The sequence below is a fragment of the Spermophilus citellus genome, assembly GCF_964194105.1.
Source record: "Spermophilus citellus genome assembly, chromosome: 10".
In the NCBI taxonomy this organism is placed as follows: domain Eukaryota; kingdom Metazoa; phylum Chordata; class Mammalia; order Rodentia; family Sciuridae; genus Spermophilus; species Spermophilus citellus.
The window spans coordinates 4,119,271-4,253,839 of record NC_138197.1 but is presented as its reverse complement, the minus strand read 5'-3'; the positions used below and the strand labels follow the sequence as shown (position 1 = coordinate 4,253,839).

The window sequence follows — 134,569 nt, the reverse complement described above, 5'->3', positions numbered from 1 at the left end:
TTTATTTATTTATTTTTTCCCAGTTCAACTTCTCTCTGATGTCTCCTGACCCTCCCTCCCCACCCTTCCCTCTCAATTTCCGCTTCTGGCTTTCCTAGTTCAACCTTTGTTGGCTGCTTCTCTTTCCGATACTGCTCTTAGTAGTCCTGCAAAATGACTTCACCCTTTCTTCAACACGAAGGGCTTTTACTGTGCAGTTCTGACTGGGGTTCATGCTCTCCAGTCCAACCTGTGCTGTGTAGACGGCGGCTGGAAGGGGGAGCCAGCGTGGGTGGGGGCGTGCAGTCAGATAACACAGAGTGACAGTCCCCACCGCGGGATCCCTACTGGTTTTCTCCCGGAGGGGCTGAGGGTGGGGCGGCCGCAGGCTCGCGAATTCCTCTACAGAGGCGGTTTCCCCAGCACTTGAATTGTCCCTAGAGATGGCCTCTTAGCCCCGGTTCCTGTTCCCCTTTTTCTTTTGCATTCAGCGCCGACCAACAGGGGGCAGCAAACGCCATCAAGAGGACACTTGCGCCAGCTGCGCAGCTCGTGGGAGTCTGAGGGGTTCCCTTTCTTCCCTTAACCTCTGACATTTTCGTTCTCTCCTTAAAAAGAAAGAAAAAAAAAGAAAGAAAGAAAGAAAAAAAGTTGGAATTTTAAAACGATCACCATTTTCTCTTGTTCATACTTCCTGTCAAGTCTGCGATGTTAAATAATCACGTCCCTGTTTCCTACTGAGCAGAGAATGAGAATTGGAAAAATTTGGATTTTTCATCAGGATAGAAAAACTGTAATTGCCTGCAAAACAATCTTTATTTTAGAAGAAGTCTTTAAAAATCATAGTTATAACTCTTGAAATCACAATGCTTAGATAAAATGATATATATTAATGATCTAGATTTCTAATTTTAAAATACACTGAAGATTGAAGAGATTTTGATTAAGAGGAAAACAATTTCATTTGCCCGTTAGTACAATTTTACTTTTGTCCTAGCTTTTATCATTTTATGAAACTGAAAAATGAGAGAGAGAGAGTGAGAGAGAGAGAGAGAGAGAGAGAGAGAGAGAGAGAGAGAGAGAGAGAGAGAAACAGGGGTGGGGGAGAGAAAGAGAGAGAAAGCGCACAAGAATGAGAAATGGATAAAAAGAGAAGAAAGGAAAGTAATAACATTTGGCAAGTACTTAAAAGAAGCAGATTTGGTAGTATTCTTTCACAACCTAGAATTGTATATTAAAATATGTAAAGGGATTTCAGAAACATATTTCATATTGATAGAATGTTAAATCCAATAAGGAAATATAAAAGTCATGAATGTTCATGCATATTGCAAATTTTAAACATCCAAAATAGAAAATGATGAAAATACATGACTATAGAAATAAATAATCAAAGTGGGAAACTAAAAATTCTTCGGCAAGAGACAGAACAAGTAGAGAAAAAATAAGTATGTATACTGTGGATTTTAACAGTACCATATGCTTAAGCATTCAGGAGTACACACATGCAAGGGCAACTTTGCATTATTTTTAAACACTGATAAGCAGTCTCAGAAATTGACCCTGAGTTAAGCTGCAAACTATATTGTTAACTCCCCAGAGAAACAATGTGCTCTGAGTACTAAGAAATCTACTTATCATCAACAACAGAGATAATAAAAAATAAAGCCTATGAGCTATATTTAAAGTACATTTCTAAAAATATTGCTTTATAGTTTATCAAATTTAAAATCCAAGATGATTTACAGATAAAGTGATAACTGTAATTTAAGAAAAGTGAAAAATAATAAAACTGATATGAGAAAAAATCATGTAGCAGTAAATAATTTCTTTTAGAAGAAATGAAGTGAAAGAAAATTGGACAAGTGTTCAAAATACAAATTAAATTCCCGTTTCCTGGGAATGAGAAGCCTTCTCTCCTCCCGTTTTTTTTTTCCTCCTTAGTTATACATGGACACAATATCTTTGTCTTGCTTATTTATCTTTATGTGGTGCTGAGGATTGAACCCAGTGCCTCACATGTGCAAGGCAAGTGCTCTGCCACTGAGCCACAACCCCGGCCCAAGCCCAGGTTTTGATGATGGTGGTGATGGTGGTGTGGTTATTAGTGATCTTAGTAAGGGAAAATACTCATAAAAATCAGACACTAAACTCTCCCTTTGAAGAGACTTCTCCACACCTTCACACCTGACCTTAATTTTCCCTTACTAAGATCAGTAATAACCACATAAAGATAAACAAACAAGACAAAGACATTGTCTTAGAACTTAGAAAATTCTTAATTTGTCTCTTTGAAATGTCTATAAACCTATTTTTCTTTTTGGTGCTGGAAATTGAACCCAAGGTGCTTAACCACTGAACCATATCTCCAGCCCTTTTTATTTATTTTGAGACAGTCTTGTTAAGTTGCTTATGGCCTCACACAAGCAACTTAACAAGAGTTTGGCTTTGAACTTGTGATCCTCTTGCCTCAGCCTCCTGAGTTGCTAGGACCACAGGTGTGCACCACCATGCCAAGCAAAAAACCCTTTCCTTTTAGGATTACAGGTTGTCTTCCTGGAGCGCTTGGGAGTGACCCTTTGATATGTAATCAGCAGGGAAGCCAGGCCCTCCCCCTGCTGGCTTCCACAGAGGTGCAGGGGCCCAGCTTCTGCGCTTCTCTGTAACACCATCTCTGATGACCAAGTTATGAGGAGCCAATTGGCAAACACAGATGGTCATCCCAATCAGTGAATTTACATGCACCTGTGAGACAAACGATAGCATCAAATCCTCTAAGTTGAGGATCAGTTCTTGTGGGCCATGAGAATCTGGCTGGACTGAGTGGCAACTGCTTGGTGTTATCAAGTGGTATGAGATTTATTTTAATCTTTGAAGTCTTTTAGGGGACACCTGTGGTAATACCCCATGTTCCGGTTTCATGTTTATCCAATATTAACATTATTTTCTCTTCTACCTTTGTGGATAGGTTTTCTTGGTTGGGATGAAAGTTTTTCACTTCTTTCCAACATTGGGGATACTTAGAATATATTTTGCCTGACTTTGGCATTCCCCAAATTTATGAGGTTGCTGTTATTACCCCAGTTTAGAGATAAGGAGATTATGACTTAAAGGTAACATACTTTGCTTAGGTTCGTATGGTGCAGGAGGGTCTTCATGTGCTTCTTTATTCATGTTGTTCTCTTTTAGATTATTGGGTTTTAGGGCTTGAAAAACTTTTTCAGGATTATACTGCTCATGTTCTACAAAATGATATATAGGTGTTGTAGTAAATTGTTGGCCTTTACATTGATATAGAACTTCAGAAGGAAACAAGAATGGGAATGAAAGATTAGAGAAATGTTCTCTCGGCCATTTTCTGAACTAATTCCTTCAGGTCTTATATCACCATTTAACTGACTGCCAATTGTCCAAGTCTTTCTGGAGAGTATCTGGTTACCTGGGTGTTATGATGTGGATATAAAGTGTCCCCTGCACTAAGTTTTCAGAGGTGAAGTGATTAAGAGCTGTGATTTAATTAGTGGATTAATCCACTTGGTAGAGTAACAATTTGAATGGATTAATAGGTGGTAATTCTAGGCAAGTAGGATGTGACTACTGGAAGTGGGACATTGGGGGCGTGATTACGGGGACTATCTTATCCCTGACTTGTACTCAAGCTCTCCGAGTACCTTCCCCCTCCCTGCCCTTCCACCTGATGTCTTGCCTCACTTCAGGCCCATAGGTATTGAGTTGGCCAACTATGCACTGAATCTCTGAAGCCATGAGCCAAAATAAATTTTTCTTCCTCTGAATCCTTGTCAGGTCTTTTGGTCACAGAGACGAAAACACTGAAAATGCTGGGATTCTATTAGACACACAGCTCTGAATGCATTTAAATTGTGCCCACCCACCACCCTCCCACTTCCTTGGTCAGCACTCTGGCAGCTGCCTTTTTACCTCCTGAGTTAGCTGACGGATGCTCCCTGAGAATGCTGCTCCTCTAGCAGTTCCCGGTGGAGAGGGGAAACCCTCCAGCCATCCCAACACTTCCCGACAGCAGCACAGATGGTTCGCCCTCCTCACTGCCGCACCTGCCCATTTCTGGTGGTTTCCCTTCATTCATGAACCACCCTGTCTCAGATTTTTTCTGTCTTCACTCCTGTGATCCTAACACGTGGGGCAGCATCACCCTTTCAGTCCCTAGAGGTCATCCTGGGTCCCTGCCTTTCTCTGCTCTTATGGAGCTGTGATCCTACCATTCCCTTGGTTTAAAATATTCTCTAGTTGGCAGTAACACCTATGGTTATGTTTCTCTCAGAATTTTCTAAGTTGCTGAGTCATACATGGAATGTCTATTTGCCAGCTCTGCCTAGATGCAGCATGAGAATGTGATTTATTTATTTTTATTTTTTTTAGTTATAGGTGGACACAATATCTTATTTTTTTTTTAATGCGGTGCTGAGGATTGAACCCAGTGCCTCACACATGCTAGGTGAATACTGTACCTCTGAGCCACAATCCCAGCCTGGAAATTTCAAATTTAAATTGTCAAAAAAAAATACAATGTTCATCATCCTAACAATCCCCAGACTTATGCATGTTATTAATGGCATGACAATCTGTGTAAGCTTTAAAACCAGAAACTCTGAAATCATCCCTGAGGATCCTTTTTCTTTAATACTTCATTTCTAACTAAGATGGTTGGCTAGACTTCCCAAATACTCCTTGCATTTATTCCTTCACCCCAGACTGGAGTTCTGCCCTCTGCCAGGCACTGCAATGGCCTCTGTCTAGGGCCCACACTCCACTCTTAAGGCATCTATTCTAAGCCCCTTTGGAAGGCAGATTGCTGGGAGATCTCTTTCATACTTGGGTTTCATGTTGAGTACAATGAACAGTCTTTAAATTATATCTCCTTGTGTTTAAATTATATCTCCTTGTGTTAACAGCAACAAAAGTCACTCAAGCTAAATCAAATTAAACAATGATCATTTTTAGAGTATAGGAACTCTCAAATGTCCTTTGGGAAATGTGGACAAGCTGGTCTCAGAGATCCAGAAATTGAGAGAGATCAAAGTCTGATAACTTTTTCAGTTTTTCTCTTTTAAAAACTTTGTGTTTCTGCCCTGCCCACTTCTTTGTCTGCTCATTTACTTTCCGACTTTGCCTAACTTAGGTGGTCTTGATCCCTGCTTCTAACCCCCACTTCTTAAGAACTTTCAGCTGCAGCACGTGGAACTCACTGAAAACTTCCTTCTGTGACTCTTAGGCCACTGGGATGCGGTGTCACTCTCTGTGAGGCTGTTGTGATGGGAGATGGTGTGAAGGGCTCTGACAAGAGCCTGAAACATCTGACCCGCTATGAAATTGCTTTTCCTTCTTGGTGGAACACAGCAGTGACATTGAGACCAAAGCTCTTAAGCAAGGTTGTCAAGGTCTTCATTTTCTTTCTTAAAAACACAACTGCATACAGGCATTGATGGCAAATAAAACCTGCAAATGGCTTTTTAAAATTTGTTTAGGAATCAGCTATATTGGTCTTTTTCTCACTTCTGTCTTTAATGAAAGATGCTTTCTGCTTTATTTTCAAATCCTAATGGGCTTTCACCATGTGTCTCCAGCTCCCCCACCACCCACCTCTTTTATCTTCAGTAAAGGAATAGAATATGAGTAAACTTAGTCTCTTGGCCACCTTTCCATGTAGCTAATGGAAATTGTAATCGGGTGCCTTTATCAATTACCAAAGTCATGTAGGACCGTGGAAGCCTCTTGCAAGGACACATCAGTATATTTGTTATTATTCTTAGTAGTAGTGATAAGCCATGCATTTTAACATCTCTAATGTCTTTCCACCCCTTGCCATTATTGCAGATGCTTCTTGTGTTCTTTGACCATAATTCCATTAGTGAAAGGTAACCTCCTGACTCTCTGGCACAAGAACATGTCCTGAGATTATTTTATGAATTTCCTGCTGAAGACCTAGCAATAGCTGTTTCTGTAAGGAATTGCTTACTCTTTAAAATTGAAAATAATATTTAGAGAGTGCAATTCCAGAACATAATGGTGTATATTGCTTCTAATCTGTCTTTGCTCCAAGGCTCTTATTATAAACTGAGCTAAGGAAGATTTCCCTTCTCCAAAGAACACTGTGGAGGTACCAAGTTCATTAAATATCTACTAGTGGATATTTGGATGATTTTTTTGATTCATTACTAATAATTCCAAGATAAACATCTTTATACAGGCATCACTCTGAATAATTGCATGTATACACTAAAGATATTTCTCCAGAAGCAGTATTGCCAGATCAAAGGATAAATGCATATGCAATTTTGATAAGTACTGCCAAGTTCACTCCCATTGAGCTCTGCACCATCTGTCTATGCACTACAAGTGAGTGGCAGTGCCTGTTTCTCTTCTAGTTTACCCATGAAATCTTTTATCAAACTTGGATCTTTTTTGCCACTTTGATATTTGAGAAATGGTACCTCAGTGTAATTTCAACTTACGTTTCTTTTATTTTGAGGAAGCTCGGCATCCTTTCATGTGGCCATAAGCTCACTTTTCTGTGAACTGTCTATATTGTTAGCCCATCTGTTTGAGTTTCTGGACTTGCTTTCCCTTTTTTTTTTTTTTTTTTGTAATTCAGCATAGTGTGAATGCTCTCAAAAATCCATTTCTCATGTTGCTAGGTACTGTACCTTGTTGTTTCTACCTGGCAGCTTTGAGATGTCACATTGGCGGCTGCTATTCAGTTACCAGCAGCAGCATGTTGCCAATATCCTGGGAGTACATCTGGGTGCCATGTCACAGGAAGGGCACATAGTAAGCATTGCAAAAATTAAGAAGCAACCATGGCAGTTATATTACAGATTGCCATAGTTGTACGTTGATGCATCATCTTGCTGTGTGCAAATCACAAATTACCATAGAAGTATGAAGTATGATAACTTACAATGTCATATCAAATGTCAATGTCAAGTGATATTATTGTTTTCCTGTCTTTGACTTTGCCTGTGACAAACACTTCTACCTGAAGATGTTTTGCTTTTGAATTTTGTATCCATTTAGTCTGTCTTTTTGTTACTAGTGTAACTGTTTTGCTATGTATGCTGATGTTGACCCGGATTTCTGAAAAATACATGATAATGTAATAGGTAAAATGTGAAGTCAAGTGAAAACAAAATAAACATAGTCGAGTTCATTAAAAACACAAAATAATACCCACAAATATAATTACTTAATTTCCAAGATTTTAGAGTGAAGGGGCAGAACCTGTGAGAAATGTCTTTGTAATGCTTAGGAGAAAAAAAATGGAGGTAAAAATATCAATCACTGTACTTAAAAGGGGCTGCGAAGTTAACTAACTGCCGAGTGTGTCAAAACGATAAATCACTCTGCAAATGCAGTGTTACAACCTTCAGTGCCAGAGGAAGGTGGTGTTTCAGAACGATGGCGTAAGTGATTATACCTGGTGCTGATTATGCATATCCTCCAAGGGGCAGAAAATAAAGATGGAGCCAAATTTCACTGTCATCTTTTGTACATCACTCAAATCAATCTCACAATTGAGGACAGTCAGTCCTCTGTGGGCTTCACATTTGAAGATTCAACCAACCATAGATCTAAACAGTTCTTAAACGTTAGGTAGAGAGATTCAGTGCAGACCCATTTATAAAACTATTACAACTATATAAAATTATATAATTATATATAGTATATAATTATATAATTTATATAATATACAATTTTTATATATTATTTATATAATATATCATACATTATATATAATATGTATAATTTATATATATTTGTAAATATTACAACTATATAGATATAAATTACTACTCTATATATTACAACTATATAATAACTATTATAGCACAAGTACTAGGCAAATAGATTTTATACTGCTCTGTTTAGGGGATAATGATTTAGGGAATAATGACTTTATATATGTAATCATTATTCCCTAAACAATGCAGTATAACAACTATTTTCCTAGTGCTTGTGCTTTAAATCATCTCTATATTCCATATTATAACTATTAAAGTATAAAGGAAGAGATGCATAGGGTATGTACAAATACCATGCCATTTTATATAAGGGATTCGGCATCTTCTGATATAGTATCTATGGGTTAGTCGAACCAATTCCCATGGATGCTATTGGGCTACTCTGCAGTGTGAGGTGATGTACATGGTAGAAGAGGAGTATTTACCTCATTCCCTTTATCTAAATACCATGAAGTGAAACTGTTGTATGGCTTCGCCAGAGTCACACTTGCTGTGCTCACACTTCTTATGTTTCAGTATTGGCTTTGAGTTTCTACTGTCTTCAGACATCAGACTGACTTTTAGAAGATGAGAAATCACCAACTTCACACACACAAACTGATACAAATTGTAAAGAAACTATCTTTTGAGGATTTCAAAAAGAGTACTTGAAATTCCTATAATAATTGAAAACTACTTTGAATTGACATTTATTTAGAGCCAAACTTGACTCATTTAGTGAATATTTACTGAGCCTCCCAATGAGTGCCAATTGGTTAGCCAAACATAGAAAATGTGAGGATTTCATAGAGTTGTGACTTTGGTGTACTTTGTTTTAACGTGTTTGTGAAAATTTTATGTATTTGTCAAAAAATCTTTGATTTTATGGTCAGTATTCTGGGCAGTAAGGTGTACATAAACAGTTTGGATATACTAGCTCTGTTACCTGCCTTTCTAAGCCTTAATTTTATATCTGTATATATGGCTCTTCACAGATTGTGTTTGAAATCCAAAAGAGGTAATACAATTAAATATTTAGCCTAACTCCCAGCACATAATAATCACTCATAAATAATAGTACTGGAACAATTTATTCATTTATTTTAGATTTTTTCATAAATGCAAAATTATAAGATAAAAAGTTTGTTTCTTTAGTTTTGGGGATTAAAAATTGTTGAATTTCTTTTGATCATGAAACCTTGTTTTCATTTATATATGCCACGTTAGTCACTTCACAGAAACCTAACGATTCATTCAGTACATGTTTAATGAGCACCTACTGAGTATAAGAAAAGTTTGCATATAGTAGCTAATCTTCTCAAAGCACCTAAAAAAGAAGTAGCAATGGCTTTATTTCACAAATGAGAAAAATGAGATACAGAGAAGGTAATTGGCTTAGCTTATTTTACAGGGTTAAGGCTTGAACTAGTTTGTCTAATTCCAAAGTCCATGCTTGACAGAGTATAGCACCTGTCTTCCAGAGCCCTCTGTTTAGCTGGGAGTCAAAAGCTGTGAATTAGGATGACAATTGTGCAATTGTTCTTTATATGTCCCACTAGGACTGTAATTCCAAGAGGACAAGAACTTCTGATTACACAGCACTACAAACTTCTCAGTATTTGTCGAGTAAATACATGGAATGTAATTGGAAGCTATGCATGATATTACTGCAAGTTGATATAAAATGTTGTACAATAAGGAACGAAGAGAAGGTGGGGAAGACTTCCCCAGACCGAGTGTTCAGAGATGACATTTGGAATAGTTGTGGGACTGGATTGTAGAGAAGTGAATGAGAAATAATGGAGTGGATTCTTCAGTTCCATGAAAAAAGACTTGGAGCTAGTCAAGTAAACCAGTTGGTTTGAATGATTCCTTTATGTGGGTAAAGGAATTTGTATCCCAACTTCTTAGGTCCTTGAACATCAAAGTGGGTTAACATTTTCCAGTAAAAGATGGGGATGGAACTAGAAATGGAATGGAAAAATTGAATAGTCATCCAGAGCCTTTGGAACAAGCCTCTGTCTTTAACCTCCTGTGCTTAGGTGTTGGGTGTCTGTATAATCTAGCAATGCTGGTTGTGTGTCCTGTTAATCCAAATACCCAGTATGAGAAAGAAGACAGACATGAAACAATACAAATATTTTCAAAGGAACTGGAGAAAATGATTTCCTTGCCCCTTGCCAAGTTTCTGAGCAAGGGGGAAGATTCCTTGTATTATTTACGGAGCTGTTTTTCTGAGGAAAATTTTGGAGATCAAACCGCTTGCCTTCTGTTGGTGGGTGCATTGCCAGCAGAGGCTCTGCCTGGCTTTAGGGTCACACTCGCATTCACAGAGGTCACTGCTGGTCCTTGATTGCAGCTGTGTCTGGCACTACTTCTACAGAGGCATGACAGCACTCCTTGGCTACTACCTGTCCCGAGTGGGATGTCTTCAAAGAAGTGTCATCTTTGAGAAAACACAGTAGGTGATACTGAGTGTGCAGAGTACCAGAAGCCAAATCCCAAGTAAGAATTCATTTTGATTAAATGTATATTTCTAAATGGTGTGTGTAGGCCTTCTCCCTGGAGTATGCCTGCCCATTTGGTGGCTGTGATGTAGCTACATTTGCTGAAGTTACTTGCATATTCTATCTCAATAGGAGTAAGGAAGTCCTCCCTTAACTGTATGGCTTTGTCCCATCATTCTTTCCTTCCACAGCTAAATTTATGGAAATAGAGTATTGGTTCTCTTGCTAGTGCACCCTTTTAACACAGGAAAGTCACCAGCCACTTGGGGCTTCAGTGGAAATATTCTCCCAAGAAAGGAAAAAGTGAATTATCTTTATATAGATGATTTGATCAGTCTTAAGTGCAAAAACTGCCAAAGATTCCACCCCTCCAAAAGAAAACCTATTAGAACTAAAAAACAAAATTGGCAAATTCATAAGATAAAGAGTGAACACTCATAAACAATCTGAAAAAGAATTTAAGTAAGCAATTTCATTGATAATAGCATTAACAAGGATAATGTACTTTGAAATACCCTTAACCAAGGAGGTGAAAGACTTGTATACTGAGAACTACACAACATTGCTTCAAAAAATTAAAGACAAAAATAAATTAAAAGGCATCTTGTTCATGGATTGGAAAACTTAATATTGTTTCCCAATACCCACATTACTGCTACCCACAGTGATCTATAAAGATTCAATGCAATTTCTACAAAAATTCCAATGGCATTCTTTGCAGAAAAAAATTATCCTAAAATTCACATGGAATCTCAAGAGATCTCAAATAGCCAAAATAGTTTGAAAAAAAATAATAAAGTTGAAGGGTTAACACTTCTTGATTTGAAAAATTAGAAAACTACAGCAATCAAAACATTGTGGTACCCATATAAAAACAGGAGAATTGGCAAATAGAAGGAACAGCCCAGAGTGAATATGGTCAAATGATATTTAACAAGAGGTCTAAGACCTTGCAATAGAGAATCCCTCAACGAGCTGTCAAAACTAAAAATCCACATGCAAAAGTGAAGTGGGACCCTGCCTTATGCCATATACATAAATTCACTCAAAATGAATCCAAGTCCCAAATGGAAGGACCTGAACAGAACTTCTGGAAGAAGACACAGGGTAAAACCCCATGACATTGCAATGGGTGATGATTTCTTGGCTATGTCACCAAATTCACAGGAAACAACTGCAGAAAGTCTGAAGGAATTCTACCCAACAACAAACCATCTGAGCAAAACATGAACAGAACTTGAACAGGCATTTATTCAAAGATATACAAAGTGACAATGATTGTAGAAGAGGCTCCACATCACTGATCATCAGAGAAATGTGGACCCACACCATAATGAGCCATCACCTCATACCTGTTAGGATGGCCGCTGTAAAAAAACAAGCAAAGAGCTGCATGAAATAGCAAATGTTAATGAGGTCCTGGAGACATTGAACCCCTAGTGCAGTGTTAGGGGATTGTGAAATGGTGCCACTATTTTGGAAAGCAGTATGAAGGTTCTTCAAAAATTTAAAAACATAATTATACCTCATCAAGCAATTTCAATTTTGAATTCAATTCAAAGGAGGTAAAATCAGTATGTTGAGCAGATGCCTCCTTCTCTGTGTGCATTGCAGCATTATTTGCAATAGCCAAAATAGGGAATCAACCTTAACAGCTAAGTGGATAAAGAAAGTGTGGCAATATATGCACAATGAAATACTACAAAGCCCCAAGGAAGAAGGAAATCCTGTCATCTGCAACAACATGGATGAACCTTTGGTGCATGATGCAAAGTAAAATAAACCAGACACAGAAAGGTGATTACTACAAAATGTCCCTTAAGGTATTTAGTCGATAGAAAGTAGAGGGATGGTGACCAGGGGCTGAGGGAAGGGCAGAAAGGGAGGTCATGCTGTATTATGTAAAGTTTCAGATTTGCCAGATGAAAAATTTATAGAAATATTTCACAGAAGTATGAAGATACTTAGCACTATTATTCTGTACACATAAAAATAATTAAGACGGTAAAAATACTATTTGGTACCCAAGGATGTTGCAATACCACAGGGGTTATTCCAATGCTGAAACTACAAGTGTAAGTGATATTGTCGGGCCCAGTTACTGCCTAGTTGCCCAGGGAAATCGCCCTGGCCCCAATATTCGCTGTAGTGAAAGGGGCTCAAGCAATGGCTGGGTTTTCTGGACTGATGGGAGTAGTTCTGATGGTGTAGCCCTGTACAGAGTGGCTGGAGCAGGCTCAGTCCCTTCCAGACCAGGGCATGTTCCTCCCTGCGGCATCCTCCTGGGTGCAGACTGGCCATGGGAGGCTTCCCATGGCTGCTTACCCTGGTTCCTCCTTATCTTAGCTATTTCTGGGCAGCTGGCCATGAGGTCAAGTCCAGCTCTGATTGAAAGCATCGCTATCTGTGTCCTGTAGCTTCATGAGTCACCATGGCATAATGGAGGTGCCTCCGTTGAGAAAAGTGAAAATAAAGGTGTAGACAAAGACTCTGAACAGATCTAGTTCACACAGAATAGGCAGCAAAGTGCCAGGTAAGGCATAATTTTAGAAATCAATGGAAATTTCTCAAATGTTGCAGACTTTCTATGGAAAGTATATTCTGAATCACAAGATTTATGGGCTATAAAGAAAGCACCCATGCTTCAGCAATGTATCTGGACCAGAGTCTATAAATAACTAAATTCTATAATAGGAGTTACACAGTTTACTTTGTGGTCCATGTTGTAGGAAAGTTACAAAATTATCTTCCATTTGTTGAGTGGTATGCTCAAACTTAATGCAGAGGCATCTTATTAAAATGTTTTTATGATATCAAGTGTCCTATATGATTATTATTGAAAACTTGAGAAATGTAGAAAAATTTAAAAATGGGAGTATCCTTCCTGAGAAATGGAGCTGGATTACAGTTTTGAATGAAAATAGAAGTTTTACTTAAAGGAACACGAATAGCTTTACTGCCAATCAGGTAGAAAAGACCTTAAGACCACGGGAAGGGAGACTCCATTCTTCCCTGAAGTGCAGTTTCTACAAAGTGAAGATCCAAGGCAGATGGTGTTAGAAGCACTCAGGACATAACTGCCTCCTATCCTCCACAGAGCTTCAGGGTTGGCGCCTTTCATGGTCCCAATGCAGCCTCTTACCCTAGTAGCTGTAAATCATTATCTTTGGGATTACATTGAGCTTAAGAAAAGGTATGTAAATAACTTCAACCCAGGTATTCTTGGGTTTTTGCTAGCCCCTTGTAGTGGTCAAAGCTTTTCAGAGCACTGGATGTGGTGACCCACACCTGTAATCCCAGTGGCTTCGGAGGCTGAGGCAGGAGGATCACCATTTCAAAGCCAGCCTCAGGAAAAGTGAGGCACTAAGCAACTGGGTGAGATGGTGTCTCTAAATAAAATACAAAGTAGGACTGGGGATGTGGCTCAGTGGTTGAGTGCCCCTGAATTCTATCCCCAGTACAATTTTTTTTTTCAAAGAAGCAAACAGAATTACAGGATTTGCGTGTCTTATATCTCTTTATCTCTTTCCGCACACACACACACATCTCGTTGATCATCTATGTATGTGTACATACATGTAACATTTGTATATATTTATATAAACATATTTCTATCTGGGGCGGGGGAAGAGAATTTTAAACAGACTTTAACCACTCACAGGATTATAGAAAATGCCAAATCCAAAATTTGCAGGGCGTGCCCATGGGCTGGTGACCCAGAGACAGAGTTGATATTGCAGTGCAAGTCTGAAGGTTGTCTGCTGCAGAGTTCCCGATTGCTCAGGGAGGGTTAGTCTTTGTTCTAAGGGCTTCAATTCATCAGAGGAGGCAAACCCACATTTTGGAGAGCAAAATGCTTTACTCATTGTCCACAGATTTACAGGTAAATCTCATTCAAAAACTCCCTCACAGAAGTATCCAGAGTAGTTTTTGATTAAAAGCTGGGCACTATGGTCCAGTGTGGCTGGGCTAACTTGGCTCCTAAAATTCTCCATCACAGCACTCAAGGAGAAATGGAAATGGTGCAGAGAAAGCGGCTCCATCCTGGAGAAGCACGAGGCAGTCTGTGGGCTCCAGCTGGTCAGAGGTGTGGAGAGAGACTTGCTGAGATGGTGATATGTGTCCCTGGGGGCAGATACGTAGAACAGATCAATCCTTGGATACTCACTGAAATTTCTAGGGGAGGAGCATATGACAGAAGAAGAAACTTCTGAACATAGAAGAAAATCTTAGACAAAATTTATTTTCCAGTTATCCAGGCGACCAGGTTGCTATGACTATCCATTTTGACTATTTGTTTTAGTAATCTTTAGTTTGCCAAAAAAAAAAAACTGCAAGAATATTAAAGAAAATTCCCATCCTTTCTCCCTTCCCTCCATTTCCCCCTGTCCCATCTGGAGAACCTCCATTCCTCCCTGTCACCCCTACCTATTGTGAGTCAGATCCACATTTTAGAGAGAATATTCAGTTTTGGGGGATTGGCTTATTTTGTTTAGCATGAGAGTCTCCAGTTCCATCCATTTATCAGCAAATGCCATAATTCCATTATTCTTTGTGGCTGAGTAATATTCTATTGTGTATATATACCACATTTTTTTATCCATTCATCTATTGAAGGGAACCGAGGTTGGTTCCATAGCTTAGCTATTATGAATTGGGGATATTATGAACATTGATGTGGCCATATCACTATAGTATGCTCATTTTCAGTTGTTTGGGTATATGCTGAGGAGTGGGATAGCTGGGCCAAATGATGGTTTCACTCCAACTTTCCTGAGGACTTCCCATACCACTTTCCATAATGGTTGTACCAAATTGCAGTCCCACCAGCAATATGAGTGTACCTTTCCCCCCACATCATTGCCAACATTTGTTGTTGCTTTTATTCTTGATGATTGCCATTCTGACTAGAGTGAGATGAAATCTTGGAGAAATACAAATCAAAACTACTCTAATTGCTAGAGATGTTGAACAGTTTTTAAAATATATTTGTTGGTCTATTGTATTTCTTCTGTAAAGGGCCTATTCAGTTCCTTTTTCAAGATTTTCTATTTTACTGTGTAAACTTTAAAAACGGGTTCTGATTATCATCTCTTTCAGTGGCTTCCATTGTGATATTTTCTTTTTCATTACAAATTTGAGTTTTCTTTCTCTTGGTTAGCTTGTCCAAAGAATTATCAATTTTATTGATTTCTTTTTTTAAAGAACCAACTTTTTGTTTTATCAATTTTTGGATTATTTCCTGTCTTCTGCTTTTGGTGTTGATTTGTTCTTTATCTGACTTTGAGATGTAATGTTAGATCATTTATGCATTGACTTTCTATTCTTTTAATGAATAATCTCAATGCAATAAACTTTCCTCTTATCACTGCCTTCATGGTGTCCTAGAAATTTTAATGTTTTTTTTTTAGAGAGAATGAATACTTTTTTTTAATATTTTTTAGTTTTCGGGGGACACAACATCTTTGTATGTGGTGCTGAGGATCGAACCCGGGCTGCACACGTGCCAGGCGAGCACGCTACCGCTTGACCCACATCCCCAGCCCAAATTTTAATGTTTTATTGTTCTTCTCATTTACCTCTTTTTTTATTCCACCAGAGTTTTATCTGCTATCCATTCATCATTAAATAGCATGTTATTTAGTCTCCAGGTGTTAGAGTAGCTTCTATTTTTAATTGTTGATTTCTAATTTCAATCCATCATAATCTGATAGAATGCAAGGTATTATCTATATATTTTTTGTATTTGCTAATAGTTGCTTTGGGTCCTAAGGTATGGTCTATTTTATAGAAGGATCTATGTGCTGCCAAGCAGAAAGTATATTTGCTTGTTGATGGATGAAATATTCTGTAGATGTCTGTTAAGTCTAAATTATTAATTGTATTTTTAGTCCTATAGTTTTTTATTCAGTTTTTGTTTGGAGGATCTGTCTAGTGGGGAGAGATGTGTGTTAAAGTCACCCAGTATTATTGTGTTGTGGTCTATTTGCCTCTTAAAATTGAGAAGGATATTTTTTTATGTATATAGATGTTCCATTGTTTGGGCCATAAATATTTATGATTGTTATGTCTTGTTGATGTATTCTTTCCTTAAGCAGTATGAAATGTCCTTCTTTGTCCCTTCTGATAAACTTTGGCTTAAAGTCCACTTTATCAGATATAAGGATAGAAAACCCTGCTTGTTTACGAGATCCATGGGAACGATATGTTTTTTTCCCCATCCTTTTACCTTTAGTCTGTGGAAATCTTTGACTATGATGTGAATCTCTTGGAGACAGCATATTTTTGGGTCTTGGTTTCTAATCCTATCTGCCAATATGTTTAAATTGATGAGTTTAGGCCATTTATATTCAATGTTATTATTGAGATATGACTTTTATTTTGTCATTTTGATTTATTCCTAGTTATTTATTTATTTTTTCATTTTTATGCCCAGGATTGAACTAAGAGGCACTCAATCACTAAGCCATGTCCCCAGCCCTATTTTGTATTTTATTTAGAGACAGAGTCTGTCTGAGTTGCTTAGTACCTCACTGTAGCTGGGTCTGGCTTTGAACTCATGATCTTCCTGCCTTAGCCTGGGATTATAGGCGTGAACCACAGAAATAGCACCTGGCTATTTCTGGTTTCACATTTGAATTGGTTTTTCCATTGACTTACTGTTCTTTTAGTACAGTGCCCTCCTTTGCTAGTTTTCACTTTTATTTTTCATTTCTTCTTCATGAAATATCTGAGTATTTTTTTTAACTTTTGTTTACCATGAAATGTTTTTATTTTGTCAATTCTGAGGCTTAATTTTGCTGGGTACACTATTGTTGGCTGGCACCTGTCTTCTTTCAGAGCTTGGTACATATCATTCCAAGACTACCTAGCTTTGAGGATCTGGGCTGAGATGAGCTGAAATACCATTGGTTTCCCCCTAAATGTTACCTGTGGATTTCCTGATAGCCTTTAAAATTCTAACCTTATTCTGTATGTAAGGCATTTTCATAAGAATGTGCCTTGGTGTGGGTCTGTTATAATTTTGTATATTTGGGGTCCTATAAGCCTTCTGTATTTGATTTTTCTATTTCATTCTTTAGGTTTGAGAAATTTTCTATTTCATTGAAAATATTTTGCATTTCTTTATTTTTTTAATCTTCATCTATCCCAATAAACCTTAAATTTGGTCTTTTCAATATCCCACATATCTTGGAAGTTCTATTCATGGTCTCTTTACATCTTTTCTCCATGGTCAATTTTGTTTTCAAGATTATATATATTGTCTTCATTGTCTAAAACTGACTTCCAAGTGATCTAGTTTGTTGGTGATGCTTTTTGTTGACTTTTTAATTTGGCTTATTGATTCCTTCATTTTGAGGATTTCTTTTTTTTTTTTTAAATCTCTTTATTGAAGGGTTCTTTCACTTCCTGTATGTTCTCTGATTTCACTCCTTATACCATCCTTTACTTCACAGATCAGTTTAACTATGTACATTCTAAACTCCTTCTCTGACATTGCTTCCATTATTGTGTTGATGGATTCTGTTATTGGAGTATCTTGGTTTGGCGTGATTCGTTCCCTTGGTTTTTTGTTGTGTGTCTGCCCATCTAATAGTATGTATCCGAGGCAGTGCAGTTTCTACCCTTTGGAGTTGTAGGGTCCCTGAATGTTTCCAGTACCTCACTTGCTGATGAGGTGCCTGTCTGCTTTCTTGGTTTCATCCCATGGAGCCACTAGGAAAGTGACCTCCTCTATTCCACCATTTTGAAAACCCCATTTTCACCTCTTAATGTCATAATTATTGCATCTGCTTTGAGCAGTGCTGGCTTTCACTATGTATTGTATTGGCAACACTTTTCGTGACCTTAAAATTCTCAAAGACTTTTAATGTTGTATAATATTCTGTTGTGTGAGTACATCATTGTGTTTATTGTTATATATATTTTAATTTAGTGTATCACTATTAACAATAAAGTGTTAACAATTTTTAACATTAATTTCTACCGGCCATTTTCATTTTAAACCAGAGATGTTTTAAATTGGCTTTTTTTCAGTGTAAGATGACACAAACACAAAGGAGATACTAACATGCAATTGGTAAGTGGTAAAGCTTGGCTCCTATGGACTATGGAAAAGCAGTTTTCAAAGTTATTTGTAATATGAAATGTTATAGATAATTAGATTACTTGATCAATTTTGTCTTTAAAACAAATGATGCAAATAATTGAGAAATTTACTCAGAGAAAATGGGAGATAAATCATTTATTCAAAGAAAAAAATAAAATTGAACAACTTTATAATTTTTAGGAGAGTAGATCACAGGCCCTTTAATTTCATCTTACAATTGTGCAAGTGCTGTGTATTGGAAAGTTCTGTAGGCTGAGGCTGCATGGTGAGGGAATGTCTTGTTCTGGAGGTCAATCACCCCAGGAAAAGGAAGCAATTCTCCACACCCATCTCTCCATGTACTTGCAGCATCTGACAGCCCAGCTGGGAGCTTTTCATCTTCTGAAAGAACTGCGAAGTTATTAGCTGTTGCTGTGGGCAACTTACTAAATGAAATGGTTCTATGTCAGGGGTTAAGTATTGAATGTTTTAGTAACAACGAAAGTTGCAGAATTTTCCTTATGTAAATCATTGTGCACTTGAAAGTTTTGTGCAAAGTAACAAAGAGACCCATGAAAATTAGACATTTCATTAAAGATACCATGATTTGTGTGAAAATAGCATCCAGTTTATATAAACAGAGAGATAGTATCAAGGAGAAGAGAAGGTGCATATTGTTAACCTCTAGAATGTTAATTAGGTCCTGAAATATTAACTGTTCCTCTGTGCATACTGCTTTTATGTTGTTTTCATAAATGTAATATACACATTTAAAAATTGGTATTTTTATCTGTGAAATCACCTAAAAGTTAATAACATAAAGAAGGACATGACTGAATATTTTTGGGGGAGTGGTTATCCTCAGTATTTTCTTGAAAATGAAAGATGTTAGAAGGCTACAGATTTTTTACAGTACTTCTCAGCCCACAGTTAGACTTCTAGTGAATTTTCATCCCATACATCTTTAGACATTGCTTGTTTCCACTGCACATAAGCATTGCCTCCTCTTGGCTTCTTGTCACTGGCCAGTGAAGAGCAATCTATCCTCAGAAATCTATCGGGCAACCACATGGCAAACATATTTCTCAAAGCATTTCACCATTTACACTTAAACCAAATATGTATCTTTCCTACCAAATAAAAATTTTAAATTAGAGGGATGTTCCTATGAAATTTCTGCAGTAGACACAGATCTTGCTCTGAGATTTAGAAGATGACTACAAGTAGTGTTGTTTGTCGAGAAAAGCACCATTATTAAAAGTGAAATTAATTTTGACTTAAATGGATCCTACATCAAACTACAATGCCTACTAGTTTAATACACTCCCAACACCTAGGTATCTTGCCTGTGGCCCACTCAGGCGATGGAAGCCGAGTTCCCCTGTGTGAGTAGGCTGGCTGAGAAATACGTGAAAAAATCACACAATACAGAAAATAGTTTTAAAGTTGTAGGGGGGAGGCAGGGTGGCTCTTTGACCTTAAGGGTCCAACTTCGACACTGGAAGGAGAGCCCCTGTTTGCTGTATTTATATGGGGGAACTTCAAAGGCTTTCTACAGAATGTTCTTAGCCAATTAAGGCAGGAGGTGGGCTGTCCCAAAGGGTCACGCCCAACTCCAGATCTACAGAAGATCAGTCTTCTAGCCCACTGCAGACTGAAGTCCCATGCTTTGTGTAATCCATTAAGTGGGAGGTGCCACAAAACACTGTGCAGTGCCAGACCAAACTCTCCTTGGCTCAAGGCCAAGTGAAAATACTAAATAGCTCAGGAGTGGCTTCCCACACAGGTTAAATACCCTGTATCCAAAATGCTTCAAACCAGAAGTCTGATTTTAGATATTTAAATAGTCCAAAATCTGAGAAGAATATGTACACATATATACATTTGGAGGGGAAAAAGCAGCTGAGGCAGGAGGGGGAGGCCAGCACAGCCCTTTGAAGACTGGAGGGCAGGAGGAAGGGAAGGGACTGCGAAGTGACCTGGGATTTTTCAGCAGAACAGATCCCGCTGGGAGAAGTCGTTGAGGAGGGCTGAGCAGCGTGGGCTGCAGTGGGATGGAGAGGAGGGTGGGGCACCGACATACTCACAGGGGATCGGAAGGCCCCGCGGGAACTTCGGTTCTGTCCGGGTTCAGTCCTAGAGAGAAGGCCGAGGGAAAAAGCTTGGTGGGACCGCAAGCCGCTTGGAAAGGAACGGGGAACCGTGGGTGCAGGAGGAGCAGCAGTTGGGAAGTAGGGGTGACCGGACCGGTGCTGCCGGGAGCTACACTCCCGGAATCAGGGCCGGGACCCTCGAGGAAGGAGGGGTTGTGGGAAAGAGTGCCAGGAGGGCTGGGTGGGGGGTGCTGAAGGGGATTTCTGAAAGTCCGGGGAGGAGCTGCAAGGAATCAGGAAAGGGACTAATGCCAGTTCCTCACCCACCTCCTGAGCCCCGGGGTCCGAGGCCCCCGGGCCGGGAGGTTCTGTGGTGCAGGAGGATCCAGGGCGAGGACTGGAGAGTGACGCCTCAGGTGCTCTGGATGAAAAGAATTCGGCGGCCGCAGCCAGAAACCGTCGCACGAAAAGCTGCGCGCGCACCCAGCGAGCGCAGCCCCCGCCCCTTCCCGGAGTGGGCGGGGACAGCGGCTGCGCGCGCAGCTTTCTTTGTGACTCCACCCGCCCACCGCGGCTCGCGGTGACCTGGCCACGCCCCTCTCCCCGTCATCTTTCTTGTTAACCAATCAGCTTGGGGAATTTAGGCCACGCCCACCACCCACCACGGACGCCTAGAACCGCCCTGGATTCGCTTCATTCCGCTTTAGCCGCCGGAAGAAATTTCGCGTTGGTTGCTGGGATCTTGGTGATGTGGCGCCCCCTACTTCCCCCTCCCCGCCCCGGTAGGTCGGAAGAGACCAGACAGAGCAAATTGGCCGTGGCCAAGAAAAAGGTAAAACGCGCCGGGTCGCGGCCCCTCGAGCCAGACAGACCGAGTCCTTCCGACGGCCGGACCGTGGCCAGAGTCTGTGCCATTCCTGAGGTACCCGGGGCGAGCCCCTGGGCGCCCCCCAGCTCTCCCCACTAAAGTCTTCTCAGCCAGCCCCGCCCCCTCAACAGCTCAGCCCCCGCCCTCGCCAGTCGCCCCGGGTGACTTTGGCCGGTGACTCCAGGGCTCCCCGCTCCAGGCGCGGCCCCGGCTTCCTGCCGCCCCAAATTGGATCTCCCTGGGCTCCCTGGTGGTCAAGGACCTCGGTCCCAGCCCTGCTTTCCCCTCCCCCACCGTGGAGTAGCGACTCGGGCGTCGGTAGGGAGGAGTGGAATGTAGTTACGTCACAGTCCCCCTCGGAACTGTCATTACCACCGCCATTACCACCGCGAGCTCGGCCTGTGATCTTCCTACCTGGTCCCATAAGTGTCTTCACTCCCTTTGGGCTTCTTTGGTCTGGGCACAGATTTCTACCTGGAAGGGAACTCTCAGGTCTGTGGGACCTAGTGCTGAGAGGTTTTAGGCTCCATTACTTCCAACTCACACAGTGATAACTCAGAAAGCCTACACACTTCACCAATGAGCTAATAAAAACGTTGACAGTATCTCCCGGTGACCATGGAAGAACAGGTTTGGGTTCTTCCTAAACCTGGGATTTTTCTCCCAAGTGTCTACCTTCCAGAGTGGCTTAAAATTTTTTTTTTCCCCTGACATCTTTACATTCGAATTCCCTGAGATCTGGGACCAGGGTGCCCTTCATTCAGTGTTTGCTGGAGTGAGGTCTGTTTGTCTAATGTGGAACAGGTCCTGGGAACTGAGCTTCACAGTTTGCATCTTCCCCAATTCATCTTCACAACTTGGGGTGCAGAGTGCTCTGGGATAATAAATGTGAGGCATCTCTCTGAAGCATCAGTTTATTTTCTTGAGAGCGATTAAACATTAATGTATATAAAGATGACATTTGTATATATTTTTAAGATTGTAATAGACCTCTCTGAAATGATATTTGGGTTGTGCTCTGTTGCCAGATTTGCTGGGGCTGTGTCTTTACTGCCTTCTGTTAGAATATGTTGATTTGTAAAACTTTGGGAAGTACAGAGGTATAAGCAGGACTCCAATATTTGGCTTCTGAACCGCCCAGTGTACAGTTCCTGCTTGCTTAATATTTACTTATCCACCCCTACCTCTGGCTTGCCCCTGGGAGCTGCTGCTTTATGGCGAACTCCAGAGCTGGGAGTCAGAAGATTGAACTTGAACTCCATTATTGTCTTTATAAAAAAACTTGATGTTTGTAGTCCATCTTTTCAGTCCTTAATCATTGAAACACCTTGTGACATTGTTGATGACATTATATCAGATGGTACACATAAGAATATTTTATAAAAATTATAGAGGAAGATGTGAATGTAGGGGCTAATTCTCATGAATGTCACTGCTTCTCCTTTTCACAGCTGAGACAGTATCAGCCGAAGAACGGTCTTGGTGTTCCTGCAGGAGTAAAGAAGAAAAAAAAGATAAAAAATGGCAGTAGCCCTGAGACAACCACTGCTGGTGGTTGTCATTCACCTGAGGATGTGAGTTTTAGCTGGTCAGGCTCCCAGGGATTGGGGGTTCAAAGGGCAGAAAAGGGTAATGGTTAAGATTGAAGAAGTGTAAGGTATTGGTTAAGAATTCTGGGTTTGAGGGCCGGGGCTCTAGTTCCAGTGGCAGAGCACTTGCCTAGCATGTGTGAAGCACTGGGTTCAATCCTCAGCACCACATAAAAATAAACAAATAAAATAAAGGTATGCTGTACATATACAACTACAAAAAAAAAAGAATTCTGGGTTTGAGGGGCTAGGGTGGTAGCTCAGTGGCAGAGTGCTTGTCTACATATGTGAGGCACTGGGTTCGATCCTTAACCCCACATAAAAATAAAGACATGTTGTCCATCTAAAACTCCAAAAACATTATAAAAAAAGAATTTTGGTTTTGAGAGCTGGGGGTGTCTCAGTTGTATGAGGTCCCTGGGTTCAATCCTCAGCACTGAAAAAAAATATATATATGTATATAGTTTTTATGTACACTTATGAAGCTTAAATGAGATTTATTGTTTTTATATTTATTTCCTAATAGAGAGTTAGGTTTGGAGTAAACATTCAATAAATGGTAGTTGCTATTTGGTTTCCTCAGCCTCGGGGGCCAGGGGGAAGCCAGGCAATTGAGAACAGCTGCTTGCCATCAGGCTCTTCTTTTAGGATGCATCACTGCAAGAGCCCCAAGCTCCAGGATTGGAAGAATGTCTGAATTTTGAGTCTGTTTTTGCTATTAGCTTGCTGGGTGACCTCAGAAAATTTATTTTCTTCCAGGGTCTCAGTTTCCTTATCTGTAAGATGATATGGTTGGATTAAATCATTGTCTGTCAAACTTAATTTTTAGCTCTAACTCCCTGTGTTCTAGTGAACCCTTACTTGGGAGTCTGGTTTTTGAAATGGAGATGGGCGTATGGAGCTCTTCCAGATTCCGCCCTTCATCCTAAGCCTGAGGAGAGGGTCTCATGTGCATATTAAGACTTGCACTGGTCAGGTAACTTGACTACATCACTCAGAATTTTACTATTTGCAAGGCAGCAAGTAGCTTTTTGGAAGGATGGCACAGTCCCTGGTATTGGTCTCCTTTGCTCTTCTAGCATTTCATTTTCCTAAACCAACTTCTCCCTTCCCTTGACTTTCTTGCCTCTCTCTAAGCCACTTCTTTCTTTTCCCCCACCCTTGTTTTTCCCTTTTCACCTCCTGTAGATTCAGGACATTCTGAAGGTGCTGGTGTCCGACCTTAACCATTCCAATGGGGTAGCACTCCCCCCATTGGACAAGTGGAAGGTGAGGCAGTGCCGAGACCACCCTTTGGCTTCCTCTCTCCCAGCTGTGCATGCCTCTGAGCTTCTCTGGTTTGGGGATCATTTGCCTCTGGCTTATTTTATGTTGCTGCCATTAACCCTCAGCCTGCTTACATCTGCTTCTTCACTTGCTTTGTTGATTGGGCTTTTTTCCTTCCCCACATCTTTTATCATCTTGGAGAAGGTGAAACATACCTTGAAGACTAAAATTAATTTGGGAATAACTTTGAGAGAGGGTGTGTGGAGCTTGAGCTTTTGAATGCCCAGTGTGGTGCTTTCAGACTGGGAGAGATTAAAAAACAAAACAACAGCAAAACTTTTTAGGTCTTGTCCTCTGTGTGTCCATCCCTAAAAGATCATTAGACCTTAAAAGTTTGTAATTTTCTTGATTGATTACTTCATTGGGTTTGACATTTGGGAATGTAAGGTTAAGAAAAAGTGAGTTTGCATTATAGTTGCAAGGATTGAGGCTATTTTGTTCAGATCAACTAACTGTAAAGGATGTGAGGTTAACCAACAGGTGAATGACCAGAACACTCTGCCCCTAATCTCTCTTAAAAATCAGAGGACACCTGGCCATATTCATTTGGCCCTTCAAAGCACAGGCACTTTGTTAAACAGAGGCGAAAACAGACACAAGATAGGATGCAGGCATAGGGAGGAGAGGCTTCTGAGAGAAGCTAGGGAGAATGTGGCACCATCCCAAATACTTAAGTGAGGGGAAATTGGTTCTGAATGGATTCAAGGATGGAGGAGGTGGCCACTTTGAGGCCACTTCGAAGATTAAAGGTGAGTAACATTCATGCACATGGAGAGTGGGGAGGCAGAGGGAACGGAAGGGTCATGGTCAGCATTATGAGGTCATTATGAAGTCATAGAGGACCTTTCAGGAATGCAGGTAGCTCAGTCCTGGGGCAGGGTCTGGGTACACAGGGCTGGGCATTGGCCTCCATCGGATATTGTATTGGAACTTTCTCTTTAGCTAACTTGTCCAAGGACATCTGCCAAGCCAGAGCAATAGAGCTAAGACAGAGCCAGATCCTTTTGGAACTGGGCATAGGGAGAGGGATGACGGGTTGAAGAGTTTTCCAGTCATCATAGCTGTTCCCACCCAGGTGGTCAGGTCTACCCAGGTGCTATGACTCACTTTGTCAACTTGGAGGATACAAAGTGGCATGTGAGGTGGGAGCCTCAATAAGTCCTGCAGCTGTGTGTCTGGCGTTTGCTCTAGTGAGGGGCCAGCCACATAGGGGGATGTTTTCTCATCAGAAAAATCCTAGTCTGTGCTAGTGTTCTGAGATTGTGCACCCAGCCTGTGCCCCTCTGTTGTGGAGGTGAAGACCTACTGTGTTTCAAAGCCTCGCTGCATCAATAACTGGTTCCCACAGAGGTTTTCTACTCTAGGAATGCAGAGATGGGATTGCAGTCCCCTAAGTAGAGATAGTGGTGTCTCCAGAAATGGGGAATAATGGAGACAATGTGATTTCTAGTAGAACTAGGTTATGGTGAGGGGAGTAGACTATGACACCAAGTCCATCACCCATAGTCTCTGGCCAGCAGAATCCCAGGGTTAGGGTCACAGTAATTCTCTAGAACAGTGCATTTCTTCTCCCTGACTTGGCCACACTTTCCTTCTACCTGCTGTGGCTGCCATTGGCCCAAGCCTGTACCACCTTTTGCTGAGCCCCAGGGAGAACAAGGTCCTCAGGTATTTAGGAAGGGGGTCATGCAGCCCCTGCTTTGATCTTTGGCTGGCGGAAATGCTGCCAAGCAGTCTGAAGCCTGGGCTAACGGTATCTATACCCCCAGGTGCTCCCAGCACATATGACTATCCCTCTGACTGCAGCAACAATGTCCTGCCTGCTCTGCACCCTTGTGTCCATAGCAATGAAGCAGGTTCTCTCCTATATGGCCCCTGACCCCCTCCCCCTGCTCTGTTCTGTGACAGGCACCCAAAGACCACACTGCTCCTGCACCACCAGCTGCTGATGACAGCGTGTCACTTGGCCGTGTCCCTTCTCCAGGCCCTACTCTCCCTAGCCTGGAGTCACCTCAGGTTTGTTCCTTTCCCTTTTGCCCACTATCTTCCTGTGTGCTTACTCATCCTTTTCCCAAAGGATAATGCTCATACGGACTCTCCTCTCTTCAGGTAGCTTGGTCTCTATAGCCAGGTGCTCTTCCTGGGGACTGGGGTGGGGAGGCCAAGACACGGCTTTTCTTTGAGGTTTGGGAGATGGAAAGTTATTGGAATGAGGTTGGCTCACCCTATCCCTGGGTGATTTTTACTAGAAGTTGAATGACCACGTCATGTGTTTCTTCCCAAACAGAACCATGATGCCGACATTGGTCCTAATATTATGGATGAAACAAAGTGAGTATCTCCTACTGGGGCAGCAGACCCTAGACCACAGGAGTCAGGGATGGCCACCACCCATGAACTTTTTCCCATGGAGCCATCTCTACCCCTGACCCTGTGTCTCCATCTCTAGGACTTTCTCATCAACCGAGAGCCTGCGACAACTTTCTCAACAGATCAATGGTCTTGTATCTGAGGTACCTAAGAAATTAGGGTCCATAAGGGAGCAGAGGTGGGGAGGAGAAGTTCAGATAACGGACTGGATATATATGTTTGATGCCATCATTTATTCAGGTGCAAAAAACACAGATGAGAGCTGCTTGGAAGGGGGAATCCTGATGGGAGCATAGGAACCCTGAGAAGTTGGCATAAAGGGGTTATGGGAATAGGGGTCCAACATGGCCAGGGAAGATTTTGCTAGTTGAAAGGAAAGAAAGGAAGTCAGAGGGCTTAGACATTGAGAGGAAATGAGCATCTCCATTGGACCTCTCATCTCTTCTAGTCTACATCGTACATCAATGGAGAAGGCCTCTCATCATCTGCTAACATGAAGGATATGGAGGTGAGTGACCCTGGCCCTTGGCCCAGTGACCCTGAAGGCCAGCTCCTATCTTCTCCCACAGTGGGGCCTGGGTGCCCTGCTGCCAGCTGAGACAGTCCACACACCCCCCAACCCTAATGATGCTCTCTCTACCTCTTCCCCCAACCCTCCTCCAACTCCTCCTCTCTGCATGTGCCTCAGAGCCGGTACCAAGAGCTAGCAGTAGCCCTGGACTCCAGCTATCTAACAAACAAACAACTCAGTAGCAAGATAGAGGAATTGGTAAGAGTCCAGTGGGATCCCCTGGTTTCATGCTGCCAATCCTGGGCTCCAGTTTCCCTTGGGGCTCTGCAGTAAGGGGCTGGGGGCCCCTGGTGCCAAGGGGAATGGGGTGCTGGGGGGCCTAGGTCTCAGCTGGAGAGACCTCAGAGCATAGAGCATTCCGCATGGCTCTTTCTTTTGCTTCCCTCTCTGTGTCCTCTCTCTCCTCAAGACCATTTCTTGAGTCCTTGCCCCACTTGCCCTGAGGTTGTCGCTCCAGGAAGAGCCTAAGCCTAAATGGCTGTCAGGAGCCCCACATACTGCCCTGGTTCAGTCCTTAATTTGCTCTCTTTGATTTTGGACTAACCACTTCTCCCTGGGGTTGAGTTTCCCACAGAGGTAGAATTAAAGGGAATCAAAGGTCCCTTTCAGCTCTGAGCATCATAGACTTAAAGGCTCATTGGAATATAAGCACCAGGGAGAAGAGGGGTCTTGTCCATCCTTCTTCTTCCTACAGCCCTACTGTTCAGAATTTTACCTGGCCCATAGGATGTGCTCAGTTGCCGAGGGAACGCACCCTCCTGAGTCACAAGCTGCAGGGGGTTGTCTTTGTTTCTCCAACTCCATTTCTGGAGATTTATGGTATTGTCCTTTAAAGAGAACTCAGATTCAGCCCCTCCCTTGCATAGCTGTGAGCGAACACCAGTCAACACCCAAATTCTCTTTCTTTGGGAGCTTGAATTAGTCAGTTCATGTCCCCATGGGATCTAACAACTTCTTTTAGACCCATCCCTGGCACTTGCCTGCCCCATCCTGATCTGGAGAGTGGCATAAAAGGGATCAACCTCAATTACCTTCCTTTGACTTTTCCCCCGCAGAAACAGCAGAACCAAGACACTCTGGATCAACTGGAAAAAGTAATGTGATTTCTGTGTTTGCTTCTTGCATGGCTCCTGGGATTGGGGTAGGACTCAGGTAGAGGCCGCAGTCTTGTCCTGCCCACTCCTAGCCTGGAGAAGGCTCACTGCCCATCCCCCCATGGCCCACCCTGTCCCACTCAGGGTACCTCATACTCAGGTCTCATTTGTGGGCCTGCTTGGGCCACTGAGGTTCTCTGGGGCATGGTCTTTGCTGTTACATCTCTGCCTCCCCCAGTAAGAGCTGCTTCTTCCTCTGCCTCTAGGAGAAAAAGGTGTGTCAAGAGAAGTTGGCAAAGGAGCAGGGAGCTCTAAGGGAACAGTTGCAGGTGAGTTGACAGTGCCATGTGTCCCCTATGTTCCCTGGAAAACACCTCTTTCCTCCTCCTCAGCACTTGTTTTGGTTTTTCTCTGAAAGGTTCACATCCAGACCATAGGAATTCTGGTGTCTGAGAAAGCAGAATTACAGACAGCCCTGTTTCACACTCAGAACGCAGTCAGGCAGAAAGCAGGTGGGAGTCTGGGGACCTCTTCAGCCTCTAGTCTGACACTTTGGCGGGCCTGTGGGTAATTTCTTGAGGCTTCATCTCGACTTCTCATTCCAGGAGAGTCTGAGGGTCTTGCTGGCCATCTGCAGTCTTCCCGACAGCGTGTGGGAGAGCTGGAACGGACTCTGTCTGCTGTCTCCACACAGCAAAAGAAGGCAGACAGGGTGAGCCCAGCCTCCTGCCCCGCCACCAGCAGCCTAACCTTTCCAGTGCAGGAGTGAGCATAAAGGGCCCTTCTGTGGATGGAGCATCTTGCTGCTCAGAATGCAGCATGGGCCGTTTCTTGCTGCTTTGTGTGGTGTGGTTGGTAGTGGAAGCCTGGGGATGAGTCAGGTGCTCTGCACAGTGAGCACTGGATATGGAGCCCTGAGTGTGGGAAGCCCACCATGCCCTTAGCCTGCTGTGGCCTCTACCAGGTGCTAGGAGAAGGGATATATGATGCATGGGCTGTGAAGGTTCCCAAGAACTTAGTATGTTTTCGTTTGTGGAGAGAGAAGGGGGCATGTGTGTAATATACATAAAACATGTCTGGAATACATAAACTCAGGGAGAGGAACAGGGTGGCTAAGACATATTTCACTTCTTTTTTTTGTGGGGGGGGCGAGTACTGGGGATTGAACCCAGGGGTTCACATCCCTAGCTCTTTTTATTTTTTGAGTCAGGGTCTCAGTAAGTTGCTTAGGTCCTTGCTAAGGCTGACTTGTACTTGCAATCCTCTTGCCTCAGCCTCCCAAGTCTGGGATTATAGGTGTGTGTCCCCACACCTAGTGACATTTCACTTCTGTACCTTCTGCGTTTTGGACTATGTGAATGTACCATCCAATCAAATTGTGAACAACAGATTTAACTTCCTTTCTTCTAACTATACCCCCATCCCTGTGTGGGGACCAGGGTGTTCAAATTTGAGCTCTGCATAAGTGATCCCAGACAGGCCACTTAGCTTCTTAAAGGCTGTGTTTCACCTACAAAATGGAGATAACCAGTAACTGCCTCATACAGTGTTTATAAAGATAAAGTGGGATCATTAGCATGATGCCTGGCAAAGCACTTAGTGTAGATAATTACAGCTAGTAGTAATAACAGTAGCACCAGTATTAGATACAATTGTAGATCTTTTATCTGTTAGATCTTTTTCCCCTATTGAGTTCTTTCTTTTTTTTTTTTGGTACCGGGGATTGAACTCGGGGGCACTCAACCCTCAACCACTGAGCCACATCCCCAGCCCTATTTAGTATTTTATTTAGGGGCAGGTTCTCACTGAATTGCTTAGTGCCTCCCTTTTGCTGAGGCAGGCTGACTTTGAACTCTCGATCTTCCTGCCTCAGCCTCCAAAACTGTTGGGCTTATAGGCGTGTGCCACCATGCCGAGCCTTACTGAGTTCTTATTCAAAACAAATGAGTAATCAAGCAGGGTGGTGATCTGGTGATCTCCTGTGATCTCAGCACCTTGGGGAGCTGAGGCAGGAGAATTACAAGTTCAATGCCAACCTCTTTGTGAGACTCTGTCTCAAAATTAAAAAAATAAAAAAGGCTATGATAAAGCAACCCTGGGCCAATCCCCAACACCAAAAAATAAACAGATAAATAAAAGTCAAAGCAAACAAGAGGGCTTGGGATGTATTTCAGTGATAGAGCACTTGCCTAGCATGCTTTGGGCGCTGGGTTTTGTTGTCAGCACAAGGAAAACAACAAATCAAGGCTGAGTTTGGTGGTACACTGTTAGTCCCAAGTACAGAGGAGCAGAATAATCATTTGAGCCCAGGAGTTAAATACCAGCAGGGTTAACGTCTTGAGACACTCCCTATCACACAAATCAAAGCAAACACACATGAAAACATAAATGAACCCTGGGCTTAGCAATGCCTTGGACAACTGTCAAGTGTGATTGAGGGTGAGGAAGTGTCACTCTGGAATAGTTACTGTGGTTAGAGTGCTGGCTGCCTCTTTGGCCTGCCAGGTCCAGATCCTGACTTTTTCTGTATTTGCAGCACAACAAGGAGCTAACCAAAGAGAGAGATGCCCTCAGGCTGGAGTTGTACAAGAACAAGTAGGAAGGGGAAGGAGAATGGGCAGTCCAGGACTTTAGTGAGGTTGTGGGGGTGGGGGTGAGGGTGGGAGGTGAACATGGGGAGGAGGTTTTATAGGCTTGGATGTGTCCAAAGCCAAACTGTAGTCCCAGCCTTTGCCTCATTCCTGGGGCAGCCTCAGGCTACTCGTATCTTCTCTGTGGTCTGTCACCTGTGACTCCTGATTCCTGGAGTCCCTTCTAATACCATGGTTCTGTGGCAAGGGCAATGGGTTGGTCACCGAAATTTCTCTTCCTGTTCTTGGTACATTCCTTACTGTGCTGCCTCTGACTACAGCATAAATAACGAGGACCTGAAGCAGCAGAACTCAGAATTGGAAGAGAAGCTCCGTGTGGTGCTGGCAGAGAAAGCAGCTATGCAGCTGGGGGCAGAGGAGCTCCAAAAGAAGCTGGAGATGTCTGAGCTGCTGCTGCAACAAGTAAGGCGGCAGCCCCAGCAGCCCCAGCCCTGGCCCCGTGCGGTCATCAGGGTGGCCTCCAACCAAGAGCTGGAAAATTTGGGTTCTTGTCTGGTCCTGCCATAGAATCTTCCAGAGATGGTTAAAAAATCCACAAATGGGAGCTCTGCCCAGACCTGTGGAATCAGAATCTCAATGATATGGCTTTTTAAATTTTTATTTTTAAATCATCTTGGTTGAACACCATCATGTTGTAGATTTCCTGTATATGGTTATCCAGGAGTCTGTTCCCTCTCCTGAGGGTTCAGCCAGCACTTTTATTATGTGGTAATGACCCTGAGTCGTACACTGATCTAGTTCACACCCTATGGAGGCATCATGTGGAACACCTGGGCTCCCCAGATCTAAACTTCTCACTTTCCCCACTTCAGTTCTCTAGCCGGTCTGAAGCCCCTGATAGTAACCAGCAGTTACAGCAGGCCGTAGAGGAGCGGGCACAGCTGGAGAAACATGTGGGGCAGGTAGGCTTTGCAGAGGGAGGGATATGGGAGGAAGATGGCTCCAGGTGGCCAGGAGCAGGTAACAACCAGTGATAGCCTTCCTAATTTCTGTACTCATTCTTGTTAGCTGATGGAGTCACTGAAACAACTGCAGGTGGAGAGAGACCACTATGCAGAGAACCTGAAAGGAGAGAGGACCATGTGGCAGCAGAGGATGCAGCAGATGTCAGAGCAGGTGAGGCCTGACCTCAGATGGCTTGCTGGGTTTCCCTGGTGCGTCCTGCTGTGGAGTGCAACCAGGAGAGGGGTCCATGTTCTGGATTTTTGGAGGTGGGGGCAGAGAGGGAGTCGGGGCCAGGGTCCTCCATGCCCTCCCTCTGCTCTTTCCCCCTGTGCCTGAGGCAGCTGCGCACATTGAAGGAGGAGAAGGAACAGAGTGAGTGTCGGGTTCAGGAGTTGGAGACCAACTTGGCAGAACTGAGGAGCCAGATGGGTGAGTGGGGACGAGGGTCACCTGGAGCCGGAGTATGTCTGAGGGCTTTGGGGGGGTGGCTTAGACTACCTCAGGGAGAGGAGTGATTTCAAGGACACTGTGGCAGAGGGAAAGGGGTCTGTGCCAGAAGATGTATGGCAAATCTTATCACCTCTCTGAGCCAGCAGTGTGTCCCCATCTTCGGAGAGGGATGGTGTGCCTACCGCCAGCCTCCCACAGTTGACTTGAGCATGGCAGTGTAAGGAACTATATTGGGAAATGACTTGAAGGATTGACCATCATGTAGGCATGAGGAACTATTAGGAAGGCAAGGTTTGGAGTGAGGAGCCTGAATTAAGAGCTGTGGACCCACGAAGAGGGTTCTGAAAAGCCAGAGGTCCAAGTCCCTTATTGTGTGCTTCCTTTCTCAGTGGAGCCCCCACCCGTGGAGCCCCCAGCAGGGCCCTCAGAGGCAGAGCAGCAGCTGCAGGCAGATGTGGAGCAGCTGCAGAAGGAACTGGAGAACCTGGCTGGACAGCTCCATGTCCAGGTGCAGGATAACAATAGCCTGAGTCGCCTGAATCGTGAGCAGGAGGAGCGGCTGCTGGAGCTCCAGCATGCTGCGGAGCTCTGGGGCGAGCAGGCAGAGGAGCGCAAGCAGATCCTGGAGAGCATGCAGAACGACCGCACCACCATCAGCCGCACGCTCTCCCAGAACCGTGAGCTCAAGGAGCAGCTGGCGGAGCTACAGAACGGCTTCGTAAGGCTGGTGCGTGGCCCATGGGCTCACAGGCCTTCCTCATCAGGTCCTTCTGGGCCTTTCTGTCTTGGCCTTCACCCCACCCCGCCCCCCACAAAATGGTGGCTGTGAAGCACCCTGCGAGCTAAAGCCTCGCTCAGGTGTCTGTGGGGGGAGGGATAACTCTCTGACTGTGGCAGGTGGACACCCAGGCCTGGGGTCTCTAGCTGCATTGTATGGCACTGATTCCTGCTTTCTGTTCAGACGAATGAGAATATGGAGATCACCAGTGCGCTACAGTCAGAGCAGCACGTCAAGAAGGAGCTGGCCAAGAAGTTGGGTCAGCTACAGGAGAAGCTGGGAGAGCTAAAGGAGACGGTAACCCTTGCCCCATGTGCCCTCACTGTAGGGGAAGAGACAGCCATGATGAGAGGCTTTAATGCTTCACACCACTAACCCTGGTTTCTTTAGCTTCAGTTACTTGGCACTAGTAGGGTGCACTTAACAGATGTGTGTGGCTCTCTTTGCTTTTCCACATCTGTGGCCTGAAGTTCCCGTGGTAGGGAAAGATGGTTACAAAATGTGAGGCTAAGTGTTGGAGGCATGGGGCTCTGTTACCCTCCACCACTAACCACCACCATCACTTATGGGCTGGGATCAAGAACTGGAAGCAAGTGACATTTGCCCTTACACCCAGGGCCTTCCCACAGGTGGAGCTGAAGAGCCAGGAGGCTCAGGATCTGCAACAGCAGCGAGACCAGTACCTGTCTCACCTGCAGCAGTACGTGGCAGCCTATCAACAGCACGTGGCTGCCTATCAGCAGCTGACCTCCGAGAAGGAGGCGCTACACAAGCAGGTTCTGCTGCAGACTCAGCTTATAGACCAGCTGCAGCATGAAGAGGTGCAGGGCAAGATGGCAGTGGAGATGGCCCGCCAGGAGTTGCAGGAGACCCAGGTGAGGGGGCTGCTGAGGCCGGGCCCCTAAGTGGAGGACCTGGCCATTCTATGCCTTCTCACTCACTTCCCAATCCGTAGGAGCACCTAGAAGCCACCAGTCAGCAAAACCAACAGCTACAGGCCCAGCTGAGCCTCCTGGCTCTTCCTGGGGAAGGTGAGTGAAACTGTCCCAAGGAGGGGAGCCTGAAGAGGGACTGTGGTGGAACAGTGTTAGAGGAAGCCTTCGGAACGTGCTGTTAATCTCTGGGGAGGCTGGCCCAGGGGTACACAGTGAGGGGTCAGAAGTGGACCCTTTTTTTCCTGGGCCTCCCCTTGGGTTGTCTGAGGGATCCCTCTGGCTCTCTGCAGTAGAAGATGAAATGGACGAGGAAGAAAAGGAGGAGGAGGCTTCTCGGCCCAGTTTGACCATCCCAGAGGACCTGGACAGCCGAGAGGCCATGGTGAGCTGTGCTCTTCTGTCCCTTCCCCAGCTCGCCTTTTCTGCCTCCCTCTGTGGTCCTTCTGGATGTCCTGATACCTTGGTTTTTCCCACTCCCATTTCCGCCAACACCCATGCCTCCCGTGGAGACAGGGATTGGATACGTGCCCCCCTAGGAAAAGTAGTGACCCACTGAGGCCCAGGGGAGGGCTGCTCTGCTCTCTGCTCCCTGGTTTGTCCCGAGCATTTCTTCAATAAAAAGGACATGTCTTGCCTCTAGGTGGTATTTTTTAATGCGGCTCTAGCCAGTGCCGAGGAAGAGAAGGCACGGCTGCGCAGGCAGCTGAGGGAGCAGCAGACACACTGCCGGCGCCTGGCTCATCTGGAAGCCACATCCCAGAGTGAGCCCACAGAGCAAGCCCTGGTCCCCAGGAGTGGGGACAATTGTGTGTCTGGGGAGAGCACCCAGGCTCTACAGATGGCCATGGAGAAGCTGCAGGTGAGAGCCTTTCCCAACAGAGGAAGTGTAGATACAGGACAGTTCCCTCCTGAGTCCTGACCCTGCTATTTTGGCCTCAGAGCCGCTTCCTGGAGGTCATGCAGGAGAAGGTGGAGCTCAAGGAGCGGGTGGAGGAACTGGAACATCGCTGCATCCAGCTCTCTGGAGAGACGGACACCATCGGTGAGCCCAGCTGGGGCCCAAGGCATTGGGGTTTGCATAGGGGCCTGTTGGGGGAGCCCCAGCATCTGAGTCCTGTGCCCTGCCCCCCCTGCAGGAGAATACATTGCCCTCTACCAAAATCAGAGGGCAGTGCTGAAGGAGCGCCACCGAGAGGAGGAGGAGTACATCAGCCGGCTGGCCCAGGACAAGGAGGAGATGAAGGTAGGAGCACCTGAACATCTCTTCTCTGCAGGCCTGCAGGCTGGGCTGGGGCCGGGGCACTGAGCACCTCTCCCTTCAGGTCAAGTTGCTGGAGCTGCAGGAGCTGGTGCTGCAGCTTGTGGGGGAGCGCAACGAGTGGCAGGGCAAGTTCCTGGCAGCGGCCCAGAGTCCTGCTGAGACCACCACTCCAGAGCCAGCAAGCCCCCAGGAATTTGGAGCAACTGACAAGCAGGGTGGTGAGTAGAGACCTCAGGACGGGCTGACAGGAGGAGCAGCAGAGGGCTGCCCCGTGCTCAGAGGCCTTTCCTCTCTCCAAAGACCTTCGAGAGGTGAGCCTTGCTGACAGCGTGGAGCCAGCACAAGGAGAGGCTGGGGCGGCTTCTCCCCCTGAGAACCACACTGCGCAGCAGATCATACAGCTGCTGCGTGAGATCCAGAAACCCCAGGAACGCCTCGGCCTGGGCACCAACCCCTGCGTCCCCTTCTTCTACTGTGCCGATGACAATGATGAGGTTAAGATCATGGTCATCTAAGTCGGAGGCCGGGGAGGAGGGGCCAGGGACTTTTCCCCCACCTGTCCCTTACCCCCCTGTCCCTGCCATTCCTTCCCAGTTACCCTTTTACCCTTAGGACTAGCAAGTTAAGACCCCTAATAGGGGACAAACAGGTGCAGACCCTTTGCCACCTTGGCTAGGGCTGAGTCTTGATTTCTGGACTCTTGCTCCAGAAAGAGGGCCAGAGGCTCATAATTTTCTAGAGGGGCAGGGCTCTATGGTGGCCCCCTTGCCCTCACCAAGCAGTCCTTCATTTAGAGGGCTCTATCCTCTTACAAGAGGTACTTTGAGGCAGGCAAGTTGGGCAACATTTTCACAGCCCTTAAGATGGGGCTCACTGTAGGTGGGGCTGGGGCAGAGTCTGGCGGGGGCAGTCCTCCATTCAGCAGGGCTCCCGTCTTAGAAGCACTTTGGCAGGTCAGCTGGGCAGCATTCTCATGGGTCTTCAAACATTTAGGGTTACTGAAGGCTAGGCGAGGGCAGCGTGGGCGCAGGCAGTCCTGAGGGCTCCCATCCTCAGAAATATCTTGGGCAGGGCCACTGGGCAGCATTCTCAGGCCTTATGACAGTTGAGGCTAACTGTAGGCCAGGCAGGGCAGAGGCTGCTGGGGGGGGGTGGGCCTCCCCTCCCCTCCCCCAGTGTACATATTGTACCTGTGTATCATTTTGTAAATTCTGGGGTAGGACTGCCCCCTGTATCATAGTTGGAGCTGGCAAATGGAGAGAAGAGTCTAATAATTATTTGGGATTGGGAAATTTATTTATTGATAGCATAGGACAAAGGAAGGAGGCAGGAATGGGGTTGTGGTGCCCTGGTGATGCAGCTCCTGTTTATTTTGCTTTTTATTTCTGAATAAATGGATTTAGCCATACCACTCAGCCTTGGGTTCCTGTTTGCTTCCCTGGGTCCTGACAGCTGGCAGCACTAAGCAGGGAGTGGTCCTGCCAGCAGAGGGCAGGCTTCTGGACTGCATGAAGTGTGCCTAGCAGGGCTGTCTGCCATCCTCCAAGCCTGTCCCCTCTACCCTGCTTGGTGAAGCCTGGAGGATTCCAGGGTGATCACCATGGGGGCTCTCAGGGCAGTCTTGTCCTAATGTGTGAAGAAGCAAGGTTTATCTAACAGTGGGGAAGGGTCACAGGATGCAACACCTAAGGGTGTCAACTTCCAGTCCAGACTTACCATCCCCTGGCCTCTCCACACCTGGGAGCCTCTTCCTCCTGGCTGTCCCTTCAGAGTGCCCACCCCAGCCACAGGTTCTCCCTCTAGGCTGAGTTTGTGGCCCTGCCCCCTAGTGGCCACAGCCGGGTTCACAGGATGAGAAGTTCACCTCCAGGTGCTTTAACCACCTTCACACTCCTTACAGCATACTAGCCATGGCCCTTCTTCACCCAGCCCGTGTGCAGACCTTCCCATCCCAAGCCCCACAGAGAACACAAGCCAGCAGAGGACACATGTTTCCCCACCATCCAGGAATGAGTTTTATTCTCAGCCGAGAGACAGCAAGACTGGAGGCCTTCAGAGAGCCAGCAGCTGCCAGCACAGCGCCCCCATGCTTCGAGCAGCAACAGAAGGATGGCTGAGGGGGCTGGCTGTCCACAGGCCAAGCAGGACAGAGAGGCTCACTGAAGGTGGCACACTGTGGAGCCGGGGACATCAGGGCGACAGCATTCCCTTGTATTGAGGCCACACGACTCCACAAGGAGATAGCATGGTGACTGATTCCCAACACTAGAGGCACGGCTGAGTCAGCCATATATATGTATATATATGTATAGAGTATTTATAGATATTTATAGAACAGGGCAGGAGCAATACCACAGAGGGACACAAGTTTTCACCAACGTCACACCTGGATGTGTCAGCTCACCACTACAGCAGACTAAGTCACAGATGAAAAGGGATGCTTTGGGGCCGGGGTGGGGGGGCCACTGTCAAGTCACAGAGCAGCTGTCCAGGCAGGTTTGGAGAGGGAGGTCTCCGAGGAATAGGAGGGATCTGGTTAGAGGTCGAAGGGGGGCCTGGGGCTCTCAGGACGGGACGGACTTGCCTGACCTGATCGGCTGGCAGTTGGAGAGAAAACCAAGAGAAAACGAGAGAGAAAAGGAAGGAGAGAGCTGGTAAGGCAGGAGCAGCCACGCCCTGACAGGTGACACAGCTGTGGGCGTGGACAAGGTTTCTGGAAAAGAGGAAATGGACAGATGGACAGATAGGAAAGGGAAGGCAAATGGAATGGAGGAGCTGGAGGTGGCTGGGCCAGCGCTCCCAGTTAGCCTGGTGCAGGCAGGGCAGCCCTATTAACCACACACACAACCTTCACTCGCCACCCAGGCAGTGCTCCCACAGTTCAGACATGAGCCTGGCCCTGGGGCCACCCCCACCTCTGATTACCCTGTGTTCTACCCCTAGCCTCCACAGCAGCCACCAGGCTGGAAAGAAGACTTGAACCAGGAGGGCAAAGCTAAAAGGGGTGCTGGAGGGGGCACTGGAGGCCCCTTGGTGATCGGAAAGCCCAGGAGTCCTCTGAGGGGACCTGGGGGGAAGGGGAGGCAGGCAGCCGGATGCCAGTGGCCAGACTTATAAGTCTAAGAGGGGAGCCTCAGCTGGTCCGGGGGCTGCAGGTCGCGTAGGTGAGGCTGGGCCCTTCCTGCTGGGGAAAAGCAAAAGAGTGAGAGTCAGTGGCCAGGGAATGGTGGCAGGTGGGGTCACCGGGCCCATACTGTGGCCTGGCCAGGTGGAACCCAGAGACTGACTCGCCCAAGTTAGCAGACACTGTTGTCTGTACTCTCCCCAGGCTGAAAAGTGTAGGTCACCCTTAGGAGCAACAGGCCAAAATGCGGGAACCCAGGGCTGGCTGAGCTGCTTCACCTGGGGCTGAGGACTCTGTCTTCTGTCACAAGGAGGCAGGGAAGGGGGCTCTGTGTCCCTGCCTCATCTGGACTGACTGTGTATAAGACACTCAGGCTTTCAGAAATCAAACAACCACAGCGTCCACTCAAGCCCCTGCCCTGGGGAGGACTTGGTTCCCAGAGCTCCCAGGCCAGGAGTAGGATGCCATGCCACAGCTACTGGCTCAGACTGGGGGCTGGATGTGGAATGCCCAGGATAAAGTTCAAAGGCCTCTAGCCTCCTCAGAGATCAACTGTGTGCACAACTCCTCCAAGGTCCCAGCCCGTTCACCATAAACCATGAGCTCTCTGGCCTCTTGGTAGCTCCAGAGAGCACCCACATCTGCCATCTGGGGCAGGGAGCCTGTCCATGGAGACATTGGGCAGCGGTGCTGAGTCCCAAGGCTCGCTAAGAAGGGAGGTAAGAGAGCCAGCTGGCAGAGGACAGAAAGGAAGAGGGAGTCTGGAGCTGCAGAAGGGAGAGGGAGGGGGGCCTGCTCTGAGATCCCAGGTTGCACCCCCCAGCATGGAGCTGGTGCAGTGGGGTCAGACACACCGTTCATGCAGCAGGCTGAGAGCATGTACCTACCGTGGCTGACATTCCTCAGGGGTCACTGATAGTGATTCTGAAAGACAGCACGAAATCGACAGGGCAGTTCACACGCACAAGTCGGGCAGGCCTGGGGGCAGGGGACACGCACACGCACACGCCCGGGCGTGCACACACATGCTGTGAGGCCCCACGGCCCTGCATGCACATGCTAACACACATGCCCACAAACAACACGCATACACCTCCCTCCAACCACCTCCCAGTGCCCAACACTCTTGCTGGTTGGCTCGTGCAGCATGGATCTGGGGCATGCAGCCACTTGGCACACTGAAGCACACGCGTGGGCTGTCACAATACAGAAGCTTGCCTGCACACAAGGCATTTGCACCAGCTCCCTGCGCTCTTGTGCCTAATGTGCTCACAGGGCCACTGCACGGCTCTACAAGGGAAAGGCTTGCTTTCTAGGGCCCAGCTGTCATTTCTCTGTCCAAGAGCCTTCCATGGCTCCCTACTGCTTATAGCAGAGTCCCAAGTCAGTCTCTTCTATGAAGGTTCTCCAACCTGCCCCACCTTATCCACACTTTCCTTATTGTCTGTACTCTGCCCAGCCAGCAGCTCTCCTTAGTGTAGTCCACACTAAATCTGCCCATATGTCTTCTCCCAACCCAATGTCCTCTGGATTCTTTACACCTGAGCTTTGTCTCCATCATGCCCCATTCCCCACTAAAGTCAAGCTGCTTTGAAGAAGCTCCTTCAGTCTGCTCCTTCCCCAGGCAGAGTCATCATTTTCCAGATGTTTCCCATATATCATTGAGAATGGAATTAGAGCAGGTACCTGATCTGACAGTTCTTATATGTTACACCTCAGCAGGGACCTGGGCAGGTGGAATACCCATAAGAGTCTGAGCTCACATTGGCAGTTGGCAAAGTGCTCCTATAGCCACATGTGTCGTTTGGCATCCCTACAGCCCTTGTCTCCCTTGATCCCCACACCAACCCTGAGAGAAAGGCAGAAAGTTAATTATCATTCAGTAGAAGGGAAACTGAGGCCCAGGGAGGGAAAATGACTTGTCTAAAACTAGGTCAGGGTGAACCAGCATTTCTAGACTCCCAGTCCAGTGCTCCTGCCCAGTGCCACGCAGCTTGCCTTCACCCCATCTGCTTTGGTCATCATATCCTCAAAGAGCAGGCCCCATGCCAACTTCATTTGGGTATGGGAGGCTAGAACTCCCGCCCCACCCTCCAGCTATCTGGAAACAGATGCTATTGGTCTGGGTTTTTCCTCAGAGAATGTGGCCAGTGGATATAGGGCAGACTAAGTGAGATATTGGAGTGAACTTCCTTAAAGAGGATCATGGATGAAGAAGGCAAAGTCAGGACTGGGGGTATGGCTCAGTGCTGCCTGGCATGAGTAAGGCCCTGGGTTCCATCCCCAGCACTGCAAAAGAAAAAAAAGGAGCAAAACCAAAAACCAAGGGAAGGAAAGAATACTTTTCTCTAGAAATCTCTGGTATTCTGGAATGGGACAGCCTATACCTACTCCTACTCATTCCCCACCCCTACCACATTGGTCCAGAGGAGGTAGGAAGGGCCACCAGATTGTCCCATGGCTTCCAAAATCCTTCCCCACCTGCTTCCTGTCCTACCCATGCCTGGGTTCCACTCACACTCACACCTGTGTGCACGCCCACACACACATTACATACCTTGCTGGTCACACAGTCGCAGCCTGGCCTCTCTTCCTGTGGGCCAGAAGCTAGACACCACCCTGAGACAGACAAGTCAAAAGAGGGCTAGAAAACGGGGGATCAAGTAGCCCTGAGTGTAACAACACAATCCTCATGGTCCACAGAGGAAGGTTCTGGGTTCAGGTCCCTGGGCCTGAGCGAGGCTCACCAGGAGAAAGGAGGACGTAATGGAGAACTGAGAAGAGAGGAGGAAAGAAGGCAATGTTTGGGGGGCCAGAAGTGAAAAAAGAGTGAAGCGCCATGCAAGTGCTGGAGAGAAGGGAGCAGGTGGGATGAGCCCCACAGCCGTTCCCAGAAAAGAGCACCTCCGGGACTCAGCTGGCTTCGCCAGCCCTTGGCCCCACGTCCGTGGCTCCGGCACTGGGGACCCAGTGCCTGGGATGCAGCCGGTGGGCTCTGGCGACCGGGCAGCTGCTCTAGAATCCGACTTCATCTCCCACCCGGCCACGCCCACCCGGCGGCCTCTCCCGCTGCAGTCAGACCCTACTCACCTGGGGACCCCAGGCGGGGCGCGGTTGGGGCGCGAGGGCACCTGGGGAGGGGGGCCGAAGGGGTCAGGGGAAGCCCCCGGCCTGGAGGGCACGGGGGGCGCCCCCCCCAGGGCGGACCCAGCAGGCGGAGGCCCAGGAGCAGGCCCCGCGACCCGGGCCGGGCTGGGGGCACGGCGGGGGCTCGGCGCTGCGGCGTGGGGCTGGACGTGGGCGATCTGCGGGCGACAGGGACAGAAGAACCCGAGGTGAGCCCTGCCCCAGCCTGAGGCCCCGCCCCAGCCCAGTGCCAGCCACGCCCATGCACGCAAGCCCCGCCCCAAGGTGGTGGAGGGAGCTTAAGCCCCGCCCCTAGCATCACCAATGATCCGGCTCCGCCCCGCAGCCAGCGCTCCACGGCAAGCCCCGCCCCGCGTTAAGCCCCGCCCTTTCTACGCTCCGCCCCTCGCTCGAGGTGGGAGCCGCCTCGGCGACTCGGGCGCGCCACTGCCCGGTCCCGGCCTTCCTCCCGCGGGCCCCGGGCTTGGGGGCTTTGGGGCCGTGGGGGCCGGCCCTGGTACCTGCGTCCGGCCGGTACGCTCTGCACCTGCAGCCAGGAGTCGTCCACGGGCGGGGGCATAGGCGTGCTGACGGTGTTCGTGTTGATGTCGCCGATGATGCTGAGCGCCTCCTTCAGCGCGTGATACATGCGCAGCATCTCGTCGCGCCGCTGTGCCTGCTCCGCCGACTCCTCCATCAGTGTGTTCTGGTCCCCGCAGGAGTACAGGTTGGCCAGCAGCTCTGAGAAGATGAACTCCTTGTTCTGCGGGCGAAGAAAGGAGGAGCGTGGGACCTGATGCCTGTGCTGCCTTGCCTTCCCCCCAGGCCCTGCTGGGGCAGTGCGCCCGACTGGGAGCGAGATTCAGTTTTCAGTTGCGACTTTGAGCCTAACCTCGGGGATTTCCTGCCCCACTGCACTGCACTTTTCTCAGAAGGGGACCGTGAACTCCAAGGCGGAAGAGTCACCTGTCCAAAGTCACAGATCTGGGAAGAGACTTAGAACCTAGTATGCCACGAGGACACACTTGCCTATTCAGTTTTTTTGAGCCTTTCCAAGAACTTTCATGCTCCACTAAGGAAGATAACAGTTTAAAATGTTCTGAGCCCTTGACGGCGCTCAGCAGTCTTCAGCGCTGTTCTGTAGCAGCTGTAAATGTGTGCCTGGACTGAGTGAAACGCGAGTCTGTGCATGGGGATACGTTGTTAATGTTCCCCTTAAAACCTCCAGGTGTTATTCTGCACAGGCTTTGCGTTATTCATGGCTGAGATTTTGACACCCAGTCTCATTTACTCTTTATTCAAATACACGTGGAGCACCTGTCCCGTGTCAGGCATTGAGTTGCTATACACTGTATACGCATTGAATCTATCATCAACATCTATACTTTACATGTAAGGAGACAGGCTTAGATTGGGTAGCTTATTTGCCCAAAGTCACACAGGGAATTTGTGGCAAAGCCAGGATTCAAACCTAGTTCTACTTCCCTGGGGACCTGGTTTTTCACTAAGCCACAAGTTATGAAGGAGCTGGAAAATGTCTGGGGGTTCTCAAAAGGTGCTGCTCTTGGAAAACATTTATGTATGTTTGGGACAACTTGGCTATGTGCATCCGCTTTTTCAATTGTAAATTTCATGAAATCTAAATTTAGATCATTTCCAATGGAAACTTAATATCTGAATCGGATTTGGAAAAGTATGTAAAGTATCTTGCTAATATATTCTAGATGAGTACATACTGAAAAGAATATTTTTGATATCATGGACTTAAAATATAAAGTTTTGTTTTCTTTTGGTCGTGTGTGTGTGTGTGTGTGTGTGTGTGTGTGTGTGTGTTTTGCTGGGAACTGAATCTGGAACCCAGGGCCTTAAGCATGTCAGGCACAAGCTCTACCACTGTACTATATCTCCAGTTTTCTTTTCACATTTTTTTTTTGGTACTAGGGATTGAACCCAGGGGTACTTTACCACCGAGCCACACCCCCAGCCCTTAAAAAAAATTAATTTTGAGAAAAAGTCTCACTAAGTTGCTCAGAGCCTTGATAAGTTGCTGAAGCTGGCTTTGAACTTGTGATCCTCCTGCCTTGGCCTCCCAAGCCACTGGGATTACAGGCCGGTGCCATAGTCCCCAACTACTTTTTTTTTTAACATGGCTATTAGAAAATGTAAAATTATAGACTAAATCCACGTTATATTTCTGTTGGACAACTCTGGTCTGTACATCACTTCCCTTTTGAGACCTGGTCCCCTTGGACTGGCCAGTGTCTCCCTCAGATTGCCTTCCTCCCTGGTCCCATGGGAGCACCCATCCCCCCCACCCCCTGCAGCGATGCATGCACATTGTTAATCATGAGGTGCATGATGGTCTTGGGCATGAGGTCCCGCACTGTCTTGTTGACAATGGCCATGTATGAGTCTACCAGGTTCCGGATGGTCTCCACCTGCCGTTCCAGCTGTGGGTCCATGGAGTGCATGAAGCTGAATGAGCCATTCCCCTCCGACTCGCTGGCCTGCCATTGGGAATAGAAGGGTGTCGGCATGGCCACATCTGGGCAGCCAGGCTGCAGGCATACCAGGACCCAGCCCTCCAGAGCTCTCAGGAACACTGAAGCACAGAGAGCAGCGCAGGGTTCTGCCCACCCCTGTGCCTCTCATTCAGCCTGTCTCAGTTCTGACTCTAGTGCCTAGACTTAGCCTCAGTTTCCCCATCCAGACATTAGAGAAGGACATCTCAACTCCCCTGTGTAAAGATCTGGACAGACTGATACCAGGCTGGAGTGCCTGGCAGGAGACAAGGGAGGGCACACTCACTTTCTCCTTGTCCTGGGAGGCCCACACCAGAGCCACAGAGGCCACCACATCAGCATTGCCACCGCCGCCACCACCAGGGAGCACAGACGAAGCAGACACACAGAGGAAAAGAGGAGCAATTGAGTGAACCCAGGGCACTGCACCCCAACTCTATGACGACTCTAGACACCGCCAGAGCAAAAGCAGAGAAGAGAGGCAGCCACAAGAAACCGCCATCGAGTGAAGGGGTGCAGGAAATGCCATCTGTGGCAGGACAGGGGACACACAAGACCGCCACTAGAGAAGGATGGGAGGATCAGAGCACTTAACTCTGGTGGGGTGGGGGTGCCTGCTCTGTGAACCACATAAGGGCTCAGAAACCTGGCACGACTTGGCCTCTGTGAAGGGGAAGCCCTGAAGCCTACTGTACGTAGCTTGTCCCTCCCCTCCCTGCCCTTCCTCTCACCCCAACATGCTCGGGGTACACGCCAGCCCTCAGGAAGGAGGCCTTCCAGCTGTCCACCTCCTCCTGTGTCTCACAGGCCAGTTCCAGCTGCCGATAACCCTTGTAGACATTCCTGCAAGATGCAGCAGGCGGGGAGGGAAGTGGGGTGGAGCCCCACCCCTGGGGGTTAAGGGCAGACCTGGACTTTGAGATTGTCACACTTAGGGTCCAGCCCTGGCTTTGCAGTATCCCAGCTGTGTGACTCCAGGCAAGTCCCCTCCTCTTTCTAAGGCTCAGCTTCCTCATCAGCAATGATTGTTCTCTTATGGTTATTGTGAGGCAGAAAAGTACTTGGAAAGGGACCAAGCCCTGAACCGTAGGGACACTAAAGCATGCTGCCATGGCTTGGGACTCAGACCTCTACTGGAACCTTCCTGAGGACTTTCCCAGGGGAAGTGGTGCTAAACCCTCATCTCTGAGTAGTAGAGGCCTGAAGGCTGGGGTCTGGGGTTGTGGGTGAGAGGCCTGGTGCTTCCACTGGCCCCAGGAGAAACTGGGCAATGCAAGAAGGGACAAGGTCTAAGCAGGACTCTTCTCTGTCCCCAGTGCCTGTCAGAGCATCAGTGCAGATCAGGCATTAAGCAACTGACTGAAAGGGAGGGAGGAAGGAAGAAGGAAGGGCAAAGAGAGGAAGAGGAAGAGATCCAGATATGATGTCCAGAGCACAGGACAAAGTCAACAGTTGTGGGTCAAATAAATGGCTCCTTGTGAACCTCGGGCAAGTCCTGCTCTTTCCTGGAAAGTACCCAGTTTCTACTCAACAGGAGTGTTTGGGGGCTTGCAGAACCTGGGGCCTCAGCAGCCCGGCTGGGCCAGGCAGGTACCTCTGCTCTGTGTTGAAGAGGGCAAATATATGCTTGCTGGACATGAACCCCTTCTCCACATCACGCAGCTTCAGGTTGTCCACAGACAGCATGCATTTCTTCTCTTTCTCCTTTGGGCAGAGGGAGGAGCCACGGGTGAGGTTGGCATGCCATGCCTCAGTCCCCAAGTGTTCCACACTGGTCAGCACCTAGCGCTGAAAAGTACTTGGAAAGGGACCAAGCCCTGAACCATAGGGACACTAAAGCATGCAGCCCTGGCTTGGGACTCAGACCTCTACTGGCACCTTCCTGAGGACTTTCCCAGGGGAAGTGGTGGGCTTCTGGGTGCTAGTCCCTCCCACCACACAGGTGCTGCCCAATAAAACCTGTGGGACCCTGACTTGAATTGGCACCACCAGCGCCCCCTGACTTCAAGCCAATCCAGCAGCTCTGCATATACCCCAGAGCCCAAGGCACTGGGGAGGCAGGAGAGGCAGGGGAGGCTGAGTGTGGGTCCCACAGCCCACCCTAAGCGAATCCTGGAGGCAAGCCAGGCCAGCCCCAGGCAGGGATAGCTCACATGAGTCTTTCTCACCCCTGGCCTGGTGGCCTCTGACTTCATTTCCTGACTACAGAGACAGGGAAGGGGGGCCACCAGCCTGGAGCTTCAAAGGGCCAGCTCATCCCACTCCCCCAGCTGCCCATGTGTTAGCAATCAGACACATAGCACAAGCCCAGAGATGGAGTGTCTGTGGTTGTGCACGTGTGTGGTTACATTTGTGCAAGCACAGGCAAGCCTAAGCATGCATCCTGTCACTGTTCTGTGGGTGTTCATGTGTCTGTGGTACAGAGGTGTGTGCACGTGTGAGTGTGACCATGCTGTGTATGGGTGTGGATGTGTGCACACTGTGGATGTGGGGCAGTTGTGAATGGCTGTGTGTTTGCGTGCATGTGCCCACAGGACCTGTGCGTGGGAACACAGATTTACCTACATACAGTGTGTGCAAGGGGCTAAACATGGTTGGCCTGTAGTGTGTATCTGTGAACATACATGCATCTGTAGGCTGCTGTATCCCAAGGTGGGGTTCAGGGATCTCAGGAGAAGGTGTCCCAGGCCAGGGCTCCAGGAGTAGGAGGGGTTTCTGCTCCACCCAATTGCCCACCCAACACCATGGGACCTGTGTTGGAGGGATGATCTCCAGGGGACTCAGGATTTGGACAGGAAAATCACTTAAGGTCCAGGTAGGGAAGCTGGGTTTAGGGGGACTTTGTTTCCCCATCCTGGTGCGTCATCCGTCATCCTTTCCCCCATCACCCCCACACCCGATGGGCCCATGCAGCCACATAAAGCCCTCTTTATGCCAGGCGGGTGGCCGCTAGCCCCAGAGGGCCGCTGGGGGAGGAGAGGAGGAAGTTGCACACACGGCCAGGGAACATCTGGAACCGTTCGAGGGAGGCCCGCCACCCGCCCTGCGCTTGGGGGTTGGACACTAGGTAGGAGCGGCCTCCTCCCCCACCCCTCCTTTCCTGCCGGCCAGCCCCCTCCCCAGGCCCCTCCTTCCCAGCCCAGCTCCCGCTCACCCCTGCCACGTCAAAGGAGGCAGAAGGGGAGTCCAGAGCAGAGAGGGGACTGCGGCTGGCCGGGCTGGGGCTGGGGGACACAGGGCCTGGGTTGGGGGGGCCTTGGATCTCCAGGCCATGGAGCTGAAGCTACCACCGGACGGTCGGACCCTGCTGCCTGGATGACCAGAGGACACCTCCACTCCGTCTACCCAGTGTTTAGACTTTCTGTTCAGGACTCCCGCATTGTACAGTAGTCTGCACATTGGTTAGGCTGGGCTGGGTTAGACCCTCGGCGCCGCCGCTGCAAGCTGGACCGACCTGCCTGCCATCCCAGAACCGGAGCCCGCAGCTGGGGCAGGGGACTTGGGGGCACAGGGTGGGCTGGGAGGATGTGCAGAGAGATGGGGGTGCCACCCTGCTGTGGGACTGGTGGGGAGTGGGGGGGTCAGCGGAGGAAGGCTGGGAAGACGGGGTCACGGGGAGCTGGGGACGTGGGCAGCGCTTGTCTGCCCCGAGGGCCTCCCTCACCCCAGACGCAGGCAGCTAGGGGGGAGAAGGAAGCCGGACCCCAGCCTCTGTGCGCCTCCATGTCCCCAGCAGTCCTGGTGCAGAAATCCACTCACACCCCTGCCACACACCTCCACATGCACCAGCACAACTCACACACAAACGCCCACGCCCTCGCCCCAGGCATACACACACTTCACAAGTGCACACACACGTGCACGCACACACACCCAGACACAGTCTCACAGCGGAACACCCTTCCCCCACCCTTACACCCCAAACTTCCCACGCGCCCCCTCCCTCTCAAGCCCCATCCCTACACGCACACCCCAAGCATAGGCACGCAGAGTCACACTGAAGCACACATTCACACCTGGTGCTCACACCCTAAACACACCCATCTGCACCCCCCCACAACATCCACAAGCTACAGCCCCAGGCCCCAGACACAGAACACAGCCCCCCCCCACTCCCCAGCCAGTTTTCACACACAGCTAAACTCCACCGTACACACAAGGCTTCAAAAGGACCCGTACCCACAGGTATGAGGACAAGGGACCCTCTCAGTCAAGTTCACTCCTCCCCAGTGTAGCCAGGCACAGGGCACAACAACCCCCGGCCCTGTGTAAGAAGCCCCCATAGAGTAACACGGGACCCAAGGAGGGGTGTCTAGGGAGCCAGCCAGGGTGACAGAGCAGGAAGCCACCCCCCAATGGCGCCCCACGCCACCTCACACTCCATCCCTTCCAGGGGCCTCTGGACTCAGGGAGAGGCCAGGGTTAGGGTAATGAGGTCCAGATGGCTTGGCGCCCCCGCCAGTGACGACAGAGGGCCCCGCCCAAGGGGGGAGGTGGGGCCCCTGCCCAGAGCAGACTTGGAGGAGACAGGGACCAAGGAGAGGACATGGAAACCAAAATCACTGGCCCCCACCCCAAGACTTACTCCCCATCGACAGCACCCTAACCTCCAACGGTCCCCTCAGGAAGAAGGGGGTCCCTTCCCCCACTCCTTGGCCAGCTGGAGCTCATTACCACAATCTCCCACAGCCCTCCCTGTTCTCTCTGGTCACCTCTGGAATCCAGATGTGGACGCCAAACAGACTCATTCTTAAAGGAGAACAGCAACAGGGGAGGGAGGTGGCAGGGGTTTCTGGGTGCCCTAGTAGCAGGGAGGTGTTCTGTGGGTGGCCCTGCAGGGCACCATCGCTCCTTGTCCCTCGGCCTGGAGGCACAATGGCCAGCTCCCTTGGATATCAGGGGCCCAGGGGACTGGGGTGCAGGGGTTAACCGCATGTCTGGCAGCTGGACTCGTATGTGTCATGGGCCTGTAGGGGCCATGGAGGAGGTGGCACGCCCTGGAGCGAGAAAACAGGAAAGCCACTGGACTGGCGGGTCAGGGCCCACCCTCTCCAGGGCACTCAGCCCGAGCTCCCCGTCCCACCAGCCCACCTTCTCCTTTCACCTTGGGCGAGAGAATACCTCCCTCAGAGCCCAGGACTGGCTGCCTCCGGACCTTGCATTCTACTCTACCCATGAGTCTTTTATGAGACTTTAAAAAAACCCTGTGGTGTGGTGGAGGACACTCCAGGGGCAGGACAGGGTCTGAGCCTGACTCTGGCCACCTGCAGGACTCTTCGATGACCTGTGGCCCCTTGCTCACCTCATCATCCTTATACCAGGAAAGATTCTCAGCAGTCAGCACAAACCAGTACTCCTTGGAACCCCCCTTCATGATGCCAATATTATTGATGGTCAGCCAGCCCTTCCGGATGACCTGGACGGGAAGAGGCAAGGAGGTCAGTGGGCAGGGGCCAGGCTTCCCCATGGAGAATGGGGTAGGCAAAGAAAGGCATTTAAAAGCCCACCCCCTGCCAACACTTGGAGGCCCAACTGGTCAGGGAGGGTGAAGGCCAGACCTTTCCTGGTTTGAACCACAAGTGAACAGAGTAGGAGACAGAGGAAGGCAGAGGTCAGCTCCAGATGAGGGGCCTCTACAGCCAGAGCTCTCTGAGCAAAGGGCTGGAGGCTTTGGTTGAGAGTGAACTCCCTGTTGATGTAAGTGTGCAAGAAGCTGTGGCTGAGTGGGGAAGACAACCACAAGGGTCTTTTAAGTTTTAGGTCTAATCTTCCTAAGACTTATTTCTGACCTCAGGGACTCTGCACATGCAGTTGTTGCCTCTGCCTAGAAAGTACTTCCCCTTCCTTTGGGTGTCAACTCAGGATTTACGTTCTCAAGCAGGCCCTCCCTGGCCCACCATGTAAACCAGGATCCCCATGATAATCTTTGATCACTCCCTTAGGTCTTCTATAATGATGACTGCGATTTTTTTAATATACTGTGTGTGTGTGTGTGTGTGTGTGTGTGTATGTGTAAGAGAGAGAGAGAGAGAGAGAGAGAGAGAGAGAGAGAGAGAGATATTATCTGTTGATGCAGCATTCTCTGCTAAACTGTGAACGCTCTTGCTCATAAGTGTAACCCAGCACCCTGCAGGATTCTTGGAAGACTCCGTTTGTTCTGTGGTGTGAACAATGAAAGCTACACTTGTACAGTTCTAGCAATCTTTGCCCCATGCTCCCTGGGGTAGGGGAAGCGGATGACTTACCTAGGCCCTCTTCTTCCTAGGGAAAGCTCAGAATTACAATCAAAGGTCCCTTTTCATGACAAAAAGCAGCGGTCCCCAGGACTGTCCTGAACACTGCCACAGACCAGAGCCTGTGAATGCCACTCCACTGGCAGGGTCACTGTCCAGAGAGGATGAGAGAGCTGCTTCTCTCTGGCTCTCACCTCCTTGCTGCATCTCTGAGCGTCCAGGAAAGACCTAAGGAGGCCTGGACCTGCTTCTGAAGCCCCAAAGCCCTTCCGTGGCACTTCTCACCTCTGAGAAGTCAAACATCACAGCCAATCAGCAGCCAAGCGGAGGGGGGATCACAGGGGCCTTGGCAGGTTCACAGGGACACAGAGACAGGTGTCCACCATCTCTTGCCCGCCCTACCAAACCGGCAAAAAGCCCTGCAGTGTCTTGTCACTATCTTTGGAACTGAGTCCACTCCATATCCCAGGATCTGGCCAGCAGGGCTGCCACCTACTCTCTGCCGACCTGCAGCCTTTGTCCTCTCCTGACCACTCCCAGCCCTGGACTATTTCCTGCATATCCAAAGCCCCTCTCTGCAGCCCCAGCGCCAGAGAACTCCCACCCTACCTGGAGCCCTCAGGTGGCAGGGGAGGCTCAGTCAGGGACTGGCACCTGTGAGTTCTGGCTCAACTGCATTTCCCTAGGACATTACGTCCACTCATGCCTGTCTTCTATGGAGGATCTACTATGCACCAGGCAAGGGGCTTGGGGCTGAGGACTTAATAATGAGCCAGACAGACTCAGCCCTCCCCTTGGGCCTGGGAGGGAAAGAGACATTGAGCCAACAGTCACACCAACACCTAGATTCTTACAAGGAAACTACAGTTTGGGGAGACTACTGGGGAAAGTGCTGATGCTCTAGGGCTCGTGTGTACAGCTGGGGTCGAGCAAGGGCTCCTGATGAGTGGTTTCTGCAGACATATGAAGGACAAAGAGCAGGAAGCCAGGTGAGGAGGGACTCGCCTCTGGACTTCCTGTATCTCTTTAGCCAGCTCTAGTGAAGGCCATCAGCTTCCTATGGGCCTGTCCCCACAAGGATGAGTGGATATACTCATCCAACATCCACCCCAGTATTCACTCACCCATCCATTCATCCACCCGTCCGTCCAACAGATGTCTAAGGAGCAGCTCCTAGTATCAGGCCCCCTGCCCACATGGTCTAACTCTGCCTGAAGCAGGTGCTTGGCTCACCACCCTGATGGATGGGTGGATGGGACTGTGCATGGCTTGACCTTGCTTGGTCAGTGAGCAGGTGTGGGACACTCATGTGCCAGTGTGTGCAAGTGATTCAAGCCAAAGGGTGCCCTCTTGCCCACTGCAGACCCCCATTTCCAAAGGGCCCCCTCCTCCCCCTCACTACAGAAGCCAAAGAACCCCAGTCCTGGTACTCACCAGAATCTCATCCTGCAAAGAGGTAACCATAGCAACCACGAGAAGCATCGGGGAGAGAGGAGAGAGGGTTACTGAGGCAGAGTGGGATGCTTGTGGCTGGCAGATGACAGGCTCCCTGGCCCCCGTAGGACCCTTCCTCTCAGGGGAGGGGGGTTCTCAGAGCTTGGCGTCCTTCCAGTACCCTCCATCCCTCGAGTCGCTGGGACGCTGGGGCCCACTCACCTGGTTGCCTGAAGCCTTCTTCTTGTTCATCTGGTTGCTCCTCTGCTGAGCACTAAGAGGAAGGGAGGGAGGAGCCTCAGAGCTTCTCAGCCCCACCACCCACTGTGCAGGGGCCACAGGACCCAGAGGGCTACCCTGGCAGGCTCGGCCCTGTGTCTGCCTACACCTGCCACATCACACAGTGTGTCACCTCTGCTGCGCAGGGAGTGTACTCACTTGGCAAAGCCTATGAAGTCCTCGTGGTTGGTGTTCATGTAAGCCAGCTCAATATCGATGAGAAGCATGACCTTCGGGTTACGCAGGTCAGCAGCAAGCGGAAAAGACCACAAAGTTTAAAAATGGATGACCATGTGGGAGAAAAGCTCTTGCGGCACATACAGAAGGTTAGCATCCATTAAAACCACCAAGTTAATAAAAATAAAGTCCCTACAATCAGTGAGTGAAAGATAAAAGAAACACAAATTAAATAGCCAATAGTCAAAGAGTCAAAGGCCATGAATGGGCAACTCATGGAGGAAAAGGGGCTCACCTTCGATAATAGAGAAATGTCAGTTCAACAAGGAGGCCCTTTCTCCACCTATTAATAATAAGTGATGACCCCTGGGGGGCATTATACTCTTAGTGGAAGAGTTTGTTTGTTTTTGGTGACGCTGGGGGTTGAACGAGGCCTCCCACATGCTAGGCAAGTGCTCTACCACTGAGCCCCAGCCCCAGCCCAGGTGGTATAAATTAACTTCACCTCTTGGAGGGTGCTTTGGCTAATTTTTTAAAATATATTCACTTTATTTATTTTTATGTGGTGCTGAGGATGGAACCTAGTGCCTCACATGTGCGAGGAAAGTGCTGTACCATGAGCTATAACCTCAGCCCTGGCAATATTTAACAACAACACTGAGATGCACATACTCCCTTGCAACACGCTCACCAATTGAACAAAGGTATAGGTACCAGAGTCTTCAGGGTAGTTTATTTTTGTTGTTGTTGTTGTTATGTGTTTGTTTTGAGACAAGGTCTCACTATGGACAGCCCAGGCTGTCCTTGAACTCCTGGTCGGATGATCTTCCTGCCTCAGCCTCCCCGTAGCAGGGACCAAAGGTACGCACCACCATGCCTGGCTGCAGTATAATTGGTAATAGAGAAAAATTACCAACAAGCCAGTGGCCATCAGAAGGTGAAGTAGATTATGGCACTCCCTAAACCATAGGCAGTCTGCTGCCATTCAGAAGAATAAGGAGAACTTCTAGGAGCTGTCTTGGGACAACACTTCCCCAGGCACATTATGAAGTGAGAAGAGACTCAAGGTGATCAAGGTGACTTTGAGGAGGCAGGCTGCTTCCTAGGAGCCTGGGGCCTGTCCTCACTGAGCCTAAAATCCTACAAATGAGGTGCTTCTGCCTCTCAGGGCTGGCGTAGACACAGTGAGGTGAGGCCGGCATGCACCCAAAATATAATAGGTGCTCAAAGATGTGAAGTGCTATAATTATCTTTAGAGAAAAAAAGGGGGCAGACACACAGCAGGATGGTGGCTCTTGAAGACAAAGGTGCAGTTTGCAAAGTGTGTGTATGAGTGTGAGCACTCAGGACAACGCCTGGGTGGGGACACACCAAACTGCGGGGGTGGGGATGGGTGAGTGGAGGTGCACTTACTCGCAATTTAATCACTTCTATATGAATTGAATGTTTTATTGCGTATCGATCACTTTTGAAATTAGAAAGAGACGAAAGAGACGAATAAAGATTTTTAAACATGACATCAACAGCAAAAATACGAGTAAACTGCAGACGTATCATTGTGGAGGAGATGTGAGGACAGGAGTGGGAAATGGGAGCCAGAGATGAGCACAGACAGAGGGGTGGCCGAGGCGGGTCAGGGAAGAGTGGTATAATGGGCCCTGCTTCTCGCCACTCCTCCCGGCTCAGAGACAGCATTCAGTGACCATGTCTGTGAATGAATATTTGATGAATGCTAACCTAAAAGGAAGGAGTCAACCACAAGGAGTATAAGGTGAGCCTGAGAAACAGCAAAGAGAGGCCCAAAGAGAGACAACAAGAAAGACAGAGGCCAGAAAGCCAAGAAAGCCAGACTAAGAAAGAGAAGGACACACGATGGGAAGGTAAAATGGCTCAGCCACTGTGGAAAACAAGATGGCGGGTGCTCAAGAAACTAAACGAATTACCACATGATCCAGCAATTCCACTTCTGGGTATAGACCCAAAAGAAGTGAAGGCAGAGACTTGAAAAGATATTTGTACATCCATTTTCATAGCAGAATTAGTCAGAGTAGGAAACAAGGGCTGGGAACATAGCTCAGTTGGTAGAGTGCTTGCCTCACATGCACAAGGCCCTGGGTTCAATCCCAGCACCACACACACACACACACACACACACACACACAAAGGACAAAGATTCTGGAACGTGCTACAAGACACAAGACGGATGAACCTTGGAGATATATTAAGTGAAATATGCCAACACAACAGGGTAAATATCATATGATTCCACTCATGAGGGGCCTAGTGTAGGCAAACTCCCAGAGAGGAGAAAGGTGGCTGCCAGGGACGGGGGTAGGGTGGGGAGTCAGTGTTTCATGGGGGACAGAGCTTCCGTTTTGAGAGATGACAATAGTTCTAGGGATGGCTGCACCTCAGTGTGAATGCAGTTCTGCGCACTCTACCACAGCAGGAGAGAGAGGGGCAGGGGGGCCAGGGGCCGCGCTCACCTGCTCCTTGGTGCGGCCCTCACGCTCCCGGATGTGGGTGGTCACGATGCGCTCCATCTCCTCCCGCAGCCGAGGGTACTGCTGGAGCTGGGAAGGGCGGGAGGCAAGAGAGCCACGTGCACGGGGGCCATGGGAGGGGCCCCGAGGCCCACCAGAGTCCAGGGGCCCAGGGACAAGGGGACAGAGGCAAGGCGGGAAGAGGGCCCGGGATCCCAGGAAGCTGATGGCACCAAGCCACGGCCACCCCTAACCCCAGCGCGTGGTTCAAAGTTCTTCCTGGCTGTGGGCCCTCTCTGAGGCCTACTGGGGCAACCTCTGGTGGGAAGGGCAGTTCCGGTGGTGAGGAGCACCACAGGAACCAGCTTGCTCCCTGGACAGCTGCCATCTTGGAGAATGACCGGAGGGATGGAGACCTTTGAGGACCATTAGCTCCCAAGGTGTGCACTGGCCCTTGGGTGGCTGCCCTTTGCCTTCTGAAGGCCTGGAGGGACAGCTGGGTAATCATGTGGGGAAGAGCCTCGAGTCGTATCCAGGAGGAATTGGGGGGGTCAGGGCCCACGGTGCCAGTTGGCCTCCTGAGTCAGGCTGGGCACAGGCAATGCTCCTTGTCAGAGCTGAAGAAGGGGCAGGTTTGCAGGGGGAAACCAGCGGTCACAACAAAGGACATGCAGGAGCCACAGGCATGCGAGGGCACCGGGACATGCGGAGGTGGGGGTGCCAGCAGCATGAGCAGTACCCCGCGGGGGCCTGATTGGGCCCTGGGCCCTCTTGGTAAAATCCTCCTTTTGCATGCACCTGCCTGACACCATCGTCCCCAGCCTCCTCTGCCTAGCTCCCAGCTGGCAGGCCAGGCTGACTCTACCCACTCCTTGGAGCAGGAGCTCAGCAGCACCCATTTCCCCCGCTTCTCCAAACTCTTCCCCTCTGCTTGTGAGTCCCGTCATCTCAGCCACACTGAGCTCAGCCACCTGGACAAGGCCAAGGGGATTGACTGCACTGCAAGTGGCTGTTGGATGTCACCTCTTCCAGAAAGTCTGCCCCTACCAGACCACTGAGAGCTGAGTTAGGGGCCTCCCTGTGGCACCCAATCTCCCTCGTCCAAATGGGCAGTCCTTGTCCCAAAGGCAGGGGTGGAGGGGCCAGGCATGCCTCCAGAGCTCAAAGAGGGCATGTAGAAGGGATGGGGGAATGAATGAAGGATGATGTCTTTGTCCTTCTTGTCGGGCTGAGTGGGCCCAGAGTCCTTGACCCTCTGGCTTGTGAACAGCTCTTCCTCAGGGAGGGAGGCTCAATGAACTTCGGATGGTGGGGCCCACCCAGGGGGACCTCCAGTCCTGCTGTCTGCCATCCCTACGTGAGACCCAGCTGGGCCAAGCTAAGACAGCTCCCTGTCCTTCTTCCCATGCTTGGGTCCAACCCCTCCATGGACCCCCCTGTGTGGGAACAGAGCTGGGGTTTGGTAGGCCTGGGTCACAGGTGATTCTGAGGGCAAGATGGAGGCCAAGGAGCTGGGAGGAGGCCAGTCAGGAGAGGCAGGAGGATGCGGAGAGTAGCAGTGCCCTGCAGGCCAGCCCAGGAGATGCCTAGGTCCCACGGTTCTGTGGCTGTGCCAAGGGTGTGGCTGGGATGGCCCAGCGCAAGGGACCTGGGGAGGGGCAGCCTGTGAGCAGGGACTAGACATACTGCTGGCGGGACCCAGTGGACCCTGCTGCCCCTCGAGGCTCAGGGAGGGACCTCCACTCCTCAAAGTCTCCTAGTCTGCATAGATTGTGGACTGAGTCATCACTACTGGGCCTCTGAGGTGGCCCCCAAGGCTCCCCCTCCCAGAGCAGGGTGGGAGGGGGGCAGGAAAAGGAGGGAGGAGGAAGTATTGCCAAAGAGCATGACCAGTCCTCCCAGCTTCCAATCCCTCGGTCCCCAGGGCTGGAGCTCGGGGTTCCCTCTGCTGGCCCGTGGCTGCCTGCCTCCCCCACCCCGCTGAGGCCTGTACATGCTACCGAGGAGGCAGTGGGGACTGGGGAGGGAGTGCCTGGCAGCAGTGCAGGGTAGGGACAGAGGCAGGCTGGCCCAGGTTACCTTCTTGGTGCACTGTCTAACGGTGCTGATTAGCTCCGAGATAACCATGTCCACACACTTGAGACACGGTTCTCAGATCTTCTTCACCTGCTTTTTCACAATGGTCTCAAAGGCCATGTCTGGGGTAAACAGCCCCGTTCTGAACGCCCGGAGCGGGAGAAGGGCACAGTGTCACAGGCCAGCACCTGCCAGGAATGACAGGCCAGGGCCCCTCCCAAACCTCTGAGCTGGGTGGGGGCGGGGGTCCCATTACTCTCTCTGGGCTTCAGTGTCCCCACCTGTCAGATGGGTGAAGGGATTCTAATGAGGGGCTTTCCCTACAAGGTCTTTGGGGGCAAGACAAGGGCTGCTTGTGTGCATTTACATGTCCTGCTGCCTCTTAAGTGGTCCTACAAAAAGCTCTGTGGCCAGAAATGGCTTGGCAATGGCCAAACTGGGTTCTCCCGAAGAGCCGCCCAGGAGTGAGCATCTTGGCCATGGTGCTCATCAGCAGGTAAACTCCAAGTCCAACCTCGGATTTTCTTTTCTAGTTCCATTTCTGTCTACAGTCTTGGGTCATTCTAAGAAAACCGAAATGAGTCTGCACAAACCCAGGGACATGTCAGTCTGTCTGCACCTGGCACTAGGAAGTGCTTTACATTGTTCTGCTGCCTGGAGTGGCTGAGTGAGCACAGTGCGGATCTGGGTCTCTGCAGGGGTCTGAGCTGTCAAGGAGAGTCTACCTCCCAAGCCTTCCTGCTCCACAGGCTGGATGGCCTCGGGAGGTGGGCGAACGGTCAACACTGGGCTGATGGGGACGGGGAGGGTGTGGTGGGTTGATGCTGTGCCCCAGGCCCTGCCCAGTGGTGTGGGCACCTTCGCTCAGTAACCTGGCTAGGACTGGGTGGAGATGCCTCACCCTGGGGAAGGGCAGGGGCCCAGCCCTAGAGGGTACTTCTCAGGCCATCTGTACTCTGGGCTCTGTGCCCTGCTCCCAGGCCCTGCTCCAGGGACAGTAGAGGAGGCCATCGGGTTGCAAGGAGTGCAGTGGTCTAGCCCCCCCATCTGCCTCCCCTGGCTGGAGCCTGTTGAGCTGGGAGCTAGAAAGTTGGGATTGAGGGGACTAGGGAGCAGGACTCTCAGGTCCTTCCTGAGGGGGGCCACTTCCCTGCTCTCTGCATCAGAGCTAACCCCCTCCCTGCCCTCTGGGGTTCAACCCCCCTCCCTGGTCCCAGTACGTGCCTAATGCCATGGATATTCTTGATGGCATAGCTGATCTCCCTTCGAAGTTCTTTCTCATCAAACTCCATCTATGAGGACAACAGAGAGAAAGATGGTCAGGGCCTGTCCCTGTTGCGTGGGAGGCCCAGGCAGGGCCCACCCACTCCCAGGGCCGAGCACCAGGGCCTTTGGAGAGTTAAGCAAAGGACCACATCAGAATGTCCTGGGTGGGAGTGGAGACTTCCTGAGTCCTCCATCCCTGGGGCTTCCTGTCCTACCTTGACTAGCTCAAAGGGGAAGCGTTCATGGAAGATCCGGTTGATGCGGGCTCCCCCAGACAGCTCATAGGTGTCGATCTGGTCTCCAGAGCCCTCAATACGCTTCTCAGAGTCCACTGCAAACTGCTGGACCATCCTGTGGAGAGAGGTATGGCCCCGTGGAGAGAGCCCTGGGGAGTCCTGTGCTGAAGAGGGTGCTGAGAGGCTGGGGCGGGGACTGCTCAGCAGTGGGATGTCAGGGCTGGGAGAGGCTCACTGGAGCAGGGCCTTGGTCTTCCGTGAAGGGTCATCAGGGCGGAAGTTCTTGTACTCCTCCACCTCCTTCTCGATGGACAGCAGCTGGCTCTGCAGCTTGTTCCGCAGCCCAGGCAGTGTGTCCCGGATGTGGTTCGTCAGTTGCTGAGTGTGAAGGTGAGGAAAAGGTTAAGGCCACAGAACCAACCCAACTTCCCAGGGAGCCAGGCAGAGAGCGGGCTACCAGGGGGCCCTGCGTATGTGGTGAGGTGAACACTGGAGGGATGGACATGGGGCCACTGAGGGCTGCCCTGCTCCAGAACAAAATCTTCTTGCAGGCAGGCTTCCCCTTGGCATGAGTTCACAGAGGTGTGTTATTTGAATTAATGAGCACATAACTCCATTTTCAAACAAAACCAGAATCCCGGATTTGTATTTGACATTACTTGATTTTTGACCAGTTTAACGTTTTCAGATATCATAAAGCAAACCAAATGCCTCTAACGCAGGGGAGGCTGAGGGCTGCCCCCTCATTCCCTCTAGGGTTCAGCCCTTCAGGTAATTCTCAAGTTGAGGCGCCCACTCTCACTAAGTCTCCCCACACTGTATCTCCCTGTATCTTCATAACGACCCCATGAAACAGACTCTGGCGACATTTCCCCATTTCATAGATATAGGAATACAGGCGCAGAGAGCTGGAGAGTGTCTCAGCGCAGGCTGGAACCCAGGTCTGTGGCACTCCCCACTGCCCCTCTCCTGTCAAAACCCACAGCCCTGAGTTCTAGAGGCCCATTCCAGATGGAGAAGCACCCAGGGAAACCCCGGGGGGTGTTGACCCCAGTCTAGGGTCCATCTCTCCCCATCTCGAAAGGAACCAGGTCTTCAGCTGCGTACACACCAATCATGGCCCCCAAACCAAGCCCTTGTTGCTGCCCCCCTCCACACGAGGTCTTGGCCTTTTCTGTGTCCCAGGAGTTCTGGGGTTCCCCAGGTAGGTCCCACACAGGGTCAGCTGCAAAGCTCTGTGGCCATGGGATGTGGGCAGCCTCCTTTGCTTTTCTGGGTGTTTGTTCATCTGCATGATGGGTGCGAACCTCTCAGTCTCCCTCAAGATACATTTAAATTACTCTTTGGTCATGCTGGTATCCCCAGGCTCTGTCCTAGCCTGTGCCCCTACCTGGTTGAGGACCTTCTGCAGGTAGGGTGTCCCCATGCGGTCAGCCAGGTGGCGATAGGATGGGTGGGAGAGGAAGAACTTGCGCTCAGCGGCCAAGGCAGCCGTGATGTCCTTCTTGCCATCTATGTCCTTCTGGCTCCTGTTCACCACCCCAATGTAGCCTGTGGGCAGTCAAGGTCAGGGAAGCGGCCTTCTCAGGAGTGTCCAGAGGAGCAGGCAGTGGGTAGGGGAGTGGTCTCCTACCTCTGCGCAGGGGGAGCAGCTTGTTCTCCAGCACATCCCTGGCATCTGTGCCCTCATCCATCAGGTCCAGCTTGGTGATGACCCCAATGGTGCGCTGACCTGGGGGTGGGCAGCAGGAGGGCAGTCCTCATGTAGACCCGCCCTCAGGAGGAAATCCCCAAGCCCACCCACCCTGCTCCCCGTCTACCTGCCCATCCCCTCACCCACTCCTGGGACCCCTCCTATATTTTACACAGTGACGTTTAAAAGCATGGATCTGCTCCCACTGCTATTCCACCTAGACCCTGCAGGGGCTCCCCTAAACTAAGAAGCAACCACCCCCGGGGCCTGGCACACGGACTGCCAAGTGGGAACCTACCCTGTGGGTCCACCTCCTTGGCCACCTTGAGGGCATCAGAGTTGGCCAGGTCGGAGTTGGCAGGGGACACCGCCAAGATGAGGCAGTTCTCCTTGGTGACGAACTGCATAAGCATGTCTCGGATCTGGAACTCGATGTCCGGAGGCTGGTCTCCCACGGGCACCTTGGTCATTCCGGGCAGGTCCACCAGCGTCAGGTTCAGTACTGGACGGGGCGACAAGAGGGATGGCTCAAAGCAAGGGGCATGACCGTGGGCGCGCAGAGTTACAGAACAGGGTCGGACCCACGGGATCCGCGTGGGAGCGAGGTCTAAGAAGGACCAGGGTAGGGGCTAAGGATGGGCGGAGCCACAGCGGGGCAGAGCTCGGGCTAGCAGGGCGTGGAGGGGGCGGCTGCGGGGGCGGAGTCTGCGCCAGAAAGGGGCGGAGCCAGAAAGTGTCCTGGGGGCGTGGCTAGGCAAAGAAGCAGGAGGGCGGGGCCAGGTCTCACCGTGCGGCGAGTAGACCCGCAGGTTTATCGGCACCGGAGAGATGCCCTTGTTGGTACCGGTGACCCGGTCGGTCTCGGCTTCGATTTCCAGGCGCACCTCCTCGAAGTCAGTGAACTTCTTCCCCTTGCAGTGCAGGAACTCCGCGTATTCTGCTCCAGAAGCGGGTAGAGGAAGGGGGCGAGCATCACAGTCCGGAACCCACCTGCACCCCATCTCCCACCAGAAACAGACTCCAAACACTTTTATCTCCCTTGTTCAGGTAAGGAATGGAACCCGAGGAGGGAACGAAGCCCTTCCTTGGTAACTTTCAAGTTCAATAGAAAGGTAGCCCCTCACCTTGGGGCTGATGGAGAGCATGTACCTGTGTTAGCATTGACCAGCTGCAGGACCAGGGGACGTCGCGTGACAATGCCAGATCCTCGGGGCAAGAAGTCCCTGCAAGGATCAGAGGAAGGTCAAGATCAGGAGTACCAGTTCTGCAGCTGGGAGATCCAAAATCCCCTTAAAGTGCTGACCCCACCGCACCTTAGAACAAGGGCTTCAGGCCCTGAAGGGGTGATGCCGCCCAGAAAAGTGGAAAACACCCTCTCCCAAGTCCCCACATAATTTATGCACCTAAGCTGCCAGGAGACTGCACCAGCAATTCCCCAGATGCCTCTTAGATATGCCCTGTGTTGGTTCAGGACCAACAGGAAGTTCCTGCCCCAACCCAGCCTCAGCCACTCAGCCTGGGGGAAACTGAGGTATGGCTGGCCTACACCCTCAGTGTCCAGTGGCCACAGAGTGGATCCCGAGAAACGGCCCTGCACTTCATCCCCTTCCTTTCTCTGTGGGGAAGGGCAACATCTCACTTCCCTTTTCTCAGGTCCCATCTGGCTGGGGTTGAGGACAGGCAGATGCAGCGGGGAGGAGGCAAGGAAAAGAATTTGGGCTTCAAAAGTGCCCATTGTGTGCCAGCTGCTTTGTGGGCGATATCTCTAGACTCCATACAGTAGCCTCAGGAGGTAGTTGCTGCTACTATCCCCATTTTATGGATGAGGAAACTGAGGCTCAGTGATGTTCAGATTACACAATCAGTATCTAGCAGAGTGGACCTTGGACTTGGATCTGTTCTACCATGCAGTGAAAGCTCTCTGTTCTCAGCCCCCCATGGATCCAGTGCCTATGGATCTGGACTGAGGGGTCACAAGTCATTTGTCTCCAGACCCAACAGTCCAGTCTGTATTGCAGACATCGCTCATGCTGATGTCAACCCCAGCTGTCCTTTTGGCTGAGTCTTGAGGGTGCAAGTACTCTGTCCTGTCAGCTCTTCTTGTTCCCTCACCCCACCCACCTCGCCCTACCCCACCCCAGGCAGACACGAGGGCAGAGGCCTCTCCAGGAATCAGGCTGTCATGGGATCCCCAGGACCCAGGAAAGGGGGAAGCAGGCCAGAGCCTGAGGGACTGTGGCCAGCTGCCGCCTCATGGAGCAACACATGGAGACCAGGAGGGGAACACACAGGACTGACAGAGCCAGAGGTAGAAGCCAGGTCTCCCACCACCTGCCCAGGGCCTGACTCAGATTCAAGGCCTGGGGCAACAGAGAGGCCCAGGGCTCCCAGGATCAAGGCCTCCTGTTGGAGCCCTCGCCTGAGCCACCTCTGGGGAGAGCAGAGCTGGTGAGGAGGAGCCAATGGAAAGGAGATGGCAGGTAGCTTCTGCATTTTCAGGTGCCAAGCAAATTTCATTGTTGCCAGACTATGAGCTGCGGGAGGGCAGGGCCAGCACTTTCTCTCTGCCACAGATCCCAGGGCTCAGAATCCCAGTATTCCAGAGGTGCTCAATAAATTCTGAGTGAATCCCAACTCCTCAAACATGCTCTGATATGGAAATTATAATTTTACAGATGAAGCAATTGAAGCTCAGAGAGGGGAAGTGACCCACTCAAGGTCACACAGCAGAGCTAGGATTATTCTTCTCCTTGCATCTATTTATTTATTGGTGGTGCTGCTGCTGGGGATTGAACCCAAGGCCTAATGCATGCTAGGCAAGCAGTCTCAGCTGAGCTATAACTCCAGCCCCCAGAGCTGGGATTATGATAGAAGTTGCTTTTGTTGGTTTTGTTTCCTTGGGGTGATGAGATTCAAACCCAGGTCCTTGCACGTGCCAGGCAAGTGCTCCACCACTAAGCTGCCTCCCCAGCCCCAGAGCTGAGATTCAAACAAAGTGCAGGCTGGCCCCCAGAGCCTGGAAACCTCCCCATCCAACTGTGTCACCCCCTAAACCCGAGGAGCCAGACTCGACTTTTTATGTAATTCAATTCAATCTGGTCTGTGCCAGGCCCTGTGCTGGGCCCTGGGGACGGGAGATGATGAGTCAGACAGCTCCCCACCCCAGGCGCTCGCAATGTGGGGAGGAGACAGGCAAGTAAACAGAACATGCAAGTCTGTGTGGCCTGCACTGCAGAGTGGCTGGCACACAGGGAGGGGCCTCCTGGGGGGACCTCCTCCTTTATCTCTCCTAGGTGTTACTCAGTGACTCCTTGGGAGACAACCCCTCGGTTTTGGGGGACCCCCAGGACCATGAAGATAGGACAGCTGTTCTCATAGAGGCTTCAGTGGGCGTGGGGGCCTGGGGTCCACCTTCTTCCCCATCAGCTTCTTGCCCAGCAATACCATGGCAACTGCTGTTGCCATGGAAACTGCAGGAGGGGCTGGAAAGGATGGGACTCCCCACGGAGAGTCCCCCATGCAGAGACATGGACCTTGCCTAGAGTTCTTCCCCAAGAGGCATCCCCCTTGAGCAGAAGGGCCCACCCCTGAGCGTGGAGGTCTCTGAGGTGCCAAATAGGGAGGGGGTATGCAGAGCCCAGGGCCCACCTAGGCAGGGTGATGGGTGGTCCACGGCCTGGACCAGCCTGCCCCACATCACTGCCTCCCTGGGGCTTCTTCAAAGGACAAGCAGCTTATGGACAGCAGAGATTAGCGGGCAGGGCCGTATCTGGGGGAAGAGTCTCTCCTCCGCAGGGTGGTCATGGGGGTGCCAGGGAGGGAGGTGTCCATTGCTCTCAGGGCCCAGGTGCACAGAGTGAGGCACATCAAATTCTTGAGGCAGCTTGTGCAAACGCACAACCTTCAGACATGCAGGGAGGCAGAATCCGGATTCAAACCCCATCCCCACATGGCTGTCTTGCTCCCTGTCAGGTTTAAGGCTCACTGGCTGAGTGGTTCAAAGCCCGTGCAGGCAGATGCCCTGGACTGGAACCCCACATCTGCCTTTCCCCGGCCTGGTGGCCTTGGTCACGTCTTTTCACTCTCCAGGCCTCAACGTCCTCTGGCGTCATATTAACCCTGCCTCATGCACCTCCCTGCCGGCAGCAGTGGAGGATTCACGGAGCTGGTTCACACCAGAGCTGAGCCCAGGCCCGCCCCGCAACTGGAGCGGGCTGCTGAGGGTCCCCTGATCTCACTCCCCCCCTGGGATGATCCCCAAATTCCATCAACAATCCCCAAATCCCACAGAACCCTCCACCTCACTTCTTCTGGCCACCGAATTGAATCTCGGGACCCTGATCATGAAATGTTAGAGGGAAGGATGGGAATTTGAAGAGCAAAGCTTGTGGACAATGTCCCATTCCTCCATAACTGTCCAGAAGGTGGGACCAAAGTCCAGAGAGGGCAGGGAACTGGGAAGGCACACGGCGATGGAGAGAAGGCCAGGATGGGAAGAGAACCTGGAGGCCAGCTTCCCAGTCCCAACGACTTGACAGACAGCGCCGAGGGCAGAGCCTGACACAAGGGAGGGCTCAGGCAATGCGGGAGAGAAGGAGCCTGGCTCGGCCATTCCTTCCCCTGCCTACACTGACCCACTCGGTGCCTGTTAAGGCTAACAGATCCCTGGGGGAAGTCAGCCTGATCCAGCCTCCAGTCAGTGGCACCCCTGCACCTCCTGCCCAGCTCCTGCCAGCTCCTGCCCAGGCGGAAGGAGGACAAGCAGGTGCCCAGACAAAGTGCGTGGGGGCCCAGCAGCGGCGGTGGCCGCGGGCTGCTCTGTGCGGGGGAGGGTGGATGGTGGCCTGCCAGCTCTCCCACTCATTTTGAGCAGATGGTGGCTTCCCAGGGAGGCCTTGCCTCGCCATCTGCAGAGGCACCTTCAAACCTGGAGCAGAGAGGACAAAATGCACACCTCAGGACCTCCAAACGCCACCGACTCCCTGTCTGATTTGGTACTGTCGCCCCCGGAAGGGGGTCTGGAGAAACTTCACCAAAAGGCTGAAGGGACCCCATTTCCACTCTAGGAGCTGAGATTTGGGGCCAGAGCCCAGGGATCCCGGTTCCCAACCCTGTTGCATAAAAGTGACAGTGGGGGACCCACTAGTTCTTGGGCTTTGAGGTCAGACCTGCATGGACTTGTGTGGCCGAGGGCAAACAACCACACCTCTCTGAGCCTCAGTTTCCACATCAGGAAATCAGGCTGCTCCGAGGCTTATATCAGTAATGCCTGAAGAACTGGCTGTCACCGCGATGATAAATAAAGACGACGCTTCTGAGCCGCGGAGAGCGGCGGGGCTGTGCTGGGTGCTGAGCGGCAGGAGCTAGAAGGCGGCTCTCCAGCAGCTGGCTGGCCCGGGAGCTGGAGTGTCTAAGGCCAGATCTTGCCCTGAAAATGGAAGGCAGGGGCTGGGCAGGCTCCAAGGTGCCCTCTGAGGCAGGGAGCTGGGCGCGGCAGTGGGCTGGCCAAGAAATACAGCAGGAAGGGGTGAGTCTGCCCTGGGCGACAAGCCCCTCTCTGTTTCCACCATCCCAGAGGCCCCTGGGAGCCCACAGCCGCCCACATCACAGCGCATGAATTCCAAGATGAGGTTTACATTTTTTTTTTTTCAAATGTTTCTACTTTTTAAAAAACATATATTTTTTAGTTGTCAATGGACCTTTCTTTTATTTGCTTATATATACACACGCAGTGCCGAGGGTCCACCCCAGTACCTCACACAGGCTAGGCAAGTGCTCTGCCACTGAGCCCCAGCCCCAGCCCCAGCCCCAAGGTTTAGATATTTCAAGACAGTTCCTTGACAGTCCTGCTGGTCCCAAGAACAGGGACTGGGCTGGCGCTGTTTCCCACCATGTCCCAGCACCTGGACACTCTGTGGCAGCACCCAGATCACCCTGCCCAGTGCCAAGAAGACTGGAAGGTGAGCTCTCAGTGCCCCCTCAGCCTCACTGGGCAGGCATGGAAACCCAGGAGCAAAGGCTGACATGTCTGGCCCCAAAGTTGTGGTTAAGCTGGTGACAGGGTAGGGTGGGCACCAGGGCTCTGGACCAGTACCCTGTCCTCGTCTTCCCCACTAAGGAGGATCTACTAACTTTCCTTCCTTCCTTCCTTCCTTCCTTCCTTCCTTCCTTCCTTCCTTCCATTCTTCATTGATGTTCTTTTCTCTTCCTTCCTTCCGAGTGTTGATGGCTGTATTTCCAAAAAGGAAACATATTTCTCTTTTGCCCCCAATTTTAAAAAATCATATGCTCTCCATTTGAAAAAGTCCAGAAGATACATAAATACTTTAGAAATGACCAATCATCATCCCAACACCGGGGGATAACCTTTGTAAACATTTTATTATCAATAATAATAATTGCTGATGGATTGCTGGCTGTCGGCCAAACCTTTGCCAGCAGCTTCAAAATCCACACCATCCTGAGATTTCTTTTGGGGGTGAAGGAAATATTCTAAAATTAGACTGTGGAGATGGTTTCATGACTCCATAGATATACTAAAAATCCTTGAATTATACACTTAGCATGAGTGAATTTTATGGTATATAAATTTTTTATTACACAACAATAAAGCTGCTTAAGGGATCTGCGTCCTCTGGATTGATTCTCCCATGGCTGTGGAAGGTGGATGCCATCAGTTTCCCCATCTCCCTGGGGAAGAAACTGACACTCAGAGAGATAAAGCCCTGTGCCCCTGAGCTGGGTCCCTATCCACGTTTCAGAAGCTTCTTGACTCACCAGACAACACGCTGGAGCCATTCAATCTGGAGCTACATCTGGATTCACCAGGAGCACCAGCTCTACCACAGAAGTGCGCCCCTGCTCCAGGCCTCCATTTTCCCATCCGTGAAATGGGAGCCAATGTAGCAGCTCCCTCCCTGGACTGTAGAGGGGATGCCCTGAGGTCCTGGCTGTGGAAGGCCCCACAGAGGGTGCCCACTGGGCAACCAGACCTGGATACTGGCAGGCACTGGGTACCTTCTCTGTACTCCCTCCAGCTGGGGACTCTCAGGTGAGCGTGACTCAGCTACAGAGATCCTCCTCCTCCTCCTGGCCAGTGGCCTCCTTTTTCCCTGTGCTGAGACCAAAGGTATCTGATAAAAGAGTAACATGGTAATGAATGGATTCGAGGTGAAAAGTAGCCATGGTCATTGCTGTTGTCTGTCAGGACATCCTAAGAGGAAATAGAGCCATACCCAACACCAGGAGGGTCAGGTCGGTGGGGCGGGTGATGGGGATGGCACCCTGGAGTAGGTGACGGCTGACGAGAGACTCGGGGGGAAGGAGCCAGTGAAGCAGGGAGATGGGGCTGGGGCAACGGGGCGCAGTGGGCACCCAGGACCATGGGAAAGGGCTCAGCTCCCTCTTCCCATGACCTGTAAGCTCAGGCGGCCCAGGAGGCAGGGCTGGGGGAAACAGGGCCGGGGGCCAGGCCTCAGGGGCCCAACTCGGGAGCTGGGGCCTGGTTATGGGGGCAGGGTCTCCACAGTAGACTTCAGGCAGAAGAGGTTAGATGGGGGGCTTGGAGAGTCCCCCACTATTGTGCAGGGAATGGATTGGGTTGAGAGGGGTGAAGGCAGTAGAGGTCAGGGGTAGGTAGACAGGGCAGGAGGCTGGACTGGATGGGGAGGGTGAGGGGAGGTGGATCCCGGGGCCTCTGGCCAGGGCCCTGGGAAGATCCATCTAGAAGACCGTCCTGAGTATCTTTCAACCTGATATTCCTTTCCCCCGTTGCCTAGGATAATTCCGAGTTGCTAGAGCTGCTCTCCAGACCACTTTCAGGTTTTTTTTTTTTAATATTTATTTTTTAGTTGTAGGCGGACACAATGTCTTTATTTTACTTTATGTGGTGCTGAGGATCAAATCCAGTGCCTCATGAGTGCTAGGCGAGTGCTCTACCTCTGAGCCCCAACTCCTGCCCTTGTTCAATCTCCCTGGTACCAGAGATGGAACCCAGGGGCACTTAACCACTGAGCCACATCCCCAGCCTAATTTTAAATATTTTATTTAGAGACAGGGTCTCGCTAAGTTCCGAGGCTGGCTTTGAACTCATGATTCTCCTGCCTCAGCCTCCCAAGCCGCTGAGATTACAGGCGTGCGCCACTGCACCAGGCTCCACTCTCAGTTCTTACCCAGATCTCAGCCCAGGGAATGGGTAAGAGCGCAGAGACGCTGGGGGGAGCAGAGGAGAGGGGAGATGGGGTGGCACATGTGTGTGGAGACCTGTGCCGCTTCCTGTCCTTCCTCTTGATTTAATCGCTGTGTGACTTCAGGCAGGTTCCCTACCCTCTGTGTGCCATTTGGCCATCTAAAAACCTGGGGTGTTCATTTCTGCTGCTCTGCAATTGGAATGTTGATTCCAAGGAGACTGCGGTGGGCACTGTCTTCCTTAGACATGGGGAATCGGGCCCTGATCCTGGGTCTCACACTCAGGGGGCTCTCTGGACTTTGTCCGGCTTCACCCTCACTGGGGGGCAAGGAGCCAAGGGAACGGAGCCAGCTAGAGCCTGCAGACCCCTCCCAGGCTACCTTGGGAACCCTGGGATCCCCTCTCAAGCAGTCCCTAGCCCACCCCTGGGTCTGCCTCCTGCAAATGGATTTTGTTTCAGGGGGCAGCACAGGCCCAAGGAGGGTCCTTCTTGGGCCCATGGAGGAGTGGAGAATGAGGGCCGGGTGAGCTCTGGAGGCTCCTGGTGGCGTGAGGTGGAGTGAGGAGGGACCAGGGCAGCCCAGGGGGAAGGGCCATCTGTCCCCACTCAGAGGGACCTCAAGTCCTAAATTCAAACCCAGCCTACCAGGCGGTTGTGAAGGTGTGTGCGTCAAGGTGGGAGAACAGAACGCCTCGTGTTTAGCAGCCGCAGCTTGATTTATAGCTGGATTGTTAGGCCATATGGCATGTGGGCCTCCATTTCTGCTCTTGCCCACGTCTGACAAGACTGCACCCATGATTGGCTCCTCTGCCGCTGCCCCACCCACCTGCCTGCCCACCCCACCCTCTGCCTTCCCACCCTCTGACCCTGGCCAAAGCCTGGGAAATTCAGTCTCCTGGCACCGGGATCAGATGCTGTCTGCCAGGGTAAACTTTCATTCCTAGCTCCTCTGGGCCACCAGGAGGGGCGGGGTTTGGGCAGAATGTCCCTGGCAGGGCACCTTTCCTTAAGTCCAGCCCCCAGGAATGGATTCCACACGCAGTCCCTGGCAGCACCGCTGAGCGTGGGGCAGGTGTGTGCGCTGAGGCACACGGAGGCTGGCGCCCAGGGCAGCTGCCACAGCTCTCTGGGGACAGGGACGACAATCCTGCCTCCCCCACCTTCTCAGTCTGGCCTGTGGCCTCTGCCTCTCACTCAGGGTCCTTCACCAGGGTCCTCAATCTCGCAGGCTTCTCCCCTCTTGGGGCCAAGCAGGCACCTGGACTGGTTCCCTCTGCTTGTCCAGCCTCAGTGCCACCTCCGGAGGGCCTTCTCTGACCCCAGGCCAGGGCTTCTCTTCACTCTCAGGCTCCCGTGGGATCCTTGTGGGTTTCACAGTCGCCTGTCCTCTTGGCTGGGACCTTCCCGAAGCACAGGTAGGTCTACCTGGTTCTCAGCCCCGTCCCTGGGGCCTGGCCCAGGGCAGGTTTCAAGGAAATATCTGCAGTCAGACAGCGACTCTCTGCCTCAGATCCCAGTTAACCCCTCGTCTTCTCTGGTCTCAGTCTCCCAGTCTAAGAAACGGGAACACCAGTGTGCGCCCCAGAGTGTTCAGGGACAGCACAGAGCTTTACAGTGGGGAGTGGGTGTCTCCCAGAGGAGGGCCAGGCCTGACCAAAGAAGGGCTCTCAGAGGCCAAGGCCAGCACCAGGCCCCTGGGGAAGCAGCTGAGGACCCACATGGGGTGTAGGTAGGCAGCCACCTAAAACCCCAGCTCCATCCAGGCAGAGGTTCCCAGGGGTCCGCTACCCCACCTGGATGGAGCCGATCCCCACCCCAACTGTGGCCCCCTCCCAGGCTGCAGGACATCAAAGCCTTGCCTGCCCAGGCCCCAGCAGGGATGAACTGGCGCGTCCTCCACGCCAGGCCCTCCAGTTCCAGCTCCACTGCAGTCCCACCAGGGAGGTGTCATTGTCCCCATTTTACAGATGAGGAGACAGCAGCTGGGCAGGGGTGGAGCACACGCTCCAGGTGGGCCACCCTCAGGCCTGGCTCTAGCCCCTGCACCTTCCTCTCCGCAAATCCCCCCTGCCTCAGCCTTGGGGGGGGGGCTGGAGGGTGGGGCGGGGCGGGCACGCCTCTGGCCCTGGAGGAGCGCTCCAGGACCCTGGACAGGCCCCTTGACCTAGGGCCAGGTGTTGCTGGGGCATGCAGGGGGCCACGGATCCTCCTCTGAACTTACCCCAGAATGAGCTCATCTACTCTCCGGGTTTACACGACAACTCCCAAATTTCCATTTCCAGCCCGCCTTCCCCCAGCTCCTGACACTTCCCCGGGAGTCTAATGGGCACCTCAGGCTCAGTATGTCTAACCCAGCACCCTCTTCCCTGGCCCCCAATCTGCCCTGCCCCCCTATCCCTGACTCCATCAACGGCGACATTCCTGCTTCTGAGCATGCGTCAAAGACCTGGTTTTCTTTTTGGTACCCGGGATTGAACCACTGGGCTGCCCCAGCCCTCCTTTCTTTCCTTTTTTTTCTTTTTTTAAAATTTTGAGACAGTCTTGCTAAGTTGCTTAGGTCCTCACTAAGTTGCTAAGGTTGGCCTCAAACTTGTGATCCTCCTGCCTCAGCCTCCTGAATCGCCGGGATGACAGGCCCTGAAGTCATTTTTGATCCCTCTTTCCCACCTTTTGTGTCCACCCACCACAGATCCTGAACCCCACAATTCTCGACAGAGGTATGGCTCTGGCCGAGGCCCCCGCCTTGTGCCCATGCAGCAGCCACTCTTGCTTTCTCTCTGACCCTGTCCCCAAGTCACACACTTGCCAGAATCAGTTAAAGTCATTGAATTACTTAAAGGCTTCCAAGAAAAATGAAGACACACACACATTCCTCACCGAGCCCCTGCCTGCCTACCTCTTTTTTATCTCATTTCTCCTCAACACCACCTTTTGTCCTGCCCCAGGGCTTTTGCCTTTTGTCCTGGCCCAGGGCTTTTGCATTTTCTGTTCCCTGGCCCAGAGTTCCCCCCAGCTACTCTCACAGCTCCTCTCGGTTCATCGCTCACCCTGGTGCCGCCTGCTCCTGGAGGCCTTCTCTGCCCTTCCAACGCTGGCCACACTCCTCTGCCTTTGTCTCCTCCCTGCAAAATCCCTGGCCTCAAGGCTCCGTGGCCTCCAGGAATGCTTGCTAAATGACCCAAGGAGCCAACCTCCATTTGCCCTTCTGTGAAAGGGGAGTGAAGACATAGCGTAGATCCAGACAAGTCCCAGCAGGGTCCTGGGCAGCTGCCGGGCCACCTCCATCGCAGAGCTGGCGGCAAGGTCCTCCTGGGTACCCAGGAGCCCAGGCTAGCCTACCTCAGCTGGTTTCCTCCAACTCGATTTCCACTTCCTCTCCTCAGGGGGTTGGCTCCTGGGAAGCCCCAGGAGGCAGAGCTACTGTTACCATGCTCACCAGACTGGGGACCAGCCCTGGGTGGAGAGGTCGGAAGCCTGTGAGGGAGCGGGCAGGGCTGTCTGAGGGCCACTGAGCCTCGGTTTCCCTGCTTCTGCCCCAGCACTGGCCCCCTCCCTCGCTTCCGGGATCCCAGTGCTCTCCCACCCCTCCCCCACACTTAGAGGAGGGCTCTTCCAGCTCCCTGGGCCGGTGGGTGTCAGGCACCCTACACATCTTCCTTCAGGGATCCCGGCAAGGGTGTTGAGATGCGGAGGGCAGCAAGAGGGCCAGGCCTCCTGAGCAGAGTTCACACCTCATTCTGCCCCTGAACGAGCCAACAGTGGCTGAATCTGCTGGGGCTGGGGCTGGGCTAGGGGCTGGGGCCAGGGTGGGGCTAGGGCTGGCCTGCTGCCCAGTGGACTCCCAGAAGCGGGAGCCAGGAGCGGCACACATCTAGACTGTCAACACCTCCCCCCACATGTTTACAAAAGGGCTTTGCCACCCATGAACTCGTGTCCCACAGCCACTGGCTCAGGAAGGCAGGGCAGCAGTTGTCAGTGTTCCCATTCCTCAGATAAGGAAAACGAAGTCCACACACCTGCACGTTCCCACGCCCAGCGCAGGGACTGGCCCTCAGAGGCTGCTGTTGGTCACCCTCAGGAACCCGGGCTTGGACTGACATGGGCTGCACTTCCTGAATGTGTGATCTTGGCAAGGCATTTAATTAACCTCCAGGGTCTCAGTTTCCCCATCTGTAGGGTGGGCATCACGTGCCTGCCTCTGGGGGGGGGGCTGCTGTGAGCCTGTGGAGGACTCAGCAAGGTGTGGGGCATGAGGGAGGGGGGCTGCAGGGACAGGAGCTGAGGTCCCTGACTCTATACCCCTGCCCAGACCAGCTGGCCTGGCACAGCAAATATTTAACAAGAGGTAGAATATGGAACAAGTGCTGGACACCCTTGGGAACCGTTGTCTCCAAAGTACCCTCTGCCCTAACCCTGAGTGCTGGACAGGGCTGTGGGAAGGTGCCGAATAGGTTTCTCTGCAGCTCTGGGGTCACGTGATCTGAAGGGGTGTTCTGTAGGAGCTGTCCTGGAGAGACAGAAGGCCTCCCTCTGTGCTGACCAGATGGGCATGTCCTGGGGGGAGACTTTCCAACATCCCACAGATACTCAGGTCCTTCTCTTGACTCTCTAGGGTTGGCAGCGGTCTTCCCAGGACATTTGAGGGGCAGGAACAACTATCCAGTCTATTCCAACTGTTATATTAAACATGTGACAACTGAGGGTCAGAGAGGGCAAGAGACTAGCCTGAGGTTTCAAAGCAGAACCTGGATGTCACCCTACAGAACTGCTGTCCCCTTGGGGGGAGGGGCCCCTGCCTCCTTTCCCTGTGCCAACCACTTCCTTAGCCATGAAGGTCATCGGAAGAAAGCCAGGTTCCTGGAGAGTGGAGGGATGTTGATGATGGAGGGGAAGGTCACTGTCAGCTTTCCTGCCTCAGCCTGCCCAGCCCCCCATCCGCTTCCAGCACCGCGGAATCCTCTCTGCTCCTTCTCAGCACCAGAAAGCCACCTCTATCTTCTCCGTCTCAGAGGGGAGCCTGGGGTGTCATGACCTGCCCGCGCCCCCCCCATCCCAGGACCCTTTGTCTTTGCGTGTGCTCCCCACTCTGTCACCTGGCCCTCCCAGCGCCTTGTGGGATCAGAGGCGGGAGGGGGATTAGGTTCTGCAAATGGCTTCCCCTGCCCGCCTCCTGCCTCCTGTCTTAGTCATCTCTGCCCTCCGCTGCCTGCTCCCTGCATCACAATCCCTCTGCCAGGCCTTGGGGAGAACCACACTGGCAGGCGCCCCCGACCCGGGGGCAGGCGAGGCCAGGGGCTGCAGCTGAGAAGCGACCCGAAGTGTTTTCTCCCCCCTCCCTTCCTCGCCCCGCAGCCCGCGCCCCCACTGCGCCGCGCTGCGCACGGATGGCGGCGGGAGCCGCAGAGGTGTGTGTCAGCCGGGAGACTGCCTGGTCCTCGATGCCCACGGGGCTGTGTCCTCTTCCAGGACCTGGGGGAGGTCCCTTGTCACGGTCCAGGGGCTGACCCCTTGGAGCCTAGGAAAGGGGGCACTGCCCCGGGGGTGCTGCCCGGTCCTAGGGACTCCCGGGCTGAGGGAGGCGCTGAGTAATGCGGCCCCCACGGAGATGGGTCTGGGGGCACTTCTCTGCTCCTGGCAGAGCGCTGTCTCCCCTAAAGGACGGGGCGGAGGAGGGGGCGTGATTCCGTGGCCCCGGGCTGGCCGACTTTTGCAGACTAGCCGGGGGCGCCGCCGCCCCCAGGGGCTCGCGGTGGGGGAGGGCCGCCTCCTCCCGCAGCGGGTGGGGGCGCGCTGTCCGCCGCCGCAGCCCGGGGGCTGGGAGGTCGCGGCGCCGTCGGAGCCCGGGGCCCCGGGGTGGGGGGCGCGCTCGGGGGCGCGCCGCTCCTACCTGCCTATGAAATTCTCGAGCACCGAGCTCTTGCCGGCGCTCTGGCCGCCCACCACGGCGATCTGCGGCAGGTCGAGGTCCGCGTTCTGGCCGATGGTGGAGAAGGCATCCTGCAGCCGGTTGACCAGCGGGATGAGATCCTCCATGCCCCGGTTGCCCATGGTTGCGGCGGGCCCCGCGGGCTGCGATCCGGCCGCCGCTCCCGCTCCGGCTCCTGCTCCCGGCTCCGGCTCCGGCTCCGCCGCTGCAGCCGCGCGCCCAGACTGCTGGCGCCGTGGGCCCCCCCGCCCCTCGGGGATCGGAGCGGAGCACTACGTCGGACCGCCACGAGAGGGCGTCCGCGGCCCTGCGGGCAGGCGGCCGTGCGCAGGCGCCTCCCGGGGTGTTATGGGTGTTGTAGTTTTCTCCTGCGGCTTTTGGGGCGATTTACCAGTATCTAGGGGTACTGATGCTTTGCAGAAGATATCGTTTCTGGAAGTGGGCTGTATACCACCCCTCGCAATGGGATATTGGATGGAGGTCTCAGCTGTCTTACTTCATCGTACAGTTGGGGAAACTGAGGCCTGGAGAGACTATCAAATTGCTCCAAGGTCACAGTCCCCTGACAGAGTTCCTCTTGACCTTGCTGGCTTCTGCCCTAGGGTCTGACACTAGTCTCCTGCATATCCTTTCCTGTCTGAGCCTTATTTTCTCTGTTCCTAGAAGGAGAAGGATGGAGCATTAATTCAACCATACCTACTGAGCACCCACTATAAACCAGGCCCCATCCTGGGCCTGCAGATTCAGCACTAACAAGATAGCCAGGTCTCTGGCCTCACAGATCTTACACAAAGCTGGCAGGATAGACAGGAACCGATGAGCAGGCAAATGGAATAGTAAAAGCAGAAACCTTTCATAGCAAGAGCAATGGAGGAAATCAATGGGGAGTATGCAGCATTATCTGTGGGTGTGGAAAAGTCGTTTTAAACTGGAAGGAATTAGGGTTCTCCAAAGAAGTGACCTTGGAGAAGAGAGTCTGTCACGGGCAGATCAAGAGGAAGAGCGGGGACAAAGACCCCAATGCTAACAAGACCCTTGGGAGAGTTAGAAGTTCTTGTCTTAGACAGAGACGCCCTGTACCTGACTCCATCAGGATGGTGGCAAAATATGGGATTCAAATCCAGGACCACCGTAACCCTTCCCTGCTAAGTCTTTCCACACAGAGAGGCCCTGAGGCTCCAGGCCCAACCATCTGCCTCTTCACTTAAGAAACAATTTGAACTCTCCACCGGGAGAATAGAAAGGGAGGCAGCATACTTTGATGTTTGGAGGCTCAGCAGGTCATTTCCCTGTGAGGGAGAGCAGTGACCCAGGAGTTGGAGACTGTCCAGTTTTCATGCACGGAGTACGTATTATGGAACCAGGCACTGTGCTAGGCCCCAGAGATATAGCTGCGAGCAAAATGACATGTTGCTTACTAAAATGTAGCTTACAGGCTAATGCAAGAAAGAGGGATGATACACGAGTCAGCCAATAGACACAGCTTGCCATATGGTGACGAGCAAGGAAGCAGGTCTGCAGGCCAGGAAGCAGGGCAGGGTTTGTTTTGCTGTGGAGAGTGGACACAGAACGGGTTGGTCAAGAGCAGACTTGAAGCAAGTAAGGGACTGCCCCATGTAGGGCACGAATTTTCCAGGCAGGCAGGGGGAGTCAGTAGACCCTACCCCTCAGAGCCCCAGGGAGTGGGTTAGGAGTCTAGCCCAGCCTTAGACAAGCTGTCTGACCCAGGTCCTTTCACATCTCGGAGCCTTAGTTGTGTAATCTGGCTAATGGACATGGTGCTAGAGCAGAATGCTCATGTAGGGCAGGGCCTAGGCCAGGTACTCAGGAGGCTCTTATTAGTCCCCAGCTGTGAGAACCTGGATGAGGACAACTTTCCAGCCAGCTGAAACATCAATTCCATATGCCTCACATCTGCATCCTGAGTGGCTGCTCTAAGCTGGCCTATTATTATGCTCTGAGGACCAGAGAGGGCAGTGATGGGAGCTGGGACGAACAGTACATTCAACCGGGCTGCATTCACAGATGTCTGCCTAGAGGGATACTGTCACCACTGGGCTTTTATTGGTTTAATCTTTTTTCCCTAATTATAATAGCTAGTCTTTTTATAAAAATCAGGCTTTATACAAATATTTGAAGGCCTCAGATTATCCTTGCACCAAGAGATCACGGGTATCTATAACTTAGGGTTTATCCTCTAGATCCCGCCCCCCATATGAATTTGTTTTGTTCTATTTTGTTTTCACAGATGGGATCATACTAAATACTTTAGGATTCTGTGTCACTGATAATCACGCCAGCAGACTGGGCCTCCTGGGGAAATTCAGTCTCACGCCTCAGCAGAGACCTGTTGCATCATGACCTGTATTTAAAAAGAACCAAGGACTCCAGGAAATTTCTGTGCACATCAAAGTTGGAGAAGTTCTTATATATACTGTGTGCAACTTTCCTTTTAGAAGCAATGTCTTAGACATCTTCCAAATCTGCCACATTCCTTGTTCAGGGCTGCATAGTTTTTTTTTTTTTTACTATTTGGTAGTGCCTTGATTGTTCCCTGGTCTACTAAAAATTGCTGGGTTGGACTTGAACAATGAATGAATGGACTGTGTGTGGCTGTACACGTCTACAATCACAGCTACTCAGAGACTAAAAAGGATCAACCTTGGAAACTTACCAAGACTCTGTCTCAAAAAGAAAAAGAAAAGGACTGGTGGTATAGCTCAGTGATAGAGTACAGAGTACTTACCTAGCATGTGTGAGGCCCTAAACCTGGGTTCCATCTCCAGTACCACCAAAAAAAAAAAAGTGGGGCTGGGGTTGTGGCTCAGAGGTAGAGCGCTCACCTAGCATGTGTGAGGCCCTGGGTTTGATCCTCAGCATCACATAAAAAAATAAAATATATAGTGTCCACCTATAACTAAAAATTAAGTATTTTAAAAAGTGGGGGGAATACACCAAATACCACTTGGAGGTGTGAAGGAGGGAGAATGTGGTGGGCAGGGAAACAGCATGAAGTCTGAAGTCAGAAAGGGGACACACCTGAAGCCTACCTGGCCTCGTTTTCTGCACTGGGCTTAGCAGAGGCTAAAGGAGAGCTGCTACAGATGGGTGTCCCAGGCTCAGGGCAGCTGGGTCCCCTGGGGGCCGATGAATTGAATGAGAGTCTTAGAAATGGCTCTGACCCTCTGCTTTGAGTATCTGGGAGGCAGGATTCTCTCCCTCCAGAGTTTTGACCAACTGTGCTAAACCCATTGCATTCACTGGGCGTCTCCTTCTAGCCAGGTCACTGGGCCAAGGGAGGCACCAGCTGTCTCCCACCCTTCATTAGCTCATTTTGACTGAGCTACAGAAAAGTAACGGAGGATGTGGCAAAGGTCACAAAGTCAAGAAGTGACTTTGAGTCAAGTTGTGGACGGAAGTGGGTGACTCAGCTTCCACACTGATATTCTCCGCCATACCCTCCACATATTTTTTAATGCACATAAAACTATACACTAGCCCCTCTGGTAGCATTTCTGTTGTGCACGTCACAGGTGCTCAAAAACACTGGGCTGGGCGGGGTGGCTCACAGCTGTAATCCCAGGGCTTGGGAGGCTGAGGCAGGAGGATCGAGAGTTCAAAGCCAGCCTCAGCAACTTAGCAAGGCCCTAAGCAACTCAGCAAGACCTGTCTCTAAATAAAATACAAAATAGGGTTGGGGATGTGGCTCGGTGGTCGAGTGCCCCTGAGTTCAATCCCAGTACCAAACAAACAACAACCACAAAAAACCATTAGTTGATTTGAACAGTGGCCTCATACAACTCCTGTTTCAAGCCACTATATTTAGTCACTAAGTTGCTCAGAGGCTGGCCTTTGGAGTTGCCCATTCAATCGTCATGTATTCTCCAACAGGTCTGGATCAGTGGCCAGGCTTCATGCAAGACACAGGGCATGAAGAGGTTAACAAGATGCAGGGCTCATCCTGTCCTGCGGAAAAGGGGGTTCATCCCGCCTTTACCACTTTCTGACCTGATGTCTTACTGTCACTTACTTTACCTCCCCGAGCTCAGTTTCTTCATCTCTGAAAGGGGGATGGATAATAATAGAGCCCAACTTGTAGGAGGCTGGGAGGATTTAGTGATGTCATTACAATTTAGGGAAGCACTGGAACAGTGAATAGTGAGCGCTGTGATTAGTGTAATCGCAATCCCATCAACATCGCTCTGTCCAGAGAGAGACTTCTTTAGTCTGCCAAAGGAAGCGGAGGGTGCTGTTGCATGTGGCGACCAGGTGTGGGGAGACGAGGACCACCTATTACCCACACATTGGTCCTCTTCAGAAGAGATGGCCCTAAGGGCAGCAGGGGGCCTGCCCCAGGCCACTCCAGAAGACAGGGGCAGCAACAAGGTAATTCCACCTCTGTCCTCTGTCTCCAACCCCATTTATTGATAGGAAGAGGAACAGGTGGGTGGCAGCCACTGGGGAGGCCTCGTGATAAGGATATGGCCTTCCATTTCCCCTGCCTCTTGCCTGACTTGGAGTGACTCAGTGTCCAATTGGTATGCTCCATCATGCCCTCCATCATTCCCAGGAGCACAGCCTGTTCCTGGGAATTCTGAGCTAGGGAGTCTGGTTGTGGGGTTCACTTTACTGCCCATTTGTGCTGCCACCATGAACACCAACTCAAGGGCAGAGGGAGGCAATTGCATCCTGGATTCTTGCATCCACTCATTCATTTACTTGTTTAATTGACTTCACCAGGCAACCCTGTGGTGTACCCGGCCCTTCTAGATCCCAAGGAAATGGGGACATGCAGAAGCTGCTTCCTGCCATCAAGGAGTACATGACATCACTGAAGACAGAAATAATGTGGGATTACATTACCAGGTTACAAAATAAAGATGCCATAATCGATAGCCACTTAGAAAGCTTACTGGGAAAAATAGTGACAATTGCCACTGTAGGAATCATACAGGTGGGGCTGGGGCTGTAGCTCATTGGTAGAGTGCCCGCCTCGTATGAGGTATTGGGTTCAATCCTCAGCACCACACAAAAATAAATAAAAGATATTGTGTCCAATTACAACTTAAAAAATATTTTTTAAAAAAATCATATAGGTGTGTGTGTGGGGGGGGGCTGGGGATATAGCTCAGTTGGTAGAGTGCTTGCCTCTCATGCACAAGGGCCTGGTTCAATCCCCAGCACCACACACACACACACACACACAAACACACACACACACACACACACACATCACACAGGTGTTAGGCAAAGAAACTTCCAAAACTATAGCACAATGCAAAGCTTCAATATTTGGAGACTTTTACTTCATTTTAAAACTGAATAAGGATGTCATTTGTTTAACTGAAACACCTTTAATACAAAATCAGTCAAAATTCAGATGGGATTTCTGGTGTTGGAAGAAGTTTGATCAAATTCTATAATCTACATGAAAATTACATAGAAAAATATTTGCAATTGGGAGTCAGCAAGAATTTGTTTTGTTTATGGTACTGGGAATTGAATCCAGGGCTTAAGTATGCTGGGCAAATGCTCTACTACGGAGTTGCACCCAGCCCAAGTATTTTTTTTCTTTAAAGAATGATAATGTCAGAAGCTTACACAGTCAGGCACTACGATGTATTCCAAAGCCATAATCACCATGGTATTTTCTTGGCAGATTGGGGAGCAGAGTAAGTCTGAATATAGATCCATGCGAATTTAAGAATTTGCTTTGTGATAGAGAACACTCAAGTCAGTTGTTCCCATGACCTTGGACTTCATTTGGGGTGGACAGAGATGAACCTCTCTTCACCCTCCAAAGATATTCTTCCAGGGGCTTTGCCAGCAAGAGGCTGATTAAAAGCAATTAGTTCCAGTGTCCCCAGAGTGCTCCCTTCCCCTATCTTATATGGTCCTCAGGAGGCAGCATGAGATCAAATACACTAAAAAAGTAAAATAAAGTCCGCTCTAACCCTAGGATTAAGTTATCCAAACCTATCATTGCAAATTAGAAAAAGGGAGAGAAAGTGAAACACCCTTGAGCCCACTATGCATATATATTTATTTTTCCCAAACTGAGATCATAAAGTGTATGCAGTTTTGTAACCTGCTGAGTTCATGTCATATCATATATTGTGTTTAAATATATTTAAGCCTTTGAAAATGTAATTTCTGATGGCTGTGTGCTGTTCCTTAAGAGGTGGACACCATGATTTTTTAAATTATTCCCCTAAGGTTGATTCTTTTCTAGACGGCTATTATAAATAATGTTCTTATGAACAACCTGCTGTTTTTTAAAAGTCTCATTTCTGATCATTTTCTTGGGCTGGATTCCTACACGTGGATTTACCTGGTCAAAGGGAAGAACTGTGTTCTGAAGTCTTAATAGAAGATATGCAAATTGCTTTCGGGGAAAAAATGGACCAACTCAGGAAGTTAGCCCTGGCTTCCTACCTTCACCACCAGCAGCAGTATTTTCAGTGGTTTTACTTTGGCAATTTGCTAGTCTGTGTGCCAGAAGGAGTGCTAACCATTATGTAAGGTTACCTTCACACTCTCCTGGGAGGGGGCACTCATTTTACAGAGGATGAAACCGTTTGAGAAGACTCTCGCCTGGCCTCAAGGCGGGGAGCCCAGATTCAACCCTGGACTTCTCCAAGGCAGTCACCTAATCGAGGTGTCAACGTCCTTCCGCCTGGTTGGCAGCCTGGGCTACCCGGACTCTCAACTTTCGCTCCTTGCCACTGGCTGTGCCCATGTGGCAACAACATGCGTTTTTGTTTTTGTTTTTAGTTGCAGATGGACAGAATATATTTATTTTATTTACTTATTTATTTTATGGGGTGCTGCAAATCGAACCCAGTGCCTCACGCATGCGAGGCAAGCGCTCAACCACTGAGCTATAACCTCAGTCCACAAAATGTGTTTTCTAATCCAGGGATTTGATGCTGTCATTTGCGGCCGTCACTCCCTTTCCTGCAGTTCCCTATCCTTCAGGGATGATGCCCACCTCCTCATCCTGACGTTCAAAGTCCCCACCTTCCTGGATGCATTTCTTCCCATCAGCGCCGAAATCCCCGCGCTGGGTCCGGTGCCTTAAGTCCAGCTCCTCTGGGCTGGTTCAGGTTGAGTTAGAGACCTCAGCGGCCCACTCCCCCGCCCCGGGCTGCAGTAGAGCCGGTCCGGAGCCTTGAGGCAGCGCCTGTCACCTGACTGCGGTGATTTGTTGACGCTACCGGACAGCTATCACCTGCCTCAGGACTGCAGTCCCTAGCGCCACCGTGCGCCCCGTCCTCACACAGTCGGCGCTGAACGGAAAATAAGCGATTTGCCCAGATGTGTAGACAGCTCTGAGCAGCAGAAAAGGGGAAAGGAATTGCCACTTAGAAACCAAGGATAGTGGGCAGAGTGGTCCTGGGTAGTGGACAGAGCGGTCATTAGGGAGTCTTTGGGAGTGGAGACCGTTTTAGGGGCAGGATGAGGGGGCAGGGCCGTCTTTTATAACTGAACTCGGCTTTCCTCACGTCTCTGGCGACTCTTACAAGAAAAATACTTTCAAGCCAGCCCGCCTCGCCTCGTTTTAGGGCAAACTCCCACGGGGCTGTGCGACCTTGGGCGCCCTCTCGCGGGCCCGGTAGCCGAAGGTGCACCAGAGGGCTGTCGCCCCCTCCCACCCCAGGCCCTTGAGGGCTCAGGATCACGGGACGGCGGCAGCCTCGGAGAGATCGGTTAGGGACAAGTCCATCTGAAAGTCCCTGGCGATGTCCTCGCCGGACGACAGACCCCTCTGGGCACCAGAAGGACCTGAGTCTCAGAGCCACCCCTTCCCAATGCAGAGGACGCGAGGCGGAGGGTCTGTGTTGCCTGGGGCCCCCTGGCCCTCGGGAGCCGCGCCGCAGCTGCCCCGGCTCCGCCCGGGGTGAGCTGACGCCGCGCCCGCAGCGTGACTGACGCACGGGGCGGTTCTGGCGGCACCGGCTGCAGCGGAACCTCCGGTCCTGCAGAGGGCGCTGCCCCGGCCCGCCAGGGCACTGGCCTTCTGAGCGTCCAGGCGCCCGCGGTGTTGCGGTGAGTCCCGGAACCCGCGAGCCGGAGCCACCGGGCTCGAGTGTGACTGGTGCGCGGCCGGCGCTTCCCGTGTGGCGACGCGACTGCTGAGCGCTTGGGGGAGGCTGCGCAGTGGCCGCCGCGGAAGCCGCGCGGGGAGCCGAGGTGGGGGGCGGGGACGCGGAGGGCTGCAGCGACCGTGGCTACTTGCTCGGAGGCTGCAGGCTTCGCGGGCGGGCGTGGGCTCGGGATGCGGGGCAGTGCTGGCTGTGTCTGCCGAGGGAGGGGGCGGCGGCATCGGAGGGGCGCAGGGGCTGGGGATGTGGAGGGAGGAAGATGAAAGGTTGGGGGAGGGTGATGATGTTATTGACACGACACAGGCACAAAGGGAGAGGGTGGCGGTCTCAAAGGGGGTGTGAGTGGGGAGTAGCTGACATCGGGAAGTGATGGATGGAGAGATCGACTGGAGGTGGGGCGGGGATGTTGGAAGCTTGGAAACGTCAGAGTTGGAGAGTTGGAGAGTTGGAGGGGCGAGGTTGGGGGTTTGGAGGAGGGACCGTTGGCAGGATTGGAAGGAAATTGTCAAGGAAAGTGGCTGAATCCTGAGCCTGGCAGGACTGGGGGCGGATTGGAAGGAAAGGGGTACAAATGTGGCTTTTCCCTGGCAGGGCTGGGAGTGAAGCTGTGCAGCTCAGCGCCGGTGTTTGCGACTGTGGGTTGGTGTGTATGGCCTTGGAGGTGAGGGGAGGGCATCGGGACTGACCCATGGTGGGGACCCGGCCTTACTCCGCTTCCCTCCCTTAGCCACCATGTTCAACCAGCAGCAGCAGCAGCAGCAGTTCCAGCAGCAGCTGCTGCAGCAGCAGCAATTGCTGCAGCTTCAGCAGCTGCTGCAGCAGCCCCCACCACAGGCCCCCTTGCCCATGGCTGTCAGCAGGTGAGTTTCCCACTTGGGGGATGGAGGCCTCAGCTCTCACCCATGTCTTGCAGCACCTCCATTCAGTCCTTTGTCCCAGGGGCATCCTTGTTTTGAGTCCTAGAGCTCATCACCTCTCACCCCCAAGGGGATCCTCCATCTGTATGGGAGGGTGGGCTCAGGAGATGGGGGTCTCAAGGAGGAAGGTGGTTCTAACTTTCCCAGTCACCCTCTGACACTTCCTCCAAACACACAGGGGCCTCCCCCAGCAGCAGCCCCAGCAGCAGCTTCTGAGTCTCCAGGGGACCCACTCGGCCTCCTTCCTCAATGGCTCCATGCTCCAGAGAGCTTTGCTTTTGCAGCAGTTACAAGGTATGACTCAGGCCCCTTTGCATCCTGTGTGGACACTGGCTCCCCAGCAAGCCAAGCACTCAGTCTCACCAAATCACAGTGACCCTGAGAGTGCCCTGACTCACAGTTAAGGACACCCAGGCTCCAGGGGTTGAAAGACTCTAAGCTGCTCAGCTGAATGCAGGTCCATCTGCAGACAGACTGAGGAGTGCCCTGGGGCATGACGCTGGCTCTCTGGGCAGTGCTCCATATACCTCACTGACATTCAGATTAGATGCCATCTGGCCAATGAGGAAGCTGAGAAAGTAAGTCCCTTGCCCTAGGTCACATAGCACACCAGCAGTGGCTCAGCTAGACCTCCTAAGCAGTGGGCCTTGAGCATTAAGGCTGTGCCCTTGCCTCAGTGTCCCCATATGGAAAACAGTGTCAGCTCTTCCTTCCAGGCTGCTGCTCCTGATACTACTGATGACCCCAAGGGAAGGTACAGCAACAATCCTAATAAAAACACTGAGGCCCAGAAAGGGATCATGTGCCCAAGATGATCCTGCACAAGAGGCAGGAGCTGACTGGATGGTCACCTCTCTTCAGCTTTGCCAGGGCCTCATGAGTGTGGATAGTCCTGGAAACTGACGCTGACTTCCACATGACAGCTGTGTAGATGAGAACGGAAACCAGACACAAGGACCCCCAGTGTATACACAGATATTCTCTCTCTCTCTCTCTCTCTCTCTCTCACACACACACACACACACACACACACACACACATTTTTTTTTCAGTACTGTATTGAACCCAGGCCCTTGCAGGTGCTGGGCGAGAATTCCACCACTAAACTATGTGCCTAACCCTATTTCCCCCTTTTACTTTTGCATATTAAAAGTCACACTTTTCAAAGAGAAAAATAACATGTAAAAAAAAGGGCGGGGAGGTGGGAAAACCGAAACTTGTGGAATTGTATAGGACTACTGTGATTGACATAAGTGAGAGGCTGGGTGTTATTTCTTTTTTACTGAATAGAACAGCATGATCTTTAACCATATAATTTGACATTCTCTGCCAAAGCCCTTTTAACAGCTGTATAATATTTCATCGAAGGGACGTGCCCTTTGCTTACCTAAGTCTTCTCAGCTGTTCTTTTTTCTATTTTAATAGAAATGTGATGTTTGCGACTTTTTTCTTTGAATAGATTCCCAAAAGTAGAATGACTGAGTTGAGGGGATGGATGTTTTATGGCTTTTGATAAATATTGCCAACTTGCTTTCCTAAAGGACTGGACCAGTTTGCAATGCCATCAGCCACGTATGACAGTGCCGGTCTCACCATGCCCACGGCAACATTGGGTATTATCTGCTTTTTTATATATATAATACATAATATATAAATGTTTACATATACATATAATTTACTAAGTTGGTTGGCAAAACAAAAGAGCTGTGTCATTAACGTTTTAATGTACATTTCCTGGAGTGCTAGTACAGTTGAACATTTTTATATTTATCTGTTAAACATTTGTATTTTTTATTTTTATTTTTTTGTGGTTGTAGATGGACAGCATGCCTCTATTTTATTTATCTTTGTATGTGGCGCTGAGTATCGAACCCAGTGCCTCACATGTGCTAGGCAAGTGCTTTGCCACTGAGCCCCAGCTCCAGCCCCAATTGCTTTTTGTGACTTGTCCATGTCCTTTCTATCTTTCTTTGAAGGTATTCCATCTTTTGTCCTGTTGTTTTTAAGCATTGGTTGGCTCTCTGCATATATGTATGTATGTGTTTGCATTAAGTATATCAATTGAACACTTACAATATACCATGCACACTTATATTTATTGAATTCTATTGAATTTTCATAAAACATTGTGAGGTGATCGCTATTTTATAGATAAAGGAACTGAGGCTTAAAGCAGGGGATAGATTTGTTTAAGGACACAGACCTCATACTCTGCGGTCTGGATTTGAACCCAGCTCTTACAGGAGAACTGACCCAGGCTTTAACCCCTGTGTTTCCTGTCTGAGCACTGGGACAGAGTTCCACCTCCCTTTCATGCCTCAAACATTTCCCAGGCTCTGTGCCTTCACTGAGGTGCTGAGCTGAGTCAGATAAGGGTCAGCAGGAAGCAGACAAAAAAATTATGCAGCTGCCCTGGATCAGGGGCTGTGGGAACACAGAGGATCTGGGAAGGCCTTTGGGAGAGAAACTTCTGAAGGGAGGGCTGCAGGGTGTGTGGAGTTTATGGAGCCTCTACAGAGGGAATAGCATGTGCCCGGCCCAGAGGCAGGATATCTGAAGGACTGCACAGGGACAAGTGACTGGAATGTCATAGGGACATATGGGGAGAATAGCAAGGAAGGAGATTGGGCGGGGCTGGACCTTACCCAGGGCTTCATTCCTGACCAGCAGGGAGCTGTAGGAGGGTTTGTGCGGGGAGAAGCTGAGATTTAGGCCAGGGATGAAGCAGCTTGGATGCGGCAGTGATGGGGAGGAGAAGCAGATTGGGGAGGTGTGGATAGAGATGATGGGACCTGCTGGTGGCTGGCATGGGTAGGACAGGAGAAAGAGGAATCAGGGGACCCCCCAGGATCAGGAGAATCCTGGCCTGACCAGCAGGTGGACGGCAGGGCCCCTCATAGAGATCGTGCAAGTTGTTCCTCCCTTTTACTGTTGGGGAAGATCATAATGACTGCCCGGATGCCTGACAGGTCAGGTGACAGACACGGTGATGGACCATGTGTGGCCCAGTGCCTGGCTCTGGTGGGCCTTTGATGTAAGGCAGCTAGTGGGGCAGAGGGGCCTCATTATTCAGGGACCAGACTCTTGCTGGTTCTCCCTGTGGCCCCTGTGCTGGGTCTCCTATACCTGAGGGGTGCCCTAAAGCATGCCTGAGAATGAGCAGGATTGCTGGGGTGCTCAAGCCACTGACCCTGACCCAGAGGCATGTCGGGGGGGGCAACCTCAACCCCCAGCAGAGAAGGAAACCTGCCCTAAAGCCTCCTTTGCCACAGTGTCTGAGGTAGGATGAGCCTTCTGCTCTACTCTTCCCTCTGGCTGCCCTGGGGCAGGAAGGGTCTCCTGAGAATTATCTGATATTCCCAGAATGCTTTGGGAGCTGACCCATGACCCTCGCCTCTACCATCCAATCATGGTGTGAGCCCTCTTCTCTCTTCCTGCCTGCAGGCAACCTCCGGGACTACAGCATGGCCACCCCGACTTTGACAGCCCCTAGCCTGACACCGCCCCAGCTGGCACCCCCAAATCTGCAGCAGTTCTTCCCCCAGGCCACCCCCCAGTCCCTGCTGGGCCCCCCTCCTGTTGGGGTCCCCATTAATCCCTCCCAGCTCAACCTCTCAGGGCGGATGCCCCAGAAACAGAGCCGGGCCCCCTCCTTCACCAATCGCAAGGTGAGTGGTGGCTGGGATGGGGCAGGTCTGGGGTGGGGGTTGGGAGGGCTTGCCCGGGCCTTCAGGTGGGCCACATTCCTCTTTGTGCCTGGGGGTCTTCATCTGTGAACTGGGGAGGGGGTCACACTCGCCTAGTGTTTCCCAGATTTCAAATCAAATAGTCCTGTGTCTCTGATGTGATTTTCTTTTTCTTTTGGGTTCTGGGGATTGAACTCAGGGACGCTTAACCACTGAGACACATCCCCAGCCCTTTTTTTGAATTTTGTTTAGAGATAGGGTCTCACTAAGTTGCTTAGGGTTTTGCTGAGTTGCTGAGGCTGGCTTTGAACTCTGAATCCTCCTGCCTCAGCCTCCTGAGTCCCTAGGATTACAGCGTGTACCACCATGCCCGGTCCCAATGTTTTATATATATAAACACAATACCTTTATTTTATTTATTTATTTATATGTGGTGCTGAGGATCAAACCCAGTGCCTCACATGTGCTAGGCAGGCCCTCCACCACTGAGCTACAGCCCAGCCCCACCAATATGATTTTACCAGTATTATACTAGCATTATATTTACTTATTTACTTAACATTTCTCTTTAAGCAGCACTGCCTAGTGGAAATAAAATATGATATTTAATATATTATATGTGTGATTTAAAGTCTTCTGGTAACCACATTAAAAAGACCAAAAACAAGAGAAATTAATTTTACTGATATATTTTATTTATCTCAGCATATGAAAAATATTATCATTTCAACCTGTGATTAATGTAAAAAGTGAATTGGGAACACGTTCATTGGCACACACCTGTAATCCCAGTGGCTGAGGAGGAGCACAAGTTCAAAGCTAGCCTCAGCAATTTATAAAGGCCCTAAATAACTCAAAGATACCCTGTCTCTAAATAACATACAAAATAGGGCTGGGGATGTGGCTCAGTGGTTGAGTGCCCTGAGTTAAAAAAAAAAAAGAGTGAGGCCTGGGAATGTAAGTCAGTTACTTGGTAAAGGTTTTGCATGGCACATGCAGAATCCTGGGTTCCAACCTCAGGACCAAGAAAATACCCAAAACTCCAAACTGCATTCAGGAGCAGTGTGTGGGCAAGGAACCACCAGGAAGCTCAGGGACAGGATGCTTTGGGAGGAGGTGGTTCCTTGTGCAAGTCTCAGCCTTTGTGTGTTTATCAGGGAAAGGGTGAATAAGAACCTTTAGATTGTGCTACCCCAGGTGCGTTTACCTTTCTTTTTCCTCTTGGTATTTGGTACTGGGGATTGAAGCCAGGGCCTCACGCACACTAGGCAAGTGCTTTACCACTGAACTGTATCGCCAGCTTCTCTTTTTCTTCTATGTATGGCAATTAATTTAGACAGTTTAAAATTTTGTAGGCAGTTCCCTCTTAAAATAAAAGTAGCATGTATTCATTTGGCTTTTTGCAGTGCTGGGGATGGAGTCCAAGGCCTGGCACATGCTAGGTCCACACTCTACTTCTGAACCACTTGTGGGAAAACTATGGTTCAGAGCTGGGGTGGGTGAGACAGGCCTAGGATCAGGCCCATGAGCCCCAGATGGGGAGCTTGTTGTGCAGGGTAAGAGCTGGGTAGTTTCTGAGGGGCCCAGAATAGGTAGTTTTGGGGATGCAATGATGTGGGGTTCAGTTGTGTTTCCTGCTCAGCCTTGTATAGCGGACTCAGCAGGAGGAATATAGAGGCTGCAGCAGGTTCTGGAAGCCTTTCCCAGGTGCCCAGGAACCAACTGGGCCTTGGTGAGTAGTGCACATGTGGCCTCTGGCCTGACCTCTTGCAGATCTCGGGGGCTGGTGGAGAGACTTAATGCAAATAATGCTCCAACCAGTTACGATTGGAAAATGCCTCAGAAGGGAAGCTGAAGGCCTGGTGGCCTGAACGAGGGGTCTGGACCTAGTCTGGAGTCAGGAAGATTTCCTCTAAGAAATGCCTTTGAGGCTCAGGCAAAGGTGTGGGACAGGAAGAGGCCCAGTACTTGACCAGAGACCAGCGTGGACACACAAAGAGGGCCAAGGGAGAGAGGAGACACTGAGGCCAGAGGGTCCTGTGGGGCTGCTCTTGGACAGCTGGGTGGTAGGTGTCAGAAATGGTTTCTAAAAGGAAGCAGGATTCCTCTTCTCAGACGATGCCTGAGGAAGACAGGTCAGACCCCCCAGAGGGGTCTGAGGAAGCCAGAGAGTTCCAACTGGACACAGCTGAAGGTGAGGGAGGGAGGCTGCTGGCCCTTCAGAGGGGGCGTGGGTTGGGGCAGTGGGAGCAAGGTCAGTGTAAGGGAGGCAGATGTGGGAGGCAGGGATTCTTGGAGGGGAGAGCCCGGGCCCACCTGGAACTCACACGCATTCTGCCTGATCTCTCTCTCCTTGCCCGCCTCTGTTTCAGACCAGGGGCTATGCCCCTGCCCAGAGGCCATCACTAGCGAAAAACACACTCGAGCACCTGAGCCTAAGCCCTGTGAGGCCTCGGAGCCACCAGCCAAGAGGACCAAGAGGTAACTGATGTTGGCAGCGCCCCGGGCCCAGGTGCCCTGCGCTCATTCCTGCAAAGATAGTGGGTGCGCCCTTCAGTGGAGTTGGAGCAAGGAGGGGCTTTGGCCTGTGGTTTGGAGGGAGGTGAGACTTATTTCTGCTCTTCCCTGGGGAGGCTTCAGGTCAGACCCTGGTGTTTCACTGAGGCTGAGCCACCTGGAAGCCTGAGTGGTGGCAGGTTGGAGAGGTGAACATGCGCCCCTGGGACCTTAGAGAGTAGGTGTTTACAAGGCTGTTTAGATGCTTGTGAGCAAGCTGTGGAAGAGAACAGTCTTCTCCAATTTATTTAGGGGAAACTGAGGTCTAGGGCTGGGGACGTGGCTCAGTGGTAGGGTGCTTGCCTAGCATGCATGAGGCCCTGGTTCAATCCCCAGCACCACAAAAAGAAAAAACAAAAGAAGGAAACTGAGGCCCAGATAAGCCAAGGAGCTGTCCAAAGCCCTCACTTTTAAGTGGAAGAACTAAAGTTGGAATTGGGTCTTGGTCTTACTGGAGACCTCTGCAACCTCTTGAAAGACATGACTTTGATCTTTTGATCCAAAGCTCAGAGGAGCCCACAGAGAATGGGCCTCCAGTGCAGCCACGGACCCGGATGACAGCACTGAAGCAGACGCAAACCCCTGGGCTGCTGCCTGAGCCACTGGAGGCCCGAGGGAAGCCACGATTCCAGCCTCAAGTACAGCCACAGACTCAGCCACAGATGCCGCCAGCGGACACCCAGGTGCAGCCAAAACTGCACAAACAGGCACAAACTCAGACCTGCCCCGAGCACTTAGGGCTGGAGCAGAATCAGGGGAAACCACAGGCCCGTTCGCAGCCCCCAGAGCAGGTGCAGCCGCAGCGGCAGAAGCAGGCCCAGACACAGACGCAGCCATAGTGCCACACGCAGGCACAGGCCCTGAAGCAGCTGTCAGAGCAGCCGCAGGAGCAGCCTTCCACTCAGGTGCCAGCGCAGACCCAGGGTCAGCCGCAGGCCCAGCCACCGGGGTATGTGCCAACGCCCGAGCCAACGCCAGCTCCGGCTCATGCCATTGTGCTGGAGGCACAGGCGCCTGACGCAGTGGAGGCTGGGGGAGGTGAGTGAGGTGGCTCCCAGCCCTGCTGGTACTGGCACGGCTCTGCCCAGGCCCTTCTTTTTTCCCTGGCACTGTCCAGCCGCCACGGGTGCTGCCAGAGCCTGATGGCTGGGCCTGGAACCCAGGATTTCAAGGTCCTGGCTGTGGGCAGAGAAGGCAGAGGGACCCTGAAAAAAGGTGCACACCTTTCATTTCAGGCACAGAGGTGGCCTCTCCGGAGCCAGTGGATACCCAGGTCAGCGTGGGAGCGAGCCAGGAGGAGCCAGCCAGCGGCCTGGATGTGGGAGAATGTGAAAAAAGAGCCAGGGAGATGCTGGGGGTGGGTAGAGTAGAAATGTGGCAGCACCAGAGCCCCAGAGGGCAATGGCGGAATGGCACCCCTGCCTGGGCCACCTCAGGGGCTTTGTGCATGTCCCGCATGTGCAGGGACAGCAGCCCTGCCTGGCTGCGCGGGCAGCAGACGGGGGTGGGGGGTGAGGGGGGTGGGTTTGTCTGCCATGAACACCCCACCCCACCCCCGCCACCACTGTTAGTTGCCTGCACAGCCTCCGCTCCAAAGGCCTCTAGGTGCTTTTGGTGACAAGAGTCCCTTCCAGTGAGCCCATCCCCAAACTAGAGCCCTCAGTCTCCTCTCATAGGGGACATCGTCACCCACGTGGTAGCTTCCCTGTGGGGCTTGGCTCACAGCTCACAGTGGAGCTGCGGTCAGGCCCCTTCCCTTTTCGGGTCTCAGTTTCCCCACCCGTCCTGCACCAAGTGGTGCGGGTGGGCTTTGGAGTTGGGCAGGCCCGGGCTCCAATCCTGGCCACAGGACATCCTAACTTTGTGAGCTCCCGTCCTCACCTGCCAGCCCAGAGTCCCACTGTCTGAGACTCTAGGGACGATGCTCATAGGCGGTTAGCCCTGGGGCCGGCTTGCCCTAGGCACCCAGATAGTGGAAGCTCTGCTCCTGCTCCTGCTGTAGATGTGGGGTGCCGGGGGCTCCCTGAAGGTCACCATCCTACAGAGCAGCAACAGCCGGGCATTTAGCACTGTGTCCCTCACGCCTGTGTCCCGTCCCGGTGACTGCACCTCCGCCAGCCCTGCGGCCCCCGCGCCCTCCAGGCAGGCTCTCCAGTTCTTCTGCTACATCTGCAAGGCCAGCTGCACCAGCCAGCAGGTGCTCAGAGCCGGGCCCGTGGGAAGGGCGGTGGGCAGGAAGGGTGGGGGTCTCCATGGCTTGCACAGACTCCCTTTCCACCGCTGCCGCAGGGTGAGCACTGGGCTCACCAGCCCTGCCCCGGGCAGCTGGGCCTCCATTGGTCCGAATTTGCTGACCAGCCAGGAGGGTGGGATTGTAGTCAGGCAGACCGGGTTCCAATCAGCCCTGCACAGCTGGGAGGGCCTCAGCACGCAAGCTCCACTCCTGCTCCTGGTTCCTCTGGCAGCAGACGAGGAAACATACAGGGCCCACCTTGCTGGGGCTTCTGGGGATTCAGTGACTTGACATTGAAGTCCTGAATCCTGGACAAGTGAGTGTGGCATCAATAATAGCAGCCTTGGCTGCACATCATGGCATGCACCTGTTGTCCCAGCAACTCGGGAGGCCAAGGCCGGAAAACCAGGAGTTCAAGGCCTTTCTGGGCACAGTAGACCCCGTATCAAAAAAATATGAACATAAAAAATAGTAGGCTTATACCTATGTTGCTGCTACTCTTGCTGTTGTCACTTCTTACTCGGTGCCTCCCCAGGGCAGAGCACGGACACCTGTGTTAATCAGAGAGCTCTCTTTGAGACCCTTTCTTCTAGGGCGTAAACCTGGCTTGTGTGTATACTCGTTCTCTGCTCAGTTTAGTGTCCCTGCTCTGGCCCGCAGGGCTGTTTTGTAAAAGAAATGACCTCACTGAGATGGCAGGCTGGCCGTGAAGTCAGTCCCCTTTGGCCTGCCCTTGCCCATGTTCTGGGGCCCTCCCCCCATGCCCATGCCTGGCTCCTTCATGCTACAGGAATTCCAGGACCACCTGTCGGAGGCTCAGCACCAGCAGCGGCTTGGGGAGATCCAGCACATGAGCCAAGCCTGTCTCCTGTCCCTGCTTGCCCATGCCCCGGGACGCCCTGGAGAGAGAAGAGGAGTGAGTGGGAGAAGGCCTACCTCCTTCCAAGAGCCTATCTGTGTTTACCTCTTAAAAAGTAAAAAGTAGAATCATCTTGAATGAGGTAGTGCTGGGGGGTGGGCAGTCTCACAGGCCCAGCCCTAAATCTGTCCTCTGCAAAATCTGCCTTTGGGTTAAGCATTGTCCTTCCCCAGCGGCTCCTTTAACTCAATGACCTTGGACCTTAGTTTTCCCCACCTGAAAAATGGCCCCATGAGGTTTGGGTTCAGGAATTCTTGACAGTCTCTTAAGGTTTCATCCAGTCAGGAACAGTGTGACCAACCATGTAGAAGGGAGGTGAGTTGTGGCACAGAGCCCTGCCCCTCTGGCCTGTGTGACCTCAACTGTGGGCATCCAGTGGTAAGGATGAGGTCATCTTGTGGCCTGACACGAGGGTTTCCTGTGTCCCCCTCTCATCATGAGGTCAGAAATATCCCCCCTCCTGGCTCTGGGACTAGTGCTTGGGGTGAGAAGGGCTGGGGGAAGCTGCAGGAGCTGTCAGGACCCAGCAGCCATCACAGACCTGCAGGGGCTGGCAGGTGTCATCCGAGAAGCAGGACTTTTGGCTTGGGCCACTGCAGGACATGGGCTCTGTCTACGGGACAGCTGCCTCTCAGCTCAAGTTCTCCTAGTTTTTCAGGAGAATCTAGAAACCCAGATGGCGTGTGACACCACCTCATTTCAAAATGTTAACTGCTCATTCAGAATTCAAACAAACCCGAGAGGCCCCGGGGGACCCTTTTACAGGCCAGACAGTGACCTTCAGTCAGAGGTCAGGGGTTCTGTGGTAGAGTGTACCCAGGTTGCAGCTCGAACCTCCCCAGGCTGGAACGAGGGACAAGAAGGGCTCTTGATTGGCCCCTGCTTTCATTCCTCATGTGACCAGAAGCTAGGTGGCTGTCCCTTCACGGGCAGCTCATGTCTCTGTTAGCGGGTTCTCCCTGAGAAGCACTTTCTTCCGTGGTTTTATCTGTAGGTGAATAATGACAAGCACAGGAGAAGGGAGCTCACAGAGGTGTTCTTTGCAGTTAATGTAATGGTGAAAGAATGGAACTGGGAACCACCAAACATCCAAGCTGGGGCTGGGCTAGACCAGCGGCGGCCTCCCACTAATAGGAAGGTCTGCGGGGATCTTGCGGTAACCTGAAACGTGTCAGATTAAAATTGCATATGCAGGACAGGCTACGGAAGGAGGATCCAGGGGACACTATTTTATAGAGAAGCTCCATCTCCTGTAGGCGCCAGACTACCCACTGCCCCAGCTTCTTTGCACAGTGACCTGGCAAAAGGCAGCACCTGTGTCCGCAGGAGCCGAGCCGTCTCCCTGTTTTCTTTTTTCTCTTGGTACCAGGGATTGAACCAGGGGGCCTCCCACTGAGGCCCAGCCCCAGCCCCTTTTATTTTTGGGACAGGGTCTCACCAAGTTTCCCAGGCTGGCCTCACACTTGTGATCTTCCTGCCTCGGCCTCCCAAATTGCTGGCATCACAGGCGTGACCATCGCACCTGGCTTCAATTAACATTTTGAAAATACAAGAACACACACACAGAGACACGTGCACACACAAGAAGATAAAAATCTCCCATAATCCCATCGCCCAGAGATAAACATTGTCTCTTGGCCCACCTCCTCCCATGATCCTATCTGTGTTTACCTCTAAAAAAGTAGAAAGTAGAATCATCCTGCAGGAGGTAGTGAACAGTTTTTGTGCCTCTAAATAGCCCTCTGCCTCACAGTCTGACCACGACTTCACATGACTTCATCAGTGGATGTTGGGCTAGGTTCTTACATCCCCCAAAACTGATGTAAATCTGCTTATTTTGTAGAGCCCTTAATTTCACTAACTTGGAACACTTGTGGGGTTTTTTGTTTTTTTTTTTTGGTGGTGCGAGCCATTGACTCTAGGGCCTAGCCCTGGCCCTCCCCACTCTTCCCTTGGGTTTGAAGCAGGGCTAAGGACACCCTGCCACTGAGCCACACCCCAGCCCCTGAGTTGCATCACATCCATGAGCGCTTGGGAGAGCTGGTGTCTTTCCCACCAGAACATAGTGTCACACTGTGCTTGTTTGGATTGTCACCAGAGAGCCTCCACCGAGACGCTGGTGCAACACCTGCCAGGTCTACTACACGGGGGACCTGATCCAGCACCGCAGGACGCAGGACCACAAGGTAGAAGGGCTGCATGCCTCGAAGGCATCACCTCTCCTCAGTGAGGCTGGGGAGGGGAGCCAGGATGCCAGCAGAGAGTTAGTGTCTGTCTCTATGTGTCTGTCCGTCAGCGTGGCTTCTGACAAGCTTACCATGCTTCCTCTTTGGGCTCCAGGTTCCCCATCTGTCCAGTGTGGGCATGGCACCAGCTTACCCTGCCATTCCTCCATGGGCATAGGGGTCCTCTGGCGGCTCCCTTGTGTCCTGTCTCTGACCTCCTCCATTGCCACCTGCCATCCCATCTCAGTGCTCACCACACAGGGGAAAGATGTGGTTTTGTGTGTTCCAGGGCAGGGGCAGAGCCTTACTGGCTTTTTATAGATGTGGTAGGTCTTACTTTTATGGATGATAGGTGAAGCCATACTGGGCACTGCCTGGTCACTAGTCAGGGGCTTGCACGTGGGGACACTGCCTACCCCACATGGCTTGCTCTTCTTTCCCCAGATCGCCAAACAGTCTTTGCGACCCTTTAGCACCATTTGCAACCGCTACTTTAAGACTCCGCACAAGTTTGTAGAGCATGTGAAGTCCCAGGGGCACAAGGACAAGGCCAAGGAGGTAATCACACCCATCCCAGAGGACATGGGCCCAGAGAGGTACAGAGCCTTGGCCAAGGCCACACAGCAGGTTGAGGTTTATCCTAGCCTAATCCAGAGCAGTCCCAGAGGGATTCACTGAGGGGTGTGTGGCATTGTGGCTGCCCAGAACTGACCTGAGCCCCTCACCTACTCCCCTGGGCAGCTGAAGACGCTTGAGAAGGAGATAGCTGGCCAAGACGAGGACCACTTCATCACGGTGGATGCCGTGAGTTGTTTTGAGGGTGATGAAGAAGAGGAGGATGAGGATGAAGAAGAAGAAGAAGAGATTGAGGTTGAGGAGGAATTCTGCAAGCAGGTGCTTAGGGTGGGCTGTGGGAGTCAGTTAGGGGGTCCTCGCTCCAACCCTGGGGGCCTGGTAGTGGGCTGGCATTTGTAGAAACTAATGAATGTCAAGTTGTTTTTTTGTATGTGTGGCGGGGGAAGATACTGGGCTTGAATCCAGGAGCACTTTACCACTGACCTACATTCCCAACCCTTTTTATTTTGAGACAGGGTCTCACTAAGTTGCCCAGGCTGGCCTTGAACTTGGGATCATCCTGCCTCAGCCTCCCAAGTCTCTGGGATCATGGGCTTGTTCCACCATACCTGGCCACAATTTATTATGAACCCTATTATCCGTATCTGCCCATATGCATCAGGCTAACTGTTGAGTGGCAGGTGGAGCGTGCAGGGCTCTGGGAGGCTGGCCGAGATTCTAGCCTGTGTGGAGGAAGGGAAAGGGTGGGACAGAGTCGGGAAAGGCAGAGGCAGCAGCTAGGTAGTGGGCAGGACTCAGTGTAAGGCGACAGTGATGACGTTAGCAGCTGACATTTCTCGAGCACTTCCTGTTTGCCGCGCTGGGCAGGCACCATGCTCTGTCCTGGCATTTCATCTTATTGGATGACATGAAGCGGGTCTCTGCTGACCCAGTTCTGCTGCCTCCCAGGAGAATCAGATTCATTGCAGAATCTTGCAAAGAATTGGATTCGTCCCAGTTTAACAGATGTTTCCGGTCCCCTCTTCTGAGCTGGGCTCTGGTGCTGGACACAGGGACAGGTGAGGACCACGGCCTGGTCCTTGCCTGGTTGCCCCCCTTACAGTCCAGGGTGGTCCCCGGAAAGGCACAGCAGAGGGGTTGGTTGTCACTCCTGGCACTCTTTGCCTGGTGAGTGGGCGGGCGCTGCAGACACAGGGACCCATGGGGCCAGAGACAATGGCCTCTTATGAGAGGGGCTCAGGTCTAGTAGGTGAGATGCAGGTCCTTGAACCCCATCCGAAACCCACCTCAGGACCGAGGTCACTGTGGTTTTGGACAGGAACTCGGGAAGCTGGCGGGGCTCACAGGTGAGTTTGGACTCTGACTTGAGCTCCCGGGGTTCGCCACCCCACCCCTCCACAAACCAGCAAGTGTATGTCTCCAGGGCCTCAGTGTCCTCTAATGTGAAATGGGTGCAACTGTAGAGGGCTGTCATGGGGTTGCAGTGAAGTGACACGTTGTGTTGAGCAGACTTGGTGTGGATTACACCAAAACAGGAGCAGGGGGACTGCCTGGAGGAGGGGACCGACTGAGTGGAGGCTAGAAAACACAAACCAGAAGGGCCTCTGGGAGCAAGAGGAGCACATGAAGGCCCAGCAGATGCCACCCACAACAGCCTGGAAGTCCAGGGGATGTTGTATTTGAGGACATGGGTGGGCTCCAGGCTACTGACCTGTCTGGGAGGGGTCTCAGGGAGTCAAATTCAAGGTACATGCTTGCATGTCTCCAGGTGAGGTCCAGAGATATATCCATAGAGGAGTGGAAGGGCTCGGAGACCTACAACCCCAACACTGCATACGGTAAGAGCCCGGCCCTGGGCCTGCACGCGGGGGCTGCTGGGGCTCGGCCTCCAGGCACCCCCAGATGCCAGCCCAGACGCTCTGGCCAGACAGCCTATGCCCCATTTTTTCTTGGCTCTTCTACTCCTGCCTAGAAGGTGGGGAGCAAATGGGCCCCTAGGGAGGGCGGACACCTGGCTGGTTCCAGGGACGTGTGTGGACCCTGCTGTCTGTCCCTCAGGCATGGACTTCCTGGTGCCTGTGATGGGCTACGTGTGCCGCATCTGCCACAAGTTCTACCACAGCAACTCGGGCGCACAGCTCTCCTACTGCAAGTCACTTTGAGAACCTGCAGGTGAGCTGAACATCCTCCCTCCCTGCCCTGCCCAGGGCCCCAGCCTCTGACCAAGCTGATGGGGATGGTCAGTGGCCACTTCTCTTATGTTTAGCCTCAGCCCCAGGCACACTCCCACGACTAGAAGGAAATCCAAGCTGGTATGGGGCTTGGCTCTTTCTATTATGGTTCTGGGGGCTGCTGAGGGCCAGGCTATTAACTTCAGAGCCCTGGCCCAGAGAGGCTGACAGTATTACATAGGGTCACACAGCAGTGATGCTGTCTTGCCTGGGGCTGGGGAAGGAATTGCTGGCTGGGAGCACCCCAGATAGGCAGGGAGCCCTGACTTCTCTGGCATCCTCTGTATCCAGAAATACAAAGCAGCCAAGAACCCCAGCCCCACCTCCCGGCCCGTGAGCCGTCGGTGCGCCATCAATGCCAGGAATGCTTTGACTGCACTGTTCACCTCCCATGGCAGTAGCGGCCGCCCACCCAGCCAGCCCAGAACCCAGGACGTGGCCAAAACCACCAGCAAGGTGACAGCTCAACCCCCCAACCCTCCACCCCCTCCCCGACGCTCAACTCGCCTCAAAACCTGAGCCTAGACCCTTCTGGGTCCCTATCTACTAATGCTTTCTAGGAGTGTATATGAATAACTTTGACGTGGTTGGTGTTTTTACTCAAAATCCAATAAAAGAAGGTCATTTTGGTGATGCAGTTCCCATCAGCACTTCTGTCTGGTGACCAGGGGAAGGGGGCACCCCGGCTAGGCCGTTAACCAGGGCCCAGCCTCTCTGGGGACCATGTCAGGGCAGAACGGGGAGACCAATGACAGGCTCCCTGAAAACCAGGGACTCACAAGGCATTGACCTCTCTAAGCCTGTCTCCCTCTTAATAATGTTATCAGGGTTAGGATAAACTTCACTGTCACCCTAGAAGGTGGTCTTGTGGCTACTTCCAAATTACAGATGAAGAAACTGAGGCCTAGCAAGGTCAAGTGACTTGCCAAAGGTCACAGAGCTGGCAAGTGGCCAGGATTTGACCAGGTGTGCGCTTGATGCCCATGCTGGCCTCTCTAGCTGGACCTTGTGGGAGCTGAGGTGCAGGTGTGGGGGTCCTTGCCCCTCAGGCACTGTGGCTCTGAGTTCCTGGTTCCTCAGCAGGGCTGCGGCCTCCAGCCAGGCAGCACTAGCAGGACCATCAAGAGGGGACCCACACCACACCGGCTCCTGAGTTCTGTTGTCTTCTCTCTTAAGAAGACCCTTAGAGACAGGCAACCAGTCCAGCCTGCTAGTGGCCGGCTGGGGAGACTCAGGCCAGGAGCAGGACAATGCCAAGGTCACGCAGCCTGTCTTGGTCTCAGCTGTCTTGTTAAAGGCCCCGGTACCCTGGGAGACTGAGTGCATGCCACAGGGCCATAGGGCATGTCCAGCACCATTGGACCACTGGGCCACCACTGCATGTCAGCCAGGCTGGGAAGCAGCTGCTGGCCAGGGAGGGACACACCAAGTAGGGAGGAGGCCCCAACCTCACTGCACCCTCCAGTCCAAGATGGCCACAAACCCCACCCCTGGCAGATGTGCCCAGACGCCTTGACCACCCCACTCCCCTCCAGTGGCCACTGGAGTCCTCATCCCAGCACACAGAGAAGAGGGGCACAGTGGTATGGGGGACCCGTTTAATGTGGACCCTTGGTCCTGGGAGGAGTGGAGGACTCAGGAGCTGGGCAGGCAGGCAAGTGGTGGGGTTGCAGGTCCCCACTTGGCCCCAGGAAGGATGCTGGGCAGTGGGGGCTGGCCCAGTGACAGACCCACCAGGAGACCCAAAGGCCAGACCGTGAGAAGGTGTCTAAGCCAGGTGGTGAGTGCTCGGCTGGTCTGGCCCAGAGAGGCAGGGCTGGGGCCTGGCGGGGCGCGTGCAGCCTAGAGGCTGGCATCACCAGGGGTCTCCCTGAGCTGCTGCTGGAACTCAAGGCGCGTCTGCCGGTTGGACTCCAGCAGCTCCTGAAGGCGGGCATGGAGGTGGTCGTTCTTCTCCTCCAGGTGGTCTAGACAGGAGTTGATCTGGTCCAACATGGAGTTGATGGCCGCATACTCTTGGAAGAAGGGGGAAAACAGCCAAGTTCCTGTGTTTCCTCAGCACTCACACCCCACTGTCCCCCAGCTGACTCCAAAAGGGCTTGGGGCAAGTCCCTACTTCTGAGCCTCAGTGTCACTATCTGGAAATGGGTAGACAGCCCGAAAGAGGCTTTGAAGAGATAAAACCTTAGCGCAACAACTTTCTTTCTAGGGTTAGGGTGGTCGCAGGGCAGTCAGCCCGTGTCCTGCCTGGGAGCTCCTGCCCGGTACCAAGCATCCTTTACCCTTCCTTCAGCAGCTGCCTAGAGCCCACATTCCTGATTAGAGCAACCAACGCCTCTGTCCCAGGCAGGCCCTATTCTCTAGCCCTTCCCTGTCTCCCTCTGCCTTCAGGACAACACCCAGTGGACTCTCCCAGGCTCTGGAATGGGGCCCAGCCCCTGCTCCTCTCTCTAGCCCCGTCTCCCAAGTCTTCTCCTATCCTCTCACCTCAAGCCCTTTGAATGTGCTGTGCCCCTGTCTGGGGTGTGTGGGTTCCTCCTGTCTTCCTTTCCTCTTCTCCCTGATGAGTCCCACTCACCCTTGAAGACTCAGTATGGATGACACCACAGGGACTCTTCCCAGTGTCCCAGACCAGATCAGTCCTCTGTCCTGATCCCCCAGCCTGCCTCTGCTCACTTCCATGGCCTCCCCTCAGGACTGACTGCTGTGATTATTTTGTGTGGTGGGTGTCGCCCACTCAAATAAAGCTCCTTGAGAGGTGACTGGTCTTGTGTTTGCTGTTGTCTTCCCAGTGCCCTCACTGACAAAGTGGGCGTTCGTTGAATGAATGAATGAGTGAGTGGAAGAAGCTCTGATCCCACCTCTGCCTTTGCTCAACTGTCTCTGTCACCTACAATGCTTCAGCCTCAACAACCCTTCAAGGACCAGCTCAAAATGCAGCCTCCCAGATGTCTTCCCTAGTCTCCACTAGAACCTGGCACTCACTCCTCTACTGCCACTCTTGACTGGCCTCTCTGCAACACAGTGTCCCTGAGGACCCAAGGTCTGGGCGTGTGCCCACTGCGGGACCCAGTTCTGAGCCAGCCCATGACTCAGATGCACTCAGCTGCCAGTCTGGGACCAGAGGAGAAGCGGCTGGTGGTGATGGAAAAGGCCAGGGCCCAGGAGGTCTGGACTGGGGGTGCAAATGTGCCTGCATTCTTGCAAATGGGCACCCCTCAGAGACAAAGAGTCCTGGGAATCTGCTGATCTTAAAGTCCATTCCACTCATGGTACAGATGGGGAAACGGAAGCCTCAGAAGAAAGGAACCAGCCAAGGGTCGTACAGCTGGTTGGTGACCACTGAAGCTCTGACTTGGGGATCAGGGCCCTTGGGTCTGAGTTCCAGCTCTCTGGGTTACTGCAGTCACTACAGTTCCCTTCTGGAAAAGGGGCTAAGAAACAAGTTTTCAAATGTATCAAGAGCTCAGCCACAAGAGTGCTTGTATAGCATGCATGAGGTCCTGGGTCTGACTCCCCCTGCAGAGCACACACAAAAAAAGCTCAGATAGGGTCTGGCCACAGGCAGTCATTACCATAAATATTTTGCACTGTGTCAGAGACAAACTGGAAAAAGGAATGGGGGAGGTGGGTGTCTCCACACCACTCCAGGCCAGCTATCTGTATCAAGGGTACTTAGAAGTCTTTCAGGACTTGGCTTCTCCCCACTGTCCTGTGAATCTGCCAACATTCACTTAAATGTAATCTCTGGGAGGCCCTTCCTGATGCCCCCAACAGGGCTACCAGCAGTAACCACACTGTTTGGTCAACAGTGCAAGCCTAGTAGCCCAATGCTTGTCCCCTAAGTGAAAGGCCTTGTACCTTTGTTAAAAGAAGACCCTAGGTGATTAAAATGTTCTAAGCTATTGTGATCAATGCACAACTATGTGAATATACTAAAATCCTAAAACTGTACAGTATGTGAATTATAGCTCAATAAAGCTGTTAACAGAAACAAAAAGCATAATCCATCCTTACCCCACATTTACAAAATCATGTTAATACACCAATCCTTACTACACTAAAGAAAACGACCATACTAACCACTTACTGAATGAATACCTGCCTTCTGGAAAGCGCTAAGCATTTTCCATTCAATTTTTCCTTTACTCCTGACCCATCTCAATGCAGGCGACACTGAATCATTATTCTTACCTTATAGAGGGGGAAACAGCCCTGGACTGATGATTCTTCGGCCCTCCCACAGTGCTCTGCACACAACAGGATGCTGTGGAGGCAGGTTACCCCAGCAAAGCCAGATGGCTGGGGGTCCTGACTCAGCAAAGCCCCAATGAGTTGCTCCGGTAGAGCCAAAATCGCCAAACTCGGCCCCGCCCCCGGGGGCGAAGGAAGTGGCTGGAGCAAATTCCAAATGGGCGAGCCCCTCAAGTTGCCTCCGTTTCCCCATCTGTAAAACGGGGCTGGTTGCCCACGGTTCCCCCAATGCTGCGGTTCCCAGGGATCCGTTCACTGTGCTCGCCCTGCACCTCCGAGCCGGCGCCTGTAGTTCGGGATTCACCCAGGGCCGGGTGGGGCGGGCTCTTCTGACCCTTCAAAGCCCCGTCCCCGACCGGTGCCCGCTCCCAGGAGAGCACCCCTGGAAAAGCAAAGGCCGTCCCTGCAGCCCCCTGGATCACCTGCTTCCCCGAAGCCATCCTCCTCGCCTTCCGCGCCCGCCTCCACCGGCATGCCCAGGTCCCCGTTGGGGCCGGACATTGCGGGCTTGGGCGCCGCTGGGGCCGCGCGAGGAAGGAACACGGCGGCGGTCCGCCTCCAGCGGGCGACGGGCAGAAAGTAGGAGCAGCTGGTAGAACGCGGGGCCGGAAGGGTGGAACGCAGCTGCGGATGGCGGCTGGGCCCCGCCCTGGGGCGGAGCCACGCGGCCCAAACTCCATCCCGCCCCGCCCCGCAGGCAGATTCCGCCCCTCGACCCAGGCCCCGCCGGCGCCCCGCCTCACAGTCGAGCTCCGCCCACTGCCCGCTGGGCGGGGCCTGCTGCCCGCGGGGAAGCCCCAGCGGTGGAGGTCCGGGCTCGCGGCCGAGGGCCTGCGAGCCCGAGCGAGCCCCATAGAGGGGCGGGGCAGTGTGGGACCCCCCACTACGCCCCATCCTGCTGCTTCCGCCCTCAGACACGGAGTTTCCGAGGCCTCCTGTGACTTTGGGAAATTCCTGTTCGCAATCCCCCAGAGTCATGGAGGGTCCACCTCCTGCCCTTCACCCAGTCCCTGCGGAAACGACCCACACCCCTGTTCTGTCCTGGTCCTCCCGGTCTTTGGCATTTCTCTTCGGGCTCTCAATAATTACATCTTGTGCGTCGAAACCAGTATGGGCTCCAGCTCTGGACCAGAGGTAGACACAGTCCCGTTTCAAGAAGAGCCGCATAACTGGGGCAGTGGTGGGGAGGAGTGGGAGACTCCTCCTGATTGTGGCCCCCAGGACTTGTCATGTTCATAAGGAAAAGGTTTGCTGCCCACCTCCTGCAGAAAGTCATCGGGCCAGCAAGTGTCGCTCCTGCATTGGACCCAGAGATGTGCCCTGGCCAAGAGTCCAACTGAGCTGTAAGCCCATGTCCCAAGGGAGATGGGCTCACTTCTACTCCTGCAGCTGTAGTGGCCAGGAGGACCTATGGCTACTGCAGCCTGGTCCTGATCTCATGCTGGATGTCCCAGATGGTGACATTGGGTGGAAAACTCTCCTATCCCTGAAGCCACCTTCACCATTTCACCTGAGGTAAGGGGAGGTGTAGTGAATGCTGCTATATGGGCCACCACTAACTTGTACTTAGCCGTCCTGCCTTCTTCTCCCAGAAACCAGGCTGAGTGGCAGTGGGGTCCACAGAATCAGTACCCAGAGAAGTTCAGAGGTCTTTCATTCCGACCAGTTGGTCCTCCTTGATAGAAGAGGAAGACCAGAGACAGGGATTTGTCTCTCTCTTTGAAGAAAAAGGAAGGAGCCCTAGCCAAGGATTGCACCTGGGCAGCTCTGGCTGCAAAGAGCAGGGAAGTGGATTCTTCCGAGCGCGGGAGGGAACAGCCCTGCTCACACTCTGCTTTTATCCCAGTGAAACCAAGACAAACCTTGTCCTCAGAACTAAACCAGAAGGCACAAAGCCAACAGTTTGTGGCAATTTGTTACAGTGGCAATAGGAAACTCATGCCTCCAGTGACCCAGGAGGGGCCTGAGAGTGTATCCTGAAAGGCCCAGCAGGAGCAGGGGACAATGGGAAGTTACCTCACTTGGGCCAAGGTAAGGAACTGGAGTCCAGAGGTTAGGCGTGCCGCATGCAGATTCAGTCTCCTCAGCCAGCTAGAGAGCTTTGGCCAGTAGCCCCCCAGGTACCCTTCTCTGCCAGAAGCCATTCTAGACTTGGGCACAGTTCTCATCCCTCATTAGAAGCCCAGCCTGTACCAACCTGGTCTGTTCAAGGAGTCTGGCCCAGACTTGTGACACAATCTGTGGACCTGTCCTGCTTCCTGGGGAGCCAAGGCTGGGTTAATCATCACTCCATAGCTTCCTACCCCCAGCCAGGACAAGGTTTGTCTTGGTTTCACTGTGTGTCTGTGGGTGGGCAGCCTGGCTTCTTCAGAGTCCCACCCACTCAGGCCTCTGACCATGCATGGGGAGAAGAGAGGCAGGAAGGGTATGTTCTTGTATATGATGCGGACGTGGAGAGGCTACATCTGTGACAAGTGAGGAGACAGGGGCTTGTCAGGCCTGGCTCAGGCCCAGCCATATGATGGGTGCCAGTCTGGGGCCTTAAAGCCTACTCCTAGTAGGCAGGATCCCTGGCAGCTTATCCCCTCTTTGCCTCAACTCACCCTCCTGAGGCTTCAGAATGTCCCCTCAGGTGGCTGGAGGTCATAGGGTGTGTGGGGGTGAGGGGCAGCCCTCTAAACTGGGTCAGCATGAACACAGTCCCCACCTATGAGTCTGGCAGGGGTCCAGGGTTATACCCTTACTCACCCTCTGCCTGGAATTGCCCTCAAACTAGGTAGGATGCACCCATCCCTTTCTTCTGTGCACCCCTGTCCTGGATGCAGCCTCCATAATCCACAGGGGCCTGGTGAGTCAGGATAGATGCATCTTACAACCATTCCAGGCCCCTTCAGCTCCCTGGCCCTATTGCGGCCAGTGCTGTGAGGCCTGTTACCAATGATTTAGTATGGGCATGAGGTGTGGTGCCATCAGTGCTTCTGTTGGCTCAGGCAGCCCTTGTGAGCAAGGGCTTGTGAAGGCTGTGCTTCTCTGTAGGTGACCAGGCATGCCCAATCAAAGCAGGAATAAGCCCAGTTTTGGGGGGGTGGGTACCAAGGATTGAACCCAAGGTGCTTAACTACTGGGCCACATCACCAGCTCTTTTTTTTGTATTTTATTTAGAGACAAGGTCTCGCCAAGTTGCTTAAGTTCTTGAAAGTTGCTGAGGCTGGCTTTGAACTTGTAATCTTCCAGTCTTCCAACCTCAGTCTCCCAAGCCACTGGGATTACAGGCATGTACCACTGTTCCTGGCTAAGCCCGATTTTGTTCTATGGAAGAGGACTCAGGGCGGTTGGCAGGGATGATAATGGTGGGAGGGAGAGGCATGAGTTCTAAAGTCTTCCCTTTATGTGGTCTCTCTGTAACCCTAACTTCAGGTTGGGTTCTGGAGACTCCATCCCTGGATTCATGCTGGTGTGAGGCCACACTTTGCCCTCCCTCCCACCAGGGTTCAGGGAGCACAGACTCGGGGACTGGTGGCATGGGTTTATTTAGCAGACAAGGAGGGCTTTATCAGAGGCTTTCAGGGTAGTACTGTACCATGAGAAGGGTCTCCCAGCTCTGAACCTGGCATTGTGGCTGGTGGGGCAGTCAGGTAACACAGCAGAGATTACAGAAAGGACAGGGGTTGGAAAGCAGGAGGCACTTGAGAGAGGACATCAAAGTGAAGATAGCTGTGTTTCCAGGAACAGCGAGAGGAGCAAAGGTAGGCCTGAGACCTCCTTCCCTCTGCACCCCGGCCTCCTGTAGACCCCCCCGAGCAGACATCCTCACGGCTGGTTCAGTTGTCAATGCACTGATCTGTGGGGGAGAAAGTCCATGTTTGTGTGTGCACGTGTGATATCTCTCTGACTGCCAAGGACCCCTGCACTACCCCTGGGCCACCTCAGGCCCACTCTGGCCCAGCTGCAGAAGATCTGGTGATTCAGGGTTGGGGCAGTAGGAGGACCCAAGATGGGGCTAAAGGTGTAAGAGAAAGGCCTGGGGTGGGCTGCCCCTAGGGACTGGGCCTCATGACTGCTCAGGCCTCCTGTTCACCTGCTGAACCTGGCAACCCCTTAGCCCATGGCCCAGAGTGGCCTGGCTGGAAGAGGCCACTTGAAATACAGGACATCTCTTAAGTCCCTCCCTGGGGGGAGGGGGAGATGGCCCAAGATAGCAAGGCCCAGGGTATGCAGAGGAGGTGGCCCAGGACAAGGAGTGTGGGGAGGAGGTGGCTCAGGAAAGTGATCTGAGGAAACATGGGCCTGGGCCTGAAATTCTCCTCTGGGAAGTCCCCACCTAAACTGACAGGGGGGAGTGCTTGGGGATGGGACTCCACAGACCCCAGGAAGGGGTTGGATCTTCCTGAACCTAAAGTGGCTCCCAAGGCCTAGAAAGTCCCCGTGTCCCCTTCCCTTCACCCTAGCTGGCTGTTACCTATGCGGACAGGGAAGATGATGTGGTCATCAGTGAGGCCCAGAGATTTGGCAAGGCGGACGAACCTCTCCTTCGGTTTAGAGGTCAGCTCCTTGGTTCTCCCTGTGACCAAGATGGCCAGTGAGTGGCCAACAGGAAGACACTCCATAAATATTGTTGAGCTAATGAACAAGACCCAAACCCTTTTCCATGGAGGGTGTGCAGAAAGACCTCTTCCCTGAGGGGTGTTGGAGCTGGAGAAGACTTTGAGGTCTAAGGGAATGGGATCCCCTGCCCCAGGGCATGACCAGGATCTGGGTCCCAGAGGGGATTGGGTGAGGACCCACCATAGAGGGTGATCTTGAAGTATTCCCTGTTTTCAGAAACTTTCTTGAAGTACACCATGGCAAACTGGTTGTAGTTGGTGGCTGCCACCTGCACAATGTAACTCTGTATTTTGGGATAACCTGTAGGTATAGACAGCAAAGGATGGACCCTACCCTGGCCAGGAGGAGGGGGCCGTCCCCTTTCTCCTCAACTGCTCATGGGCTTTTCCCCACAGGGGAGCATCCATGTGGAAGGTCAGGGAGGACCCTTCCAGGAGGACACTGCACCCTGGAACCCCAACCCCAAGGCCCCATCTCAGGACCCACTCAGGACTCACTGCAAATGTTTCCCAGGGTGAACCGGCCAGGTGGGGAAGTTGGGACAAAAGTTCTGGTCCAGTGGTCACAGCCCTGGTCCCTGTGGGAGAGAGATGGGGGTTCAGCATGGAGATGATGCAACTTGATCTCCCAGGCTAACTGAGGAGGGACCAGGGATGCAGCAGAATTCTGATGTCTCAGGTCAAGTTCCACTATGGCAGGAGTCCCCACCCTGCCCAGCTCAGATGGACCTGGGCCTTCCACTCAGAGCCTATATGTCCCTGCCTGGTCTGCTGCAAGGAGCCACTTGACCCTGCTCAGACATTCCTTCAGCAGCCCCTGTCCCTCCTCCAGCTGAGAAGGGACACAGTCTCCACACAGTCCCCTGCCCCAGGTACTTACCCCCTGCTCTATGCCAGCACTCCCCTAGCTCTTGGGCCAAACCTGCCCCATTCCCTGAGTCCCACCCTGCCTTCTGGAACCCCAGAGCTGAGCTCCCCAAACCAGCTTTTCTTCTGCCCCTTGTTCCTCAGATGCTCCAGCTCCAATCCCTCCTGTCACCATAGTCAGAAATCCGGAGCTGATGGTACGCCCTGCTCCCTGTTCCAAGCCCCAACCTCCCACCTTGACCGCACCCTCACTGCTCTCCCCACCTCTCTGGAGCACCCCACTATTTCTTCCCTGCTGCCACTGAGCTCTGATTCTGGCCCTTGTGGGGAGACACCCCTCCCAGGCAGTCCCAGGGTGTCTCAGGCAGTCCCAGGCACAAGGTGAGGTGCCCCAGAAACTAGCTGAGAGTGCTCCCCTCCCCTTGGCTGCTCACCAGCCCCCTGCTGGGGTGGCCAAGCAGGTGGCTTGTGGTTCCTGAGGCACAGTTCTGACTCAGGGCCCACACATCTCCATCTGAGGCAGCGTGGGTCCTTGACAGTCACCTCCCTAGAGGCCCTGGACGGAGGCCCTGGTGGGGTCCCAGCTGAGTTCAGTTTCTCTCCTCCCACTTTTAACACTACTTTCTCCGTCTTGTTTCCACTGATGGTGTGTGTCTCTCCCTCCCGCCCTCCATGCATGTCTGTCCTGAGCAGCGAGGGCGACGGAGGGGGAGAGTCAGTGTGGGAGCCATGAAGAGCCCCTCAGCCCCACTTGGCCCTTGGCTGTGACATCAGTCCGCCTCTCAGCCCCCTGGGAGGTCATAGCCTCACCTGAGCAGAGTAGAGGTGACATTGTAGCTGTGGTCCTCCTTCAGGTCGTAGGTGGTCCTGTACATCTTAAACTGGCCCTGTTCTTCTCTCTGAACTGCATTTCCTGCCAGGCCTACCACATACCATTTCCCCTGGAACTGCAAGGAGTTGATGATGGGCAGATCAGGGATGGCCTGGGAGCCACCCCTCGCTCTCTGTCCCTTCCGGCACCTCTGGGCAGCCCATCTAGGAACCAAGAGTCCCCCTGACTGGGCAGCAAGGCCCTGGGCTGGGTCTGCTCTGAGAAGCCCACAGGAGCTCGGGGCCTCCAGGACCCAGAGGGATCCCTGATAGAGGAATTAGCCCTGAGTTGGCAGGGACAGCGTGGCCCTGGACAAGAGACTCTCAGTTTCCCCATCTGTGCAGAGGGACACATGTCCCCACCTTGCATGGACAGTGGGAATTATGGGAGACTCGATGTGAACCTGGAAAGATCTGTCTAGACAACCCTGGGTGGGGAGGAGATGGGTGGACTAGCATGGCTTCCTCCGGGAGCCCAGGTGCAGGGCATGCTGCAGCCCCTCCCGCCCACCCCACCCAGCACTGCCCTGGACGGTTCAGCTCTCCTCCCTCTGTGCCTGCCTCCTTGGGCCCTCCCTGCGGCTGCTCCTCCAGGCTCCTTACCTGGGCATCCTGAAAGCCCTGCTGCAGGGGGACCCTGCTGAGACGTGGGGCTGGGATCAGGTTTGGAGCAGAATCCTGGGCCTGGGTCTGCAGGGCTCCCAGCAGGGTGAAGCCCAGATACAGGAGAACTAGGGGCATGATTTCAGGGCAGCCAAACCTGGCAGGTGTTGAAGAAAGAAGCAGAGAGAACAAGGAACCCAGCCTGGGGGAACCATTTATGGGCCACTGGCTGCTGCTCCCCACAGGGTGGGGTAACATTGCCTTTGCCAAATCCAGGAAGAGTGAGGTAATTACCAGAAACTCCTGTGGAAATGCTTGGCAAGGTTCCTGCCCCTTCCTCCCTCTGGTCAGGATTATGCAAATGGGGGGAAGGAAGGCCAGCAAGGAAGGGGGACAGGAGGGACATTCCCAGGAGGCCACAGTCTGGCAGGGACAAGGGTTCCCTCTGGGCATTCTTTGTGCCCTCTCCCTTTATGTGACTGGCCCTGTCTGAGGTCAGAGCTCCGATCTGGACAAGCTGTCATCTCTGACCCCCAGGAGCCTCAGCCTACCTAGTGTCCAGGGAGGGCTGTGGGTGGCTCTGCCCTTTCCCTGCACCTGCTGGAAGGGAGAAGGTTCCTTTCCATAGCCCTGTGATGCTTTCTGTTCCTTGTGAGGGTCAGGGGAGTGCAGGGCAGTGGGACACAGACACTTTAGACAGAGAAGGATGAGGCTCCTGCTGAGCCCTCTGAGCCCAGACCCTGGCCCCTCGCAGGAGCCCTGGCCAGACCCTGGTATGGAATGAGATGCCTGAGAGACTGGCCTAAGAATGCTCCTGGCCCAGGAGTGCTCCCACCTTGAGACCCCTCCACCACATTCCCTTCCCCATTTTTCAGGAGGGGACAGAACAGCAGCCCACCCCCCAGGGCCTGGGCTGCTTGGGTGAGCCTAGTGGGTAGGGATGCCAGGCTCAGCATGTGGGCACAGATGAGGCTGCTGAGGCTTCAGTCCCCGTTCCCATTGGAGCCCTGATAAGAGGACCATGGGGAGCTGGTGGGAGCCCCAGGCAAGGTGGACTGGTGGGTGGCCATGAAAGTGGGCTCTATTCTGCTCCCTTGTGACACAGGGAGTACAAATATTTGGCCTTGTCCATCTATCTGTCTCTGGGCCATGGAACCCAGTGACCCAGGCCTGAGGTCCGAGAACCATCCCTGACCCACGTTTTGTCCCAGCGGGAAGTTGTTTCCCCACAGGGAGGCTGGCCAGCATCCTTGAGGGCAGTGATGGGTTCCAGGCCCTGTGCAGTGTCCCCCTGAGAGGACTCACCATTTGGGCTGTGACTGTCCTGGAGGCCTGACCCTGAGGGTTCACTGGCCCTCCATGGGACTTGAAGGGCCCTTATTGGCTCTAACCTACCTGCTACTTGGGACCCCCAGTCTGGGCTCTGAATCAGCAGATCAAGAGAGGGGCTTTGGGGGGTCCTGAACTGGTGGGAAGGGTGCTGCCTCGGCATCCCCAGTGCCAGAGACCCCAGCTGGACTCACTGCCTCCGGCCCTGCCCTGCCCGCTGGTCCTGATGGTGAAAGAGCAGAAGTGAAGGTGAGCAAAGCTGAGGGGACGACGAGGCCACTAGAGCCTGTCCCCACCTCCCACCCCCTCTCCAGCCCCAGGGGCTCCACCCCTGCCATTCCCGTGGCTGGTGTTCTCAGGGGCTGGATGCACACAGTGGAAGGAGCGCCTGCCCAGCACGCACGGGGCCTGGGCTCCCTCCCCAGCACTCAAGGCGTCCTCAAGAGTCTTCTGTGACCATCAGATGCAGAGGAGACAGGGTGGGGGCGGCAGAGTCCCCCAAACTTTTAAGTAAGCAAGAGGCAGTGTCCTGAATCACAGAGGAGTTGCTGGGTAGAATATTCCAGACCCTGAAAGTCAGGGGGCTGAGTGATCAGTGCTCCCAGGTGGGGTGGTGTACAGAGTTTGAGAGGAGATGGCCCGGCTCAGGGACCCCAGGCAGCTTTGAAGCTGGGCCCCTCAAGGAGCAAGGAAATCTCTGCCCGCCTCCCACCCGCCAGGCTCCTTCCCAGCAGAGGGAGTGGCTCTGCCTATTCTGGGAGCCAGAACAGACCACACAGGGACTCCGGTGTCCCTGCTGAGGTTGTCTCTAGGTTTCTGACAAACCCTGCTGGGTCTGCTCCTCTCCCCGTGCTGCCTCAGGCCTGTCTGGTCCCCTGGCCTGGTCTCTGTATCTCTGTCCTCATCTCGTGTTGGACTTTGTCTTTGCTGACACCTGGGGATGGCCATCTCATCCTTCCTCCCCGACTGCCTCCCGCCATCTGTCCTGGTCCTCTCTGGAGGTCGGGGATGGAGTGAAGAGGCCGGTTGAGGGATTTGAGATTCAACGCGTCCTACCAGGTAGGAAGGCTCCCAAAGTCTGGGTGGGACCCTCGTCAGAGTCCAGCAGGGCTGTGGGAAGGGGTCAGATTAACAGGCACCTCCCCTCACGCTGGCTCTGAGGCTCAGCACTGGGGGATGGAGTGAGGCCCACAGTGTAGGCCTCCTGTTCAGGTTAGGACTGACTCCAAGGCTCCAGGGTGGACACAACACTGGAGGCTCCAGGTACCACCCACTCCCTTCCCACTGGGCCCCATTCCCCTGGCCAAGGAGGGGACTCAAGGGCTCACATGGCTCAGAGCTGGGGGCAGTTAGTGGGCCCTGTGGCTTTGGGAGTGGTCTGTGCTACGTGGGTGGCACGGTGCCCACAGAGTGCCAGGCCCTGGTCCATCTCCCTTGGGCCCCACTGCTGGTTTCCACTGTGACCCCTGAGCCGCTCCCGCAGGGCCACCCCCACCATCTCCCGCCAGTCTCTCTCCAGGAAACACAGACATCCCTGGTGGGCCCTCAACTAGCCATACAAAAGCTTTGGGGCCAAGACCCTTCTGGGAAAGGCCAGGCCTGGGCCTCCCAAGTCCTGCTCTGGGCCTGCTTAGAAACAGCAGGAGCTTGAACACTGTCCACACCGGAGTTTTCTATGGCCAGAAGCCAGAACTCTAGTTGTTCCCAGGGCCCCACCCAGGTCTAATCCACCCCTGAAGGCAGTGAGATGTTTCCTGGTGCTTCTTGCATCTCAGGAATCCAGTCTGACCCCCTGGTCTGGTTTCTAGGAGCTCATGGACAGTGTTCAGCCCTGGAAGTGACTGGGGCAGAGGTAGACCCTCTGACCTGTCTGAAGGGCAGTACAGGACGAAGCAGGCTTCCCAGAGGCAGGGTCATGCCTGAGGAGCCTCTAGGCAAGAGGCCCTAGGAGGCCTAATCATGGCCCCGGGAACTCCTGGTGTCCATGGAGGGGCCCTCTTTGGTCACTGCAGGTCCAGTGACACCCTGCTCCCAGACAGCCCAGGATGGGCATGACTGTTCCATGTGAGGTGCTTGCCCCCCAGGGATCTGGCTGCAGTCTTCCATTTCCAGAAGTGGCTTTCTAGTCCCCTGCTCATCTCTCACCCCTGGGCTCACTCTAGGACCTCTGGGTTCCTGCCCCTTCCACTGGATGGGGACCCCACCTATGGGGACTCTGAAAGGTAGCCCCTCCTAAACCTTCAATATGCACACTGGACTTCCCCCCTCCAGGGAGGCCCTGGATCCCATTGGACAGGGCAGCAGGCCCTGCTGCTCGAGAGCTGGACCTCCCCCGCTGGTGCTGGTCCTCAGGTACTTGGCCCAGGCTGCCCCCTAGAGGGGTGCTCCTGCCTTTTGCTCTACAGCCTGGATGTCTGTGCAGGTAAAAGGGCCTACAGGAACCAGGGGCACAGGGGACTGGAGGCCACAGCTCCGAGCAAGGTCAGCAGAGGGCCTTCCATTCTGCGGGGATGGTAGGTGGCTGCTGGGCTTTCCTGCAGCCTGGTCAGGGGACCTCTGCCTGGCATGGCCCTGGTACTGGACAAGACATCTGTTCCTCTCAACTCTGCCCCTCTCCTGCCTGAAGCCCTGCCAGGTAGCCCAGGAAAGGGGCTCATTTCTTGCCAGCTGCCTGTGCTGGGAGATGAGCTGGGATCAAAGGGGCCGGCTCAGCACTAAACTAAGAAAACGGTGAAGAAATCATGTAACACACGACATGAGTTTCTCCGATTGAGGGTGGGACTGCCCTGCGACCTTAAGGGTCAGTTTCCATGCTGGACAGCGCTGGGAAGAGAGTGTGAACTCAGAATCTCTTTATTTTTATAGTGGGGACACACAAAGGAGCTTTGATGGAATGTTCTTCATCAAATAAGGCAGGTGGAGTCTTGCTCGGTGATGTCTTGTGGTCAGCAGATTGGTTGCCATCATGGCAAGTCACACCCATCTCAGGTGCTGTGCGGGATCACAGGCGGAGTGAGAGGAAAGGCACACTTATGTGGCACAGCCCAATCAGCGAGCAACGCCAGACCTGTCCCCTCATATCACTCCAGTGTGCATAACTCTCACACACAGCCCACAGATGGCTCGCGGCACGTCCATCACAGTCACTCCTGGATAGCCCTCTGACTTGCTGCTCTCTGGGCCCTTGGCTGGGCCTCTGCTGGGCACCATGCAAGGTGGCTTGGGTGAGAGTACAGGGCTGGTTCTCCCCTGTGCCCTGGGAGCTCATGCCAGACCAGGAGAACAAGGGAACAAGGTCATAGATGCCAGAGGGTTGGAAGACCAGGTATCCAAGATGGTGTCCCTGGCTGCAGAATCGTGGCACTTGGGCTTCTGCCTGGAGTCCCCTTAGGTACCCCAAGGGGATGGCAGCCCTTCTGCCCGCTCCTTATCCCAGAGGTGGAGAAAGGTCAGAAGCCCCAGCTCAGGCTGTTCCTTGGCCCCAAGGTTCTATTTCAGACGGGGGCAATGTCGGTGGCTGAGCCTCCACTCTGGGGCGGGGGGAAAGCAAGGCTGTGCTGGGCAGTGAGGACCAGGGTGGGGGCCCCAGGGACACCTGTCCACCTAAGGACGAGAAGCCCACCGGGGCCGATGGGGTGAGGGCAGGGAGGGTGGGGAGCATGCAGTGTGGGGTGCCAAGCTGTTGGGTGCGGCCGTCCCTCTGGAGCCTGATTCTCAGAAGGTTGGGTCAGAGGTCTGGAAGGAAGTGTGCATCTCTATCGACAGGACTTGGTGGCCCAGACCTTGGGCTGGAGGGAAGACCACCCCCTGCTCCCTTCCCATGACTCTCAGTTACCTCTCAGGAATGGGACCCCCTGCCTTTGATGGCAGGTAGGCTAGAGGTCACAGGTCACAGGCCTGGGGGCCTCCCTCTGAGTCCAGAGTCCTTCAGGCCTTGGTTGGGTACTGGCCTCCCCCAGGGTCACTGCAGCCCCAAGTGCCTCTCCCAAGGAGCTCAGTGTGGGTCTGCCAGGACTGAAGAGGCTTGTGGCTCCCTGGTTTCTATTTACATCCCTGGGTCTCCCTCCTGTCCTGAGCCACCTCCTCCTGACCCTGCTGGGTCACCTGTTCCATGATACCTCCTCCTATGATGCTGAGTTTTCTAGATTCAGGCAACTTCGCCTGCTTCCTGCAGCCCCTGTCTCGGCCCACCTCTTCCGCACCTCCATAGGTCCCCTGACTTTGGCTTTACCTCAAGAACCCGCTTTCCTAACTGTGAATTTCCTAATGTTGCCATCTTCTGCCATCTGGATAGGCCAAGAATTTCCCAAATTATCAAATTACTACAACATATTTCCACATACTTGTTGGCTTAGAACCACACACTCAGCTGGGTCCGGTGGTGCATGTCTGAGTAGCTACAATCCTGGCTACTTGGGAGGCTGAGGCAGGAGGATGGCAAGTTCAAGGCCAGCCTGGCAACTTCATGAGACCCTGTCTCAAAATTTAAAAAAAGGAAAAATGAAAAAAAATTTAAAAAAAGGGCTAGGGATGTGGCTCAGTGGTGGAGTGCTTGCCTCACACGTGTCAGGCCCTGCATTCAATCCCAAGCACTGCAAACAAAGCAAAGCCCACACTTGTTGGCTTGAAACCACACATTCCAAAGGCCAGCAGTCGGAAATCAGAAGATCACTGAGTTGGAATCAAGGTGTTGGCAGAGCCTGGCTCTGGCTTCCCGGAGGCTCCATGGGTTGTGCCAGCCTCCTCTAGCCTCTGGCCTTGTGCCCACGCCCCCCAATCTCTGCTCCCTCTTCACAGGGGGACTCCTCTGGGTCTCATCTCCCTCTGCCTGTCTCAGGAAGGACACTTGAGAGGACATTTAGGGTCCAGCTGGATAATCCAGGATAATCTGGATCTCAAATCCTCAATTTATTTAAAAGGCAGAAAGATAAGAGGGAAAGAAGGAAGGAAAGATAAGGGAGAAAGGGGCCAGGCCCGTGGTAGTGTAGGACACTGTCTTCTAGCATTGAAATGTCAGTGAGCGTGAGAATCACTGTACAGAAGACACTCCACATGGCTCTATGGACCAGGAATGAGGACGCTGTCATTCTTTAGGAATGGAACGTTTCCTAACCCGACCCAGCCCAAAACAGACCTCCACACCCTGCTGGGCTCACAGTCCACAGGGACCTTTGTAGACTTCAATGCGTGTTTAGAATAAGAAAGGCTGTGGCCCAGCCTATAATCCCAGAGATTTGGAGGCTGAGGCAGAAGGATCCCAAGTTCAAAGCCAGCCTCTGCAATTTAGGTGTCTCTAAATAAAGTACAAAAAAGGTCTGGGGACGTGGGTCCGTGGTAAAGTGCCCGTGGGTTCAATCCCTAGAACCCCCTCCCAAAAAAAAGTGAATGACTGAATATGGGCAAAAGGTCCCAGTATGAATTTAGAAAAGGGCAGGGGTGCAGCTGAGTGTAGGAGCATGGGCTTAGCTTGTACAAGACCCTGGGTTCTATCCCAGCACCAAAAATAAACAATACATTCATTTTAGTAAAATAAACTTTTTAAAAAGTCTCATTTTCTGTCTAATCAATATGACATTATTAAGATATTCTACATTATTTTTATCTCGAATATTTGAAATGATGTGTTTATTTTACATAGGCAGTGCATCTGAATTTTCAGAAAGCATAATTTTCTTGTGGGGGACCGTGCTAGGGATCTAACCCAGGGCCTCCTGTATGCTAACCAAGCGCTCTACCACTGAGCCATGTCCTGAGTCCTTTACACTTTATTTTGAGACAGAGTCTCTCTAAGGACCCAAGCTGGCCTCAAAAATGTGATCCTCCTGCCTCAGCCTCCCAAGTCACTGGTTTTCTAGTTTTTACATAATGCCCTTTTTCTGTTCCAAGATCTCATCCAGTATACTATATTAGATTTAGTCATTGTATTAGGCTAATTGTTTTACTGTTGTAGGGACAAACAAGGCAAGACACTGAAGAGAGCAAAAACCATTTTATTTGGCTGCAGCCAGGTTCAGAGGGCACAGCTTTTGCTGTAATCAATCAATCCCCTGAACCCCAAGTTCAGGGAGTTGCAGAGTTTTATACCCAGCATATAAGGGGAGGGGCTCAGAAATTCACAGTCTGCAGAAGTTCACATTTTTTAAGCAGCTTTTTATTTCACTGTTTTGGGCAACAAAGACAACACCTGAGAAGTGGGGAGCGTCTTCTCCCCTTTCTTTCCTCCCCCTGCCAACTGTTACCATGGAGCCCAACTGTAACTTATCTTTTCTTTTAATATTTATTTTTTAGTTTTTGGTGGACACAACATCTTTATTTATTTATTTATTTATTTATTTATTTTTTGAGAGAGAGAGAGAGAGAGAGAATTTCAACATTTATTTTGTAGTTTTCGGCGGACACAACGTCTTTGTCTGTATGTGGTGCTGAGGATCAAACCCGGGCCGCACGCATGCCAGGCGAGCACGCTACTGCTTGAGCCACATCCCCAGCCCATAACTTCTCTTAAAAATGTAGACATCTCGGGCTGGGGATGTGGCTCAAGCGGTAGCGCGCTCGCCTGGCATGCGTGCGGCCCGGGTTCGATCCTCAGCACCACATACCAACAAAGATGTTGTGTCCGCCGAGAACTAAAAAGTAAATATTAAAATTCTCTCTCTCTCTCTCTCTCTCTCTCCTCTCTCTCACTCTCTCTTTAAAAAAAATGTAGACAACTCTGTGAAGTCCAGCTCAAGGCCAGAGGCCTTGTTTACACATTTCTACAAACTACTTCACTGTGAAAACTAGTAAGGGGGTGTCCAGCACCTGGAGTTCCGGTAGCTTCCTGGCCAGTGGCCAAGTAAAACAGGACAACGAGAAAACAGGAAGTTTATTTACATTGAACTCTTTGCAGAGAGTCTCTTGCTGACAGTCCTAAAATGTTCCCGCTCAGGAGGTGTGAGCTGCCTGGGAAATAAAAAGTCTGAAATAATCAGAAATAAAGACAGAGTCAGAAATTAGATAGGAAAAGGGGAGCACCTGATGGGTCTTCCAGTCCCGATGGGAGCTGAAACTGAACACCTGAAGACGAGTCCATCAAAGGCAGGGAGAAGGCGTCAGCGGGAAGAGTCTTGGTTTGCACTTGCTCCTGGGTGCAGCAGGGGTCTTGCAGCAAACAGGTGGATTGGCATTTTGCCAAAGCCACACCCATCTCTGAGAGGCTGGTGGCTCCAGCAGGGTCACGGATCTCTGGTGCTGTGCTGAACTTGTGGGGCTGGGCGGGACGCCGCGTGAACCAGGCTTTCTCAAACCAGCAGGGTCGCTGCAGCAGGCTTTCCTGCCTAATGGTCCACATCGCTTTAGCTCATGCACAGCTCGCAGATGGCTGCTGGCAGCCACCTGGATTCAATTAGGACAGCCACCCTGATGACCTCAAATCCTAATCACAGCCCAAGGCCCCCTCTAAATATCATAGTCAGATTAAGTTTCCACCTTCTGCTATCTCAGGATGGGGATTTGACTTCAGCTCATGAGCATCTGAGGGACATAAACCGCAGCAATACTCTGTCTCTTCAGGGTTCTGGGCTGTGAGGCTCCTCAGACTTTCTGGGTTTTGATCTTGACAATGTGAGATCTGTCTTGGTGGTGGAGTATTTGTTCTCACAATTAGACTGGGGTTAGAGGCTTTAGGGAGGAAGGTCAGAAAAAACAAAAAGTCATTTTTGCATCATATGGTATCAAGGGTAGTATCAATAAGGTGACCTCATGGTTAATGTTGAATTGGTCAAGGTCAAGATTTTTGCCAGGTTTCTCTACTGGGAAGTTATTTTTCCCCTTCCTATACTGTGCTCTTCAGAAGGAACACAGCCCACAGCTAAAGAGTGGGGTGGGGGGGTTTGCTCCACCACCTCAGGGGCACAGTATTACATAAATTATTTGGAATTCTTCTGCAGGTGAGATTTGTCTCTCCTCCCTTATATACTTCCCATATCAGGGATTGGACCTAGGGGTGCTCTATACCACTGGCTTTCTAGTTTGAGACAGCTTCACTAAGGTGCCAAGGCTGGCCTCAAACTTGTGATCTTCCTGTCTCAGCCTCCTGAGTACCTGGACAGACATGTACGTGTACATACCACTGTGCCAGACTCAATCATTTTTTTATGTATTTATTTATTTATTTATTGTAGTGCTGGGGATTGAACTCTGGGTCTTATGCATGCAAGGCAAGCACTCTACCAACTGAGCTATATCCCCAACCCTCAATCATTTATTTAAGTCAATATTAACTCATGTCCTGCCCACGTCCCACGCAGGTGGTAGGGTCAGAGTTCCTCTGCATGGAGTGAACTGGCTGTGAAATAAAGCTAAGAAAGGTAGGTGGCGGAAATCCACACTACACAGAAAGTAACTTTGAACAGCGAGGGCCACCGGCTCTACCACCCTTAGGGGTCCAGCTTCCACAGTGGAGAGAGAGAAAGACCGCGTTCAGTTTATTTACACAAGGGAGTTTCAAAGGTGTTCTTCAGAGTGTTCTTCACCAATAAGGCAGGAGCTGGGCTGTCCAAACCCAGAGGGTTACGCCCAATTCCAGAGCTAGGAGAGCTGTGTGATAGATAGAGTCTACCCTCGGGAATGCCGGGATTGTTCCCAAGGGGAGACCTAGGGTCCCCGTAGCTCAGCACAGAGTAAAAGACCACTCAAGTAGCTTCATGGGGGGCGACCACGTGCATGATGTCTATTTATTCTATGGATCATAATCCAGTACGACCTCATTTCTACTTTGTGTTTTCTATTTATTTTGTTGCTCAAATTGTCCCAACTTTGGCCATTGGGAGCTCCTGAGTCCTTTTTGTATAACCCTTTAAGTGTAGTTTTTGAGCAATTTGGGAAGATTAGATATAAATAAATGCCACAATGATGGGGTTTTAACTCAGTAGCAAAGCACTTGCCTAGCAGGCAAGAGGCCCTGGATTCTCCCCAAGTATGGCAAAAAAAAAAAAAAGCCACAAAACTACTACCAAATCCAGACAGTGAAACAGTGAGTATCTTCATCACCTCACAAAGATCTCCCAAGGATCTCCTCTTGCCCCTTCTATAATCCACCCCTCCTGCTCTCCTCCATGACTTTCCCAGCCCAGGCAACTCTGGCCACAGACTAGTTCGCATCCCCTGTTCAGATGGTATCTGCAGTGAGGACTCTTCACTGTCCACCTCTTTCACTCAGCATAATTCTTTATTTTTGCGGGGGGGTTCTGGGATTGAACCCAGGGGGACTCGACCACTGAGCCCCATCCCCAACCTATTTTGTGTTTTATTTAGTGACAGGGTCTCACTGAGTTCCTTAGTACCTTGAAGTTGCTGAGGCTGGCTTTGAACTTGCGATCCTCCTGCCTCAGCCTCCCTAGCTGCTGGGATCACAGGTGTGCGTGGCATGATACTTGTGCATCTCATCCCTTCTGTAGGTCCTGGGTCCGATGAGGGCAGTGAGACACTCAGAGCCCCCCTGAAGTGTTGGGGAGGGGCAGATGGCAGAGTGGGCAATGGGGAGTCATGGAGTGGGCAGGAGCTGGCAGGACTCCTGGGGTCCCCATTGGCCACCATGGCCGGAACAGAAGGCAAGAAAGGAGCCAGGTGGGAAGAATGGCAGGTTGGTAGTTGTGGCAGCACTGAAGTGAGGGGTCCTGGGGAACAACCAGTCTATCCCAGAGGGAGTTGTAAATGCAGGCCTGGAGTTAGGATAAGGCTGAGCTGAGGACACAGGTTAGGTCCTTCAGAACAGAGATGGTGACAGAAAACAGGGGAGAGAGGTATGGCCAAGGATGTGTGCACTGACCTCCAAGGGGCTAGGACTAAACCCTGAAGAACTCAATTTTCTTGCAGAAGAGGAGAGGACAGAGGTGACTGGAAAGCATGTCCAGAGAGGCTAAAGGTAAACCAGTAGCGGTGGGGTCACAGAGATACAGAGGGGCTTGTGACTGTACTGCTGGCACCCAGGAAGGTAGCCACCCAGGAAGGTGGTTACAGAAGTTCAGCCCAAAATGGGGCTCATGGGCTGGCAAGGTCTGGGTTCTGCCTACACAGAAGCTCCACTGTTTCCTGTGTGCAAGAACCTGTGGGCCTAGCTACCTGTTCCCAGGGATCCCTGCAGCAACAGAGAAGAACGCACCTGTCTTAGTCTGTTCCTGCTGCTATTAACAAAAATTCCACACCCCAGGGGTGGTGGTGCATGCCAGGAATCCCAGCAACTTGGGAGGCTGAGGCAGGAGGATCGTGAGTTCAAAGCCAGATTCAACAACTTAGACCCTAAGAAACTAAGTGAGCCTTGACTCTACATAAAATAGAAAAAGGGCTGGAGCTGTGGCTCGGTGGGTAAGTACCTCTGGGTTCATACCTGATTAAAAAAAAAGCCACAGACTGGGTTATTTAAAAATGATATAAATTTATTGCCCACACTTCTGGAAGCTGGAAAGTCCAAGATGAAGACACCAGCAGGGTCAGTGTCTGGCCAGTTCCCCATGGTTGGCACTGTGCAGGTGTCCTCGCCATAATGGAATGAGTGGAAGGCAAAAAAGGTCTGACTAGTTCCCTGGAGCCCCTTCACGAGTACTAATTCCATTCATGAGAGGTGGTTTAATTACCTCCTCAAATTCTCACCTCTTAACACTGTCACACTGGGTATTAAGTTCCTGCTTATAGATTTTGGGGGACACATACATTCAATCCGTAGCAATAGTCAGCATTCTGCCCCTTTATCTGGCCTTCAGGGGAGGATGAGGGTGAGACTCAGATCAGGAAGCAGTCAAGGAGGAGAAAAGCCAGGGAAGGAGCAGAGAGAAAGGTGGGGTAGGAGCAGGGCTGGTATAGAGGATTGGGTTGGGTGCAATCAGGGACAGGTTACGGCTGAGAGATAGTTAGGGATGGGGCCTCAGGCCCAGACTGAACTCCCCTTTCCCTTATTTAGCCCCGAGATTCACTCAGACTTGAGTCTAGGTCTTCATCCTGCTCAGCTACAGTTTGTTCCTCTGCCCTGAGGCCCCGTGGGCATTAAGCAGATGGCCCAGTGCTGGAATGAATTGAGAGGCACCACAGGGACCAAGGGCAGTGAGGCAGAACCAGCACTGTACAGCAAGCCAAGAGCTGTCTTGGTCAAGAGGACAAAAAGAGAAGAAATTTGCCTTGGCAGACGAACTGGGCATTGGGTTTCCTTCCTAGATTTAGTAAAGGATAAAACATCCTATCCTAGGGTGGAGCAGCTGCTGGGTGGGCAAAAAATAGGGGTGTCTCAGGCATCAGTCTCATATCAATCTCACCAGCCTCTCCCCATTCATTTTTCCCCCACTTAATTCAAACACATCTCAATGCAAGAGATATCTTTCATTATTCCTGCATTGCAAGTGGGAAAACTCAAATTGGAGAAGGCAAAGAGAGGTGATGGTTGATGGTTCTCCTGCTCCCCAGCAGTGCTGTGGCTGCAACAGGCTGTTAAACAGGTCACACCAACAAAGCCAGTTGGCTAGGGACACGGATCAGTGCCTCCAGCTAAGCCAAGCCAGTCAAGCTCCATTAGGTCCCTCTCAAAGTCTTGATCTCCCTAGGGGCTAAAGGAAATAGCTGGAACAAATCTCAAATGGGCGACATCCCTGAATCTGCCTGTTTCCCATTTTGTAAATGGTGCTCTCGATTCTCCAGTGTTGCGGTTCCCAGAGACCAGTTGGCCCAGCACCTTGGACACGGTGCCTACAACTCAGTGTCCGTGGGAATACTGGGAGGATTCTTCGAGCTCTTCCTGGTCCCTGTCCTGGCTCCAATTCTTTCTGGGAAAGCAAAGCAGCCCCTGAGTCACCTGCTTCTCCTAAGCCACTGTCCTCGCCTTGGGCTCCCATCTCCACCCGCATGCCCAGACTCCATGGGGGCCGGACATTGCGGCCTCAGGTCCCAAGGTAGAGGCAGTGGCAGAACCCTAGGCAGAGAGGGTGGAAGGCGGAGACGGAGCGGGGCGGAGCCCGAGCACGCCCCGCCCCTCCGGATCTCCGCGCGTCTCCGCCAGCCACGCCCCTCCGGGCCGCCAGGTGGGGCCTTCCCAGGGCTGCCCTCCGAGAAGCCTAGGCGGTGGAGGCTCGGGCGCTCAGCCTGGGTGAGCGAGCCCGGCGGAGAGGCGCGGCAACCCAGACTCCTGCTCTGCCCCATCCTGCCCGGGGCCTCCGGGTCGGCCAGCCGGCGCTGCGCGTGGGCTGCCTGAGACACGTGGTTTCCTAGGCCCCGCTTTGGGTTTGGAAAAGTTTATGGTTTGGGTTACCGCAGAGGTGTACTCGGGAGGGCAGAAAGAGCTCGAATCGCCGCCACCGCGGCCTTCACTGAAGCCGGGGCCCTTTCCTTGACGGTCGTCAGGATTCAATCTCTTTCGAATGGGTGCACACTGCAGAAGAGGCAAACCACGTATCACAGGCTTTCGCACCGCTCGGAAGCCACGCAGCACGCCGAATGGCCGAGCCGCGGCTGGCACGCAGGTACGCGCCGATCAATACCTATAGAAATGATAAAAAGCATTTTTGTGAATTATAAAAAATATCAAATCAATAGTTTAGGAAAAAGATTGCTGCATATGAAATCATATAAACTTCCTATGACAAACTGTATATATAGGATAACATAGGGAAAAAGTATTCTGGTCACTAAAATTTTTGATACTAAAAATTTTCTCATTAAGAAAAGGTAATTAAATACATTTTACTGGTAAAATAATTAGACTTTGAACAATTTATTTTGAAATCATTTAAATAATATTTTGTAATTTTTCTTTACCTGCCAGGATTTAATATTTTGAGAAAAAGTGCCTATTTAATATTAGTTGAAGCCTGATATTTTACTGTTATATTCTTGAAATCAGAAAATACATATCAACAAAAAAACTACAGTAACTTTCAGTCTGTCTTTCAAATTCTTCTATATTTTCTATAGCTGTTGTTAATTTTAAAAATGATATTCTGCCTATATATGGAATTGTGTTTGAGTACGTTCATGGGTTACTTCTTGTTCCTTTCTGACACGCTAAGATACATTGCTCAGGTATGACAACAGATTTGCCAAAGAGACTTAAAATCACTATTGAGAGAGTAGAAGAATGTATAAATATAGAATATTTCCAATGTATAATAGCCATATTTTAATCAATAGTAAATCTTCTCATGTAATTTTATGTATACTCTAAAACTGTGTCACAAAATGAAAAATGGATTTACTTAGCTTTTGCTCTTGATATATGGGTGCTATTTGGATAATAGTACTTGTGATTTATAAAAAACCTAATCAATTTATAAATAGCACATAAATCATCTCCTTCCTTGTAGGATCCAGTTTAATTTTTTGAGTGCTTAATTATTCAATGATGTGCAGGTCTTTTCTGTGGAATATTTTGGCTGAAATAACACTTTTAAAATAAGATATCTGGAAACAAATTTTAAGTAAAAAAATTTATTATACTTCACCAAACCTGAATGCTGGCCTGTTTTGCACTCTGGTTTGTGAAAAAAATAAAATGCCATATATATATATATATATATATATATATATATATATATATATATATATCTCACAAACATTCAAGTTGAAATTTTAACTTATTTACATATTTAAGGTGTGAACTAAATATAGAGATCCAGATTTTCTATTATTACTTACTATACCTAAAATAAAAGTTTTTTATATTTATGCAGCTCTTCTGTGTCATGTACTTTTATATGAGGTTTAAAATAGTCATGTGTTATTTAGTGATGGAATGTGTTCTCAGAATTGCATCATTAGGTGATTTAATCATTGTGCAAAAATTATAGAGTGTTCTTACACCTAGATGCTGTAGTCTACCATGCACCTAGGCTTTTCATAGAGCATGTTGTTTCTAGGCTAGAAACTTACATAACATGCCTCTCTACTGAATACTTTAGGCAGTTTTAACAAAATCGTAGGTTGTCTAAACATACCTAAACATCAAAAAGTAGAGTAAAATATGTTATTAAAGGTGAAATGGCATGCCTGTATAGAGTGTTTCCCATGAATACAGCTTGCATGACTGAAAGTTATACTGGGGAGTCATCCAGTAAGTGGTGAGTGAATTTGAAAACTGAGACATTACTGTGCACTTTTATAGACTTCATAAACACTTACATTTGGATTATACTGTTAATAAAAATATTTATTTCTTCTCTAACTTAATCTTAGCCTGCTGCAACATTTTTTACTTTACATATTTTTAAATTACTTTTGATTCTCTGAAAAAACACTTAACAACACACAATGAATAGCTATGCAAAAAACGTTTTACATTCTTATTTTTAAGAATCTTTGTGTTTAATCTTTTTTAATTTAAAATGTTTTTATTTATTTAAGTTCACAAATGACACATTAGCCTAGGCCTACATTATCACTCTCTTTAGGTTAATGAGAGACATGGAGCTGTGGTTTCCTATGGTAACTTTTTTTCTGGTAGGACCTGCCTGAAGTTCTTCTCAAAAACATGTTAATGGTGATTTGCCTTGTTTGTTTCTCTTGTTATGCAATATTTGGTTGTAAGATAATGCCATATGAACACTCCTCTCTGTCAATTAAAAACCTTTCACTGTTGGGGTCCACATTTTCCAACTTTGTAAGGAGCTTGGTGAGTGTGTAAAAAGCTTCTGCGATATCTTTTATTGTGAATCTTTGTGGAAGTTCTTTTTTATCACTTGAAATTAATTTTCTCTTGCCTCTTCTTCAGCTACCTATTCTTGTTTTAGTTTCCACTCCTCATTAGTCTGTTTGTCAGGAATCATACCTCTAAGAGCTCCCAAAGATCATTCTTACCCATTCCCAAGTTAAAATTTATCATCTAAACTCCTATTTTGCTGATTATTCCAAATTCTTTCTTTGCAAATTCTTTAAAGTCACAGATGAACCTCTCACATATCTTCTTCCAGATTCATTCATATATTCTTTAGTGATATCACCCTACACCCAAGCAATGTTCTTCATGCAGTCATAAATGTTGTAATGTTTCCAGAATGGCATCTGCATCTTCTCAGTGTCTTTCCCAGAAGCAGAAAAGCCTGGACAAGCATTTTCCTCAGTTACTTGGCCTCAAAAGAACTTATAACTCCTAGTTTACTGGTTGGATCAAAGATGTGGGTGTTAAAACATTTTGATATTGGGATGATGATCATCTGCAGAGGTAGGAAGTGCAGGTGCATTACAACAAGAAGCAAAATTGAATGTTATACTCCAAATAGCAGTTCTCCATTTCACTGGCATGGACATTTTGGAGGGCATCATGGAAGAGTATTTATCTGATTCATCTATGAGTTCTTATTGCTCCTATAGTACACTGGAAGTTTGTGTTTACTGATATGCTTGAAGGACCTATAGTTCTCACCATGACATCTTACAAAGGAATTCAATTTGTAGCCTGTAGCTGTGCCCCAAGCAAGACTGCTATCTTGTCTCTAGAAGCCTTGAAATGTGGATGGATTTGATCTCCTTATGCATGAGTATGTTCAGGCATTTATTTCCAAAACAGGAATATTTCATCTATACTGCACATTTGATATTTGATTATGTATCTTGGTGAACTTATCTTTGGTTTAAACTTGATTAGAGATCTCTGTTCTTCCTGTACCTGAATGTTACTTAAAACAATGGGAAAGACTATCAACCTAATCTATTTTATATTCATTAATTATGTCTTCCCAGGAAACAATGGAATAGTTCACTTGTTAGACAATATAATTCAGAGAAAGATGTTGAACACATATGTAAATTGTGCAATGATGTGTAATAAAAATGCTTTCAAAAAGTAACGTGTTTCTTTGCTTATTATCCTTCTATTTTTACTTAAATATTTTCATGGCTTTTAAAACAAAATTTGGGGTTGATACAAAGAAATAACAAACTGCATTGCTGTCAGAATTAAAAGCAAGCAAATGTTTTTTTCCTCATTAATGAAACCAATATGCTCTAGTTGTGAGATATCAATTCACCTGCTCATAGTAGCCTTTAATTTTCCAATGATATTTTAATAAATATTTTCTTTAATAAAATACATTAAAAAATTAAATAGTTATTTTCCCTTATTGTTTACTTAAAAATACATAAACAGTCCTCTGTCTTTTCTTATTAATTTACCCAGAAGTAAAAACAGACTTCTGCCAGGTTTTTATTTTCATTTCAATATGAAACATGATCTATTTTTCTGAATAGCTTTTTTTCCCTCAGATATTATTTACAAGAGGAGATAACATGATTAATATGTGGATTTAATAACTTTCAATTCTCAGGTTTCATGAAGATTTGTGTATGCCTATATTATCATTGTTCTTTTACTTTGAAAAACTTTAATATATTGGGAATATAAAAAGATAGATTTGAATAAATTAATAATATCAATATTTCTTAGAAATTTGGATTGTATCAGAACAAACTAAGGAAATATAAGTGCCTTTAAATCATCATCATTGTGACTATAAATCCATAAGATAAGTAATTTGGGCCCCACTCAGTATTATTAATGGGATAATATTTATATTTCATTAGAAATATTTGGCTTTTCTGGGTAATATAAAAATGCTTCTTTGGAATCATATGGAGTCACTCTTTACTTTTATAATAGTAATGTAGAGCATAGAAAGTGAAAAGCTCTCAAAAACCAGGACATATGCTTATTCTTTTTTAAAAATAAACCCATCTAATAAATTTACTCAAATCTGAAAGTCCATATCCTATTTTAGTTTTACTCTGGCTGTAGGACTTAACATATCATTGTATACCATATACCATACTTATGTGAATATTATTGACTAATTTCTCTCTATGATGTAAATTTCTTATGGAAACATATTTTTCTTTACTTCTTCAATGTGGAAAAACTGATTTAAGCAAAACACAACACACTGTTTATCAATACTCAGAGGGGACTCTGCAGACTTAGTCCAATTGCATGTTGGTATCAGAGCCATCAAGTGAAACCAGTGTAATCAAGCTCTAGATGGCACACACTTTACTTACACAAAGAGACAAGATGATACCAGCTTCAATAATGTAGCAGGTCTCTCCTGGCAGCCAACACAGGGCCAGTAGCTACCCAACTCCCTACTGCAGAATGACCCCATCCTCTTCTTGTAGAGGACAGAGAGAGCGGTGTGGTTAGCCAAGTGCCACACAGTGCCCAGGCTTAAACAGAACAAAGATGCTCCTACTGCACTGAACTTGCAATTGGGGGACATAATCTCAAAAGACAATAAGCCCAGCACAAGCCCTGGGGCTCTTTACTCTTAGAAAGAATAGATGCCAGACTCAATTCTTCTGTATCTTAGTGAGGGGAAAAAACTGTATAGATGAGACTTCTTTTCTCAACAATATGCATATGCAAAGAAAGGAATTATGTTCCACCCTTTGCACCATAGAGAAAAGTTAAGTCAAAATGAGTCATAGTGAAAACCTTAAAACTATAACACTTTTAGAAAAAGATGAAATATTTGTGTGACCTATTTTGTGGCACAATTTCTTAGATTTGGCTCATGCAGGGTGATTGATAAAATAGAAATTTCATCACAATAAAATTAAATTCTTTAAAATATACTATTAAGGGCTGGGGATGTGGCTCAAGCGGTAGCGCGCTCGCCTGGCATGCGTGCGGCCCGGGTTCGATCCTCAGCACCACATACCAACAAAGATGTTGTGTCCGCCGAGAACTAAAAAAAATAAGTATTAAAAATTCTCTCTCTCTCTCTCTCTCTCTCTCTCTCTCTCTCTCTCACTCTCTCTCCTCTCTCACTCTCTCTTTAAAAAAAAATAAAATAAAAATAAAATAAAATATACTATTAAGAGGATTGTAAAACAATACACAGACTAGGTGAATATATTAGCAAAATTTATAACTAATAAAGAACTGATATATAGAATCAAAATACAGACTTTTTTCAAATCTAAATTTTAATAAAATATCCCAATTTAAAAATGGAAAAAAAATTGACATATCACTTAAAAGCACCTGAAAATATACTCAACATCATTAGAAACTAAAGAAATATAATGAAGTCTTAATGCAATACCATTCCATATCATCAAAATAAGGTATAAAAAAATAACATATATCCAGTCCTTGTAAGGTTTTAGAACAATTGGAAAACAAATATGTTACTTCAATGTATTTAAAATAGTTTGACCATTTTTACAAATAATTTTGCAGTCTTATAAAGTAAGAATTATAAATTTTATATTACTTATGACCGAATGATCTCACTCCTCTATTACCCAAATGAAATAAAACTTATTTACACAAAACTTTTCATGGATATTTATGATTTATTTATTTTCATCTCAAAGAGTAAAGCATCAAGTATACTTCAGTAGCTAAAAAACACAAACTTGTGCCTTTGCCGGAATACTATTCAGCAATACAAAGGAATAAACTACTAATATAGTAAATAACATGGATAATTATAGAATACTTTATGCTAATTTAAATGAGAAAGTCAATTTTGTTCAGAAGGCAACATGAGAATTTTTTATTAATTTGATTTTTCTTTAAGAACAAAATTACAGGATCAGGCAAAGATTGTGGTTATCATAGGTCAGTAGGCAGGTACCATTGAGCAGTAAATTATCATCGTGATGGACAGACAAAAGCACAGAGGAGGCTGAGTTACAAAGGTCTGTTCATCGTCATCAGGATTTCATCTCAAAGTATTACCAAAGCATCCCAGTACTAATGTTCTTTTTTCACATAGGCACAGGATGTACATAGTCACAATATATTTTACTGAAAGTTAGAGCCAAAGGTGATATTTTTATTCATTTGGAGATTTGAAATTTACTATTAACAAACAGTCTCATTTTTTAAAAAATTATGTACATTAATTTGGGACTATTTTGTTGAGTTTTTTTTGTTTTTGTTTTAATTTCAAATAGCATGGCTCACCTCACTCCTGTGCAAAGATTTCAGTGTGGCTTATGGAACCATCTTTAATAGAGACACATTTCATTTTGTGCCCTTGAAAGACTATTACAGAAAGGCCCCGTCTGTGAAAGGTTACTGATATTCTCTAAGTCAGCACACACACACAAAAAAAATGATCAAAGATAAAAACAAAATCCATTTGTGGATACAAAAAAATGAATTTTATAGACCATTAGAACCCTAGTTACTCACTTCTCAGCAGTGTTTTGAGGATTACTTGGTCATTATGAAATTTCAAAAAAAATTTTTTTAAAAGTTGAAATGGATACAATTCTGTAACATGGCTTTTCTTTTAATTAAAAAAAAAATCTTTAAATGATTCCTTATAAGAGTTGTAGTAGAAAATTTAACACACACAATAAAACAAGAGTTCAAGAGATTTTGCTTGCCTGGGATTTTGGTTATCGTAAATCTTATCACTAGACTTTTACCCTTAGAAAAGAACTCTTGTAAGACAGAAAGCTGATATTTCAAATTCCGGGGAAAGGTATATAATTTATTTGAATAGCTGAATTTGAGAAAAATTCCACAAGAATATAAATCTGAAAAATAACATTTACATGAAAATCAGAAAGCACATTTAAGAGCTATTCTAAATTTTTAATTTTAATAGACCTGCTTTTCCAGAATTTTATTTAAGGCGTATTATAATTTGTTCAACTGATAAAAAATGTTAATGCCATATTTAGTTCATAAATGTAATTTTTATAAGACTGTCAAAGTTCTTAGCAATAAATTTTTAAGCATATTCCTAACTTTTATTTGTATATAATGAAGCAATATACTGAGTGAACTCAAATTAAGTTTCTTTTTTTTTTCTTTAAATTGATTCTATAAGGTTTTCTTTAAGATGATATTTATTTTATAACACTCAATACTTTACTAGGTGCTACATAAGCTGAGTTTAAAAAATAAATATTCAATTTAGACTTTTTTGATAAATCCCACATGATGCACTCTTGCTTTATTATAAAATAGCTGATTTTATTAAAAATTGATATTTACTAGTGAAAGAATAGGAATTTTAAACAGAAGAACAAACTTATTTATTGTTCATAGGAATTCATACTAGTACAGCCATGATAAAGATAGTTTATAATTTTCTTACAAATTTAAATATAGTTTTAACATGAAATTCAGAAATAACGCTTCTAGGTATTCACCAAACTGATTAAAAAACTTATTTACACGAAAACTTGAGTGTAATTGCTGATAGCAGTTTTATTTGTAATCACCAAAAACTAGAAACAAGTTAGATCTGTCTTTTAATAGGTTAAAAGATAAAATATAAAACAGCATCTTATGGACTTTAACAAAAATATATCAGTATTAATTGATATTGCAGCAATGTCAGTAATGGCTAATAAGTGTGTAATACAAATTAAAGATGTTTATTAATAGAAGAATATGGGTACAGAGTTTATAGAAATTCTCAGTACTTATTTAATTTTTTAAGATATAAGACTTCTTTAAAATAAAGATATTTATGAACAATTTAAGAGAAATATAAAATGCATACAATGTTAACTGAAAGCTCTTCAAGATGACACATAATTTTAGGTGGTATGGATCTTGTTAAAGTTTTTCAAAAGAATAAGATAGAGTAAGGATACTTAGTGTAGTATGTGATAACTTTTTACATATTATTTTCTGAGTCAATGGAATCACAGGACATTTAGTTTAATTTTTGAATAAAAAGGTGAAACTGTAATTGTCTTCACAGAATCCTGATATAATACTTTAAATCAGGGGAAAAGATGTTATATCAAAAAATGTGCTTAATGAAGTTATCTAAAGAAAGAAAATCAATTTAAATTCAACTGGGTAAAAATAGATATTGACATTTAAAATCATAAATAAATCCTTATAGAACTATGAATGTTTTTCTTAGGAAAAACTTGACTGCTCCACAAAAAATAAAGCCATTCAAGGAGAGTGAGGGTCTTTCTTTCATTAGATATACTTGCTTTCTGTCAGCTAAAACCAAATATTAAATTGTTTATTAACATACAGGAGGAAAGAAAAATAAAAACATTATCACATTCATATTTATTTAAATAAAATTTTAAGTGGGATTTAATTATACACATTATAAATATTTAGATACAGAATTCTATGTCATGACATTGCTACCGAACTCTGTAGATATTGTACAAAGCATCTAATACAATGAACTTTATGCTTAAATTAGACAGCAACTACTAGTAACATAAAAGAAAGTGAAGTTGTCTTTTTCTTTTTTTAGATTTTCATACTGGTTAATTACAGCCAGATTTATTTTTCAGTATTAACCTGTATGAATAATTACTTCATTAAAATGCATTTATCTTAAAATATCACTTTGCTTCTATAATTTGCTTGTTCAGATAAAATCACCAAAACATTATTTTATGTTGTTGTAAAGATAAGATGTATTAGAATTTTCATTTAAATTTCAAAAAGACCATTTCATGCAATTTGATTGTATTCTGTTAAATAGTCTAGAGAGATATTTGTCAGATCAGAACTTTTACTCTTCCCATGAACATGTTGAGCCCCATAGAGATAAACTGATGAGAATACATTATCTATTTATGATGTTCTTTTTGTATGGAAACTGTTATTCTATGAAAGAAGAAAATAACAAGTTTGTGTTAGGACCCCTATAGCTTCTCACAATAAAATTCAAACTAAATTTAATCTTATACTTAAAAAAATACTAATCCACTTGCTTACCTCAATATATTATTGGAAGCCATGGGTGAATTTAATCTTAGGGATGGTTGAAATCCATGTGCTAAAACTTTGGTAAAATTCTCTTTTCCTTTTTATTTTCCCCTTGTCTCTGCCTAATTGCTTTCATTCATAAATGTTGGCTCTCTGAAAATCAAACAAAAACAAGACCTAGGACCATGGCCAGTTGCTCCTGGACTTTCTGTTCAGGACTTATAAACCAGAGAAGATTCTCTGTAAATCTGTGCCCAGGAATGATTCTACTGCCCCAGCTCATCACTGTTCTACACTGTGAATGAGGTGTTATAAATGTTCCAAATCTGGGCAGAACTCACTTCTGAAATCAGGAGTGAATATGAATATTTATATGAATAATTGCAAGCTTCAACAAGATCATTTGGTTGGAATAAAAACCAATTCCTAATATAAAAGAGGAAGGGGTTTAAGAGAATAATTGGAATAAAATAAGTGTGTATACATTGTATATAATAGCTACCAATTAGAATATCTTCATCAAAATTGCATTATGACAGAATTACTAGTCTCACATTTAGAGAGTTTTCTTGAGAAATTGAATGTCTTATATAAAATGACGGTAATTTCAAGTGAATCTCCTTAGACATCAAATCCCATGAATGCCTGTATTCTAGTATTGCATATTTCCCTGTATTTGAGACATTTCTTTCATCCTTTTCTCACAAGTATCTTTTCTTCTACATCATTGTGAAAAATCACAAAAGAAATCTCGAAAATTTCAAATGCTACATACCATTGGCTACAATGATCAATAAGAAGCTGACTTCTTACTAAATTGTGTCAGGTCCTACCTAGAATAACATTTAGATCACATATGTTAGTGTGCCTTAACGGGTATAACTTATTATTTCTTTCCACTTCTGTCTACTTTTGGGACAAAGTCACAAAGTGTCACAGGTTAAGTGTTGTATCCATCATTTCATTATGCCAAGGACAGGATGTGAAGAGTATCATCTTGCAGATGAAAAACCTCCAAGCTTAGTTTCAGAAGAGGAGAGACCAGTGGTAGAGGGCATAGGAAAGAAGAACTGAAGGTATTATCTACAAAGGTATGTGAAAAACTGATGTAACAAAGCAGCAGAGATCTTGCACCTTCCTGGCAGGTCCTTTCAGAAAGATTACCTTGTGGAATCAGCTTACCTCTAACCTAATCACTCACTGCACAGTATTATGCTTTTGAAAGACTAGAAGCCTATGGGATGGATGAAATGGTGCTGTCACCTCTACTGGAATTTCTCTGTAATCTTACTTTTGATGGTGAAGAATTGGACTAATTTTCTTGGTGTTCAATATGCTGATACAACTTTATGGGAACTGGGATGTGGTATTCATAGAGATTTTCACAATGAAAAGTGGTAATTTTCAATGTCAGAAAGATTCATAGGAAAATGACTTGGAATAACCCATTTGATTTTGCATGTTACTGGGACTGGACATTTATATTCAAACATAAAAGATAGTTCTGTAACGTAAATTGATTAATTTAAAATTCACAAGAATTCTACTTAGAATGAGGATTAAATTAAGGAAATATATTTGTGCATAGGAAACTGTTAACTTAGTTTCCTTGGTTTAAAGCATTAACAAAAACAAAGTAAAAAGCTGCAGAGCCCATAAACATGTACTAAATGGGATATGAATTCAATTTTGCCATACATATTATGGTTCTGGTTTATAGAACATTATTTCAGAGGTTGGAGAAGTCTGAATTTCCCTTGGATAGTATCATAAATGAGCGTAGTTTTTTTATCACCAGTTTATAAAGTGTAATTGTTAAAAGTGTCAGGAATTCTTTATATTTATATCTGAGCAACTACATTAATAGTCTGTGTATATGAGGCAATGAATAGGAATAAAGATGTAAAAAATAACTAATATGGGGTGTAAAGTTTCTAGGATATAAAATTATATGCAAAACTATAAAAGTGTTGTAGAAAGTATGGTCCACATCATAAAATACATAGAATGCTATTCTTACCCCCCCAAATTATAACTAGTGGTGTTGCACACCTGTTAACCCAGCAAATCCCTGAGGCAGGAAGATGCAAGTTCAAGGTCATCCTCAGCAACATAAGGAGGCCTTAAGCAATTTAGCAAGACCCTTTCTCAAATCAAACAAACAAACACTAAATAAATAAATAAATATAAAAAGGGTGGGGCAGGGGATGTGGCTCAATGGTTAAGTGTCCCTGGGTCCAATCCCTGGTACAAAAAAGGAAAAAATAAATAGGGAGTAAAAAAGAAATTGGTAGAAAAATAAGTCATCTTCTTTCTCAGCCAACCATTTTTCCTTCTTAATGGCAAACAATGTTATTCCTGTTTTTTTTTCCATAGCTAATTTTTTGACATTTTTGTTTGGTGAGGTTTGGTTTGGTTTGGTGCTTTGTGTGTGTGTGTATGTGTGTATGTGTGTGTGTGTGTGTGCGCGCGCGCACGCTCGCAGTATTAGTGATTGAACTCAGGGCTACTCTATTGCCAGCTACTTTCTTGGCCCTTTTTATTTTTAATTATTTTTTTCTGATGTTGAAGGATTGTGGTAAACTGCACAACACTGTGAATATACTAAAAACTACAAAATTGAGTGAACTGTAAAGTATGTTAAGCCTATGAACAAAACTGCTTAAGAACTGTTGAGTTAATTTTAGGCAGCATTTTCACTATTCTGGTAGAATAAATACACACACACACACACACACACACATATATATGTATGTATGAACTACTAAATATGAATTGTATAATTTCAGTGATTCCACATGAGTAAAATACTCTTGCATTTATATTGAGAACAGTACTGACTGCATAACATAAAGATGAATGATAATAATAGATATTAAAGTGTAAAATTAGAATTTTCTATT

At 50.0% G+C, this 134,569-nt stretch overlaps 4 protein-coding genes and 1 pseudogene across 5 annotated transcripts; 2 read left to right on the top strand and 3 right to left on the bottom strand.

Moving 5' to 3' along the window:
* Positions 1 to 21,911: 21,911 nt before the first annotated feature.
* On the top strand, positions 21,912 to 35,997 carry LOC308659014 (golgin subfamily A member 2-like; the record flags this gene model as incomplete). Its single annotated transcript, XM_081312026.1, has 27 exons — positions 21,912 to 21,923; positions 22,745 to 22,867; positions 24,071 to 24,151; positions 26,117 to 26,224; positions 26,496 to 26,539; positions 26,658 to 26,721; positions 27,027 to 27,086; positions 27,267 to 27,347; positions 28,205 to 28,243; positions 28,510 to 28,572; positions 28,662 to 28,755; positions 28,849 to 28,955; positions 30,780 to 30,838; positions 31,155 to 31,296; positions 31,707 to 31,796; positions 31,903 to 32,010; positions 32,181 to 32,268; positions 32,679 to 33,016; positions 33,251 to 33,364; positions 33,697 to 33,942; positions 34,023 to 34,098; positions 34,296 to 34,384; positions 34,643 to 34,861; positions 34,942 to 35,044; positions 35,139 to 35,245; positions 35,325 to 35,481; positions 35,564 to 35,997. 27 exons carry the CDS (start codon positions 21,912 to 21,914, stop codon positions 35,776 to 35,778), a joined length of 3,027 nt encoding a protein of 1,008 aa, XP_081168152.1. The 3' UTR covers positions 35,779 to 35,997.
* Positions 35,998 to 38,390: 2,393 nt separating this feature from the next.
* Positions 38,391 to 74,197, bottom strand: LOC308657995 (dynamin-1-like; annotated as a pseudogene). The gene is made up of 23 exons (XR_014024300.1): positions 73,989 to 74,197; positions 61,062 to 61,135; positions 60,700 to 60,849; positions 60,211 to 60,414; positions 59,853 to 59,951; positions 59,610 to 59,770; positions 58,455 to 58,597; positions 58,199 to 58,334; positions 57,942 to 58,009; positions 56,721 to 56,859; positions 54,645 to 54,731; positions 52,141 to 52,211; positions 51,925 to 51,976; positions 51,703 to 51,714; positions 49,338 to 49,451; positions 45,630 to 45,739; positions 44,767 to 44,878; positions 44,322 to 44,333; positions 43,850 to 44,020; positions 42,035 to 42,276; positions 41,478 to 41,692; positions 39,275 to 39,311; positions 38,391 to 38,444 (listed from the first exon to the last, which is right to left on the bottom strand). The product of XR_014024300.1 is annotated as a dynamin-1-like (transcript).
* A 7,875-nt stretch (positions 74,198 to 82,072) lies between these two features.
* Positions 82,073 to 98,108, top strand: LOC308657673 (cip1-interacting zinc finger protein-like). The gene is given in 20 exon segments (XM_081309590.1): positions 82,073 to 82,220; positions 82,860 to 82,992; positions 83,228 to 83,343; positions 84,591 to 84,662; positions 86,494 to 86,717; positions 88,836 to 88,929; positions 89,108 to 89,216; positions 89,797 to 90,127; positions 90,131 to 90,329; positions 90,527 to 90,648; positions 91,294 to 91,488; positions 92,315 to 92,401; positions 92,403 to 92,440; positions 94,542 to 94,629; positions 95,113 to 95,226; positions 95,410 to 95,562; positions 97,013 to 97,082; positions 97,303 to 97,396; positions 97,398 to 97,416; positions 97,767 to 98,108. Coding segments are annotated over 19 exon segments (2,481 nt in total). The 5' UTR covers positions 82,073 to 82,220; positions 82,860 to 82,864; the 3' UTR covers positions 97,995 to 98,108.
* Positions 98,109 to 99,059: 951 nt separating this feature from the next.
* Positions 99,060 to 102,312, bottom strand: LOC308657674 (bublin coiled-coil protein-like). Its single transcript, XM_081309591.1, has 2 exons — positions 102,152 to 102,312; positions 99,060 to 99,490 (listed from the first exon to the last, which is right to left on the bottom strand). Exons 1-2 carry the CDS (start codon positions 102,228 to 102,230, stop codon positions 99,318 to 99,320), a joined length of 252 nt encoding a protein of 83 aa, XP_081165717.1. The 5' UTR covers positions 102,231 to 102,312; the 3' UTR covers positions 99,060 to 99,317.
* A 2,997-nt stretch (positions 102,313 to 105,309) lies between these two features.
* Positions 105,310 to 108,813, bottom strand: LOC308659013 (neutrophil gelatinase-associated lipocalin-like). Its single transcript, XM_081312025.1, has 6 exons — positions 108,674 to 108,813; positions 108,011 to 108,147; positions 106,832 to 106,911; positions 106,515 to 106,634; positions 106,189 to 106,290; positions 105,310 to 105,570 (listed from the first exon to the last, which is right to left on the bottom strand). Exons 1-6 carry the CDS (start codon positions 108,809 to 108,811, stop codon positions 105,551 to 105,553), a joined length of 597 nt encoding a protein of 198 aa, XP_081168151.1. The 5' UTR covers positions 108,812 to 108,813; the 3' UTR covers positions 105,310 to 105,550.
* Between the last annotated feature and the right edge of the window lie 25,756 nt (positions 108,814 to 134,569).

Bases quoted from the DNA above. Each gene is read 5' to 3' on its own strand.
- LOC308657674 (XM_081309591.1), bottom strand. From the start codon at position 102,230: ATGTCCGGCCCCAACGGGGACCTGGGCATGCCGGTGGAGGCGGGCGCG. The intron at 99,491-102,151 runs GTGATCCAGGGG...CCTTCTTCCAAG, and splicing joins GGATGGCTTCGGGGAAGCAG to AGTATGCGGCCATCAACTCC.
- LOC308659013 (XM_081312025.1), bottom strand. From the start codon at position 108,811: ATGCCCCTAGTTCTCCTGTATCTGGGCTTCACCCTGCTGGGAGCCCTG. The intron at 106,912-108,010 runs GTGAGGCTATGA...TCTCTCCCACAG, and splicing joins GTCACCTCTACTCTGCTCAG to GGACCAGGGCTGTGACCACT. The intron at 105,571-106,188 runs GTAACAGCCAGC...TCTCCCCCACAG, and splicing joins CATCTTCCCTGTCCGCATAG to ATCAGTGCATTGACAACTGA.